Raw genomic sequence first — 144179 nt, 5'->3', positions numbered from 1 at the left:
AAGTGGCAGAACTAGCTCTATTACTGTATTTAAAGCAAATTCGGCCAAGGGCAAAAATGAAACCCAATCATCCTGATCAGCAGAAATAAAACATCTCAAATATGACTCCAAGGTCTGGTTTGTTCTCTCTGTCTGCCCATTCGTCTGAGGGTGAAAAGCAGAGGAGAAGGACAACTGAATTCCCAGCTTGGAACAGAAAGTTCTCCAAAATCTAGACACAAACTGGACTCCTCTGTCAGATACAATGTTCTCAGGAATCCCGTGCAAGCGAACCACCTGTTGTAAAAACAGGGGCACCAATTCAGAGGAAGACGGCAACTTAGGGAGTGGTACAAGATGAACCATCTTAGAGAACCTATCACAAATCACCCAAATAACAGTCATCCTTTGAGAGACAGGCATATCAGAGATGAAATCCATTGAAATATGGGTCCATGGCCTCTTGGGGACAGGCAAAGGCATCAACAACCCACTAGAGCGAGAACACGATTTAGACCGGGAGCATGTCCCACAGGACTGCACAAAATTCCTGACATCACGAGACAAGGAGGGCCACCAAAAAGACCGACTCACCAGATCTCTACTACCAAAAATACCTGGATGACCAGCCAAAGCAGAGCAATGAACTTCAGACATCACTCTCTTCTTCCACTGGTCAGGAACATACAACTTTCCACTGGGACAACGCTCAGGTTTGTCCTCCTGGAACTCTTCCAGAGCACGTCTCAAATTGGGCGAGATGGCAGAAAGAACTACCCCTTCACCTAAGATGGTAGCAGGCTTGGTCACCACAGGAGAATCAGCAAAGAAGCTCCTAGAGAGGGCGTCAGCCTTGACATTCTTAGTTCCAGGAAGAAAAGAAACCACAAAATCAAAACGTGTGAAAAACAAGGCCCACCTAGCCTGTCTAGGGTTCAAGCGCTTAGCCGACGCTAGGTAAATCAAATTCTTGTGGTCAGTGAGGACCACGACTTGATGCTTAGCTCCCTCCAACCAATGTCTCCACTCCTCAAATGCCCATTTCATGGCTAACAGTTCCCGATTCCCCACATCATAGTTACGTTCAGATGGAGAGAACTTTCGGGAAAAGAAAGCACAGGGATTCATTTCAGATGTTACAGGATCCTTTTGGGACAAAACAGCTCCTGCACCAATCTCAGAAGCATCCACCTCTACCTGGAACGGAAATGAGACATCAGGTTGCCGCAAAACCGGGGCGGAGGTGAATCTTCGCTTCAGCTCCTGAAAGGAAGAAACAGCCTCCGGAGACCAAAATAACACATCAGCACCCTTCTTAGTCAAATCAGTCAATGGCTTGGCAATACTAGAAAATTTTGCTATAAATTTCTGATAAAAATTAGCAAAACCCAAAAACTTCTGGAGGGGGGCCTTCAAAGAAGTGGGCTGAACCCAATCGTAAATGGCCTGTACCTTGGCCGGGTCCATTTCAATAGTTGACGGGGACAAAATAAATCCCAAAAAAGAAATCCTCTGTACTCCAAAAAGGCATTTAGATCCTTTGACATACACGGAATTCTCCCTCAAGATCCGGAACACAGTCCAAATATGTTCTACATGAGAATCCCAATCCTTGGAGAAGATCAAAATATCATCCAGATAGATAATCAAAAATTTATCGACAAAATCTCGGAAAATATCATTCATGAAGCACTGGAAGACAGAAGGGGCATTAGTGAGCCCAAAAGGCATCACCAGGTACTCAAAATGTCCCTCCAGAGTATTAAACGCCGTCTTCCATTCATCCCCATGCTTAATGCGAATAAGATTATACGCCCCCCTGAGGTCAAGCTTGGTAAACCAGCAAGCACCTTTAACTCTGGAGAATAGATCAGAAATCAGGGGTAACGGATACTGATATTTAACAGTAATTTTGTTGAGAGCACGATAATCAATACAAGGTCTTAATGATCCATCCTTTTTGGCTACAAAAAAAAACCCGGCACCTAAGGGTAACGAGGATGGTCTAATATGACCCTTCTCCAACGCCTCCTTAATATAGGATCGCATAGCCTCGTGCTCGGGTACAGATAAATTGAAGAGCCGACCCTTGGGAAATTTACACCCTGGGCTCAGTTCAATAGCACAGTCATAACTCCTATGAGGAGGAAGAGACGCAGACTCATTCTCACTAAATACATCATAAAAGTCCGCCAAATAATCAGGAACATCATGCGACTGAGGAGAGGTGGAAAACACCGGAGCCTCACTAAAGGCACACCGACAACCCCAACTCACCACAGACACAGAATTCCAATCCAAAACTGGATTATGAATTTGTAACCAGGAAACCCCAGAACAATAGTATCATGCAGATTATGTAACACCAAAAACCTGCAATTTTCTTGATGGTCTGGGGCAACCCGCATTATCACCTGGGTCCAAAACTGAGGTTTATTTTTAGCCAAAGGAGTAGCATCAATCCCCCTCAAAGGGATAGGCGTCTGCAGAGGTGTCATCGGAAATCCACAACGTTTAGCAAAATCCAAGTCCATTAGGTTTAGAGCTGCTCCCGAATCCACAAAAGCCTTGGCGGAAAATGTGGACAGGGAGCAGATCAGAGTAATAGCCAGAAGAAACTTAGGTTGAACACCACCAACAGAAAACGTGCGTGCAAAGCGTTTCTCGCGTTTAGGACAGACAGAAATAATATGCGAGGCATCTCCACAGAAAAAACATAACTTATTACACCTTCTGAACTCCTGACGCTGCTCTATGGAAAAAACTCTATCACATTGCATAGGTTCAGACATCTGTTCAACAGGTGGCAACACCTCTCGTGCAGCTCTGCGTTCGTGTAAACGCCGATCAACCTGAATGGCTAAAGACATAGAATCGTCAAGACCAGAGGGAACAGGAAATCCCATGAAAGTATCTTTTACGGCTTCTGACAACCCCTTCCGAAAGAAAGCAGCCAAGGCATTATCATTCCAGGTAGTAAGTACTGCCCACTTTTGGAATTTTTGACAGTACAATTCTGCAGAATCACGACCCTGGTTCAATGCCAGCAGGGTCTTTTCAGCCTGATCAATGGCATTAGGTTCGTCATACAACAACCCCAAGGCCTGAAAAAATGCATTCACATTAGTCAGAATAGGATCATCTGGTTTCAAAGAAAACGCCCAATCCTGGGGATCGCCACGCAGCAAAGAGATGACAATTTTAACCTGCTGCGCAGAGCTCCCTGACGAGTTAGGCTTCAAGGCAAAAAATAATTTACAATTATTTTTGAAATTCAAAAATTTAGACCGATCCCCAAAAAATACATCAGGTGTAGGAATCTTTGGTTCAGCAGCATGTGAATGAGCAAGGTAGGCGGAAATTCCCCGCCCTTCCGCAGCGAGCTGCTCCACACGATCAGACAATTGCTTTATCTCCATTGAGAGAAGAAAAAATTCCCCCTACGGCCTCAGAGATATAGAGGAAAAAATATACACACTTTTTTTTTTTTTTTTTTTTTTTTTTTTACAATTCTTTCCTGCTATTGAGTACCCTAGAATCTGCGGTATGGCAGGTGATTCTGTTATGATTGAGTCACCGTAGGAGGCAAAAATAGAAATGCTAGCTAAGTCCAGAAAACCAGAGAAGTTGGCAGCTATCGGATTGCAGACCCCTGAACCTATCAACACAACTAGCAGTAGCCGTGTGGGGCTCCTACGATGCCCTAGGCCCCTCGATCACAGCCGGAGGACTACATAGCCTAAAGACAGAAAGGGAAATCTAAACTGCCCCAGAGCAGACCCCAAAGTAAAAGGCAGCCCCCCACATATAATGACGGTGAAGCAAGAAGAAAGAACAAAACACAGACAGAAAGATAGACTGAGCAAAGATGGGGCCCACGCTAGCTTAGATAGGAAAGGACAGGAAGGCTGCTGTCTGCAATCCGTGAAAACCCCTATGAAAATAAGAGCCAACAAACTGACAGTAAAAAAGGCCCTGAAGACGCTAGGCTTCAAAAAAGCTATGTCAGTACTCAGGAATATTCTGAAGACAGAGCAACTGGCAAAAGGAGATTCAGCTCACCCCAGCAGGGAATGGCAGAATCCAGAAAAGCAAGGAAAACAAAACACTAATGCAAAAAGGCAAAGCAGAAATCTTAGCTTTAGATGAGCAGGAATCAGACTGGTTTCCTAGAAGTCCACAGAGAAATCACCCGCAGGCCAGAAGGGCGTCGGCAGCCTTATATCCAGTCATTAACTCCACTCAGCCAGTCATCATCATCAGCCCCAGGTGTTTGACAATCAGGCTCACTACCTTTCTTCACCAGAAGAGGGAGTTCCTCGGGCCTCAGTAGTGAAGGGGAAAATGAACTCACAACAGCTCCCTTGCCGCTCTGCCTGCACGGCTCCCTTGCCGCCCAGTCTACTCCACACTCCTGCCTATATCCATACCTGCACCTCCTGTGTGAACAGGTCCAAATCTTGTTCCAACAGAAACTACTCCCTCCAGCCTGCACCTGCTGTGTGAACAAGTCCCTACCTGCCCCTTCTCATACCACGCCCGCCTGTCTTGTGTCTCCCAGCCGTGCCCGCCTGTCCCGTGTCTCCCAGCTGTGCCCGCCTGTCCTGTGTCTCCCAGCCATGCCCGCCTGTCCAGGGTCTTCAAGCCGTGTCCGCCTGCCCTGTGTCTTCAAGCCGTGCCTGCCTGCCAGTGTACCAAGCCGTGCCTGCTTGCCCTGTGTCCCAGCCGTGTCCGCTTGCCCTGTGTCTCAGCCTGCTTGTCACTCACACCTGTCCACGTGTCCTGTTCCTGAGTGGGATCAGCAGCCACAGCCAGACACCACCCTGGAGTGGCACCCGGCAGCTACCTGCCGCACAAGCCTGACCTCACCATCAGAGGCTCCAGCGAAGACCGAGGTAGCTGCCGTAGTTACGCCCCTTCCAGGGTAGTCTGGTTTGTGGCACAGTGGGGCCACAACCCCCCGGTTCGCGCCACTCAGCCAAGGCGCGAGCGTGACAGTTCAGCAGCGTCAGGCCTGTATGCTGCCGCCTGCCCAAAACGCTGCGATGCAGCTGCTGCTGGTAGTGGTGGAGGCCCACTTTGGGGATTAAAAATATTAAGAATCCCCGTCATTGTAGCTGATGACTGGGGAATTGGGGATGGGACGTCAACAGTTATTAACAGTAAATTGACTGCTGACATGAAAACATTCTGCCGGTCCTGTGGCATGGATCTTAGGCAGCTGGCTAAAAATGAGCCGAATTTGTCCAGCTTATCTTGCTTTGATGAAGTGTCGAGCATACTGAGGGTTCGACTAGTGAGGTTTTCTAACGCACTAGTTGAAGTCTCAGTATTTGGAACTTTTTTGTGTGCCGCCCTTCTCGATGCCACAGGACGAGCAGAAGTAGCCCCCATCCTAGTGGGCCTTGACACACCACCAGCAGAGCTACAGGCAGTGCCTGAGACAGGAGCAGCAACACAGGACTCTGACGCCACCTCCACCCCAGATGCCGAAGTGCCCACTGCATAGCTTTTTGGCGTTTCAGATACGATATCTGTGGGCGCCGAGGATGATGGCCTGTCCTCCGAACCATCCGGTGATGAGAAGATATGTTCCTCCACCTCCTCTCCCAGACCCTGCTCTGGACTGTTTTGATGGGCCGGTGGTGTTTCGGCCCTGATGTTGCCGTCAGTTCTGTAGAAGGAAGACAAAAAACATATTAATTTAAGACTACTTTAAAATGTTAACAAAATGAAAAAAATATATATATATAAAATTTAACTCCGCAAGTTCCTGCTCGTTTAAATAAATTGGAGCTGGTCAGCATATTGCACTCTACCCCTCGTAGACGAGCTTCCACTTGGAGGTTTCATGGATTTCATGAAGCGGTCTGTGACAGACTTCCAGCGTTTCTTTACATCTACCACTGAAATGAAGCAATAAAAAAAAGGATTTTTAAAATTAAATCATTACAAAACCTGGACAAATTCAATTTATGAAATACATGCTAATCATTTTTTGGCCTGCTGAAGGCAGATTATGCCACTTTGGGTACAGTTCTTTCATGATAGCCGGCCAGACATCCCGCTTAGAACCCTTGTACTGTTCACAGGAGCGGTCCCAAATGGCCTGATATTTCTCAATCTATAATAAAGTTAAGAAATGTTTTTGAAATAATTGTGTAGTCAACAATATGACTATTATGTCAATATCTACATTTGCACCCATAAATTCATATATATCCACAGGGAAACACACTTTCAAAACCAATATAGATATGTATGAATCCATGTACACATGTGCACACACACAACCACCCCAACATGGCTCTTTCAGCCTACTCTCCATTGCGATTACCCTAACCCTAATCCCATCCCTAACCCTAATCCCAACCTTAATCCTAATCCCAACCCTAACCCTAACCCCAACACTAACCCTAATCCCAACACTAACCCTAATTCCAACTCCAACACTAATCCCAAACCAAACCATAATTTTAAATTGTCATTTTTAATTCAAATTAGGATTTGGGGTGGGATTACGGTTAATGATTTGCATAGAGTTAGGATTTGGTGTAGGGTAATTTTATTTTCTGTCACCAACCGAGAAAAGCCTCCAAGACAACCTGAAAATCTTAGAGAAATTCAGCTCCACCTGGGCACTACCGGTCAACCTAAATAAAACCAACATCATGGTGCTCCAGAAGAGAAAGAGAAAATCAGACCAGCACTCTTCATTTGTCCTCAACAACTGCGCCCTTACAGGAACGGACAAATATACCTACCTGGGCCTAGAGATTCACTGGTCAGGAAGCTTCAAACAAGCCATAGAGACCCTGAAAGACAAAGCATGCAAAACCTTCTATGTCATCCAAGGGAAACTCTACCATCTGAAGCCATCAGTTAGGGTCTGGTTATAAATCTTCGACTCTATCATTGCCCCAATCCTCCTGTATGGCAGCGAAGTCTGGGGTCCTCACACCTACCCTGACTGGTCAAGGTGGGATTCCAGCCCAACAGAAATATTCCACCTGGAATTCTGCAAGCACCTTCTCTCCAAGTCCATCGGAGTACCTCCAACAGTGCTTGCCAGGCCGAGCTGGGCAGATTCCCTCTACACCTAACGGTTCTAAAGAGGGCACTGTCATTCTGGGCTCACCTACGTAGGAGAAATCCAAGCTCCCATCACCATAAAGCCCTGACACACGTAGGTGAAACAGAAAAACCAGGATCCTCGAAACAGCCCACCCAAACCCAACCTGACCAGAACACCAATCACAGCAACCTGACAAAAGCCGGAATCAGGAAGATGGTAGATGAAGACCAGGAGAGGTACGTAAGTGACTGGAAGAACAACATCATCAGCTCACAGAAACTGACCATGTACCGGAGTCTACAGATAGACTACAGACTGGCCCCATACCTGGAGAAACTCCCGGACCCCAGACGGACCCCAGAGACCGCAAGATCCTGAGGCGGTATAGACTCAATGCCCACAATCTGGCCATCGAATCCGGCCAACACAGGCAGAGCTACAAGCCCAGGGAGGAAAGACTGTGCCAGCACTTTGACCAGGAGGCCCTGGAGGATGAGACCCACTTCCTGCTACACTGCCCCAAATTCTCAGCAGTGAGGGACACTCACTTCAGGAGACTCTCACATCTCTTCCCGGATTTCATCACCATGAAGGAGGAAGAGAAAACATATATCCTGCTGGGGGAAGAAGAGAGAGCAGTGGAGATAGCAGTGCAATATGTGACCGAATATCATAGACTGCGAGAAAGAGAACTATGTTATGCCATGGACTTCTATAGTCCCCACCCTAGATCTGCCCCATACCCCCCATTCACCTTCCCTATGCCATGGACTTCTATAGCCCCACCCTGGATCTGCCCCATCCACCTTCCCTATGCCATGGACTTCTATAACCCTATCCTGGATCTGCCCCCATCCACCTTTCCTACAGCCCCTACCCAACATCCCTACAGTCCCTATCCCTATTCCATTTTGTACACTTGCTTTGGCAAAACTAATGTGTATTAGTCCTGCCAATAAAGCTTCTTTGAATTTGAATTTATATATCTAATATATAAAGCTCAAAGTGTGTATGTATGTATGTATGTATGTATGTATGTGTGTGTGTATGTCCGGGATAGGCATCCGCACCGTCGCAGCTACAGCCACAAAATTTGTCACAGTCACACGTCTGGACCCCGAGAGCGTCCTAAGCTATGTTGTCAGGCGAAATTTTAACCCCGCGCGTTCCAATTCACCAAACAAATTTGCCTCATCTACATACTGGGGAAAAAGTGTGTGCGTGTCAAGCCCCGCCCCTCATTATGATGTCATAATGCCCCTATTTGCATACTGGGGAAACAGTGTGTGCGTATCAAGCCCCACCCCTCATTATGATGTCACAATGGTTGCCATGGCGATGCTGATGTCATCATAGGTTGCAAGCACTGCCGCCGCTCATTATGATGTCATAATGGTTACTATGGGATGAAGGATGTGTGATGGGTATATGGGCACTGGACTATGGGATGGAGGATATGTATGACAGGTATATGGGCACGGGACTATGGGATGGCGGATATGTATATGGGCACAGGACTATGGGATGGAGGATATGTTTGATGGGTATATGGGCACGGGACTATGGGATGGCGGATATGTACTGTATATGGGCACGGGACTATGGGATGGAGGATGTGTGATGGGTATATGGGCACTGGACTATGGGATGGAGGATATGTATGACGGGTATATGGGCACGGGACTATGAGATGGCAGATATGTATGATGGGTATATGGGCATGGGACTATGGGATGGAGGATATGTTTGATGGGTATATGGGTATGGGACTATGAGATGAAGGATGTGTGATGGGTATATAGGCACTCGACTATGGGATGGCGAATATGTATGATGGGTATATGGGCATGGGACTATGGAATGGAGAATATGTATGATGGGTATATGGGCATGGGACTATGGGATGGAGAATATGTATGATGGGTATATGGGCATGGGACTATGGGATGGAGGATGTGTGATGGGTATATGAGCACTCGACTATGGGATGGAGGATATGTATGATGGGTATATGGGCATGGGACTATGGGATGGAGAATATGTATGATGGGTATATGGGCATGGGACTATGGGATGGAGAGTATGTATGTTGGGTATATGGGCATGGGATGGGTATATGGGCACTTGACTATGGGATGGAGGATATGTATGATGGGTATATGGGCACGGGCCTATGGGATCGTGGATATGTATGATGGGTATATGGGCACGGGACTATGGGATGGAGGATAATTATAATTTGCTATAACTAACCACAGTTAGTTACTATGCCCGGGCAGCGCCGGGTTCTTCAGCTAGTATATGTATATTTTTTTTGGGAGGGGGGTTAAAACTGGGGTATATATATATATATATATATATATACAGTATATATATATATGTGTGTGTGTATATATATTTTTTTTGGGAGGGGGAGTTAAAACTGGGGTACATATATACCCCAGTTTTACCCGCCCTCCCCAAAAAAATATATATACGCATATATATTTATATTTATGTTTTTTTTTGGGGGGGGAGGGGGGTTAAAACTGGGGTATATATACCCCAGTTTTAACCCCCCTCACAAAAAAATATATACACACATATATATATATATATATATATATATATTATATATATATATATTTATGTATATATATATTTTTTGGGAGTGGGGGGTTAAAACTGGGGTATCTAATATATAAAGCTCAAGTGTATGTATGTATGTATGTCCGGGATTGGCATCCGCACCGTTGCAGCTACAGCCACAAAATTTGGCACAGTCACACGTCTGGACCCCGAGAGCGTTCTAGGCTATGTTGTGAGGCAAAATTTTAACCCCGCGCGTTCCAATTCACCAAACAATTTTGCCCCTATCTACATAATGGGGAAAAGTGTGTGTGTATCAAGCCTCGCCCCTCATTATGATGTTATAATGGTTGCCATGGTGAAGCTGATGTCACATAGGTTGCCAGCCCCGCCGCTCATTATGATGTCAAAATGGTTGACTATGGGATGGAGGATGTGTGATGGATATATGGGCACTGAACTATGGGATGGAGGATATGTATGATGGGTATATGGGCATGGGACTATGGGATGGAGGATATGTGATGGGTATATGGGCACTGGACTATAGGATGGAGGATATGTATGACGGGTATATGGGCACGGGACTATGGGATGGCAGATATGTATGATGGGTATATGGGCACGGGACTATGGGATGGAGGATATGTATGATGGGTATATGGGCATGGGACTATGGGATGGAGGATATGTGATGGGTATATGGGCACTGGACTATGGGATGGAGGATATGTATGACGGGTATATGGGCACGGGACTATGGGATGGCAGATATGTATGATGGGTATATGGGCACGGGACTATGGGATGGAGGATATGTATGATGGGTATATGGGCATGGGACTATGAGATGAAGGATGTGTGATGAAGTATATGGGCACTCGACTATGGGATGGCGAATATGTATGATGGGTATATGGGCATGGGACTATGGGATGGAGGATGTGTGATGGGTATATGGGCATGGGACTATGAGATGAAGGATGTGTGATGGGTATATGGGCACTGGACTATGGGATGGAGGATATGTATGACAGGTATATGGGCACGGGACTATGGGATGGCGGATATGTATGATGGGTATATGGGCATGGGACTGTGGGATGGAGGATGTGTGATGGGTATATGGGCACTGGACTATGGGATGGAGGATATGTATGACGGGTATATGGGCACTCGACTATGGGATGGAGGATATGTATGATGGGTATATGGGCACGGGACTATGGGATGGAGGATATGTATGATGGGTATATGGGCACGGGACTATGGGATGGAGGATATGTATGATGGGTATATGGGCATGGGACTATGAGATGAAGGATGTGTGATGAAGTATATGGGCACTCGACTATGGGATGGTGAATATGTATGATGGGTATATGGGCATGGGACTATGGGATGGAGGATGTGTGATGGGTATATGGGCATGGGACTATGAGATGAAGGATGTGTGATGGGTATATGGGCATTGGACTATGGGATGGAGGATATGTATGACAGGTATATGGGCACGGGACTATGGGATGGCGGATATGTATGATGGGTATATGGGCACGGGACTATGGGATGGAGGATATGTATGATGGGTATATGGGCATGGGACTGTGGGATGGAGGATGTGTGATGGGTATATGGGCACTGGACTATGGGATGGAGGATATGTATGACGGGTATATGGGCACTCGACTATGGGATGGAGGATATGTATGATGGGTATATGGGCACGGGACTATGGGATGGAGGATATGTATGATGGGTATATGGGCATGGGACTATGAGATGAAGGATGTGTGATGGGTATATGGGCACTCGACTATGGGATGGCAAATATGTATGATGGGTATATGGGCATGGGACTATGAGATGGAGGATGTATGATGAGTATATGGGCATGGGACTATGGGATAGAGGATATGTATGACGGGTATATGGGCATGGGACTATGGGATGGAGGATGTGTGATGGGTATATGGGCACTGGACTATGGGATGGAGGATATGTATGACGGGAATATGGGCATGGGACTATGGGATGGAGGATGTATGATGGGTATATGGGCACTGGACTATGGGATGGAGGATATGTATGATGGGTATATGGGCACTGGACTATGGGATGGAGGATATGTATGATGGGTATATGGGCACGGGACTATGGGATGGAGGATATGTATGATGGGTAGAGTTGAGCGAAATGGGTCGAAAAAATTCAAAAGTCGCCGACTTTTGGCAAAGTCGGGTTTCATGAAACGAAACCCGACCCTAGGATGAGGTCGGCCACGAGGTCGGCGACTTACGCGCCAAAGTCGCGTTTCAAAAGTTTGTTTTGCGCTCTTTTTCAGCCAATCAGGATCCACGGACACTGTGGGCAACGTGATGACATAGGCACGGGTCACCACCATCTTTCAGAAGGGCATGCAAGTGATTGGCTTGCTTTGGTGGGCGTCACAGGGGGTATAAAAGGGCGTGCACGCCGACCGCCATCTTACTTCTGCCGATCTTAGTATAGGGAGAGGTTGCTGCTGATTCTGTAGGGAGAGCGTTAGGCAGGGAAGAAGACAAAAAAACTGCTTCTGCTGCTAGCGATTTGGCCTGCACAACACACAAGTCACTGTGTGTGCAGTGCAAGGAGAGGCTATATTGTGGTGTATCAGTGGTGTTGGTTGTTGGGCTGCCTTCTAAGGCTTCCTGACATGCTGGCATTGCTGTTTACCCACTGCTCCGCAAACTGCTTTTTTAAAAGCAATCCAATCTCCCTTATCCTCTCGTCACTTTGGTCACAGGCAGCTGTACCATCGAGCGTGTCACATAGCGCTCAGATATCAGTGGGCCGCACACAATCCACAAGTGTCCAGTGTCCAAAAGTGTACGCAGAGATTCAAAATCTCCATTATCCTCTCGTCACTTTGGTCACAGGCAGCTGTGCCATCGAGCGTGTCACATAGCGCTCAGATATCAGTGGGCCGCACACAATCCACAAGTGTCCAGTGTCCAAAAGTGTACGCAGAGATTCAAAATCTCCATTATCCTCTCGTCACTTTGGTCACAGGCAGCTGTGCCATCGAGCGTGTCACATAGCGCTCAGATATCAGTGGGCCGCACACAATCCACAAGTGTCCAGTGTCCAAAAGTGTACGCAGAGATTCAAAATCTCCATTATCCTCTCGTCACTTTGGTCACAGGCAGCTGTGCCATCGAGCGTGTCACATAGCGCTCAGATATCAGTGGGCCGCACACAATCCACAAGTGTCCAGTGTCCAAAAGTGTACGCAGAGATTCAAAATCTCCATTATCCTCTCGTCACTTTGGTCACAGGCAGCTGTGCCATCGAGCGTGTCACATAGCGCTCAGATATCAGTGGGCCGCACACAATCCACAAGTGTCCACTGTCCACAAGTGTACGCAGAGATTCAAAATCTCCATTATTCTCTCGTCACTTTGGTCACAGGCAGCTGTGCCATCGAGCGTGTCACATAGCGCTCAGATATCAGTGGGCCGCACACAATCCACAAGTGTCCAGTGTCCAAAAGTGTATGCAGAGATTCAAAATCTCCATTATCCTCTCGTCACTTTGGTCACAGGCAGCTGTGCCATCGAGCGTGTCACATAGCGCTCAGATATAAGTGGGCCGCACACAATCCACAAGTGTCCAGTGTCCAAAAGTGTACGCAGAGATTCAAAATCTCCATTATCCTCTCGTCACTTTGGTCACAGGCAGCTGTGCCATCGAGCGTGTCACATAGCGCTCAGATATCAGTGGGCCGCACACAATCCACAAGTGTCCACTGTCCACAAGTGTACGCAGAGATTCAAAATCTCCATTATCCTCTCGTCACTTTGGTCACAGGCAGCTGTGCCATCGAGCGTGTCACATAGCGCTCAGATATCAGTGGGCCGCACACAATCCACAAGTGTCCAGTGTCCAAAAGTGTACGCAGAGATTCAAAATCTCCATTATCCTCTCGTCACTTTGGTCACAGGCAGCTGTGCCATCGAGCGTGTCACATAGCGCTCAGATATCAGTGGGCCGCACACAATCCATAAGTGTCCAGTGTCCAAAAGTGTACGCAGAGATTCAAAATCTCCATTATCCTCTCGTCACTTTGGTCACAGGCAGCTGTGCCATCGAGCATGTCACATAGCGCTCAGATATCAGTGGGCCGCACACAATCCACAAGTGTCCACTGTCCACAAGTGTACGCAGAGATTCAAAATCTCCATTATCCTCTCGTCACTTTGGTCACAGGCAGCTGTGCCATTGAGCGTGTCACATAGCGCTCAGATATCAGTGGGCCGCACACAATCCACAAGTGTCCAGTGTCCAAAAGTGTACGCAAAGATTCAAAATCTCCATTATCCTCTCGTCACTTTGGTCACAGGCAGCTGTGCCATCGAGCGTGTCACATAGCGCTCAGATATCAGTGGGCCGCACACAATCCACAAGTGTCCAGTGTCCAAAAGTGTACGCAGGGATTCAAAATCTCCATTATCCTCTCGTCACTTTGGTCACAGGCAGCTGTGCCATCGAGCGTGTCACATAGCGCTCAGATATCAGTGGGCCGCACACAATCCACAAGTGTCCAGTGTCCACAAGTGTACGCAGAGATTCAAAATCTCCATTATCCTCTCGTCACTTTGGTCACAGGCAGCTGTGCCATCGAGCGTGTCACATAGCGCTCAGATATCAGTGGGCCGCACACAATCCACAAGTGTCCACTGTCCACAAGTGTACGCAGAGATTCAAAATCTCCATTATCCTCTCGTCACTTTGGTCACAGGCATCTGTGCCATCGAGCGTGTCACATAGCGCTCAGATATCAGTGGGCCGCACACAATCCACAAGTGTCCAGTGTCCAAAAGTGTACGCAGAGATTCAAAATCTCCATTATCCTCTCGTCACTTTGGTCACAGGCAGCTGTGCCATCGAGCGTGTCACATAGCGCTCAGATATCAGTGGGCCGCACACAATCCACAAGTGTCCAGTGTCCAAAAGTGTACGCAGAGATTCAAAATCTCCATTATCCTCTCGTCACTTTGGTCACAGGCAGCTGTGCCATCGAGCGTGTCACATAGCGCTCAGATATCAGTGGGCCGCACACAATCCACAAGTGTCCACTGTCCACAAGTGTACGCAGAGATTCTAAATCTCCATTATCCTCTCGTCACTTTGGTCACAGGCAGCTGTGCCATCGAGCGTGTCACATAGCGCTCAGATATCAGTAGGCCGCACACAATCCACAAGTGTCCACTGTCCACAAGTGTACGCAGAGATTCAAAATCTCTATTATCCTCTCGTCACTTTGGTCACAGGCAGCTGTGCCATCGAGCGTGTCACATAGCGCTCAGATATCAGTGGGCCGCACACAATCCACAAGTGTCCAGTGTCCAAAAGTGTACGCAGAGATTCAAAATCTCCATTATCCTCTCGTCACTTTGGTCACAGGCAGCTGTGCCATCGAGCGTGTCACATAGCGCTCCGATATCAGTGGGCCACACACAATCCACAAGTGTCCTGTGTCCAAAAGTGTACGCAGAGATTCAAAATCTCTATTATCCTCTCGTCACTTTGGTCACAGGCAGCTGTGCCATCGAGCGTGTCACATAGCGCTCAGATATCAGTGGGCCGCACACAATCCACAAGTGTCCACTGTCCACAAGTGTACGCAGAGATTCAAAATCTCCATTATCCTCTCGTCACTTTGGTCACAGGCAGCTGTGCCATCGAGCGTGTCACATAGCGCTCAGATATCAGTGGGCCGCACACAATCCACAAGTGTCCAGTGTCCAAAAGTGTACGCAGAGATTCAAAATCTCCATTATCCTCTCGTCACTTTGGTCACAGGCAGCTGTGCCATCGAGCGTGTCACATAGCGCTCAGATATCAGTGGGCCTCACACAATCCACAAGTGTCCACTGTCCACAAGTGTACGCAGAGATTCAAAATCTCCATTATCCTCTCGTCACTTTGGTCACAGGCAGCTGTGCCATCGAGCGTGTCACATAGCGCTCAGATATCAGTGGGCCGCACACAATCCACAAGTGTCCACTGTCCACAAGTGTACGCAGAGATTCAAAATCTCCATTATCCTCTCGTCACTTTGGTCACAGGCAGCTGTGCCATCGAGCGTGTCACATAGCGCTCAGATATCAGTGGGCCGCACACAATCCACAAGTGTCCAGTGTTCAAAAGTGTACGCAGAGATTCAAAATCTCCATTATCCACTCGTCACTTTGGTCACAGGCAGCTGTGCCATCGAGCGTGTCACATAGCGCTCAGATATCAGTGGGCCGCACACAATCCACAAGTGTCCAGTGTCCAAAAGTGTACGCAGAGATTCAAAATCTCCATTATCCTCTCGTCGCTTTGGTCACAGGCAGCTGTGCCATCGAGCGTGTCACATAGCGCTCAGATATCAGTGGGCCGCACACAATCCACAAGTGTCCACTGTCCACAAGTGTACGCAGAGATTCAAAATCTCCATTATCCTCTCGTCACTTTGGTCACAGGCAGCTGTGCCATCGAGCGTGTCACATAGCGCTCAGATATCAGTGGGCCGCACACAATCCACAAGTGTCAACTGTCCACAAGTGTACGCAGAGATTCAAAATCTCCATTTTCCTCTCGTCACTTTGGTCACAGGCAGCTGTGCCATCGAGCGTGTCACATAGCGCTCAGATATCAGTGGGCCGCACACAATCCACAAGTGTCCACTGTCCACAAGTGTGTGCAGAAATTCTAAAACTCCCCTGTCCTATAGACACCTTGTACCTTGTTTTACATTACTATATAGTTTGTTGGATTTTGTCTACATTTCTACCAAAAATGAGGAAGGCTGGTGGAAGAGGCCGTGGAATTGGGCGGGGGGTTGGCAGCTGGTAATGATGGTGTTGGTGGTGGATCTGATGGTAGTGGCAAGAGCAAAATAGGACCAAATGCAGGGGGTGCTGACCCTGCGTCATCGTCTGTCTACATAAGGCCTCGAACGCTTAGTTTTCTAGGAGTTGGCAAACCGCTTTTAAAGGCAGAGCATCAGGAAAAAGTTTTGTCTTACATTGCTGACTCAGCCTCCAGCTCTATCGCCTCCTCTTCTTCAGTTGTAAAAAGTAAAGGCACTGAGTCGTCATTGGAGGCTCATGTTCATGAACCACACCTTTCCTTGTGTCCTTCACCCCAACCAAGATTGAAGGATGACGCAGGCCATACTACTGATTACTCCATGGAGCTGTTTTCACATACCATGCCTGGATTATCAAGTCAAATGGTGAATTACCCAGGCCAAGATGAATCTGACATGGAGTGCACTGATGCACAGCCGCTGATGGATGATTCTGCTGGTACATTCACTCAGAGCATTACATTGTCCTCGCAGTGTACAGAGCCAGATTTTGACTCTGATGAGACTCAGGTGCCCCTTCCCGCACACTATACCACCATACACGGTGACACAGAGAAAGGTGCACATGACATAGAAGAGGAGGTGATGGATGACCCAGTTGTTGACCCAGATTGGCATTCATTGGGGGAAGAGGGTGCTGCTTCCAATAGCTCAGATGAGGAGCATCCACAGCAGACATCGACATCGCAACAGCTGTTATCTGGCAGGCCCGGAGCACTCCAAAGACAGGTTCCAAACATCAAAAGAGTTGCTGGACAGCTTGTCCAGAGGGTCAAAAGATCACAGCGTGCTAGGCCGCAAAATGTCTGCCAAAGTAGGAAGAGTGCAGTGTGGCACTTTTTTGAACAAAATCCTCATGATCAGGCCAAGGTTATCTGTAAGAAGTGCGCAAAGACCTTTAGCCGAGGGAAAAATCTGAAAAATTTGAATACCAGTTGCATGCTTAGACATTTAACCAGCATGCACTTGCAAGCGTGGACACAACACCAAACCTCAAGTGCCACATGTGCAACTGATCACAACGAAGGTAGTCAGCAACGCTACATTGTTTCCCCCACTGTAAGCACACCGGTTAGCACAGCAGCAAATGTTGAGGTGTCGTTGCAAGGCCACAGCAGTCAGGGAATCCCACTGTTATATCAACGAAAGACTGATTCTAGGCCATCAGAAAGAACACCAACTCCATCACCATCATCAACCCTCTCTCAGTCCGCCCTGTCCACCGCTACTTCCACCATATGCAGCTCTCAAGTCCAGCTCACCCTCCCAGACACTATGAGTAGGTCAAGAAAGTACTCAGTCTCTCATCCGCGTACACTGGGTTTGAACGCCCACATTGCCAAACTAATCTCGTTTGAGATGATGCCCTTTCGGTTGGTGAAAAGCACAGCTTTCCGCGAACTCATGGCCTATGCAATACCACGCTATGACCTACCCAGTCGCCACTTCTTCTCTCGCAAAGCCATCCCAGCCCTCCACCATCATGTGAAAGACCGCATTGTCCATGCACTCAAGCAGTCAGTGAGCGGAAAGGTGCACCTCACAACTGATGCATGGTCCAGTCAGCATGGCCAGGGCCGTTACGTGTCCATCACTGCGCACTGGGTTAATGTGGTGGATGCAGGGTCCACAGGGGACAGCGGTGGTGGGACAGTGCTGCCTATCCCACGGTCTAGGAAACAGTTGGCTGTAGGCGTTCGACCCTCCTCCTCCTCCTCCAGAAGCGACAGCTCGTCCACAGAGCGCAGTCGTTCGAGCACTCCATCTGCAGCTGCCACTGTTGCACACGATGTGTCCCCCTATCGAGCAGCTAGTGGAAAGCGTCAGCAGGCTGTGTTGCAGATGATGTGTTTGGGCGACAGACACACCGCCGAGGTGCTGGCCGAGTACTTGAAGCGACAAACTGAGTCATGGCTGGGCAGTGTACATCTTGAGGCAGGCAAGGTAGTTAGTGATAACGGCCGTAATTTTGTGGCAGCCATAGCCCTTTCAAAACTCAGCCACATACCTTGCTTGGCTCACACCTTGAACCTGGTGGTGCAGTGCTTCCTCAAAAATTATCCGGAGTTAACAGCCCTGCTCCAGAAGGTGCGAAGACTGTGCGCGCACATCCGCCGGTCGCCTGTACACTCCGTTCGTATGCAGAAGCTGCAGCGATTGCTCCACCTTCCCAACCACCGCCTCATTATCGACATTGCAACTAGGTGGAACTCCACCCTGCACATGGTGGAGCGGCTGTGCGAGCAGAGGCAGGCCATAATGCATTTGTGGGAGGATACACGGCCAGGCACTTTGAGAGCAGACATGGAGTTGACAGGCGTGCAGTGGTCGAAGCTGAAAGACCTTTGTAAAGTCCTTCAGTGTTTTGAGGAATGCACACGGCTGGTAAGCGCAGACGACGCCATCCTAAGCATGAGCATCCCACTTATGCGTCTGCTCATGCAAACTTTGACGCACCTTAAGGAGCAGGCGTCTGCAGCCAATGTTGATGAGGAGGAAAAGGAGGAGGGAATCCTTGATGACATTCAGCCATTGTCTGCTCAGGGACCTCTCCTGGACGAGGTGGAGGAAGAAGAGGAGGAGGAGGAGGATGATGGGGATGATTACTTAGGGGAGGAGGATGCATCTCGTGGGGCAAGTGAAAATGTTGGCGTGGCAAGGTCTGGTACAGGGTTTGTGCGTGACTGGAGGGATGTGGATTTGTCAGAAAGTGCTCCTCCACCCAGCACTCGCAGTGCATCATTGACACCAGGAACATTGGCCCACATGTCAGATTATGCCTTGCGGATCCTAAAAAGGGACCCCCGCATTGCCAAAATGATGAACGATGACGACTACTGGTTGGCCAGCATCCTGGATCCACGCTATAAAGGCAAATTACAAAACATCATGCCACAGGAGAACCTTGACCTAATATTGGCTAATAAACAAGCAACTCTGGTAAATCGGTTGCTTGAGGCATTCCCAGCACACAGCAGCGGTGATGGTTCTCACACGAGCCGTACGGGCCGGGGGCAGCTTGGCAGAGGTGTTCGTGGTGCACACAGCAGAAGTGGCGTTGGAGACAGGGGTTTCATGACAATGTTGTGGACTGATTTTTCAAATACCGCTCACACAACTGGTAATACTGCATCGATGGAAAGTGACAGGAGACAGCAGTTGTTAACTATGGTTACAAACTACTTTTCCTCCCATATCGATGTTCTCCCACACAGGTCATTCCCCTTTGACTATTGGGCCACTAAACTGGACACCTGGCCTGAATTGGCCCAATATGCCTTACAGGAGCTCGCTTGCCCAGCTGCAAGTGTGCTATCGGAAAGAGTCTTCAGTGCAGCTGGATCAATCCTGACAGAAAAAAGGACCCGTCTGTCAACCCAAAATGTGGATGATCTAACCTTCATTAAAATGAACCACGCATGGGTTTCCAAGGATTTTGTCCCACCTTCCCCTGATGACACATAGGGTGACAGAAAAATGGCTTGCTTTGGTCCACCTCATCCTGGTACGTCACCTATTTCGCCTTTTGCATCAGTTGAATGTCCAACATCAACATATGCCACTTTCTAAAACTCCCTAACTATGCTGCCTCCCCCCCATGGCCGGGGTCACCACCTAGCGCACGACACCGTGCGAGTGCCGTTGCCCTGGACAGGTGGGTAGGCCGACTCTTGGGCGCGGGCACTGGCACAGGGTCCCTCATAGTGCAATCAAGTGTCTCTGACGGTGGTGGTGCACACCCGCCGTCAGACACACCGCTGTACTATGAGGGGCCCAGTGCCAGTACCGACGCCCACGAGTGTGCCCCCCTTGCTTGGCCAGGGCCCCAGCATTTGCAATCTTTACCTCTCCCTGCTCCTCCGCTGTGTAATCTGGGCCGTCAAATCCATACTGTGCCTGACACCGTCTGAGCCTGCCTCCTGATGTATAGACATATATTTTGAATGTGTACGCTATCCATACATGTTATCCGGGGATACGGTACCCCTTCTAACCTTTGTGCAATGACGTGCAATCCATACTGGGCATAACACCGTCTGAGCCTGCCTCATGCTGTATAGACATATATTTTGAATGTGTACGCTATCCATACATGTTATCCAGGGATACGGTACCCTTTCTAACCTTTGTGCAATGACGTGCAATCCATACTGGGCCTAATACCGTCTGAGCCTGCCTCATGCTGTATAGACATATATTTTGAATGTGTACGCTATCCATACATGTTATCCGGGGATACGGTACCCCTTCTAACCTTTGTGCAATGACGTGCAATCCATACTGGGCCTAACACCGTCTGAGCCTGCCTCATGCTGTATAGACATATATTTTGAATGTGTACGCTATCCATACATGTTATCCCGGGATACGGTACCCCTTCTAACCTTTCTGCAATGACGTGCAATCCATACTGGGCCTAACACCGTCTGAGCCTGCCTCATGCTGTATAGACATATATTTTGAATGTGTACGCTATCCATACATGTTATCCAGGGATACGGTACCCCTTATAACCTTTGTGCAATGACGTGCAATCCATACTGGGCCTAACACCGTCTGAGCCTGCCTCATGCTGTATAGACATATATTTTGTATGTGTATGCTATCCATACATGTTATCCAGGGATACGGTACCCTTTCTAACCTTTGTGCAATGACGTGCAATCCATACTGGGCCTAACACCGTCTGAGCCTGCCTCATGCTGTATAGACATATATTTTGAATGTGTACGCTATCCATACATGTTATCCGGGGATACGGTACCCCTTCTAACCTTTGTGCAATGACGTGCAATCCATACTGGGCCTAACACCGTCTGAGCCTGCCTCATGCTGTATAGACATATATTTTGAATGTGTACGCTATCCATACATGTTATCCAGGGATACGGTACCCTTTCTAACCTTTGTGCAATGACGTGCAATCCATACTGGGCCTAACACCGTCTGAGCCTGCCTCATGCTGTATAGACATATATTTTGAATGTGTACGCTATCCATACATGTTATCTGGGGATACGGTACCCTTTCTAACCTTTGTGCAATGACGTGCAATCCATACTGGGCCTAACACCGTCTGAGCCTGCCTCATGCTGTATAGACATATATTTTGAATGTGTACGCTATCCATACATGTTATCCGGGGATACGGTACCCCTTCTAACCTTTGTGCAATGACGTGCAATCCATACTGGGCCTAATACCATCTGAGCCTGCCTCATGCTGTATAGACATATATTTTGAATGTGTACGCTATCCATACATGTTATCCGGGGATACGGTACCCCTTCTAACCTTTGTGCAATGACGTGCAATCCATACTGGGCCTAACACCGTCTGAGCCTGCCTCATGCTGTATAGACATATATTTTGAATGTGTACGCTATCCATACATGTTATCCAGGGATACGGTACCCTTTCTAACCTTTGTGCAATGACGTGCAATCCATACTGGGCCTAACACCGTCTGAGCCTGCCTCATGCTGTATAGACATATATTTTGAATGTGTACGCTATCCATACATGTTATCCGGGGATACGGTACCCTTTCTAACCTTTGTGCAATGATGTGCAATCCATACTGGACCTAACACCGTCTGAGCCTGCCTCATGCTGTATAGACATATATTTTGAATGTGTACGCTATCCATACATGTTATCCGGGGATACGGTACCCCTTCTAACCTTTGTGCAATGACGTGCAATCCATACTGGGCCTAACACCGTCTGAGCCTGCCTCATGCTGTATAGACATATATTTTGAATGTGTACGCTATCCATACATGTTATCCGGGGATACGGTACCCCTTCTAACCTTTGTGCAATGACGTGCAATCCATACTGGGCCTAACACCGTCTGAGCCTGCCTCATGCTGTATAGACATATATTTTGAATGTGTACGCTATCCATACATGTTATCCGGGGATACGGTACCCCTTCTAACCTTTGTGCAATGACGTGCAATCCATACTGGGCCTAACACCGTCTGAGCCTGCCTCATGCTGTATAGACATATATTTTGAATGTGTACGCTATCCATACATGTTATCCAGGGATACGGTACCCTTTCTAACCTTTGTGCAATCACGTGCAATCCATACTGGGCGTGAGAACGGCTGGCGAGCTGTTAAGCAAGCTACAGCACCTGTCCAGACAAGTACAGGGATTCCCTAGCGAGGAGACTTATTTGATTGTTTTCTATGTTGGGACAGCAATTTTTGGGGAGCACTATACTCTGGAGAATGATAGATGGGGCCCACCATACACTGGAAGATTCCAAAGGTGGACATCAGACACTGGAGCAGCATTTACAGGGCCCATTATACACTAGAGCATTAGAAATGGGGCCCATTATGTTTGGAGCATTATTTGGGCCCATAAGACAGTGGAGCTTCATCCATGGGGACCAACATATACTGTAGCATTATGTGGAGCTCATCATATACTGTTTCAAACATTATATGGGACCAATGATTTTGTATGGAGAAATAGATGGGCCTCGTCATGAGATGTAAAAAGTGAGGTATTTTTCATTGTACTATACCGCTATTTCTCTGCCGTATCGGAGCATGATGAGTTGTGGTATGTGTTAAAGGGGCGCTCTTTCGCCCAGGGCACATGAAAACCTGCAGCCAGCCCTCCCCCCCCACAAATTTAGCCAAATAACCCCCATTTTTCAGTGCGTAACTTGTATTATGAAGTTAATTAAGGTTGACAAGCTTAAGTAAGAAGAATTGATGCTTTTGGCATTCAAATGGGCACTGTAGGTGTGTTTCCTGTCCTCCTCTCACTGCCGACTTTTATTCCCCATTGACGTACATTGGGTTTCGTGTTTCGGGACGACCCCGACTTTTCCCTATAATCGGACGATCTTGCTCGACCCGACTTTTGGAAAAGTCGGGTTTCACGAAACGAAACGCGACCCTAAAAAAGCAAAAGTCGCTCAACTCTAATGATGGGTATATTATAATTTGTTATAACTATCCACAGTTAGTTACTATGCCCAGGCAGCACCGGGCTCTTCAGTTAGTATATATATATATATCAAATTCAAAGAAGCTTTATTGGCAGGACTAAATACACATTGGTTTTGCCAAAGCAAGTGTACAAAAGGAAATAGGGATAGGGACTGTAGGGATGTTGGGCAGGGGCTGTAGGAAAGGTGGATGGGGCAGATCAAGGATAGGGCTATAGAAGTCCATGGCATAGGGAAGGTGGATGGGCTGATGGGGCAGATCCAGGGTGGGGTTATAGAAGTCCATGGCATAGGGAAGGTGGATGGGGGCATGGGGCAGATCCAGGGTGGGGGCCATAGAAGTCCATGGCATATCATAGTTCTCCTGCTCGTAGTCTATGGCATGCGCTCACATATTGCACTGCTATCTCCACTGTTCTCTCTTCTTCCCCCAGCAGGATATATGTTTTCTCTTCCTCCTTCATGGTGATGAAATCCAGGAAGAGATGTGAGAGTCTTCTGAAGTGAGTGTCCCTCACTGCTGAGTATTTGGGGCATTGTAGCAGGAAGTGGATCTCATCCTACAGGGCCTACTGGTCGCAGTTTAGGCCCAATGTTTCGTCCCTGGGCTTGTAGCTCTGCCTGTGTCGGCCGGATTCGATGGCCAGATTGTGGGCACTGAGTCCATATCGGCTCAGGATCGTGGGGTCTCTGGGGTCTGGGAGTTTCTCCAGGTATAGGGCCAGTCTGTAGTCTCTCTGTGATTGGTGTTCTGGTCAGGTTGGGTTTGGGTGAGCTGTTCCAAGGGTCCTGGTTTTTCTGTTTCACCTACATGTGTCAGGGCTTTATGGTGATGGGAGCTTGGATTGCTCCTACGTAGATGAGCCTGGAATGACAGTTCCCTCTTTAGAACCATTAGGTGTAGAGAGAATTTGCCCAGCTCAGCCCGGCAAGCACTGTTGGAGGTGCTCCGATGGACTTGGAGAAGGTGCTTGGAGAATTCCAGGTGGAATATTTCTGATGGGCTGGAATCCCACCTTGATCAGTCAGGGTAGGTGTGAGGACCCCAGACTTCGCTGCCATACAAGAGGATTGGGACGATAATAGAGTCGAAGATTTTTAACCAGACCCTCACTGGTGGCTTCAGATGGTAGAGTTTCCTTCGGATGGCATAGAAGGTTTTGCATGCTTTGTCTTTCAGGGTCTCTATGGCTTGTTTGAAGCTCCCTGACCGGTGAATCTCTAGGCCCACGTAGGTATATTTGTCCGTTCCTGTAAGGGCGCAGTTGTTGAGGACAAATGAAGGGTGCTGGTCTGATTTTCTCTTTCTCTTCGGGAACACCATGATGTTGGTTTTCTTTAGGTTAACCGGTAGTGCCCAGGTGGAGCTGAATTTCTCTAAGATTTTCAGGTTGTCTTGGAGGCCTTTCTCGGTTGGTGACAGAAGCAGCGGGTCATCTGCATACAGCAGGAATTTCACCTGTGCATAGTGGAGGGTGAGACTTGTTGCTGTGGAAGATTTCAGTGTGGTAGCCAGCTCGTTGGTGTAAATGTTGAAGAGCGCTGGGCTTAGGCTGCAGCCTAGTCTGACTACCCGGCTCTGCTGGAAATAGGCCGTTCTTCTGCCATTCACACTCACACTGCAGAGGTTCTCGGTGTAGGAGCTTTAGATAACATCGTAGGTCTTTCCTCCTATTCCACTCTCCAGCAGTTTCAGGAATAAGCCTGGGTGCCACACCGAATCAAAGGCATTTTTAAAGTCCACAAAACAGGCATATATCTTCCCGTTCTTTGTATTGTGGATGTGTCTCTGAATGAGGCTGTGCAGGGTGTAGATGTGGTCAGTAGTGCAGTGGTTTGGCATGAATCCTGCTTGGCTCTTGCTGAGAACATTGTGCTTGGTGAGGAAACTGAGGATCCTCTTGTTCAGGATGCTGTTGAACAGTTTTCCCAGGTTGCTGCTGACACATATGCCTCTGTAGTTGGCAGGGTCATACCTGTCCCCATTCTTGTGGATGGGTGTGATGAGGCCTTGGTTCCAGGTACGAGGGAAGTAACCGGCACTTAGCACAATATTGAAGAGTTTGACCATTGCGGCCTGTATTTCTGGTGGACTGTACTTCAGCATTTCTGGTAGAATTCCATCCAGGCAACCGGCTTTTCTACATCTTATGGAAGAGATTCTCTCTGCTACTTCCTGTAATGTAATTGGTGTATCCACGGGGTTTTGGAAGTTTTTTACTTTTTCCTCCATTGCTTTTAGTTTTGCCATTATGCTTTCCTGTTCTTGGCTTAGTTCTTCCCTTGGAATATCTTTATAGAGGTCTCTAAAGTACTGGAGCCAGATGTTGCCATTTTAGATATGGATGATGTTTTTCTTGTTTTTTGTGCCCATGTGGTTCCATAGTTCCCAGAAGGAGTTGTCTTGGAGGGCATCTTGGAGTTGGTTAAGTTTGATGGAGATGTAACTCTGCTTCTTCCTCCTGAGGATGGTTTTGTACTGCCTTTGTATGGTTTCATAGGCTTCCCTTAGACCCGGGTGGTTGGGGTCTCTGTGTTTCTTGTTTGAGGCTGTTCTCAGGGTCTTCCGTACGGCTTTACATTCTCTGTCAAACCATCTGTTGATCTGTTTTTATTTTGGTCTCTTGTAGTTGACTTTTTTAAGGTTGGACAGTCTGGCCATTGCATAGAATATATTGTTGAGGTCTTTTGCAGCTTGACTCACTCCCTTTGGGTTAGGTTGGTACTCGTAGTTGTAGTATGTATATATTTTTTTGGGAGTGGGGGGGTTAAAATTGGTGTATATATATGTGTGTATATATTTTTTTTGGGAGGGGGGTTAAAACCTTAGTATATATATATATGCATATATTTTTGGGGGGGAGGGGGGGTTAAAACTGGGGTGTATATGTATGTATATATTTTTTTGGGAGGGGGTTAAAACTGGGGTATATATATATATATATACATGCATATATTTTTTGGAAGGGGGTTAAAACTGGGGTATATATAAATACATATATATATTTTTTTTTGGGGGGGAGGGCGGAGTTAAAACTGGGGTCCTATTGCTGATTTACATTCTTTTATGTCAGGACTGAATTGCAACGACTTTAACATTCGACTCACGTATGTCTATCATGCAAAAGAAATTTCCTTTTTGGATGTTGCTTTAAAAGTCCAGGAGGATGGTCTTATTCATATAGACCTTTTTCGTAAAGAGACATCTGTAAATGCTCTTTTACATGCCTCTTCTTCCCATCCGCAATCCAAGATCAGATCCATTCCAGTAGGGCAATTCCTAAGAGTGAGGCGTATTTGTACTACAGACTCTAGGTTTGAGAGACAGGCCGTGGATCTTGGTGAGAGGTTTAGAATGAGGGGTTACAGCAACCGCTGTATTAAGAGGGGTTACTGGCGAGCTAGGGGCACCTCTAGAGATGTTTTGTTGATGGGAGGGAGGAAGGATCTTTCAGTCAAAAATAATAATGAAGATTTGAGATTTATCTCTATCTTTAATCATAAATGGGATGAGATGAGAGAAATTTTGAATCGCCATTGGTCTGTTCTTCAGACAGACCCTCTATTGCATAAATGCCTTCCCAAACGGCCCCTGATGACGGCTCGACGTTGTAATAACCTACGAGATTTGTTGGTAAGAAGCCATTATGTCAAGCATATCCCTAATGTGTTCAGGGTAGGGTCTCCTAGAATTGGCTTCTTTCCTTGTGGGGATTGTTTGGCATGTAAAAATTTGAAACGGGCTAAGTCATTTACTTCATCGGATGGCCTCAATGTGTATCAGATTAGGGATTACATCTCCTGTAAACCTACCTTTGTGGTGTACTATGCGGTATGTCCCTGTGGGCTGATATACATTGGTCTTACTTCCAGGGAGTTACGCATACGTTTACGAGAACATATACGTGACATTGAGGCTGCCCGTGATGTGCTTGACATTAGTACCCTGAAGACTATTTCTAAACATTTTCATCATTTTGTTTTATCTCTGTATTTATTTATGTTCATTACATACAGTATATTCTTCTAGCTCTATGTTGTCGATCAAGCAATTTTTCCACCTTGAATGGCTTCAGAGATGAAGAGTCTGTACGGGTTACGCAAATTATGGATTGAATTGTTGTTATATATTCATGTGTTGTCTTCCTTTTTCCCCCTTATTTTCATTTATATCTATTTTTATTATGCACCCAGCACTAATTGTAATATTTGTGTATAATTTTATTACACTATAGCACTTTATGGCACCTTTGTTGGTGTCCAAGTATAGTTGTTATACATTCATTATTTTTTATTTTTTATTGATATTATTTATACTGTTATGCACTTTAATATATTACACATATCGATATGGTGTGTTGTTATGGTCTCCTCATCTTGGCGCATAGTGCGCATGTCTCCGGATTTAGTGTCTCGGAGCTTATTTTCACTGTTGTGCACTTAGATATATTACACCTATGGATATGGTGTGTTAGGTCTCCTCATCCTGGTGCACAGTGCGCATGTCTCCGGATTTAGCGTCTTGGAGCATTGCTGGAGGCGCTGGGCCATGACTTTTGCATATCGGTGACGACTTCCGGTCTGCGCCGATCTGCGGCATTGTGTTTCCATGTCTACCGGTGATGCAACTTCCGGGGTCTGTTCCCGGACACATGCACCGTAATTGTGTCCAGCTGAATTGGGGGATATTTAAGGGTGGCCCGTTGTGGCACACTATACCGCACCTTGAAAAAGAGTGGGCGAAACGCGCGTCGGTTGCTGTGGTTGTGGTCACATACATCTCATTAAGGGTAAGCACTTTGTCTAATTACGCTTTATACCTCTGACTACTATTTATCTGTTGTGCTAATTACTTATATTGGGAGGAGGTGTTAGCATGGGTATTCCCATATGGTGCTTGTACTTTAAGGCAGCATTGCTTTAATTTTATTATTTGACCCCAGCCATTATTGCCTGATCTATATACTATATATGTAATTTTGTCATTATTGTGATTGTTATTTTAATCATAAATAACATTTCTATACATTTTTAATTATGGACTTTGTTCTCCAGTGTAGTTCTTTTTGATTTTCAATCAATACAAGTCTATGTAGGCGGAATCGCATGCGATTCCGACAATTAATGAACATGCTGCGATTTTTACCGCTTAGCGATTCCACAGCGGTAAAAATCGCACCATTGGCACTACATGTGCGTTTTCCATTAGGAATGTATGGAATGCTTTTTTCAAGCGTCTCCGCAGCAGAATCGCGCTTTTAAAATCGCCGCAGAAACGCTTAAAAAACGCTACGTGGGCACACAGCCTAAAAGTATTGGATAACCCCTTTAAGGATTGCTTTGTGTACATGAAAATGCAGTTGGCCGGTCTAAACAGGCTAAGAAAAGACTGCTACTCAGTTTCCATAAAACCAATCAGTGGCCATTTAAGCACCACAATTGACCAGTGTAAATGGACCCTTAGATCCAGGTACCTTATAGGTGACATCTCCTCTGATTGAAGATCTTCTCATCCTTTTCTTCTTTATCTGATCCCATCGCTATACCACATCTCCACAGACATCCCTCTTCTCCAGTCTTCTGCAGCACATCCTGACACAGTGCCCTTAAAAATGAAAGTGTTATTATTATGCCACCTAATTAAAAATAACTGTCTATGCTGTGTGCCCTAAATAAATAATTGCTCCTCACTGTGCTCTCTGCACAAAAAAGTGACTCCCACACTGTCCCTCTTATGATACATGACCTCCTCTCCTATAAAATATTGCCTTCACATCATCCCCCCTTATATATTATAATGCCACCCTAACCCTCCACCATGAACTATGGCATCCATACTGTCCTTTTTGAACAATAACTGTCAAACTATCCTAGCTTAATAACTATAGTTTATACTCTGTCCACCCTATACACTGTATCTGCATTATGAACTATAGCTTCCAAACTGTTACGATCTTCAATGCCCCCTCTCAAAGCCCCCTTTCATGTTGTGCCCCCTGTTCACACTATTTTCCATCCATACTGTGCCCTCAATAAATACCACCTCCCTTTACTGTCTACAGTAAAAATTCTGTGTACCTTCAGCTCCACTAAGTAGTGCTTACATTCCCCTACTGTTTGTCGCTCTATCACATACAATATGCACTACATGTAATCCATACATATAGTTCACACACCATGTACCACTAACATACAGCCTGCTACCCTATGTAACCCCTACATACAGTCCACACCCCATGTACCACACCCATACAGCCTGCACCCCAAGTAACCCCCACATACAGCTAGCACTCGCATGTCCCTCACACATACAGACTGCACCCCATGTACCCATATATACTGTCTACAACCCCAAGTCCCCCAACATACAGACTACACTCCCCTGTTTACCATACAAAAAGCTTGCACTTCCATGTCCCCTACATATAGCCTGCACCATCATGTCCCCCCGTACATACCAGGGCCGGCTCCAGGTTTTTGAGGGCCCCGGGCGAAAAAGTCTCAGTTGGCCCCCCCTTAACATATACCACGACTCATGCCGTGTGACATCCGTGGTGACGGCCAAAAACGGACTTCTCTCTGTGTGGATCACACGGACACGCATGTGATCCACACGGACACTCGCTCTGTGGCAAAACACGTTCATGTGATGGAGGCTACTGATTAGTAGTGTACGCATGAAAGAAAGAAGAGAGGGGAAATAAAGAACAGAGAAACAAAGAGAAAGAATGGAAGGAAGAACAGAGAAAGATACAGAGAGAGAAAGAAAGAAAGAACATAAAAAGAACGAACAGAGAAAGAAAGAAAGAAAATAAAGAACAGAGAGAAAGAAAGGAAGAACAGAGAGAGAAAGAAAAGAACAGAGAGAAAGAGAAAGAAAGAGGGTAAAGAAAGAAAGAACAGATAGAGAAAGAAAGAGGGGAAAGAAAGAACAGAGAGAAAGAAGAAAGAAAGAAAAAGAACAAAGAGAAAGAAAGAGTGGACAGAAAAAAAGAACAGAGAGAAAGAAAGAAAGAAAGAAAGAAAGAAAGAGGGGAATAAAGAACAGAGAGGGAGAGAAAAAAGGGGAAAGAAAGAATGGAGAGAGAAAAAGAGTTGACAGAAAAAAAGAACAGGGAGAGAGAGAAAAAGAAGGAGAGGAAAGAAAGAACAGAGAGGTAGAGAGAAAAAGAAAGAGGGGAAAGAACAGAGAGGAAGAGGGGAAAGAAAGAACAGAGAGAAAGAAAGAGAGGAAAGAGAGAACAGACAGAGAGAAAGAACAGAGACAGAAAGAAAGAAAGATAACAGAGAGCGAAAGAACAGAGAGAGAGAAAAAAAAGATTAGAGAGAAAGAACAGAGAGAGAAAGAAACAGAGAAAGAAAAATTCTATAAAGATACTATAGCAGCCCAGCTCCCATTGTAGTGCCTACCTGAGCCTCCTGGTGCAGGACATATCATGATCCGCTCACATGGCCGACATCCCCGATTCCAAAGCGATCTCGCTGTCCGCTGTCAGAGGAGGACACGGTGATGGATCTGAAGCATTCCCAGAAGTGTCTCCATGGTTCCGTCACAATCTCCTACTGAAATGACCTAATTTCTGGTCAGCTTCCAGCACGTCACTTCCGGTAGAACGTTACGTGCAAGTTTTAAATTGCTCCTTGGGAATCCGCTGTGTACTCCTATGTCCCGTGGGGAAAGTAAGCTCCCGGCTGGGGCAGTCTCTCCCTCAAAATCGGGACTGTCTCGCTGGATCCGGGACAGTTGGGACTCGGGAGGTATAAATGCTCCCCACCATACACCTCGTACACGCACGGCTCCGCTTTGTATGCCTCGTACACACACGGCTCCGCTCTGTACACCTTGTACACACTCAGCTTCACTCCGTACACCCCCGGCTCTGCTCCGCTCCATGAACATCTCGTACACACACGGCTCTGCTCCATACACCTCGTACACACACGGCTTCGCTCCGTACACCTCGTACACACACGGCTTCGCTCCGTACACCTCGTACGCACACGGCTCTGCTCCGTACACCTCGTACACACACGGCTCTGCTCCGTACAACTTGCAAACCCCTCCTGACCCCACACAAGTTCACACACGGCTCTGCTACATCCACCTTGTAAACCCCTCCTGACCCCACACAAGTACACACACGGCTCTGCTACATCCACCTTGTTAAACCCCTCCCTGACCCCACTCAAGTACACACACGGCTCTGCTACATCCACCTTGTTAAACCCCTCCTGACCCCACACAAAGTACACACACGGCTCTGCTACATCCACCTTGTTAAACCCCTCCCTGACCCCACTGTCCCACACATAAACGTTACCTCATCCATCCAGACCAGCACCATAATGAAAAGCGACCAGCACAGCAGAGTCCTGCAACTGCCCTGATCATGTGACCCGACTCCTCCCCTCCTGTGACCTCATCACAGGTCCTGTGCTGGCACCGCACACAAGATTACAGCCGAAGGAAGCGATGATCATTGCTGGCTGTAAGGGGCTGCGTCACTGCGTGGGTCCCTCGCGGAGGGCGCAGGATGGGGTCAGTACATGGGGGGCGTGGCGGCGGCCGGCGGGTGTCCCAGACAGCATGAGTGGGCCCTCCCATCTCGCCAGGGCCCCGGCACTTGCCCGGGTGCGCCAGGTGCTGACGCCAGCCCTGCATACAACCTGCACTCACATGTCTTCTACACATACAGCCTGCAACCCCTTGTACCTCTACATACAGTCTGCACTCCCATTCATACAGTTAGTACAATAGAAAGGATTTGTAGACCCATTACATATAGGGAAATTAATAATATGTGGGGGTAACCACTCAGGACCATTCCAGACTTAATAACACCACTTTGTAATAATAGAAAAAAATATTGGAATAATTAAATAATTAACAATTAAACTTTATTACATGAATCACACAGTGAGAGAAAAAGTACAAAAGCTCCTAAAAAATGGCTACGACACCGTGGTTAATATTGAACATTTATGCCAGGCCATGCCTCATATAATTATTCTTGAACAAATTAGGCTGTTACAGAGCAAAATCAATTGCAAAGAAACACCATATGACTGTGCTGCTATGATCCGGTTTCCTGCATGTTAGCATTAATTCCCTTACAAAAATGAGCAGCAAGTAAAATATGCATATATGTATTCAAGTAGAACCACACTGCCCAGCACTACAATGCGTGTTTCGCATATAGCTTCACCAAGGGGGACTGAGGCAGTGTTCCTGTGGGTATATAAAGGTGTCCACCATAGTGATTCACCTGTAATTCATCAAGCATATGTCGCCCCTCGCCCACTGAAATCCCCAGTGCCAGTGTTAACAGGTCCATATAGCATCTGTAGATGCTGCAGGACCTAATAGGACACTGGGATGGGGGTGGGAGATGTCAAGGATACGGCATGTTCTAGCTATCCACTGTCATTCCCCGTGGTCACCAATAAGAAGATCACGCAGTACTGAGTGCCATCCGGGATCCGCATTGGACGATGACTAGGGGGAGGAGAAACAGTGGGCAGCACCTCGTGACTTACCCTGTGATCGGGTGCACACACTCCGCCCACCACGCCTCACTCACCACAGCCGGTATCAGAGAGTCTCTACATACAGCCTGCACTCCCATCTTCCCCACACATACAGCCTTTACTCCCATGTCTCCCACACATACAGCCTGCACCCCCATGTTACCCCTACATACAGTCTGCACTCCCATGTCTCACCTCCATATAGCAAGTATTCCCATGTCCCCATAGATTCTGTTTGCTTCCCAATGTGTACCCCCACATATAGTCTGCACACGCACATATATTTGTATTTATTTATTATGCATTGCATGTATTGTGCCATCATATTCCACAGCTGTTTAAAGACATCAGCATTGATGTCCCCGTTGGAGCTCACAATCTAAATCCCCTGTCAGTATGCATTTGAAGTGTGGGACAAAACCAGAGGATCTGAAGGAAACCCACACAAACATGGGGAGAACAATCAAATTCCTTGCAGATGTTGTCCTTGAAAGGATTTTGCCTGAACTCTCATATGTAACCACAAATAAAGTCTGCAGCCCACATATGTACCCCTGCAAGTAGCTTGCACCCCCTTATGTAAACTCTCAGAGTGGTTGATATATTCAGCTGCTTCCAAAGATAGACACAGGAACGCTTCTTGTGGTAAATCATCTACTGGTTTATTATGGAATAGCTTAAACCATAGCAGGGTTCAGCAAAGTAAACATGGCCTTTCTGGAATAACATCAAAACAAAAATATAACGTATAGCAAAGTCCATATGTCCTCGGGTGGCTAGTGACAAATATGGCCCTGTCTGTATAGCAATAATACTGTACCCGTAATAGGGTATCTGATGAAATTTACTACATAAATCTCCCTATAAAGTCAATAGATCATAGACTTCTGTGGGTACAATGTTATATCATGGCACATAATATGGCCATGATCATGAGCCCCGACTTAAAATGGATTCTTAAAAATGAAAAAATTATATTTGCTATTAGTATTAAAAAGCTCATTATTCATTTATAAAAGCTCAAAAAGCATTTACTGTATAGCTTTATTCATATAGCTAAAAATAATTTACTGTATATCTTTATTCATATACAGAAAATATGTGATGCCTGTTTTTAACACTAGAACTACCGGAGGTCATTTTGACCCTTTTACTATTTCTTTTTCCTATAATTTCTAAAATCTTAACAAATGAGTTCTGACTTTTTGTGACTTTTATTTATTCATGGTAGTGTATATTTTAGGACACAAAAATGAATTGTAACTTTTTCAGGGGCCTGGATTTTACAATTCATACCTATAAGTACTGAAGGGGTCAACTTGACTCCATACATAAAAGTAGTAGTAGGCAAGTCACCTAATATTACAGAGTATAGAAAATCACCGTGCTTCTCCCTAGTTGTAGACTGTAATTGTATCTTTGCATATCAGGGATGATTCAGCATTTTGTTTTGTCTAAACTTGTCTGAACATGTTTGATCCATGTCTCTTGTAGCGATTTCTGTCTGCACTTCAGTAGCAAGCATTACAGTTGAAGCTACAACTCTGCACGTTTGTACAGTGTCGTTTTATTACTTCTGCGATCTTACAAGTCCCTTTTTGCGACGTATATTTGAAGCATGAGTAAGCAGAGGGGTATGACAAGTGTTGAAATTTTGAAATGTCTTCAGAATTTATCTGAAAATGAGTCAGAAGAAGTGGCCCATCTTCCGCAATGTCTGAACCACAAACAATAGGACAAGAAATCCGCAAGCGTCCAAAATATGGAGTTGGAAGATGCAACGAAAACAAAACAAGCTGTAACAAACCAGTTTGTGGAAAATGCACTGGGAAAGTGGAAGAAAGCACTGTTCGTGTTAACTGTTGGACACCGCATGCTATGACCATGTAAAAGGAAAATGCGTGCTGTACTTGATCTTAACACTGTTCCTACTAAGTTAAAATAAATGTTCTTTAATTTGTTGGCAACAAAAAAAATTATTTTTACTCCAGAGTCAGTACTTTTGAATGGGGGTCAAAATGACCCCTAATGGTAGTTATAGGTATTATGAAACATGCGGTAGTTCTAGTGTTAAATTACAGACTGCTATGTGTGTCTAGGTGTAGTACATGCTTTAAAAAAAAGCAAAGAGAAACAAATATTTTTTCTTCTATTTATACTATTTATAATGAATAGTAAAGGATAATTAAGCTCATGCAGTTCCTTTAAATATATTCAGTATATCATGTTTAATAGGATTATGAAGAAGGTTTTTTTTAAGGAAATAAGTCATGCATAAAATGTTTTGCACTTATACTTTGAAATAGTAAAACAAATTTACAACCTGAACTGCAGCAATAGGAAATTACCAATAGAATTTTTAAGTTAATTGACATTTTTAGCACCAAAATGAATTTCCTACCACTTTATGCAATGAACAAAAACTCTCTATGTGGCTTAACTTATCGAAGTGAAAATGTGAATAATCTGAATTTGAAAATTAAACACCATAAATACAACTGAAATCATTTTGCTTAAATATGTGTTAAATAATTATACTATTGTTATTAAACCCTTCTCTTCTCTTACATGTGTGGTGGATGTTGAATGCTGCTGTTTAACCACTTAAATGATGCTGTTGATCTCTGACAGTGGTACTTAACCCCTTCACCCCAAAGTCTGTTTTTACCTTCCTGACCAGGCCAATTTTTTCAATTCTGACCACTGTCAATTTATAAGGTCATAACTGTGGAATGCTTCAATGGATCCCAATGATTCTGAAATTGTTTTTTTCATGACTTATTGTGCTTTATGATAGTGGTAAAATTTATTTGATATGACTTACATTTATTTGTAAAAAAAGAATTGGAAACTTGTCAAAAAAGGTGCAATTTTTAAACTTTTAATTTTTATGTCCATAAATCAGAGTCATGTCACACAAAAGAGTTAATAATTATTTCCGACATGTCTAGTTTACATCAACATGATTTTTTAAACATAGTTTTTTGTTAGGACGTTATAAGGGTTAAAAGTTGACCAGCAATTTCTCAGTTTTACAGCAAAATTTGCAAAACCATTTTTTTTAGGTACCACATCACATTTGAAGTGGCTTCGAGGGGTCTATATGACATGAAATACCCAAAAGTGACACCAATAGAAAAACTGCACCCCTCAAGGTACTCAAAACCACATTCAAGATTTTTTTTTTAACTCTTCAGGTGCTTCACAGGAACTAATGGAATGTGGAAGAAAAAAATAAACATTTAACTTTTTTCACAAAAATTTTCCTTTAGACCCATTTTTTTTTACTTTCACAAGGGTAACAGAAGAAAATGGACTATACAATTTCTTGATCAATTTCTCCTCAGCATGCCAATATCACATACAGCTCTGGCAAAAATTAAGAGACCACCACATCAAGATCTTGTCATGGGGACCCTGTCATTCTCCAGACCTGAACTCCATTGAAAACCTCTGGAATGTAATCAACAGGATGATGGATATTCACAAGCCATCAAACAAAGAAGAACTGCTTAAATTTTTGTGCCAGAAGCAGTGTGAAAGATAGGTGGCAAGCATGCCAAGACGCGTGAAAGCTGTTTTAAAAATCATGGTTATTCCACAAAATATTGATTTTTGATCTCTTCCTGAGTAGTGATGGGTGAACCCCCATATGTCACCACACGAACACTTATGGAAAAAGCCAAAGACTGCCGAGTGCAGAGAATACTGCCAGTAGTTAATGAGCGGCCCCAGAAGCAGATGCAGCCGGGAGACAGCTGGACAGAAGGACGCATCGCTGGACAGGTAAGTAAACTTAAAAAGCCCTGGACCCAAACCTGAACTGGACCCGAACTGTAACACAGGTTTCCCATGGAAACCCATGTTCGGGACCTTGTGACCAAACACTATGTGTTTGGTACATTCCCAAACTTTACAGTTCTGGTTCGCCCATCCCTATTCCTGAGTTAAAACATTAGTATTGTTGTTTATAAACGATTATGAACTTGTTTTCTTTGCATTATTTGAGGTCTGTAAGCACTTGGGTTTTTTTTCATTTTGACCATTTCTCTTTTTCAGAAAAAAAAAATTGTTGCTTGGAACTTTGGAGACATGTTGTCAGAAGTTTGTAGACTAAAAGAACAATTTACATTTTACTCAAAAATATACCTATAAAGAGAAGAATCAGACAAACTGAACATTTGGAAGTGGTCTCTTAATTTTTGCCATAGCTGTATATGGGGGAAAACCACAGTTTGGGCGCACGGCAGGGCTCAGAAGGGAAGGAGCATCAATTGATTTTTTGAATGTAAATTTGCTGGCATAATTAGCGGACTCCATATCATGTTTGGAGAGCCCCTGATGTGCCTAAACAATGGAAACCATCACAAGTAATACCATTTTGGAAAATAGACCCCTCCGGGAACATATCTAGATGTATTGAGCACCTTGAAACTCTAGGTGCTTCACAGAAGTTTATAACATAAAATTTGTTGTGCTCTTCTGAGTACGCTGATACCAAATATGCAGAGGAAAGCTACTGTTTGGGCACACGGCAGGCCTTGAAAGGGAAGAAGTGCAATTTGACCTTTTGCATGCAAATTTTGCTGGAATAATTAGTGGATGCCATGTTGCGTTTGGAGAGATCCTGATGTGCTGAAACAGTGGAAACTCCCCACAGGTGACACCATTTGGGAAACTAGACCCTTCAGGGAGCTTATCTAGATGTGTATTGAGCATCTCGAACTCCCAAGTGCTTCACAGAAGTATATAACAAAGAGCTGTGAAAATACAAAAAGACATTTTTCCAAATTTTACATTTTCATAAGTTAACAGGAGAAATTTTACTATACGATTTTTTGAGCAATTTCTCCTGAATATTCCAGTACCTAATATGTGGAGGAAAACTACTGTTTCAGCACATGACAGGGCTTGGAAGGGAAGGAGTGTCATTTGACTTTTTGAATGCAAAATTTGCTGGAATAATTAGCGGATGCCATGTTGCATTTGGAGAGCCCCTGATGTTCTTAAACAGTGTTAACCCCACAACATAGTGCATAATACTAGCTTACCATCTGTTGTGGGTAAAATTTTTGAAGGGTTTCTAAGGGATACCATTATGGAATATCTCAATGTTAATAAATGTTTAACTCCATATCAACAAGGATTTATGAAGGATCGCTCGTGTCAAACTAACCTGATCAGCTTCTATGAGGATGTAAGCTCTCAAATGGACTAAGGAGAATCATTGGATTTCATTTATGTCGATTTCTCTAAAGCATTTGACACTGTCCCACATAAAAGGTTGGTAAGTAAGATGAGAAAGCTCGGGCTAGGGGAAAATGTGTGTAGATGGGTAGGTAGCTGGCTTAGTGATAGAAAACAAAGAGTTGTTATTAATGGTGCATACTCAGATTGGGCCAGGGTTACTAGTGGGGTACCACAGGGTTCTGTATTGGGCCCCCTACTATTTAATATATTTATTAATGATCTAGTGGATGGCTTACACAGTAAAATAATAGTATTTGCAGATTATACAAAACTATGTAAGGTAGTTAACACAAAGGAGGACAGTTTGCAACTGCAGACAGATTTGAGTAAATTGGAGAACTGGGCTGAAAAATGGCAAATGAGGTTTAACACAGATAAGTGTAAGGATATGCACATGGGAAGGAGAAACAGATGCTACAATTACTTACTAAATGGGAAACTGCTGGGGAAATCAGACATGGAAAAAGACTTAGGCATCTTACTCAATAAGAAGCTAAATTGGAGTGCCCAGTGTCAGGCAGCTGGCACCAAAGCAAATAGGGTCATGGGATGCATTAGAAGAGGTCTGGGGACACGAGATGAAAACATAATTCTCCCTCTGTACAAATCACTCGTCAGACCACACTTGGAGTATTGTGTGCAATTTTGGATGCAGGTGCTCAAGAAAGACTTTACTGAACTTGAAAGGGTTCAAAGGCGGGCTACTAAAATGATAAATGAAGTTGGTTCGCTACAATAGACAGAAAGGTTATCAAAATTAGGTCTATTTACTCTAGAAAAGAGAAGACTTAGGGGAGACCTAATATATATGTACAAGTACATCAGAGGGCAATACAGAGATCTCTCCAATGAACTATTTGTATCAAGGAATGTGACAAGAACAAGGGGCATTCTCTTCGTTTGGAGGAAAGACAATTTCTGCACCAGCATAGAAGAGGGTTCTTCACGGTAAGAGCAGTGAGGCTCTGGAATTCTCTTCCTGAGGAAGTGGTGATGGCCAATTCACTGAATGAATTTAAGAAAGGAATGGATGCTTTTCTTGTGAGTAACAGTATCGAAGGTTACGAATAAAAGAATATTATAGGTAGATGGTTGACCCAGCTTAGGGGAAGGAATTTTTTTCCCTATGGAAAAAATTGGCTTCTATTTTGTGGGTTTTTTGCCTTCCCCAGGATCAACAATGCAGAACAGCTGCACTAAAAATAGGCTGAACTAGATGGACATAAGGTCTTCCTTCAGCCTTCAAAACTACAGAATGTTACTATGTTACTATATGAGGGCTGCATTATATTCTATCAAAGACTATGAGGAGTGCATTATAATATATGTACAACATGGGGCTGAACTATGAGACCTATAATGTTTTCCAATTTCAGGTGATAAAGCTGGGCTTGTTTTTTGCAACCAGAGGTGATGTTTTTTATTGATAACATTAGGAGGTAAATAAACTAATTTCATCACCTCTACTTACAATAAAAATTATAATTCTGGTGTTTTGATTTTTTTCTCATTACATGATTTATTAATCAGGTTAATCAATTTTATAATTCAGTAGATCAAATTTTGTATTTATTAATTTTAATGGGTGAACATGGGAGTTATTTGAACTTTTATACATTTTTTTCAGATTTTTTAAAACCTTGTTGCATTTGTAAGTCCTCTCAAGGGACTTGAACAAACAATTGTCTGATCACTTGTGAAAATATACAGCAATACCTGTTGCTCTGTATAGGAAAAAAAAGGTCTCTTATGAATGCCTGTCACAGGCTGGCCTTCACAGGATTAATAATAACAGAAAACTCATGGCACAACAAGAACTAGTCTGAACAAGTGCATACCAAAAGAACAGCTTACATATAAAAATGAGGAAATGGTTGCACTCAATTGCATTAAGGCATGTCAATGTGAAATACATGAAGTGTGAATAGTGTACTGGCTTTTTACATTTTGTAAAAACACATGAGATGCTAAGCACAAAATTTGGCCAAAAATGTGAGTCCATTCACCAACGTCACGGTGATCTCATCGAATGGGTCCCTGACCTAACTGCCTAGTGTGAACACTTACCTCTGGCTAATAACTTGGTAAAGCCTATATTTATAGGAAGGTCAGAATCAAATGTGATTGAATGTAATTAAACCACTGCATGGTGAAGGGCGGAGTGCTCAGTCAGAAAGCTAGCATACAAATAACAGAAAACTGACAGCACATCAAGAACTAGTCACAGGATTACTGTCACGACAGACATGCAACTCTTCAGCCGACTCCTTGCTGTCACGATTGGGTGCCCCTGGTAAGTACACTTTATAGTGAACATGTCAGCAAGATTTTGTTCAGTAAAGTACTGACACTATCAATGTTTTTTTTCTCCAGCAAGTACCCCATAACAAAAGTGGTAGGAGGTACATGACATAATCCTGATTGCGCAGACACAGTAAACCCAGGCATTATAAACCTAAGACACACTTATAATAAGCTGAATGTATGAGCTGTCTAAAGATTATAATGCTGAAAACCCTATGTATGGTAGCATAGGAGCTAAGCACACAATAGCCCAAGAAAGGGCTGAACAGTAATCCGGTGTAACTCTAGTAAAAGACCAAACTCCTTAAGATATCCCTTAACATAGGATGCAATTACCTGAATGAGTGCCCGTGGCATCCCTTCACCCTGACGCGCGTTTTGCCACCAGCTTCTTCCCTGCCACTTTTGTTATGGGTTACATGCTTGTATAATTTATATAGATGGAGTGATTACCTTCTTTAGGGATTTATTTATCTAGATTTTGATGCGTGCTCATTAGTTCCTATAGCATCATACATAGGGGTTGTAAGGTTGTTACACCTCATTTGTACATTTCAATATGAATTTACCCCCTTGTAACTATATTTATTGATAGATACCTATAGGTCTTGCACCATTGTTGGCACCTTTATTTTACTTTCCCTTGTTCAGTGCTCAGCGTTGCCTATACGGAATTTTGTTTTTTATTGTTTATTTTTATTTCTTTCAATAAAATATTTGTTTTAATACATTTAGTGGGATCTCTTCTTTGCCCTATATGATTGTATATGGGACCGGTTGTCGTCTCTTAGTGACCAAGCCAATTTTGGCAATAAGGAGGACAATTTTTTTAAATCTGATCAGTGTCACTTTATGTGATAATAACTCTGGAACGCTTTATCAGATCCCACTGATTCTGAGATTTTTTTTGAGACATATTATACTTCATTACAGTGGTAAAATTTGTTCAATATGACTTCCGTTTATTTGTGGAAATATTGGAAATTTGGAGAAAATTTAAAAAATGTAACAATTTTCAAACTTTTAATTCTTATGCCCTTAAATCTTAAAGTTATGCTATGCCTAATAGTTATTAAATAACATTTCCCACATGTTTACTTTACATCTGCATAATTTATTTTTTTGTTAGAAAGTTTGAATGTTTAAAAGTTGATCAGAAATTTCTTATTTTTCCAACAAAATTTACAAAACCATTTTTTTTAGATCACATCATATTTGAAGTGACTTTAGAGGGCTGTATGACAAAAAATACACAAAAGGTAACACCATTATAAAAACTGCACCCTTCAACATACTCAAAACCACATTCAAGAAGTTTAGTAACCATTCAGGTGCTTGACAGGAACTAAAGCAATGTGAAGGAAAAAATGAACATTTAACTTTTTTTCACAAAAATTTAATTTCAGCTAAAAATGTGCTATTTTCACAAGGATTTCAGGAGAAAATTTACTATAAAATTTGTTGTACAATTTCTTCCTAATATGCCAATACCCCATATGTTGGGTAGATCCACTGTTTGTTCTCACGGCAGTACTCGGAAGGGAAGGAGCACTGTTTGACTTTTTGAATACAAAAATGGCTAGAATTGAGAGCGGACACCATGTTACATATGGAGAGCCCTTGATGAGCCTAAACCATGGAAACTCCCCACAGGTGACCCCATTTTGGAAAATAGACCCATCAATGAATGTATCCAGATTTGTGGTAAGCACCTTGAACTCCCAGGTGCTTCACAGTAGTTTGTAATGTAGGAGCTGTGAAAAAAAAATCACATTTTACCCACAAAAATGTACTTTTGGCCCCAATTTTTTCTTTTCACAAGCGTAGCAGTGGAAAATGCACCCCAAAATTTGTTGTGCAATTTCTCCTCAGTGCATCAATACCTCATATGTGGAAGAAAACTACTGTCTGGGTGCATGGCAGGGCTCAGAAAGTAAGGAGTGATGTTTTGCAATGTGTTTTGATTAGGAAACCGAGGAGGATAGCAGAGGAATAGCCTAGGCAACCAGATAACCAGAGAGGCTGGTAACTTAGTGGATTGCAGACCCCTAAACTGACAACACAACTAGAATTAGCCGTGGGACGTACCTACGATGCCCTAGACGCCTCGGCGCAGCCAAAGAATTAACTAAGCCTACAGAGAGAAAAGGGAAAGCTAAACTGCCCCGGAGTAGAACCCCAAAGAAATAGATAGCCCCCGAACATACAGTTGTGGCCAAAATTATTGACACCCCTGCAATTCTGTCAGATAATACTCAGTTTCTTCCTGAAAATGATTGCAAACACAAATTCTTTGGTATTATTATCTTCATTTAATTTGTCTTAAATGAAAAAACACAAAAAGAATTGTCCTAAAGCCAAATTGGATATAATTCAACACCAAACATAAAAAAGAGGGTGGACAAAAGCATTGGCACTGTTTGAAAAATCATGTGATGCTTCTCTAATTTGTGTAATTAACAGCACCTGTAACTTACCTGTGGCACCTAACAGGTGTTGGCAATAACTAAATCACACTTGCAGCCAGTTGACATGGATTAAAGTTGACTCAACCTCTGTCCTGTGTCCTTGTGTGTACCACATTGAGCATGGAGAAAAGAAAGAAGACCAAAGAACTGTCTGAGGACTTGAGAAACCAAATTGTGAGGAAGCATGAGCAATCTCAAGGCTACAAGTCCATCTCCAAAGACCTGAATGTTCCTGTGTCTACCGTGCGCAGTGTCATCAAGAAGTTTAAAGCCCATGGCACTGTGGCTAACCTCCCTAGATGTGGACGGAAAAGAAAAATTGACAAGAGATTTCAACTCAAGATTGTGCGGATGTTGGATAAAGAACCTCGACTAACATCCAAACAAGTTCAAACTGTCCTGCAGTCCGAGGGGACAACAGTGTCAACCCGTACTATCCGTCGGTGTCTGAATGAAAAGGGACTGTATGGTAGGAGACCCAGGAAGGCCCCACTTCTTATCCCGAGACATAAAAAAGCCAGGCTGGAGTTTGCCAAAACTTACCTGGAAAAGCCTAAAACATTTTGGAAGAATGCTCTCTGGTCAGATGAGGCAAAAGTAGAGCTTTTTGGGCAAAGGTATCAACATAGAGTTTACAGGAGAAAAAAGAGGCATTCAAGGAAAAAAACATAGTCCCTACAGTCAAACATGGTGGAGGTGCCCTGATGTTTTGGGGTTGCTTTGCTGCCCCTGGCACTGGACTGCTTGATCGTATGCATGGCATTATGAAGTCTGAAGACTACCAACAAATTTTGCAGCATAATGTAGGGCCCAGTGTGAGAAAGCTGGGTCTCCCTCAGAGGTCATGGGTCTTCCAGCAGGACAATGACCCAAAACACACTTCAAAAAGCTCTAGAAAAATGGTTTGAGAGAAAGCACTGGAGACTTCTAAGGAGGCCAGCAATGAGTCCAGACCTGAATCCCATAGAACACCTGTGGAGAGATCTAAAAATGGCAGTTTGGAGAAAGCACCCTTCAAATATCAGGGACCTGGAGCAGTTTGCCAAAGAAGAATGGTCTAAACTTCCAGCAGAGCATTGTAAGAAACTCATTGATGGTTACCGGAAGCGGTTGGTCGCAGTTATTTTGGCTAAAGGTTGTGCAACCAAGTATTAGACTGAGGGTGCCAATACTTTTGTCTGGCCCAATTTTTGGAGTTTTGTGTGAAATGATCAATGTTTTGCATTTTGCTTCATTCTCTTTTGTGTTTTTTTCATTTAAGACAAATTAAATGAAGATAATAATACCAAAGAATTTGTGTTTGCAATCATTTTCAGGAAGAAACTGAGTATTATCTGACAGAATTGCAGGGGTGTCAATACTTTTGGCCACAACTGTATATTGCCAGAGAGACAAGATGAGGCACAAAACACAGGCAGAAAATAGAATAAGCAAATGATGTGACCCAAACTGTCTAGATAGAACAGGACAGGAAATGATACTGTCTGCAATCACGCAAAAAACCCTAAGAAAAAATCCAACACGTCTGATATCTAAAAATACTGAGGCCACACGACCTCTCCCCCGCTAAATCAGAACTCTGGTGTGACCTGGATGCAAAACAAAAGATACTGATATAACAGGGGACTAGAAATACTGAACAGACTGACATGAGCTGTGGCATATGGAAAAGAGTCTAGCACAGGTCCCAGCAGTGAAAAAGGCTGGAATCCCACCAGCAAAGCAGAAATCAGAGGAAAGCAAAAAATGGATCAAATGCAAAGAGATTCAAGCAGACAAATAACTTATCTGAATGATGCAGGACAAAGCAGGTGGCCAGCAGACTTCCAAAATGCTCAGGAAGAAAACCAAATCACCAGCAACAACTGAGGGAAGGTTGTTCACGTAAATCTCTCCAGTCAGTAACACCTGACCTCCAATTATCCTCCTCAGATGATTGACTTCTGTCAGCCAGACCAGCTCCATTACCAGCAACAACCACCAGAGGGAGCCCAAAATCAGAGGCCTGGTCAAAAGTGTTCACAACAGTACCCCCCCTTGAGGAGGGGTCACCGAACCCTCACCCAAACCACCAGGCCAATCAGGATGGGCCCGGTGAAAGGCGCGAACCAATCTCTTGGCATAAATGTCTGAAGAAAACACCCAAGAATTATCCTCCTGACCATAACCTTTTCACTTGACCAAGTACTGGAGTCTCCGTCTAGCCAGACGAGAATCCAATACCTTCTCTACTTCATACTCCAGAATACCCTTAACCAATACAGGATCAGGGGGCACAGCCATAGGAACTACTGGCTCCACAAACCTTTTCAACAAAGATTTATGAAAGACGTTCTGAATCCTAAACGTTCCTGGAAGAGCCAAACAGAAAGAAATGGGATTAAGGATTTCCAAAATCTTATAAGGTCCAATGAACCTTGGCTTAAATTTTGGAGATGAAACTTTCATAGGAATATTTTTTGAGGACAACCAACCCATGTCACCCACTTTAAACCGGGGACCAATAGTTCTATGCCGATTGGCAAACCGTTAGGCCTTCTCCTGAGAGTGAGACAACTTATCCACTACTTGATCCCAAATCTGCTGCATTCTTTCTACCACAGAATCAACACCTGGACAGGCCAAAGCCTCCACCTGCCCTGAAGAAAACCGAGGATATATCCCGAAGTTGCAGAAAAAAGGAGACATCAAAGTGGCGGAACTAGCCCTATTATTTAGAGCAAATTCAGCCAAGGGCAAAAAGGAGACCCAGTCATCTTGATCAGCAGACACAAAACCTCTTAAATAGGTTTCCAAAGTCTGTGTTTGCTCTCTCAGTCTGTCCATTGGTCTGAGGGTGGAATGCAGAGGAGAAGGACAACTGTATTTCCAGTTTAGAACAAAAAGCTCTCCAAAATCTGGAAACAAACTGGACTCCTCTGTCAGACATAATGTTCTCCGGAATACCGTGCAAACGAACCACCTGCTTTAATAACAATGGCACCAACTCAGAAGAAGATGGCAACTTTGGCAGTGGTACAAGATGGACCATCTTGGAAAATCTATCACAGATCACCCAGATAACAGTCATTCTCTGAGAGACAGGGAGGTCGGAAATAAGATCCATTGAGATATGGGTCCATGGCCTCCTGGGCACCGGCAGTGGCACTAACAATCCACTAGAATGAGAACAGAGTTTAGACTGAGAACAAGTCCCACAGGACTGCACAAAATTCCTGACATCAAGAGTTAAAGCAGGCCACCAAAAAGACAGACTCACCAAATCTCTGGTACAAAAAATACCAGGATGACCAGCTAATGCGGAGCAATGAATTTCAGACAATACTCTTCTCCTCCACTGGTCGGGGAAATACAATTTCCCCATAGGGTATCTTCAGGTTTGTCCTCCTGAAATTCCTCAAGGGCAAGTCTCAAATCGGGTGAAATAGTGGAAAGAACCACACCCTCGTTTAGAATGGTAGTAGGCTGGATTCACACCAGCAAAGCAGAAATCAGAGGAAAGCAAAAAATGGATCAAATGCAAAGAGATTCAAGCAGACAAATAACTTATCTGAACGATGCAGGACAAATCAGGAGGCAAGCAGACTTCCAAAATGCTCAGGAAGAAAACCAAATCACCGGCAACAACATAAATCTCTCCAGTCAGTAACACCTGACCTCCAATCATCCTCCTCAGGTGATTGATTTCAGTCAGCCAGACCAGCTCCATTACCAGCAGCAACCACCAGAGGAGCCCAAACTCAGAGGCCAGGTCAAAAGTGTTCACAACAGGAATGCAGACTTTGATGGAATAGTTTGTGGGCTTCATGTTGTGGTTGGAGAGCCCCTTATGTGCCTAAATAGTGAATACCAGCCACAAGTTACCCCTTTTTGGAAACTTAACCCCTCAAGGATTTTATTCAGGGGCATAGTGAGCATTTTGAACCCACAGGTACTACACATAATTTGATAAAATTTGGTCTTCATATTAAAAATTTTCATTTTTTTTACAAAAATGTTGTTTTAGCCCAAATGTGTAATTTTCACAATGGATAATATGAGAAAATGGACCCGATTATTTGTTGCGCAATTTGTCCCAAACACAACAATACCCCATATGTGGTCAAAAACTTCTGCTTGGGCACATGGCATGGTTAGAAAAGTAAAGTGCACTATTTGCCTGGGACTGATTGTGAATGCCATGTTGCATTTGAAGAGCCCCTGAAAACAACAGAAACCCCCCATAAGTGACTCCATTTTGTAAACTAAACCCCTCAAGGAAATAATCTAGGGGTGTAATGAGTATTTTAAACCTATGTATTTATATTGCATAAATAGATATATCCAAGAAAAGCTGGCAATTTGTGTGCCATGTAATGTAAAATCACTGCAGTAAATTCAAATAGAATAGGTAGATAACAGATGTCTGTGACAAATACAATTAGCACAGTGTGTGTTAGGTGTTGGGATTCTCCCGCTGCGTGTGATAGATCTCAAGCATTATCTGGTGCTGTGATCTCCCATTCAGGTCCGGCCACAGGAGTTGCTGCTCAGCGCAGACATCAGTCACAGCATCTTGCTCAGGCTCGTGGTTTATGCTTGGTTACTGCTGGTTTTCTAGCCAAGTCTATGGTAACCAGTGATATGCAGATGCAGCCTTGCGCTCTGGAGTCTAAGTCCAGAGATCACCTTACTAAGCATGTCCATGAGGTGGCGTCTTCTCATTGATGGTCAGTCGTTAGCTGCTCTGGTGATGTGGCAGCTCTGGATTAGCCTGCGGGCAATGTCATGGCCAGCTGTGCATGAGTGTGTGGGATGGAGCTTTAGGTTTAAAAGGCTCTTAGCGGTGCACGCTAACGCTAGTATCATTTAGGTGTGGTGGTTTAGAGAGGATACTCTGTCACTCGGTATGCATGTGTGCATTTGTCTATCTTTTGAGTCTGAGCTTCTTATGGTTTATTCCACTTGGCTTAGTATCTCTCTCGTTCATGTGTGCAGTTAGCACAGTTCAGTTATAGAGCAAGCCCAATCTATGTGATGTACTTCTCTGTGAAGTCAACAGGGTTTTGTACCTAGTGACATTTGAGTCATTTCCCTTGACTTAGCATGTGTGTCATTCTAGTGTGCCGCTAGCACTGTTCAGTTACAAAACAAGCTCAACCCTTTTTCACTACCTCTCTGTGAAGTTAACAGAGCAGGGTATTCTGCATTCTGTTCATACTGTGTGGAATTAACGCAGTCTGATTAAGGTGAACGCTCCCTGTTTCGTTCCGCCATCTCTTCACGATGCACCTCAGAGGGATAAGAGGGTTGCATTGACAATCCAACACAATGGGCAGCACTTTGAACACATTTTAAAAGTGGTCATAAACTTGTAAATAAGTCATGAAAGAATAAAGTTATGTTAAAATCAAGCACAAAATTGTTTTTTTGTGAAATTCTCAATAAGTTTGATGTGTCTCATGACCCACTTCCAATTGAAAAAATATGGCCAACTTCAAAATGACCGAAATGGTCACCACCCATCTTCAAAAGTTTCCTCCTTCCCATATACTCATGTTCCACAAACAGGCAGTTGATATCACCAACCATTCCCATTTTATTTAGGTGTATCTATATAAGTGGCCCACCTTGTAGGGACCCAATATAAGGACAGCAATTATATCTTATTTGAAGTTTGCTTATTCCTTGATATTTTCAGTCATTATAGTTCTATAATCATTCCATATACAATGTATATTTCAAATAAAATGTTTTCATAGTCAAAAATAGCTTTACTACAACTAGTCTCAACCAATTTGTGTCCTGCCAGTAGGCTTTGTCCTTCCCAGAACCCTTCTTCTACTTTCTAATTTAAAAAATTATGTTTGATTCAGTGATAATCAGTAAGCTAAATTGTGTATATATATTTTTTTTTCTTCATTTTTAGCATAGCCCACTGCATTTGAATGGATTCACAAAAAAGTGATTTAAAATAGCTTACATTTATGCATTTTGACATTTAATAGCTGCCGGACTTTGCTTCTGCATCTGTCCCTTATTAGATCACTCAACAGATATCCAAGTAAAAAAAAAAATCTGTCCTAAATTCTGCATAGTACTGTAGAGAAGAGACCCATTATGCACTCGTGTACAGCCCTCAAGGAGAATTACATAGAAAGTTTGTAGTATTGAATGAATCCAATTAAGACAGCCTGTCAATGGAGCTAATGCTTGGGCTTCAGAGCTTTAAATTTAGGCACAATAGTGTAGCTATAATTGACTGTCAGCTTCAGTTCAGGAGGTCAAGGTGCAAACAGGACATTAAACTGTAATCATGTCAGAGTTTAATTTGTGCCAAGTACAGCACTGTAAAATCTTGTATTATGCTGCGTAGCTACTATATCACTAAAAACAAAATAAAAACGTGCTACATCTTTTATCACCTGACATAAAATGTGCCACAAAACACTCATCCTGCAAACTGATAATTAATTAATAATAACAACAATCAATAATAATAACTACTTTTACGGCCGCAATGCCAGAGCTGGTCTCTTACTATTTTTATCATCATCATTATAATTTTTTCTGGCTATTTGTTAAAAATGGAAAATCATGCAATGCCTACCAGCACTTTATGTCAGTGCGATATAGAAGAAATATATAACATGTCTTGTCATATAAAATCATAGCTTGCAATGTAAAATTTGTAACAGAACCCCACCTACCTTATGTCATTCATAATATTAGTGCAATCTTATGTAGAAAAGGGACCTTCAGGTCGCTCTCATATCCAGTACATATGCCTCTGGTGTTATATTTGGCCATTGCATAAAGATACCTTATATCATTACCCTTTTTAACCCCTTAACAACTGTCATTACGCCTTTTAACGGCGGTAGCTAAGGGTACTAAAACCACAGCACCGTTAATTAACCGCGCTGTGGAAAAAGTGTATAGTGCCCCCCCAGAGTTGGATTTTCTCTGGGGTCTCGGCTGCCGGGGGTAGCTGAGACCCCAGAGAACATGATTTGGGTTGGTTTTTACCGACCCCGCTTTTGCGATCGCCGTTATTAACCGCATAACGACGACCAGAAAAAAAGCAGCGATTTTGCATTGCACATCAGAGGAGAGAGAAATAGGGTCCTTGATCCCCCCGGTACTTCCCGGTGGTCCTCGGGCCATCCTGCCTCCTCCGGTGGGTGCCACCATCTTCTTCCAGGAAGAAAATGGTGGGCACATGTGCAGTGCGCCCGCTGAATCTGCCGGCCTTTCAGATTCTATTCATTCATTCCAGGTACATTTTGATCACTGTGATAAACCCTATCACAGTGAATAAAAAAAATTGTAAATAACCCCCCCTTTATCACCCCCCTTAGTCAGGGAAATATAATGAAATAAAGAAAATATATTTATTTTCATTTTTCCATGAGGGTTGTGGTTAGAATTAGGGTTAGGGTTGGAATTAGGGTTAGATGTTGTGAATTCCCTGGCTCAGACTTCTGAGCCGAAGCTCCCCCTGCTCTGTCCGGTGGTTACTGGAGGTAGTGGAGCTGGCCAGATTGACAGAGATTTGCCACATGATGATGACGATTGGAGATCTGAGGTTACGGATTGGAGTATTTAAGTCTGCAGACTTCCTGCAATCCCTGCTGGTGATTGCTTTCCTGTGCATTCAGAGGTATGATGTCGCCTGCCCTGTTCAGCAAATTGATTCATTTGCTAATCCTTTGCATCTGATCAGGTTTTGTCTATCTCTGCTTGTTGTGCGGGTTCAGCTTTCTCCTGCTGGGGGCTGTGCTGGACCACCGCTCCATATGTTACTGCTTGTGTCAGTTTGTTCAGTCCCCTGTTATATTGGTCTCTTTTGCTTTGCTTCCAGTTAATACCAGAGTGCTGATATAGTGGGGGCAAAGTCGTGTGACATCAGTGTTTTTGTGTATATCAGATGTGATGGATTTTTCAGGGTTTTTTGCGTGATTGCAGACAGTGTCTTTTCTTTCCTATTCTGTCTAGTCAGTTTGGGCCCCATCATTTGCTCAGTCTATTTTTCTGCCTGCGTTTGTGTTTCATCTTGTCTCACCGACAATATATGTTTGGGGCTATCTATTCCTTTGGGGTCTGCTCCGGGGCAGTTAAGATTTCACCTTTCTTACTTTAGGCTTAGTTAGCTCTCCGGCTGTGTCGAGGTGTCTAGGGCATCGTAGGTAAGCTCCACGGCTACTGCTAGTTATGTGGATAGGATCAGGGATCTGCAATCCGCTTAGTTACCAACCTCTCTGGTTTTCTGGTGGCTTCTCCTGTTCCTGCCATCCTCCTTGGTGACCCATTCATAACAGTTAGGGTTAGGATTAGGGTTAGGTTTGGGATTAGGGTTAGGATGAGGATTATGGTTAGGTTTTGGGTTAGGGTTGTGTTGGGGTTAGGGTTGGAGCTAGAATTGAGGGGTTTCCACTCTTTAGGCACATCAGGGGGTCTCCAAACGCGACATGGCGCTACCATTAATTCCTGCCAATTTTGCGTTCAAAAAGACAAATGGTGCTCGCTCCTTTCCAAGCCCAGATGTGTGCCCAAACAGTGGTTTACCCCAACATATGGGGCATCAGCGTACTCAGAACAAATTGCACAACAACTTTGGAGGTCTAATTTCTCCTATTACCCTTGGGAAAATAAAAAAAATTGGGAGCTAAAAAAATCACTTTTTGGAAAAAAGAATGTTTTTTTTTACGGCTCTGCGCTATAAACTTCTGTGAAGCACTGGGGGGTTCAAAGTGCTCACCACACATCTAGATAAGTTCCTTGGGGGGTCTAGTTCCCAAAATGGGGTCATTTGTGGGGGGTTTCTACTGTTTAGGCACATCAGGGGCTCTGCAAATGCAACATGACTCCCGAAGAACATTCCATCAAAGTCTGCATTCCAAAATGGTGTTCCTTCCCTTCCGAGCTCTCCCATGTGCCCAAAAAGAAGGTTCCCCCCATATATGGGGTATCAGTGTGCTCAGAACAAATTGTACAACAACTTTTTTGGTCCAATTTCTCCTGTTAGCCTTGTGAAAATAAAAAAATAGTGGGCTAAAAAATCATTTTTGTGAAAAAAAATGATTTTTTGTTTTCACTGCTCTGCGTTATAAACTTCTGTGAATCACTTGGGGGTTCAAAGTGTTCACCACACATCTAGATAAGTTCCGTAAGGGATCTAGTTTCCAAAATGGTGTCACTTGTGGGGGCTTTCACTGTTTAGACACATCAGGGGCCCTCCAAACATGACATGGCATCAAATCTCAATTCCAGCCAATTCTGCATTGAAAAAGCCAGATGGCACTCCTTCCCTTCTGAGCTCTGCCGTGCACCCAAACAGTGGTTTACCCCCACATATGTGGTATGGACGCACTCAGGAAAAATTGCACAACAACTTTGCAGGTCTAATTTCTCCTGTTACCCTTGTTAAAATAAAAATTTTGGGGCGAAAAGATCATTTTCTCGGCTCTATGTTATAAACTTTTGTGACGCATTTGGAGGTTTAAAGTGTTCACCACACATCTAGATAAGTTCCTTAAGGGGTCTAGTTTCCAAAATGGTGTCACTTGTTGGGGGTTTCCACTGTTTAGGCACATCAAGAGCTCTCTAAATGCAACATGGCATCCGATCTCAATTCCAGCCAATTCTGCATTGAAAAAGTCAAATGGCGCTCCTCCCATTTCAAGCCTTGCTGTGCGCCCAAACAGTGGTTTACCCCCACATATGGGGTATCGGCGTATCCAGGAGAAATTACACAACAAATTTAGTGGTTCATTTTCTCTTTTTACATTTGTGAAAATAAAAAAAATTGATTCTGAATTAAAATGTTTGTAAAAAAATGTACATTTTTTCCTTCCACAATGCTTCAGCCTCTGTGAAGCATGTAAAGGGTTAATAAACTTCTTTAATATGGTTTTTAGCACCTTGAGTGCAGCAGTTATTAGAATGGTGTCACTTTTGGGTATTTTCTGCCATATAGACCCCTCAAAGTGACTTCAAATGTGATGTGGTCCCTAAAAAAAATGGTTTTGTAAATTTTGATGTAAAAATGAGAAATTGCTGGTCAACTTTTAACCCTTATAACTTCCTAACTAAAAAAAATTATTTCCAAAATTGTGCTGATGTAAAGTAGACATATGGGAAATGTTACTTATTAAGTATTTTTTGTGACATATCTCTCGATTTAAGGGCATAAAAATTAAAAGTTTGAAAAATTCAAAATTTTATAAATTTTCGCCATATTTCCATTTGTTTCATAAATAAACGCAAGTCACATCGAAGAAATTTTACCACTAACATGAAGTATAATATTTCATGAAAAATCAATCTCAGAATCAGCAGGATCCGCTAAAGTGTTCCAGAGTTATAACCTCATAAAATGACAGTGGTCAGAATTGTAAAAATTGGCCTGTTCATTAAGCTGCAATTTGGCTCTGTCACTAAGGGGTTAAAACTGTCCGTAAAAAATCCATTGACAGAATTCAAGAGCTCATCCGACTATTTATTTGGAAAGGTAAGAAAGCAAGAATATCTACAGACTTACTTTATAAAAATAAAAAGCATGGGGGCGCAGGACTGCCCAACATATACGCTTATTATCAGGCCTCACTTATTAAACAGAGCTGGCACTGGTTTATGGAAAACATGACACATCCGGCTTGGTATGGCTTGGAGAGAGATGCTAGTGATAGAGGTTCCACGCGAAAGCTTTTCTTTTACTTCCTTCTGCAAAAGCACAGTGCGAACTCATCGCATCCTATATTTCGGTCGATAATCTCAGCCTGGAGGGAACTCATTAAGCCGACTAAAAATATCAAAAAAGCAGAGCAAATCAAACTATCCCTATCTTCATTTGCACTGATGGATGATCTCCCGATGCCGGAGGTATGGGGGAAATCTGGAATCAAAAAGGTGGGGGATGTTTTTAGTGGAGTGGAGTTTTTGAAATTCAGTGAGATCAAGGCTAAATATAATCTACCATCATCTGAGCTGGTCTTTTACACCATGTCGAAAGACAGAATTCTGAAAATCATAAAAGGGAAGACTTTAAATTATGAAATGCTAACTTCACTGTTGTGCAACCTTAAAAATAAAAACCTCTGAAGTCTGCGTAATTTGTATAGCTCTGTCATCAAGGACCTAACGAGACACAAAGACATATACATGAAGAGATGGGAGTCCGATTTAGGTGCTGATATCCGTCTCGAGAATTGGAACAATGCCATCAAATTCACTTACAATTCCAACATATCAATGGGTCTTCACGAGGGTTATTTTAAACTGTTCAATAGGTGGTACTATACCCTGACAAGGTTATCACATTTTAACACAGAATTATATTCCTTGTGCTGGAGAGGCTGTGGACATCAAGGGAACCTCTACCATATATTTTGGGGTTGTTCAAAGATCAAAAACCTCTGGTTCCAGGTCACACAGCACATTAACCTCATTGCCAAGGACTTCACAATTACGCCTGAAAGAACACTTCTTTCATTAGACATGGAACAGTTTGATGATTCGGTAAGGCCTCTTTCACACTTCGGTTTTTTGTGTCAGTTAAAATCCGCCAAAAAGGCGGACAAATGGATCCGTTCTTAACTGATGTGAACGGATGCCACAGGATCCTTTTTTTGCCGGATGCGCACAATGAGGAAATTTAAAGGAACCGCTGGCCGGGAAGGAGAACCGCTGGCCGGGAAGGAGAGAGAGAGAGAGATTATTTATTTATTTATTTTTTTGGCCGGCACCCAGACAGAATTTCGGGTTAAATCAGTGTCTGGAGGATCCGTTGGCCAAAAAAACTCTGCAAGCTCCGTTTGGAAATCTTTGAGGATGTTGACGGACAGCAACATTATGGCGGATCCGCACAAAAACGGATGCAATGGATGGCAATCCGTCAAAATCCGCCAATAATGAAAGTCAATGGGGAAAAAAACGGATTCGCAAAAAAAAATTGCGGATCCGTTTTTTTCAAAACCTGGCGGATTTTGACTGATTGTAAAAAACGGAAGTGTGAAAGAGGCCTAAGATACATTATCATACACATCCTCTTAGTGACTAAGACCATGTTAGCACAATGGTGGAAGAAAGTCGAGGTTCCTAAGTTTTCAGACATACTTGATAAAATAGGCCAACATAGTGATTTAGAACTCAGATTTGCGATTAACAACAATCACATCCACAAATATACAAAAAAATAGAAGACTTGGAACAACAAATTCCATATCAAATAGACCTATTAAGAGGTATTATATTTTGAGGCCTAAACATGGCCGTTGTAGTACCGGGATGTTGTATCTCCTTCCAAGAATGTTAATAATAAGGATTGGCAATTTTCTTTTCCTTTTATGTTGTTATTTGCTATATGCTATTGAATGCCTATTTGTGGGTTCTCTAGTTTTACATTTTTTCCTTACCTGTGCAAGGTTCTTTACTTCCCATTCCCTTTCCTCCCTTCCTACCTTCCTTCCCTTACCCTGTTTAATTACTGAAAACCAATGAAATTATTTGAAAAGAAAACTGTCCGTAAAGTCTGGGTCCTTTGCTGTAATGCATCTGCGCACAAATTTTATTTTCCATTTACATTAATATTCATATTTCAAAAAAGAGTTATAAAAAATTAGTTGAAGTAACAAATTACAAGGAAGAATCAGTAAGATGTGGTCATTCACTTATTTCAACAAAAACTGAAGAAAGAGACATAAAGTATAATGATCTATATTGGGAAGCACAAAGTGATAGTTTCATAAATACAGTATTACATCTGCAATCTAAGTGTATACAGTAGAATATAAGAGATAGCGGGGAATTGTAGGAAGAGATATTATGCTTTCAGGTGTAACTCACGAGTCACGATACAAAGTTATTGTATCAGTCACTTTTGTTTCCTGGTTATAGGCAAAAGGATCGTCAGCCTTTAGGAGACAGGTTGTTAAGATGAACACTTTTCCACTGTTATGTGATAGATGTTCTTACTAAACTGAGCTGGCAGTTGGCTTGAGGCAGCACAGTGTGAGATGTTTTCTTTGCTTTTCTTATGCAGTGTTCAATGTCAGGACTAACATTGTAGCAATACAGATTGATTAATAACCATATAAATATTATAAGGCAACCACAATCATGTCTTCTAAGCTAATGGAGCACTTGTTTAAAGATAATCTTCTGCCAGTTGATGAAGCATAGGCAGAGTGAATCAGACACCAGTTGCATTATATCAGCCATGTATGCTTTACTGGTAAACAATGTGGTTTTTTAAGGGGGACATAATTTGAAAAGCCAGCTGGAGACTATGCAATTGGGATGGCTAGTAGTACAATGCAGGCCCCAGCAGCTTCTTCCTTCACAACTCATGATGACTGACAGGTCTCTCACTTTTAATGTGTATAGAGAGAGACGTAACAGTCTAGGGGTGGTGGGGAAAACTTACAGGAACGTGCCTCCAGCTAGTTACCTAAAATACATATTTTCAGTCTGGCTTTTCAAAGCATGTTTTCTCTGAAACACTACAGTGTTTCAAGCAAAACATACACGACTGCAATGCCTATGATTCGAGCAGCATGATTTAACTGACAGGTTCTCCATACACAAAGCACAACATGCTCATGTTAAAAATGTAAACTGCTCAAAAAAGTAAAGGGAACACTAAAATACCACATCCTAGAATTCACTGAATGAAATATTACAGTTGTAAATCTTTATTCATTACGTAGTGGAATGCGCTATGAACAATAAAATATGAAAATGATCAATGTATATCAAAATTAATATCCCATGGAGGTCTGGATTTGGATTTATACTCAAAATCAAAGTGGAAAATCAAATAACAGACTGATCCAAATTCAGTGAAAATGCCTCAGGACAAGGAAATGATGCTCAGTTGTGTGTGGCCTCCACGTGCCTGTGTGACCTCCCTACAATGGCTGGGCATGGTCCTGATAAGGCTGCCAATGTTCTCCTGTGGGATTACTTTCCAGACCTGGATTAAAGCATGGACAATCTGGACAATCTGCGGTGTAATGTGACGTTGGTGGATGGAACAAGACATGATGTCCCAGATGTGCTTGATTATATTCAGGTCTGGGGAACGAACAGGTCATCTGGAAAGTAAAAATAAATCATACTTTTAAAGCAATGAAAGTTCTTAGATTTGCTTAATTTAGAGCAGAAAAAAGCATTTCAATTATGAGCTCAACAACAGATCTCATTTCTGTGGCATAATTGTATTGTTAATTTGTTCCTTAATATGTATTGAAAGCAGCATGTCCAAGGTAATTATATAACACATCAAATAATCTACAAAGTTAGAATTCAAGAAATATGATTTACTAATTGACTCTGTTAATATGATTTTAATATGTGCCATAATCATTATTTAATTCATTTTAGGTGTATATTTCATTGTAGATATAACAAAAATTGTACTGTTTAGAAAAAACAAGTTTTAGGAATTAAAATCAAGTATTTTTAAGAGTAAATAGAAAATGTACTCAGATTATGTTAAAACCATGCTTTGGGGGTGAATTTTTAATGACATTTTGAACTGATTAATGTATCTCCTTCATACCATTACAGTATTATTGTACATATCTGGACAATCTTATAGAATAATTTGGGCTAATAATAGCCTATGGGCATTATAAATATATATGGGTGAAACGTTTCCTAGAAATTGTGAGAACTGTTAACTAGAGATGGTGGGCACCTGGATGTTTGGGTCCGGCAGGTTCGGCCAAACTGTTACAAAAAGTTTGGGTTCGGTTACCAGAACAGTACCCGAACCCAAACCTGGACCCCATTCACTTGAATGGGGGGCCCAAACATCCAGTGTTTGTCACGCTATCATGTGCATTGCAGCACGGCAAACACCGCTTCTGATCGGTGGTGAAATCATCCCCGCCTGTAAGAGAGCCACGGTTCCCACACTGTCAAAAGACAGCATGACCACTCAGCTGTGATCGGAAGGTGTTCATATTTCAGCAAGGCAATGCTGAACCAAATACTGCATGCACCACAGCAGAGGAGTTTGCAGAAGTAACGTTCAGTTAAGAATTGGCCTACCTGCAGTACAGGCCTTTCACCAATAGGACTGTTGAGCAGCTTGAATTGTACATCGGAAAAAAATGGGACAACATTTCTTCCTCAAAATTCAAATAATTGGTTTCCTCACTTCCTAGATGTTTACAGACTGTTGTATAAAGAAGATGGGTTGCTACACAATGGTAGACACAGAAATGCACAACTTTTTCAATTTGAAATGTGTTTGTACTCAATTTATAAATGAGCATATTTTTTAAAAATGTCAAGATTTCATCTGTGTTTTATGTTCTTCTGTGAATAACTTATGACATTAAGGGATTTGCAAATCATTGCCTTCTTGTTTTCGTTACATTTTACACAGATCCACCCTACTTTTTAAAATTCTATTTAAATTTAGATGTCATTTACCTGTTAATTCAGCCATGTTATTTCATATGTTTTCCCACATTAATGTTCATAGTTATTTTTGTTATTCTACTTTTTGACCTTCAAAATAGGCAATGATTTGTTTATCTATTGCCAGTCATGCATATGAGAATAACTGTAGGCTAAATGGTTTGTTCAGTTGTCTCTTCCATTTTCACAAATATTCAGTTAAGAGTTTATGTATTGTCAAAAGCAGAGGGGATAAAGCAATTGCCAGAAACTTCTGTCGGAGACTTATGTATGAATGGGTGACTATGTATGGGGACCTCGACTGTGGTCAGTGTGAATGTAGACTTTCACTGTAACTGCTATCTAAACTTCCACAAAAGGAGAACAATATGGAAAAATTACATGTACTCAATAATGAGAGAACTTCAGATGAACTTGTCATGACAGGTAAGTAGAGATGGGCGAATGAGTTCAAAAAATGTTTGCCAATCTAAAACTCGGCATGAACGTAGCACTTTCGGATTAAGTGCTCTCTTGCACGAGCATTTTTACTCAAAGTCGGCAGAAGTTGGTCACAGTTCGGTAAATCATCGAGTTTCTAGTAATGCTTTTGTATTACTTTGGCTATGATAGTGGTGCTGTATGATGATCTGGAGGGATGGTTGGACGTATTTGGTTATGGTAGGGAGTGTGGAGGTATAAGGAGATGGACCAGCTGCCATGTTCCTCCTGAAGACATCAATGCTACTGTGGTGTAGAATGTGAATAATGTTTTGTTCCTGATAGGTATCCTTGTTATAACAATTGTAATTCCCCTGTGGGCTGCAGTAATAACTAACAGTCTCAAGATGTCACTGTCTAGAATGCAGGTGACGTTGAGGGTTAATAAAAAGCCCAGTTTGTGAAGGGGAACTGAGTGTTAATGGCAAGTCCAGAAAGTGACAAGTGGAGTCAGTGTGGATTGTCGAAAATACCCTTCCATGTGATTCTGTCTAAATTGCCTGGGGCTACCTTGAGATGGACATCGGGAACCTGGGGCATACTCGGCTTCTGAAGCTACAGGAAAAGATGAATACAGACTATGTGGGGTGGAAGGTGTTTCAATTCGGATATACTGAGGAAGACTTCCTAGTGCTAGGAAAGCCAGTGAGAGGGACATGCCACCCATACCGAGAACCAGGGCTGAAGTTGTATCCAGCACCTGTGGGAAAGATGACAGCCCATTGGGTCTTATCCTCTACATCTGTCTGTAAATACTCTATATACTGCCATTCACAAAGTAAAAGTTTGCTTTTTTATAAACCTCCTTTCCCTCAGATTTATTGCTGCCCTGGTCCCAGAAGATGGATTCCTTGAGTCAGAAGAGGCTGTTGGCCAGAATTAAGTGGGAAGCAACACATACTCAGCAGCACACTGGGACTGGGACTCACCTTGTCTGTAGGATGCCAGAGTGAGTGGGGACCAAAACTTGCCCACGACTGCCTCACTTGGGCATCTTACAGAGGGGTTAAAGGAGCATCTGAAGAGATCACTGTAACAGCGTCGGCTTTTTTTCTTTGTTTTTTTCTCTTAACTTCATGTGTGTTGATTCCAGAAACCAATCAGGGTGTAAAAACCATCCACAATGTCATGACACAATGTCTTCTGTGATTGGTTGCCAAAGTCACATGTACCTGGCCATATAAAAAGTGGACATCTTGTTTTGCTGGCGCCATTTGCTCAGTGTCACAGTGCTGAGAGATTGCTCCTTCACTGGAGCTGGTGATCCTGAAAATAAATTTGTCAGTGAAATACCTATGGTCCTGATCTGTGTAAAATCGGTCTTCCGGTAGATTGTGCAAATACTGTGTGGCAGTCTCCAGAATCCCCATTTGCTACTCCAAATCATTTGTGCTAGAACTGTATTTCAGTGACAAATCAGAAGGCTAGATTTCCACTTAAAAATTTTGAAGCATAATATAGTGTTGCAGCTATGAGGTCCAATTAGCTACTCCTAATTGTTTGTGCTGAAACTGTGTTTCAGTGGCAAATCAAAAGGCCAGATTTCCACTTAAAAATTGTTAGGTCTAAAATAGTGGTGCAGTCACTAGGCACAATTAGCTACTCCAAATCCTTTGTGGTAAAACAGTGTTTCAGTGACAAATCAGAAGGCTAGATTTCCACTTAAAAATTTCGAAGCATATTATAGAGTTGCAGATATGAGGTCCAATTAGCTACTCCTAATTGTTTGTGCTCAAACTGTGTTTCAGTGGCAAATCAGAAGGCCAGATTTCCACTTAAAAATCGTTAGGCCTAAAATAGTGGTGCAGTCAGTAGGCACAATTAGCTACTCCAAATACTTTGTGGTAAAACAGTGTTTCAGTGGCCAAAAAAGTGTTTCAGCCATGAGACACAATTAGCTACTCCCAATTGTTTGTGTTAAAACTGTGTTTCAGTGGCAGAACAGAAGGCCAGATTTCCACTTAAAACTTCTTAGGCTTAATATTGTGGTGCAGCCACAAGACCCAATTAACTACTCCAAATCGTTTGTGCAAAAACTGTGTTTCAGTGGGAAATCAGAAGGCCAGATTTCCATGTAAAAACCATTAGTCCTACTATAGTGGGGCAGCCATGGGGCCCAATTAGCTACCCCAAATCACTTGTGATAAACAGCATTTCATTAGCAAATCAGAAGGCCAGATTTCCACTTAAAAATCATTAGGCCTAAAATAGTGGTGCAGTCAGTATGCACAATTAGCTACTCCAAATACTTTGCGGTAAAACAGTGTTTCAGAGGCCAAAAAAGTGTTTCAGCCATGAGACAAAATTAGCTACTCCCAATTGTTTGTGTTAAAACTGTGTTTCAGTGGCAGATCAGAAGGCCAGATTTCCACTTAAAACTTCTTAGGCATAATATTGTGGTGCAGCCACAAGACCCAACTAACTACTCCAAATCGTTTGTGCTAAAACTGTGTTTCAGTGGGAAATCAGAGGGCCAGATTTCCATGTAAAACCCATTAGTCCTACTATAGTGGGGCAGCCATGAGGCCCAATTAGCTACCCCAAAACACTTGTGATAAAACAGCATTTCATTAGCAAATCAGAAGGCAAGATTTCTACTTGAAAATTGTTAGGTATAACAATGTTGTTCAGGCACACTATCTAAGAAAATAAATAGTGATTGTTCATTTAGTAACAGGTTACTGACAGCTGTGGGCCAAAGGTTGTGAAACAGTTTTCAATAATTTGACAACTACATGCAAGAACCAGCACATGCGTGATCAACATTCCTTAGTGTTGGAATCTCACTATGCTAAAATGCGGAGTTGCGGGTTACTAGAACCACCCGCCATCCCATCAATTCCATCTGCTGCTTCTTCCTCCTCCGTCACAAATACAAGTGTTTACACACAGGTCTCTGGCCGCAGAAACTACAAATTGTTTACCACACACAACTGGGGTGAGTGAGAGCCGGTCATCTGTAAAGGAAATAGAAGTGACTGCTGCTTTTGTGTCACCTAGCACAACACATCTTTCTCAATCCACCATAATATCTCCTCACTTGGAGTCCAGCACTTTGTCCTGTTCTCCGTACTCTGCCCTCTATCAGCACAGCAGACAGCTCTCTGTTGCACAGTTGTGGTCATGTAAAAGAATGTTTCTTTCTACACATGGCAAAGCTAAGAGCTTGAACTCCACCATCTCTTGTCTGTTGGTCATGAAAATGCTGCCTTTCCACCTGGTGGATACAGATGGTTTTTGAAATTTGATGGCCGTTGCAATCTGCCGGTACCAGTTGCCCAATCACCATTATTTCTCAAAGAAAGCTGTGCCTGTGCTACACCAACATGTCGTCGACAACATCACCCATTCCCTGAAAAATGTATGTCTGCCAGGGAGCATTTTACTACTGACACTTGGACAAGCAAAGATGGGCAGGGTAGTTATATTTCACGGTCTGGGCAGTGGGTGACTCTGGTGGTTGTGAGGGCTGCTCCATAAGTCTTTGAATCCTCAAGGTTTGTGGTACAAACCTCTGTATCTAACCGTTCCTCCACAGCTTCTGCCTCCTCTACTTCCTCTGGGGTCTCCACCTGTGCCCTCAACCTCTCCCTTAATCTGATATGTGGTCCAACAGTGCATATAGAATCTCCCCCACCTCTGTACAGCGCATCCATGACTCACCACAACCAGGCAGTAATTAAATTAATATGCCTTGGAGATCACAGTCACACAGATCAAGGGTTGTGGACAGGAATCCAGGCACTAACAAGGTGCAGAAATACCAAGCGGCCATTTCCTGATTGTAGGCTGGCTGCCTCATCAGATATTTTTACACCTGTGCCGTCTTATTGAGTCAGGTGCACCTTGTTAGTGCATTTCTTCTGTGGCCTAGGTAGGTAAACATCTTTGCCTGTGTGCTGGTGGTTTTTGTCTAACTTAGTCTTTTATGGTGTTTTTCTTGTTAGAGTAGGGACTCGTAAAAGTGGGGACCTTTGACGTAGGTTGCGAGCTTACGTATTGTGGCCATAATATAAACTAATGCCTCACATATATTGCTTTGTGTTTTTGCATTTTTGGCCTCTGTTCACAGAAGATGCATTTTTTTTAAGCTCTGGCTGGCTCTCTAGATCTAATAGTATGGGCGTCATTAATAGGTTCAGCCAGATGCTTTGTATTTTCTGTATGAACCCTGCTACTACAGATTTTATTTTTTGCAGAAATACCAAGCGGCCATTTCCTGATTGTGGGCTGGCTGCCTCATAAGGTATTTGTGCACCTGTGCCATCTTATTGGGTCCGCAGCACCTTGTTAGTGTATTTGTTCTGTGGCCTGGGCAGGTAAGCATCTTTTCCTGTTTGCTGGTGGTTTTTGTATAACTTAGTCTTTCTTGGTGTTTTTCTTCTTGCAAAAGTAGGGACTTGCAAAAGTGGGGACCTTTGATGTATGTTGCGAGCTTACGTATTGTGACCATAATATAAACTAATACCTCACAAATATTGCTATGTTCGGTGAATCCGAACCAAACCATGAAAGGTTCACTCATCTCCACTGGTAAGATACTCCCTGTTTTACTAAAATAATGGGCATAAAGAAATTTACGTTTATCAATATTGTGACTTCCTTTGACATCGTCTGTTCCAACCTATAGGGAAGCTTTCATTACAAAATGACCCAATGTTTAAATTAGGTTTCTTTATGCATAGATTTTTAAGATATCTTGACAGTCTTTTTTCTCATATCACAATGTTTATTAAAAAACAAAAAAAACCAAGAGAAAACTAAATTAGTAGTCTGTCAATTTTCTCACTGCCCATTGGGACTTTTTTAGACTCACAATTCCAAGTCTCCTTATTATCAGATGTAAAAATACAATATCAAGTAAAATCTTTTTTATTTTCAATACAGTGCATGATATTTAGCTTATAAAGATTACGGATCCAAAATGCTTTGAGAAAAATACATAGAAAGTTCATTTAACAGAAAAACATGATTTAAACAATAGTTCATTTTCTGATGACAGATTCCATTTAAAGCTTATGTTACTTTATTATCACTTTGACATGTGAAACCTCATGAAAGCTAATGGAATTTTGGTACTGCAGTAAGTTCTTTTTAGTATTTATTTGCTAGAATAAAATTAATCAAATTATTTTGACCCCTTAACATCCAATGATGGATATATCCAACATTGGATGCCTCCCTATTTGGTGCGGGCTCTGGCGAAGAGCCTGCACCTTTCCTGGCACATAACCACTGCTCTGCTCAGCTGTAATGTGCCCCCAACAGCCGTGGGTAGAATTGGCTGTTTCAAACTCTGACAGTGGCATTTAACATGCACACGCAGGAAGCACATCATTAACCCCGCCCATCTGCACCCGTGTCACGAGACCGCGGGTCACTGATGGGTTGGCATGACAACCTGGGATCTACAGGAGACTCCTGTGGTTGTCATAGCTAGATAGCTTAGAGCACCGCCCAACGGTCGGCGCTCATAGCAAGTGAACATTTCTGCTACATAGAGCAGGGCTGCAGCCCTGCACTATGTAGTAAAAGCGATATCGATGTAGTACAAGCGATGATTGCAGCTTTTAGTCTCCCATGGAGACTAGTGAAGCAAGTAAAAAGTAAAAAAAGTTTTTAAAAATATTAAAAAAAATAAAAAATATAAATGTTCAAATCACCCCCCATTTGCCACACTCAAAATAAAACAATAAAAAAATCAAACATACACATATTTAGTATCACAGCATTCAGAATCGCCCGATCTATCAATATATAAAAAGAATTAATCCAATCGCTAACTGGCATAGCAAGAAAAGAAATTGAAACAGCAGAATTATATTTTTTTGGTCGCTGCAACATTGCAATAAAATGCAATAATGGCGATCAAAAGATCATATGCACACCAAAATGGTATCAATAAAAATGTCAGATTGGCAAGCAAAAAATAAGCCCTCACCCAGCCCCAAATCCTGAAAAATGGAGACACTACGGGTGTTTTTTACAAACTATGGATTTTTTTTTCACCACTTAAACAAAAGAGAACCTAAACATGTTTGGTGTCTATGAACTCATAATGACCTGGAGAATCATATTGGCAGGTCAGTTTTAGCATTTAGTGAACATGGTAAAATACTGACCTGCAATTATGATTCCCTGGGTCATTATGAGTTCATAGACACCAAACATGTCTAGGTTCATTTTTAAGTGGTGTTAAAAAAATGTGCCATTTTCCAATACCCATAGCGTCTCCATTTTTTGTGATCTCAGGCTGGGCAAGGGCTTATTGTTTGTGTACCAAGCTCATGTTTTTAATAATACAATTTTTGTCCAGATACGATCTTTTAATCGCCCATTATTGCAGTTTAAGGCAATGTTGCGGCAACAAAAAACATAATTCTAGCGTTTTTACTTTTTTCCCGTTACGCCATTTAACTATCAGGTTATTTTTTATATAGATTGGGCGATACCAAATATGTGTATGTTTGATGTTTTATTGTTTTACTTTGAATGGGGCAAAAGGGGGGTGACTAGAACTTTTATTTTTTAAATATTTTTTAAAACTTTTTTCTACTTTTTGCATGCTTCAGTAGTCTCCATGGGAGACTATAAGTTGCAGTTGTCTGATCAGCAGAAATGCTCACATGCTATGAACACCGTCCAATGGGAGGCGCTTATAGCAATCCGGCTATGACAATTATAGAGGTCTTCTGGAGACCTCTGGTTGTCATGCCAACAAATCGGTAACCCACGATCACGTGATGGGGTCACCGATGAGAGGAATTTCCAGCGCTTGCCAGAAGTGCGAGTTAAATGCCGCTGTCAGAGATTAACAGTGACATTTAGCTTATTAACAGCCACAGGTGGATCACGATTCCAAATGCGGCTGTTAGAGGCACATGTTGGCTTCTTCAAAACAGCAGCAGACATGTGCCGGAAAAGATGTGGGTTCAGCATGGAGCCCACATCAAAGGGTACTATTACGCCTGATATCGGAAAGGAATTAAAGGACATTATTCTGTTCTGTCTCTGTCTTATTACATTTGACTATTGGGTTAGCAATGGGGGTGTCTGATTGATGCCCCCTCATTACTGACCAGTGAGCTTGATGTCAGCAGCCATAAAACAGCTGACATCAACCCGACAACTATTACCTTAATTTCCAGGGCAACTGGGAAGAGCCGGGCAAAGTGACAGAATTGGCGCATCTATTAGATATTACTTTTCTGGAGTGGCTACTGACTGCTATTTTTAGTCTAGAGAGGACCAATATCCATGGCCTTTTCCCTGTCAGAGAATACAGGCCCCCCCAAGTGTCTGCTTTAGCTTAGCTGGTTAATAAAAATGGGGGGACCCCAAGTCTTTTTTTTACTATTTATTTAAATAATTAAAAAAAATCTGCAAGGGGATGCATTTATTTTTGATAACCAGCCATGATAAAGCTCACAGCTAGGAGCTGCAGCTCACAACTATCAATTTTGCCTGTACTGGTTATCAAAAATAGATGAGACCCAGTGTGTGCTGGCTAATAACAGCCATGCCAATACTTGACATGGCTCTGATTGAGCTAGAAGTGCCCACACAGTAAAGCTTGTTGATTGGATGCAATGCAGCCTTTCAACAAGCTTTGTTTGGGCTGCCGAACCCATACAGCAACAGAGACTTCCTGGAGATGTCCGTGTTCGGGTTCCATGTGTGGACGCTAGTTGCTCAGAATGGACCCCAAACTTTACAGTTCGGGTTTGCCCATTCCTAGTCAAGACACCTTTAAAATATCAGCAGTATGAATTCTAAATTTTAGCAACAAATTTTAAGTCAAGTTTTCCAATTGTTTTGCCATGAATTAAAAGTTCTGAAAAGCCCGAACTGCCATGAAAATAGATTTATAAAACTTTGCGGTCTCCTAGGACAGTCATGTGAACCTTTTCTGGCAGATGGAATCTTTCTGCGATGTGTAAAATTATTTGAATTTGCCAAGATCAGCAAATTCTGTAAAAATTCAACACAAATTCAATTTACATTTAATCAATCCCCTCAGATCTAGAATTTCATACAACATAGTCATCCCATGTTTTCTAGCAATTATCTACATAATAAAATAACTTACTTTTATCTTCACATTTTACTGTACCGCTATCCATTACAACTAGAGATGAGCGACTTTGCCTTTTTTAGGGTCGAGTCGGGATTCAAGAAACCCGACTATCTCAAAAGTCGGGTCGAACGAAATCGGCCGACTATAGGGAAAAGTCGGAGGCCGACTGAAACACGAAACCAAATGCAAGTCAGTGGGGAAGCAAAGTCGGCAGGGAGTGGAGGACAGTAAACACACCTACAGTGCCCATTTCAATGCCAAAAACATCAATTCTTATTACTGAAGCTTGTCAACCTTAATTTACTTCATAATAATAGTTACACATTGAAAACAGGGGGTTATTAGGCTAAAGTTGTGGGGGGTAGGGTTGGCTCCAGGTTTTTGTGTGCCCTGGGCCAAAAAGTGTCAGTGCTCCCCTTTAACACATACCACAACTCATGATGCTCCGATACGGCACAGAAATATAGTTATAGTACAATGACAAATACTTCACTGCTTACATGACTTGACTGACCTATTTTAAATTGTACAATAGCTCAAAACAAGAACAGTATATTACTCCATACAGTATTATGGCCACCTCATTGTGCGCCATACAGAATAATGAGCCCCATATATTTCTCCATACAGAATAATTGGTCATGGTCGCATATAATGTTCCATACAGAACATGATGTGATCCACATAATGCTACAGTATATGATGGTCCCCATGGACGATGCTCCAGTGTGTTATGGGCCCAAAAAATGCTCCATATATAATGGGCCCCATTTCTAATGCTCCAGTGTATCATGTGCCCCATAGATGCTGCTCCAGTGTCTGATCTGCCCCATTTGGAATGCTCCAGTATATGATGGGCCTCATGAATGATGCTCCAGTGTATGATGGGCCCTAATAAAGCTCCATGTATAATGGGATCCATTTCTAATGCTCCAGTGTCTAATGGACCCCGTAAATGCTGCTCCAGTGTCTGATGTCCCCCATTTGGAATGCTCCAGTATATGATGGGCCTCTTGCATGATGCTCCAGTGTCTTATGGGCCCTAATAATGCTCCAAATATAATGGGCCCCATTTCTAATGCTCCAGTGTATCATGTGCCCCATAGCTGCTGTTCCAGTGTCTGATCTGCCTCATTTAGAATGCTCCAGTATTTTATGGTCCTCATGGATGATGCTCCAGTGTCAGATGTCCCCCATTTTGAATGCTCCAGTATATGATGGGCCCCATTTTTAATTAACCCAGGCATGGCATGTGAAAAGAGCTCCATGGAGGATTCTGAAGTGTGTGCTGTCACATCTTTCACTTTTGGTGTGGGTGAAGGACGCAAGGAAAGTGGTTGCTCCTGACCAGAAGCCTGCACTTACGACTCAGTGCTTGCATTTTTTTAAACTTCAGAAGAGGAGGCGATAGAGCTGGAGGCTGTTTCAGCAATGTAAGCCAAAAACAGTTCCTGATGCTCTGGCTTTAAAAGCAGTCTACCTACTCCCAGAAAACGGATCCTTACAGGTCTTCCAGAGCTACACCATAACGCAGGCTCAACACCTCCTGCCTTAGCTGCTATTGTGTTTTTGGCACTACCAGCAGATGCACCATCACCACCATCAGTACCAGGTGGCCCCCTCCGTGCCCACGTCCTCTTCCACCATACTTCCTTATGTTTTAGAAAATTGACCCAAAATACCAGCAGATACAGTGGGGCAAAAAAGTATTTAGTCAGTCAGCAATAGTGCAAATTCCACCACTTAAAAAGATGAGAGGCGTCTGTAATTTACATCATAGGTAGACCTCAACTATGGGAGACAAACTGAGAAAAAAAAATCCAGAAAATCACATTGTCTGTTTTTTTTTCATTTTATTTGCATATTATGGTGGAAAATAAGTATTTGGTCAGAAACAAAATTTCATCTCAATACTTTGTGATATATCCTTTGTTGGCAATGACAGAGGTCAAGCGTTTTCTGTAAGTCTTCACAACGTTGCCACACACTGTTGTTGGTATGTTGGCCCATTCCTCCATGCAGATCTCCTCTAGAGCAGTGATGTTTTTGGCTTTTCGCTTGGCAACACGGACTTTCAACTCCCTCCAAAGGTTTTCTATAGGGTTGAGATCTGGAGACTGACTAGGCCACTCCAGGACCTTGAAATGCTTCTTACGAAGCCACTCCTTCGTTGCCCTGGCGGTGTGCTTTGGATCATTGTCATGTTGAAAGACCCAGCCACGTTTCATCTTCAATGCCCTTGCTGATGGAAGGAGGTTTGCACTCAAAATCTCACGATACATGGCCCCATTCATTCTTTCATGTACCCGGATCAGTCGTCCTGGCCCCTTTGCAGAGAAACAGCCCCAAAGCATGATGTTTCCACCACCATGCTTTACAGTAGGTATGGTGTTTGATGGATGCAACTCAGTATTCTTTTTCCTCCAAACACGACAAGTTGTGTTTCTACCAAACAGTTCCAGTTTGGTTTCATCAGACCATAGGACATTCTCCCAAAACTCCTCTGGATCATCCAAATGCTCTCTAGCAAACTTCAGACGGGCCCGGACATGTACAGGCTTAAGCAGTGGGACACGTCTGGCACTGCAGGATCTGAGTCCATGGTGGCGTAGTGTGATACTTATGGTAGGCCTTGTTACATTGGTCCCAGCTCTCTGCAGTTCATTCACTAGGTCCCCCCGCGTGGTTCTGGGATTTTTGCTCACCGTTCTTGTGATCATTCTGACCCCACGGGGTGGGATTTTGCGTGGAGCACCAGATTGAGGGAGATTATCAGTGGTCTTGTATGTCTTCCATTTTCTAATTATTGCTCCCACAGTTGATTTCTTCACTCCAAGCTGGTTGGCTATTGCAGATTCAGTCTTCCCAGCCTGGTGCAGGGCTACAATTTTGTTTCTGGTGTCCTTTGACAGCTCTTTGGTCTTCACCATAGTGGAGTTTGGAGTCAGACTGTTTGAGGGTGTGCACAGGTGTCTTTTTATACTGATAACAAGTTTAAACAGGTGCCATTACTACAGGTAATGAGTGGAGGAAAGAGGAGACTCTTAAAGAAGAAGTTACAGGTCTGTGAGAGCCAGAAATCTTGATTGCTTGTTTCTGACCAAATACTTATTTTCCACCATAATATGCAAATAAAATGAAAAAAAAACAGACAATGTGATTTTCTGGATTTTTTTTTCTCAGTTTGTCTCCCATAGTTGAGGTCTACCTATGATGTAAATTACAGACGCCTCTCATCTTTTTAAGTGGTGGAACTTGCACTATTGCTGACTGACTAAATACTTTTTTGCCCCACTGTATATGGTACGGTATCAGAAGCGTACAGCTCTATACAGTCTAGGGATGGCAGTAAATCTCCATATATATATTTCATGAGTCATACACAGACGCTCACAGGCTCAGTATGGTTTACCCAATAAAATAAAAAGGTGAAAAAGGGTACAGTATCACCAGATACAAGGTATATATAGTATAGTGTAAACATTCTGAATTTCCATATACATTTCAGGAGGCAGACACAAACGCTCTCAGGCCCAGTATTGATTACACAAGAATTTGAAAAGCTGTAAATGGGTAATGTAACACAAGCGTACAGCTGTATACAGTGTTGGGCAAATTTGAAATCTCGGTATTTATTTCCTGAGTCACCCTCAGACGCTCACTCAGTCTGGGTTTGACCATAATAAAAAATGTTGTAAAAAAGGTAATGAATAACAAGATAGCAAGTATATATATTATAGGGTACAATTGAAATCTCTGTATACATAGTCCCGTAGTCAGTCTCAGACACTTACTCAGTAAGGATTTGACCGTAATACTAAATGTCGAACAAAGGTACTGTATAACAAGATACAAGCTGTATCGAGTACAGGGTAAAAATTGGTATCTCTGATTCACCGTATATAGAAGGCGTAAACCACACACGCTCACTCACTATGGATGATACCGTAATACAAAATTTGGAACAAAGGTACTGCTGACGCTTACCACTAGCTGTTCGATAGTGGGTCACGTCGTGTGCAACACTGGCAGCTGCGGATGGAGTGCTCGTGCGACTGCGCTCTGTGGACGAGCTTTCGCTGATAGAGGAGGAGGTGGAGCGAAAGCCTACAGCCAACTGTTTTCTATACCGTGGGCTAGGCAGAACTGTTCCACCGCCGCTGTCCCCAGTGAAGCCTGCATCCACCACATTAACCCAGTGCGCAGTGATGGACACGTAACGGTCCTGGCCATGCCTACTGGTCCATGCATCTGTTGTGAGGTGCACCTTTCCACTCACTGACTGTTTTGTGCATGGACAATGCGGTCTTTCACAAGCCGGTGAAGGGCAGGGATGGCTTTTAGAGAAAAGAAGTGACGACTGGGTAGGTCATAGCATTGGACAGCGTAGGCCATGAGGTCGTGGAAAGCTTCGCTTTCAACCAAACGGTAGGGCATCATCTCTAATGAGGTTAGTTTGCCAATGTAGGTGTTCAAACAAAGTGTACGCGGATGGGAGGATGAGTACTTTCTTGTCCTACTAGAGTGTCTGGTAGGGTGAGCAGGACTGGAGAGCTGCATATGGGGGATGTAGTGGTGGACCGGACGGAGTGAGAGGGGGTTGGTGATGGTATTTGTGGTGATGGCCTAGATTCAGTGTTGTGTTGCAAAACCTTTGTGATTCCCTGAGTGCTTTGGCCTTGCGACGACACCTCCACATTTAGTGCTGGTGGTGTGCTTAACGGTAGCGGTGGTCTTACAGTGGGGGAAGCGATGGAGCGTTGCTGGCTAACTTCCGTCAGAGCAGGTGCACACGTGCTACCTGAGGTTTTGTAGTCCGTCCACGCTTGCAAGTGCATGTTGATTAAATGTCTAAGCATGCAACTGGTATTCAAATTTCTGAGTTTACCTCGGCTAAAGGTCTTTCCGCACTTCTTACAGGTAACCTTTGCCTCATCAGTACGATTTTGGACAAAGAAGTGCCACACTGCACTTTTCCTACTTTGGTATACATTTTCTGGCCTTGCACGCTGTGCTAAGTTGACTGTCTGGCCAAGTTGTCCTGCAACTCATTTAGTTTTTGTTCCACGTTTTTGGACAGCTACGGGCCTGGCAGATAACTGCTGCTGCGATGTCAATGCCTGCTGTGGATCCTTCTCCTTATCTGAACTATTGCCAGCACCACCCTCCTTCCCCAATGGATGCCAATCCGGGTCCAGAACTGGGTCATCAATCACCTCCTCTTCAAAGTCATCTGCACCTTCCTCTTTACCTTCCTCTGTGTCACCGTGTAAGGTGGTATAGTATGTGGGAAGGGGCACCTGAGTTTCATCAGGGTCAGATTCCGGCTCAATAGACTGCGAGGGCAATGTAGTGCTCTGGGTCGATGTACAGATGAGCAGCGTGCTGGTGAATATCAACAGAAATATTAAAACTAATACTTTATTTCAATCCTTAAAAAGGAATATTTCCTATTAAAAGTGCACTCCACAAAAAGACAAACAAACATAAAAGACTACCACTGTATTTAGCACTGATAGTCACAATACGGCTTCAAATGGCGTTTCTTTGAACAATCCTACTCAGGTGGGAACATAAACAATGTTTCAGCAGTCTATCGATGTTGGTTTAACTCATTCATCACATCTGACCCAGTATATATTTCACATCGTAACTGGGTTACCATAGACATTTTAGCAGCAACAGCAATAAATTAGCATTTTCAAAAATCGGCATACCGTGCAGATTGAGGTGCAACTTCTTTATCATACATCCTCCTACTCAGGGATAAACATAGAGTCAAAATGCCTCTTCAGACACAGCAGAACAATTCATTGCCCACATGGCAAATAAAAAGGGAGGATCTCACCCAAATTAAACATCACAGGGTTCCTCCATATAGTGCATCTCCTGTCTTCCGACGCGTTTCACTGTTAGCCAGATCATCAGGGGAGTTGATAAGATGTAGAGAAGTGTCTGCTTCCTATAAAGATTGCCATCAAATGAGCTGCTTGTCTATCTGCCTTTTTATAAAGTGCTACCTTTATTCCTCCCCATCCACACATGTGGAATGAGTGATTAGTGCTGACGTGTTCCTACCAGAGTCCGCCTACTCGGACTTTTTTGCCCCATTTCTATGAGCGTTTTTTGTCTCCCCGCCCCTCGACAAGTGGCATTACTCCAGGATCATGTCTCAACTGGGCTTCATGTAAATCCAGATCCCTGTATAGGGGTTCAAGGGTTTTGGAGATCCTCAGGAGTGTGGTTCATGGATTTTTGCACTTCTCTATGGGGACTTTTTGAGCTCCTTTTTTTCTCCTTAGCTACAAGAATCATGCATAGTATTTTTATGTTATGGGATTGGGTCTTGCACGTGGTCTTTTGATCTCTTATAGAATTGTCATTCTCCGTCTATTTGTATAGGGACTGACACACGTTGTCTCTGTCTAGTCTTGACCGTGATCAAACAGCAGATATACGAAACCGCTTGAAAAGCGGACAGCACTCTAAGGTGTAGGTCTGGAAAAACTCCTCGACTTTTTTTTTTCCAGAGTCACGCACAGATACTGTAGCTTCTATTTGTCCGTGATACAAGGTGGTACACAGTAGTGTGTGAGGAGCTTACACCACTATACGGTTAAAAATATATATGTGACATGCACGGTGTCTGCACGGTGTCTGTATGGAAAATTGTCAATCTCCGTCTATTTGTATAGGGACTGACACATGCTGTCTCTGTCTAGCTTTGACCGTGATCAAACAGCAGATATACGAAACTGTTTGAAAAGCGGACAATACTCTAAGGTGTAGGTCTGGAAAAACAGAAAAACTCCTTGGCTTTTTTTCTAGACACACAAAGAAAGCTTCTATTTGTCCGTGATACAAGGTGGTACATGGTAGTGTGTGAGGAGCCTACACCGCTATACGGTGTGTGTATGGAAAATTGTCAATCTCCGTCTATTTGTATAGGGGATGGGGGCAGTGCTCTAGAATCACTGCGTTGAGAAACACGTGATGGTGTCTCTGCAGTGTTGGATGTTGATCTCCATGAGTTCATTCATCCTCATTTTTCACAGTCTTTTACTAGGCATTGCTCCTACCAGCCAGTTTCCTACTCCACACAGATGAGGGGCAATACCCCGAAACAGCTGTCTGTGGATGGATGCCATGTTTTGGCATAGGTGGTTTCCTTCATTGGAGACTGCCCTTCCCGTGGTGGTTCCTTCCTGGGGAAAGACCTGGCTGGTCATTGCTTGCGTTGAGAAACTTGTGATGGTGTCTCCGCGGCTTCTGTTTTGCATGTTTTGCATATTTCTCATAAGGGATGGGGGCAGTGCTCTAGAATCACTGCGTTGAGAAACACGTGATGGTGTCTCCGTAGTGTTGGATGTTGATCTCCATGAGTTCATTCATCTTCAGTTTTCAGTCTTTTACTAGGCATTACTCCTACCAGCCAGTTTCCTACTCCACACTGATGAGGGGCAATACCCCGAAACAGCTGTCTGTGGATGGATACCATGTTTTGGCATAGGTGGTTTCCTTCATTGGAGACTGCCCTTCCCGTGGTTGTTCCTTCCCGGGGAAAGACCTGGCAGGTCATTGCTTGCATTGAGAAACATGTGATGGTGTCTCCGCGGCTTCTGTTTTGCATGTTTCCCATAAGGGATGGGAGCAGTGCTCTAGAATCACTGCATTGAGAAACACGTGATGGTGTATCCGCAGTGTTGGATGTTGATCTCCATGAGTTCATTCATCCTTATTTTTCACAGTCTTTTACTAGGCATTGCTCCTACCAGCCAGTTTCCTACTCCACACTGATGAGGGGCAATACCCCGAAACAGCTGTCTGTGGATGGATACCATGTTTTGGCATAGGTGGTTTCCTTCATTGGAGACTGCCCTTCCAGTGGTTGTTCCTTCCCAGGGAAAGACCTGGCTGGTCATTGCTTGTGTTGAGAAACATGTGATGGTGTCTGCGCGGCTTCTGTTTTGCATGTTTTGCATATTTCCCATAAGGGATGGGGGCAGTGCTCTAGAATCACTGCGTTGAGAAACACGTGATGGTGTCTCCGCAGTGTTGGATGTTGATCTCCATGATTTCATTCATCCTCATTTTTCACAGTCTTTTACTAGGTATTGGGCCTACCAGCCAGTTTCCTACTCCACACTGATGAGGGGCAATACCCCGAAACAGCTGTCTGTGGATGGATACCATGTTTTGGCATAGGTGGTTTCCTTCATTGGAGACTGCCCTTCCCGTGGTTGTTCCTTCGCGAGGAAAGACCTGGCTGGTCATTGCTTGCATTGAGAAACATGTGATGGTGTCTCCGCGGCTTCTGTTTTGCATGTTTTGCATATTTCCCATAAGGGATGGGGGCAGTGCTCTAGAATCACTGCATTGAGAAACACGTGATGGTGTCTCCGCAGTGTTGGATGTTGATCTCCATGAGTTCATTCATCCTCATTTTTCACTTTGCATAGGGGCTGACACAAGCTGTCTCTGTCTAGTTTTGACTGTAATCAAACAGCAGATATGCAAAACTGTTTGAGTGCTTTGAAAAAAGCAGTTTGAACAGCAGTATGCACACAGCAATGCAGCTAGCAGGTAGCCTTAAAAGGCAGCCTAATCACCACCAGCACTGCTGCACAAAAGCATAAATCCTCCCCTTTCACTGCACACTAACTGTACAGTGAAAAGCGCTATCAGCAGAAGCATTTATTTTTTCTTCTTCTCTGCCTAACGCTCTCCCTTATTCAGAATCAGCAGCAGCACCTCTCTCTATTCAAAGATCGGCAGAAGTAAGATGGCGGTCGGCGGTCATGGCCTTTTATACCCACCGTGACGCCACACAAAGCCAGCCAATCACTTCAATGCCCTTCTCTAAGATGGTGGTGGCCGCTGCCTATGTCATCGCGTTGCCCACAGTGTGCGTCCTCCATCATTGGCTGAGAAAAGACTCTGGAAGCATCAATTGAAATGCGACTTTGGCGCTCTGATCGGCGACCTCATGGCCGACCTCACGCTATGGTCAGGTTTCGATCGGCTAAAGCTAAAGTCAGCTATTTTTTAATTTGACCCACCCGTTTCGCTCAACTGTAATTACAACATTTTCAAGATTTGCTATTTAAAACCAGAATAGCTTCTTCATGAAGTTTACTAGGAATAAAAAATAAATATCAGCCCTGAAATAACCCAAACAGTTAATAAATATTAAGAATACACTTATAATAATGTCTGTGTAGGATCAATGCACATTTAGAACATTATGGCTCTAATTCCCCGCAAGAGAAATTAATTTTCTTTGTTTTCATTGTCTGGATTGAACTATTTTCACATTAAAACAACAATAAACAATATTAGGTTTGAGACGTCTTAGCTATGTCTGTCTGATAGATTTTATCTCCTCCTCTATCCAAACATGAACAGTTTAGCCAAAGGCAAGCATGAATTGAGAAAAGCCCTAAAATGTACTCATGCACAGACACAGTTTGTCTAAACAAAATATTTTACATTTAGTACTTTAGCTTCATTCTGGTCAGTCATACAGATAAAATCTTATATTGTATCCTTAATCTCTTATTTGTTATTTTTAGATCCTTAAATAAATATAAAATGGTCATCAAAATGTGTTTTTAAACCATTATTTGACAGATAATAGTACATCCAGCACTAATATAAAAGCTAGGAAGTGGGGATTGATGAAATGTGATTGTTATTGGTACACTAGGCAGCCATGGACATGCATGATAGGAGTTAGGATCTGCATTGATGTGGTTGATCATGTTTCACCAGGAAAGGGGCTTCTTTTATAATGGCTTAGTTATAGCTACGCTATGCCTTTAGAGCATATATTTTGTGCCAGGAAGTGACTTTAAAATTTACAACTAGCTCTATGACACTATTGGAAAAAAGGGTGCAGTGAAGTGACTTTGTAATTCTTCTGAGCTAATCAACATGGAAAGAGGTGTCATTTAATATACAATATGCTCTATCTTATGATCAGGAGTTTGAAAGAAGGACAAGAATTTCACTTACCTAGTATCAATCAGAACCTGTAAATCACATCTGAAATGCAGATGTTGTTCAACAATAGAGTCTTTAGTGCTCCTGAAGCCCTGAATCTTCAGAAATAATTGACTCTTGGCATCTGCAGCTCAAATATATCTTAAAAAGGGAAGGGGAAGGACAGAAAGAAAATTCCTATTCCACTTTATATTTAAGGCACAATCTTTAACACCCTTCCCGTCCTTAGCCTTACCAATATGTCCCGGATGGGAAGGACTTCCCGACCTTGGATGAGTGGCTACATCATGGCAATTATGCGCTTACAGAAGCTGTGCACAGACTGTCACTCGATGTTCAGCGAATCTGATAGCTGACACCCAGCTCTCACTGCCAGGAGTCATACCCACACCGCTCCTGGCAGTTGAACCCCCTAAATGCTGTGATCAATATAGATTGCAGCATTTAGAAAGCAGAGAAAGGGAGTGGGATCCCTCTCCCCTCTGTTTGATACCCGCATAAAGTCATTGCAAGGGCTCGATCATTCCCATGGTGACTCTAGGTCATCATAACAAAATCTGGGTATCGAAGCTAGTAAGCTTTTTAGACCATGCTCTGAGTTAATCAAGCTTGTGTAACAGTTCAGAACTAAGAGTTTGTAAAGCATTGCAATGCCCGTGCATTGCAATGCTTTGTAAGAGTGATCAGACTGCAAAAAATGAAAGTCCCATAAGGGGACTAAATAAAAAAGTTAAAAAAAGACCAGAACTATAAAACTGACACACTAGTTAACCCCTCCAGTGAACTCCGTAAAAAAAAAAAAATCGAGGCAAAAAATTACATTTTTTCATCATACCGCCTAACAAAAAATGGAATAAAACACAATCAAAAAGATAAATGTAAATAAAAATGGTATTGCTAAAAACATCATCTTGTCCCACAAAAAACAAGCCACCATATAGATTCAGCAGCAGAAAAATAAAAAAGTTATAGCTCTCAGAATATAGTGATACAAAAATAAATCTTTTATCTGTTAAATATTTTTTTTGCATGAAAGCGTCAAAACATGATATAAAAATTATACAAAAATGTTATAAATGTGCTATCGCTGTAATCGTACTGACCCAAAGAATAAAGCTGCCTTATCAATTTTACCATTTGCTGAAAAAAAAAACCCAAGTAACAATTCCTAAATTGCTGGTTTTTATTCATTCTGCCTCCCAGAAATCGGAGATCAAAAAATGGCATATGCCCGAAAATGGTACCAATAAACCCGTCAACTTGTCCTGCAAAACACAAGACCCCAAATGACTTTGTAGGCAGAAATACGGCAAAATTATAGCTCTAAAAATATGGTGATGTAAAAACTAGTCTATGCAAAAAAAAGCATCTTTTAATGTGTGACAGGAGCTAAACATAAAAAATTTATATAAATCTAGTATCTCTGTAATAGCACCGATCCAAAGAATAAAGTCATCTAAACATTTGTACCACACCAGAAATGGCATACAAAGTGAATAAAACCAATTATTGACCTGCTGTTGATTTGTTTATTCTGCCTCACGAAGATCATAGAAAGGTTCGGTGCACACTTAGCATGCACTATGCGCTAGACCTTACATCGGGTTTCCTAGTATGCACTTTGAAAAATATCCTTACATACAGTCATGGCAAAGTTTTGAGAATGACAACAATTTTGGTTTTCACTAAGTTGCTTCTCCGGTTGTTATAGTGGCAATTTGCATTAACGCTAGACTTTTATGCAGAGTGATCAGATGAATTGCAAAAACATGGCAGCCATTTCTTGTCATGAAAATCAGCTTAATCACAAAAACCTCATTGCCCCAGAATTTCAGCGCTGCCACAAAATGACCTGCATAAATAATTTTAGTTATTGTCAAACTCAGAGGAAATAATTAACGAGGACAATGCAGCTGATACCACTCTGTCATGCCAATTGAATTATAAAACAGACTAGCGGCATTAAAAGCCGATCAATGCTTATAATCATTCTTCCATTAACAATTATTACCTTCAAGGAAATATGCAGTCATCATTGCTTTACATCAAAATGGCTATACAGTACAGGCAAGGACATTGCTGCTTGTAAGAAAGCTCCTACATCAACCATTTATCTGATCATCAAGAACTTCAAAGACAGAGGTTCATTTTTTGTGAAGAAGGCTTCAGAGTGCCCAAGAAATTCCATCAAGTGACAGGACCATCTACTAAAGAGGATTCAGCTGCATGATTGGTTCCAAACTAGTACAATAATGGCAATAGGCAAGTGACCAAAGGCTTTAGTAGGCTGACCTGGATTTAAAAAAGGCAGCAAAAAAAATCCACTTATTTCCAATAAAAGCTTGAAGAGCAGGCTGACATTCTGCAGTAAGTCATTATTATGCAGGGATTCATCTACAAAAAAACAAGGTTTAAGCTACAGTGGGGAAAAAAGTATTTAGTCAGTCAGCAATAGTGCAAGTTCCACCACTTAAAAAGATGAGAGGCGTCTGTAATTTACATCATAGGTAGACCTCAACTATGGGAGACAAACTGAGAAAAAAAAATCCAGAAAATCACATTGTCTGTTTTTTTTCATTTTATTTGCATATTATGGTGGAAAATAAGTATTTGGTCAGAAACAAAATTTCATCTCAATACTTTGTGATATATCCTTTGTTGGCAATGACAGAGGTCAAACGTTTTCTGTAAGTCTTCACAAGGTTGCCACACACTGTTGTTGGTATGTTGGCCCATTCCTCCATGCAGATCTCCTCTAGAGCAGTGATGTTTTTGGCTTTTCGCTTGGCAACATGGATTTTCAACTCCCTCCAAAGGTTTTCTATAGGGTTGAGATCTGGAGACTGGCTAGGCCACTCCAGGACCTTGAAATGCTACTTAAGAAGCCACTCCTTCGTTGCCCTGGCGGTGTGCTTTGGATCATTGTCATGTTGAAAGACCCAGCCACGTTTCATCTTCAATGCCCTTGCTGATGGAAGGAGGTTTGCCCTCAAAATCTCACGATACATGGCCCCATTCATTCTTTCATGTACCCGGATCAGTCGTCCTGGCCCCTTTGCAGAGAAACAGCCCCAAAGCATGATGTTTCCACCACCATGCTTTACAGTAGGTATGGTGTTTGATGGATGCAACTCAGTATTCTTTTTCCTCCAAACACGACAAGTTGTGTTTCTACCAAACAGTTCCAGTTTGGTTTCATCAGACCATAGGACATTCTCCCAAAACTCCTCTGCATCATCCAAATGCTCTCTAGCAAACTTCAGACGGGCCCGGACATGTACAGGCTTAAGCAGTGGGACACGTCTGGCACTGCAGGATCTGAGTCCATGGTGGCGTAGTGTGTTACTTATGGTAGGCCTTGTTACATTGGTCCCAGCTCTCTGCAGTTCATTCACTAGGTCCCCCCACGTGGTTCTGGAATTTTTGCTCACCGCTCTTGTGATCATTCTGACCCCACGGGGTGGGATTTTGCGTGGAGCACCAGATCGAGGGAGATTATCAGTGGTCTTGTATGTCTTCCATTTTCTAATTATTGCTCCCACAGTTGATTTCTTCACTCCAAGCTGGTTGGCTATTGCAGATTCAGTCTTCCCAGCCTGGTGCAGGGCTACAATTTTGTTTCTGGTGTCCTTTGACAGCTCTTTGGTCTTCACCATAGTGGAGTTTGGAGTCAGACTGTTTGAGGGTGTGCACAGGTGTCTTTTTATACTGATAACAAGTTTAAACAGGTGCCATTACTACAGGTAATGAGTGGAGGAAAGAGGAGACTCTTAAAGAAGAAGTTACAGGTCTGTGAGAGTCAGAAATCTTGATTGCTTGTTTCTGACCAAATACTTATTTTCCACCATAATATGCAAATAAAATGAAAAAAAAACAGACAATGTGATTTTCTGGATTTTTTTTTCTCAGTTTGTCTCCCATAGTTGAGGTCTACCTATGATGTAAATTACAGACGCCTCTCATCTTTTTAAGTGGTGGAACTTGCACTATTGCTGACTGACTAAATACTTTTTTTCCCCACTGTATTTTCTCTGTGAAGACCCTTCAGACTGTTTGTGACGTCTTGAAAAATGATTGTCTGGAGTGAGCACTACTATGAATTCTATGTCAACAGTAAAGCACCATGTCACCATTCATATGTGAGGCTGATTTTCATCCAAGGCTCACTCACAATTTTGCCTAAGAGCACTGCTATGAATAAAGAATAGTATATTGAAAACCTTCCAAGTGCAAATTCTCCCAATGATTTAGAAGCAATTTGGTGATGAAAAATGTTTTTCCAGAATTATGGAGCATTTTGTCGCAAGACAAAAGTGAAAACTAAGTGGTCAGCTGAGCAAAACATTGATATTTTGGATCCATGGTTAGAAAACTCTAGAAATAAGGTGTGAAATTGTAAATCTTGAGTCTTTGCATAAATTTTATTTGTTTGTCAATGAAAGTTGTAAAAGTTACAAAATGCTTATACTTTAGTGACAACAGAACCATCCGACTAAAAGATCCAAACACACCAAAGCAGCAAACTTTGTGAAAACCAAAATTTGGGTCAGTTTTGGTATATTGATGATATAGATACTATAGTGACAAAAGTATTAGTACACATCTTTTAACATTTAAATTCTGTTTTTTCATTTAGTCCCATTGCCACAGGTGTATAAAATTCAGTATGTTTTCGTGTACCCTTTCTTTACTAAAATGGGATGTGAGAAACCAAAAAAGAAGGAAGGATGCACAATTGCATAAATTACCCCAACATGATTGCTATAATTATAATACAATATATATAAAAAAAAGGGTAGAAAATAATAAAAATTGTATTGGAATTGAAATTTGTACTTCACTCCTAAAAGAAAAAAACAAGTGGAAACCATTCAAATTGATGAACCCTAAAAAAATGGAGATGGTATAAGACCACAAAATAATATAGTATATATAAAAATATCTCAATTAATAAATAAAAAGACAGGGAGGTTAATTGCCTTTATTTAGAATTAATGGCATTAATGGGGTCCCTGACGAAGGAGCACACCGAAACGTGCGTCGGGGAGTGCATCCACTTTATCCGGGACCTGCATCTTATTTAGGTAACATCCCATATTGTTCATGTCTTAGCTATATTAGAGCCTCACTTTATGCCTCACGTGTTGAGCAATTGATTTCATGTGCTGAATGAGAGTTTTAAATCCCTGAATTTTTTTCTGTCTTAATAATATAATTTTCATGATCACTGTGAATGGCTTCTATATAGGCATTTGGCTCACATTTCTTGAATATAGCATTAATATATTTATTTCTTTTTAATATTGTTATATTATTTATTTAGCATGAATTTTAATTATGGGTTCTTATCTATGATGATATAATATATAGTATGATCAAATCATATATATATATATATATATATATATATATATGCTATTACCTTATATATTGTCCTAGATTTAATTTATTATATTTTTTTTATTATTATTATTTTGTTTGTGTGGTGCACCTTTTTAAGCATTATTTGTTGCCATTAATTCTAAATAAAGGCATTTTTCATAGAGTAATTAACCTCCCAGCCTTTTTATTTAATAATTGAGATATTTTTATACATACTATATTATTTTGTGGTCTTATACTGTCTCCATTTTTTTTTAAATGGGATGTGCTAGAGAGCTGATCGAATTCGGACAATGAAATGTAGTAGGATGCCATCATAAACAAAGTGGCAGAAAATACAAAGTCACTGAATGCTGAGGAAGATAGTACATTAAAGTTGGCAAAACTCTGCTCATTCGATAACTACAAAGTTTCAAACCTCCTCTGGCATTATTATCAGCACAATAATTGTTTGGCAGAGGATTCATGACATGGGCTTCCATAGCTGAGCACCTGCACGCCAACTTTATATCAGCAAGTACAATACCATAAAATAGATGGGGTTGTGTAAAGGAGAAGAGATATTTTCTCTGTGGAATCACAAATAATGCTTCTCCATCTTTTAGTGTGATGGATGAGTCTGGGTTTGGTGAATGTCATTAGAATACTACCTACATTTGTGTTAACTCTAAAATTTGGTAGACCCTTGATAACACTTGATAGTTGGTTTTTAGGGGCTGATCATAGAATCGCAGAGTTGGAAGGGACCTCCTAGGTCATCTGGTCCAACCCCCTGCTCAAAGCAGGATTCGCTAAATCATCCCAGTCAGATGTCTGTCCAGCCTCTGTTTGAAGACTTCCATTGAAGGAGAACTCACCACTTCTCGTGGCAGCTTGTTCCACTCATTGATCACTCTAACTGTCAAAAAGTTTTTTCTAATATCTAATCTGTGTCTCCTCCCATTCAGTTTCATCCCATTGCTTCTAGTCTTTCCTTGTGCAAATGAGAATAGATGTAGGCTTCTTAATTCCAGTGAATATATTTCTTAGTTCTTTACTCAAGTTTATGTTACCCTCAGTCTGAGAATAGCATAATGTGGGGACAGAGACCTTGATTCCATGCATTACTTTTTTATTACAAGTTCTCTGAATGCCGAGTTCTGTATAACCCACCCACACCACTGATTGACAGCTTTTTGTGTACACTGTGCCTAAGCTCGAAGCTGTCTATCAGTACTGAGGTGTGGTTGGCTACCTTGCAGCAGGCCAAATAGTCTTCTAGTGATAATTTCCTGCTTCTAAAACAGTGATTTTATGAAAACTACACCAAGCAGCCCAGCAATAGATATATCGCTAGTATTAGAGTTTCTTCTTTTACATTATGCTCTTCTCAAATTTGACAGAAAAAGCCTGGTCAAAGATTTCCTTTAAGTATAATTGTAACTTCCAACTTTCAACAGTTTGGGGAAGGCCCTTTTTTGTTCCAGCATAACTCCAGTATCGATAATAATAAATGCCCTAAGCAGCTTCCGGTTGTAACAACTTCCGTCCAGTTGTAACCGGTGACGTCACCGCACACCTCTTGCCATGTTAACCCTCAACACACCACTCCTCCTCAACACACACACTCCTCAACACACACTCCTCTCACCTTTCACCATCTCCACTCACGTCCACTCACTCTTTCACTCCACATACAACCCCTTCTCTCTCTCCGTCTCTCATACTCACGCCGTCATCGCCGCTGATCCACGATTCCCGACATCTTCTTCCGCCGGCGCCATCATGGATCCAGACGTCCTCCACGCCGGCGACATGTTCTTGCGGCGACGCCATCTTGATTGTCGCGAAATCCCGCGATACTAAAGATGGCGTTTCCGCAAGAACATGTCGCCGGCGTGGAGGGCGTCGGGATCCAAAATGGCGTCGGCGAAATCTCGAGAGATTTCGCCGACGCCATTTTGGATCCCGACGTCGTCCACGCCGGCGACATGTTCTTTCGGCGACGCCATCTTGATTATCGCGGGATTTCACGATACTCAAGAAGGCGTCGCCGCAAAAACATGTCGCCGGCGTGGACGACGTCTGGATCCAGGATGGCGCCAGCGGAAGAAGATGTTGGGGATCGTGGAGCAGCGGCGATGATGGCGTGAGTATGAGAGATGGAGTGAGAGAAAGGGTCGTATGTGGAGTGAAAGAGGGGGGGACGTGAGTGGAGATGGTGAGAGGTGAGAGGAGTGTGTGTTGAGGAGGTGTGTGTGTTGAGGGTTAACATGGCAAGAGGACGATACTCAAGATGGCGTCGCTGCAAGAATATGTCGCCGGCGTGGACGACGTCGGGATCCAAAATGGTGTCGGCGAAATCTTGCGAGATTTCGCCGACGCCATCTTGGATCCGTGGAATTGCGACATTTACTCTCACGCCGACTTGCTGTGCGGACGTGTTGGCTTGCTCCAATTTGCCTCTACCACCATAACTACTGCTGCCTTGCTCCTCTGCCTGTTCACTGCTGGTGTCTAATTACAGGGCCAATTTGCCTCTACCACCATAACTACTGCTGCCTTGCTCCTCTGCCTGTTCACTGCCAGTGTCTAATTACAGGGCCAATTTGCCTCTACCACCATAACTACTGCTGCCTTGCTCCTCTGCCTGTTCACTGCCGGTGCCTAATTACAGGGCCAATTTGCCTCTACCACCATAACTACTGCTGCCTTGCTCCTCTGCCTGTTCATGGCCATTGTCTAATTACAGTGCCAATTTGCCTCTACCACCATAACTACTGCTGCCTTGCTCCTCTGCCTGTTCACTGCCGGTGTCTAATTACAGGGCCAATTTGCCTCTACCACCATAACTACTGCTGCCTTGCTCCTCTGCCTGTTCACAGCCAGTGTCTAATTACAGGACCAATTTGCCTCTACCACCATAACTACTGCTGCCTTGCTCCTCTGCCTGTTCACTGCCGGTGTCTAATTACAGGGCCAATCTGCCTCTACCACCATAACTACTGCTGCCTTGCTCCTCTGCATGTTCACTGCCAGTGTCTAATTACAGGACCAATTTGCCTCTACCACCATAACTACTGCTGCCTTGCTCCTCTGCCTGTTCACTGCCAGTGTCTAATTACAGGGCCAATTTGCCTCTACCACCATAACTACTGCTGCCTTGCTCCTCTGCCTGTTCACGGCCAGTGTCTAATTACAGGGCCAATCTGCCTCTACCACCATAACTACTGCTGCCTTGCTCCCCTGCCTGTTCACTGACGGTGTCTAATTACAGGGCCAATTTGCTTCTACCACCATAACTACTGCTGCCTTGCTCCTCTGCCTGTTCACTGCCGGTGTCTAATTACAGGGCCAATCTGCCTCTACCACCATAACTACTGCCTTGCACCTCTGCCTGTTCACTGCCGGTGTCTAATTACAGGGCCAATCTGCCTCTACCACCATAACTACTGCTGCCTTGCTCCTCTGCCTGATCACTGCTGGTGTCTAATTACAGGGCCAATTTGCCTCTACCACCATAACTACTGCTGCCTTGCTCCTCTGCCTGTTCACTGCCAGTGTCTAATTACAGGGCCAATTTGCCTCTACCACCATAACTACTGCTGCCTTGCTCCTCTGCCTGTTCACGGCCAGTGTCTAATTACAGGGCCAATCTGCCTCTACCACCATAACTACTGCTGCCTTGCTCCCCTGCCTGTTCACTGACGGTGTCTAATTACAGGGCCAATTTGCTTCTACCACCATAACTACTGCTGCCTTGCTCCTCTGCCTGTTCACTGCCGGTGTCTAATTACAGGGCCAATCTGCCTCTACCACCATAACTACTGCCTTGCACCTCTGCCTGTTCACTGCCGGTGTCTAATTACAGGGCCAATCTGCCTCTACCACCATAACTACTGCTGCCTTGCTCCTCTGCCTGATCACTGCTGGTGTCTAATTACAGGGCCAATTTGCCTCTACCACCATAACTACTGCTGCCTTGCTCCTCTGCCTGTTCACTGCCGGTGTCTAATTACAGGGCCAATTTGCCGCTACCACTTCATAACTACTGCTGGGCAATTACAGGGCCAATTAGTATCTGTTTACACTACAATACTCCAGGACTCCTTCTTCACTGCCAAATAACTGCCAAATAGACTCCTTTACCTGTGCCAACGTGAGTCATAACAAAAAGTATGCCAATGCCAGTGAAAGGAAAGCAGCTTTAGCACTACGACAAAAACAACGCCGTGCTAATGAGACTCCTGAGGAAAAACACCATCGCCTTGACAAGATTAAGGCTTATAAACGCCGTCGCCTCACACACGAATCCCCTAACTCTAAATCCATTAGATTGGCTGAAGAAGCCTCTGCACGCCGTCACCGCCGACAACAGACAGCTTCTTCCTCATCATTATTATTAGACTCACAACAGGATGCTTCCACATCAGCATGTGGAACAAGTTACTACCACACTTCATCTTATATGCCGTTCACTGACATAACTAATCAGCAATCTGTTTCTGCCCTATAAATACCACCATTAGTCAATACTGACACACAGTATGGTAATGCCAGTGAAAGGAAAGCTGCTTTAGCACTACGTCAAAAACAACGCCGTGCTAATGAGACTCCTGAGGAAAAACAGCATCGACTTGACAAGATTAAGGTTTATAAACGCCGTCGTCTCACACACGAATCCCCTAACTCTAAATCCATTACATTGGCTGAAGAAGCCTCTGCACGCCATCACCGCCAACAACAGACGACTTCTTCCTCATCATTAGTAGACTCACAGCAGGATGCTTCCACATCAGCATGTGGAACAAGTTACTACCACATTTCATCCTATATGCCGTTCACTGACATAACTAATCAGCAATCTGTTTCTGCCCTATCAATACCACCATTAGTCAATACCGACTCACAGTTTCTTCACATACAAGCTGCAGTTAGCCTGCAGAAAGTGCAACCAAGACAAATATACGTTGGTCTCAAAACTAGGCGCACCCCATCGGTTGGACATGCACTTCTACTACAACCTCACATTTTCACTAATGATGAAAATTGTATTACTGAACACAGCTGTGGTGACATGACCCATGTATGTGAGCATTGCCAAGCTTTGCATTTTGTAGCAGAGATACCTTCTGATAATAACTTTACGCTCTGCTGTCAGAAGGGTAAAGTCCATGTACCCATACTACAATATCCTGATGTCTTTACATGTTTGCTGAAAGGGCAAAGTGAATTTAGCAAACATTTCATGGATAATATTCGAAGTATTAACAGTTCCTTTGCTTTTGCCTCCATGGGTGCAAATATTTCACCACCTCCTAGATATGGCCCATACTGTTTCCGCATACATGGCTAGATCTATCATAGAACTGGAACACTACATCCCTCAGATGACCAACAACGCACATTTGCCCAACTTTACATTCTCGATACCGCTACCGCAAACGAACAACGCTTACGATGTAAAGAAAATCAAAAATGTCATCCTACATTGATGAACATTATTGCCCTTCAAATCCAAACTATTAATCCTTTTGTGGAAGCTTATCAAATGTTACCTGATGTGGAAGAACAAGAAAAAATTAAATCTCTACAAAACGGAACTGTCATGCCAAACATCACTATGGCTATTAAACAAGATCGTACTCAAGACCCTCGATGCTACAATAATCCCACTGTCAGTGAAGTTGCAGTCGTGTTTCATAATGACAATGGTGAGCCACCTTTCAATAGAGACATGTTAATTCGTTTAAAACCTGATCCCCACAACCCTTTAGCTCCCAAAACACAACAAATTAGCATTCTCCATAGCAATTTGGATGACCTCCTCTATCCAATATTTTTCCCTTATGGAGACCAAGGATGGCATGATGGGCTCAAACAACAAGGCAAAAGTCCGAGGAGGATCACACAACTCCAATACTATTGCTATATGTTATCTGTCAGAAACTACTTTAATCCACTCCTCAATGGTGGTAAGCTAACACAGCAATATTTAGTAGATGCTTATGTCAAAATCGAAGCTAATCGCCTACATTACATCCGCAACCACCAAAAAGATTTAAAAGTGGAGGATTACTGCCTCCTTCAAGAACATCTACTCAAAAAATCGGTTCAAAAGGGCATCCCTATTGGAAAAACTGTCATTTTACCATCTTCTTTTGAAGGCAGTCCAAGAAACATGCAGCAGCGCTACCAGGATGCTATGGCTATTGTTACAAAGTATGGTCGACCAGATCTATTTATCACCATGACATGTAATCCTAAGTGGAGTGAGATTACTACACATTTAGAACCGTGGCAGCGTGTTGAACACAGACCAGACATGGTTGCACATGTCTTTAAAATTAAACTGGAATCCCTGTTAAAAGACATTAGCAGTGGATTATTTGGAAACGTCACTGCAATGGTCCATGTCATTGAATTTCAGAAGCGTGGTCTCCCACACACTCATATTTTAATTATTCTTGACAGCCTGTCTAAATTACGGACTGAGGCGGACATAGACAATATAGTCTGGGCTGAAATACCTGATGAAACAATCTACCCTCAGCTCCATAACATTGTTCTTCAACACATGATTCATGGTCCCTGTGAAGAACAGAATCCTAATTCTCCCTGTATGGAAAGTGGAAAGTGTAGCAAAGGTTTCCCTAAACAATACCAACCATATACCATCAAAGAAAAGGATGGCTATCCCACTTACCGCAGACCCATTGGCAAAACATATGAACACCATTCTAAGACGATTGACAATTCATGGGTAGTTCCATATAACCCATTTTTACTCACCAAATACAAGTGCCATATTAATGTAGAAATATGTGCTTCCATTCAAAGTGTAAAATATTTATTTAAATATGTTTACAAAGGACATGACAAAGCCAACCTTGAAATTTCCCAAAATAACATCCAACATGATGAAACACACCAATTTACGGATACCAGATATGTTAGTGCACCTGAGGCTGCATGGCGGATATTTGCTTTTCCTATGCATAAACAATCTCATGCCATCATTCGCCTAGCCGTACATCTGCCTAATTCTCAACCACTCTATTTTCATGAGAGTGACTCTGCAGACAACATCCATAAAAAGCTCAATTCCAATTCTACACTTATGGCGTATTTCAACCTTAATAAGATCGACCACAATGCACATAACTATTTCTACCGCGAAATTCCAGAACACTACGTTTGGAAACAAGGCACATGGGAACAAAGAAAACGAGGGGGTCTCACAGTTATTGGAAGAATGTATACTGTTAGTGTGAAAGACCAAGAACGCTATTATTTACGTTTGTTGTTACTGCATGTAAAAGCTGCTACCAGTTTTGACAGCATTAAAACCGTCAGTGGAATTATGCATGAAACCTTTAAGGATGCTGCGTTAGCACTCGAATTATTATTTGATGATAGCATCTGGAGACATACTTTAAGAGATGCTTGCATTCTTAACATGCCTTCCCAACTTAGAGACATGTTTGCTTATATCTGTATTTTTGGCCCCCCCAGTAATCCACTTGAATTGTGGAATGAATTTAAGGACCATTTTTACAAGACTACTGTCATACATACCACAGCAACACTGAAGAGTGAATCGATTATGAAGGATATGCTATGAAAGATGTCCAAGATGTCCTCATAGTCCATGGAAAAGCTTTTGCTGATTTCAATTTACCATGCCCAGCAAAAAATATTAAACACCTCCTTAAACAATATGATAAGGATTATGAGTTAAAAAAAGCTGCAGAGATGAAAGAAACTCTTAATCAGGAGCAACTTTTTGCCTACAATGTCATTACTGAAGCTTTACAAAATAGCAGTTTAACACCAAAGTGCTTTTTTCTCGACGGACCTGGTGGCAGTGGAAAGACCTACCTATACCATCTACTTACACATCATTTAAGAGGACAAGGAGAAATTGTCTCACCTGCAGCGACTACAGGAATAGCATCTAACTTGATACAAGGAGGCCGAACAATCCACTCTCTCTATGGCATACCTATTCCGATCAACGAAACATCCGTTTCCAGGATTAAAAACGATACAAATGCAGGAAAACATTTACAGAGTACAAAACTTTTTATTATTGATGAGTGCACTATGGTCCAAAAACATGCATTGAATGTGATAGACAGACTTCTACGTGACATTATGACAACAAATGTTGCTGAAAAAAATAAAACACCGTTTGGAGGTAAAGTTATTGTTCTTGGAGGAGACTTCAGACAATGTCTTCCCGTCATCGCTCATGGAACAAGAATAGACATTGTAGATTCCTGCATTAAATATTCAGAACATTGGCAACATTTTACCAGACTACCGCTAATCAACAACATGCGCTCCACTGATCCTGAATACAGCACTTGGTTGCTTAAACTTGGAAATGGTGAGCTGTCTAATGAACATAACCTTGGAGAGGATGTCATTGAAATTCCTCCAGACATGCTTTGCACTGGCTCTATAGTAACCGAGATCTTTGGAGACCATATTTGCATTGATGTTAATGACAAACAAAGCCTCAACACTGCTGCATCACATGCTATACTATGTCCAAAAAATGATGACGTAAATTTTCTGAACTGTAAAGTAATGGATCGCATCAGTGGTGATTATACTGTATATACAAACGATGATTCTGTCGATGCTGATGAGGCAGAGGAATGTGAAAACTACCCAGTTGAATTTTTAAACTCTCTGACACCATCAGGAATGCCATCACATCTCTTAAAACTTAAAATTGGCACCAAACTCAAGATAAAAAGCGGACGGCACCGCTGTTACCATGTAACTTCAAATGATGTGCGGCATACAGAAGTCCAGCAGCTGGGAATCTCGGGTGCCAGACCTGGAAACAGTCAATCCTGGGAATCCATGCAAAGAGAAGAGGTCGCACTCATCGAGATGAAAGTTTCACTGATTTATTGACATATCATGAACATGTCAAGTCGGGGGAGTGACATAAGGAGTGCAAGAAAGGCTGACAACGGCCGTTTCGCGCTACTCGAGCGCTTCAATGGGTCAAACAGTGGGGGGAAGTGCCGGGTTCATATGGAAATCACATCACTCCATACCTCCTCCCTCCACAGCAGCTGTCTAAGTGACATTAGTGAATTAAAAACATGCTGAGATGCATTACAACATACAAAAGTATAAATACAACTTACTGCACAAGCAGAAAAATGGTTACATTGAGGGATAAATTACAATGCATATTCATATATTGAAGACAACTGTTATTTTCATATGTCGAAAACTACTATTTATTTCTTTTTTCTTATGGAAAACATCTACAATCATATGTATCCAGAGACCAAACTGTCTCACTATTATTGTATCGAATATATGAATATATGCATATATGAATATGCATTTTAATTTATCTCTCGATGTAACCATTTTTCTGCTTGTGCAGTAAGTTGTATTTATACTTTTGTATGTTGTAATGCATCTCAGCATGTTTTTAATTCACTAATGTCACTTAGACAGCAGCTGTGGAGGGAGGAGGTATGGAGTGATGTGATTTCCATATGAACCCGACACTTCCCCCCACTGTTTGACCCGTTGAAGCGCTCGAGTAGCACGAAACGGCCGTTGTCAGCCTTTCTTGCACTCCTTATGTCACTCCCCCAACTTGACATGTTCATGATATGTCAATAAATCAGTGAAACTTTCATCTCGATGAGTGCAACCTCTTCTCTTTGCATGGATTCCCAGGATTGACTGTTTCCAGGTCTGGCACCCAAGATTCCCAGCTGCTGGACTTCTGTATGCTGCACATCATTTGAAGTTACACGGTAACAGCGGTGCCGTCCGCTTTTTATCTTGAGTTTTGTGATTTAATATTGGACCAGTTCCAGGACTGTGCACACTTGTTTTGCCTTTCACAGTGATGTTTTAATGGCTTGAACATTATATATAACCATGTCAGTTAACATGGAGTCAGAAGTAACCACACTGGGCAGTAACCTGCAAGCAGGTCGGGAGGATGTGGACAATTATTTTAAGGAGTGCGAAACTTGTGATGAGGTGCAAACTTTAAGCACAAAATCATTAGAGTTTAAACTCATGAATTTGGCTGAGAGAGAGATAAAATTGTTTTGGACTAATAATTCATTAAAGTCATACAGCGATTGTGGACGAGTACCACGAGGACTACGAGTATGGAAAGATATTTCCAATTTTAGTGATAACATTTCGTTCCCCACAGAATGGGAGAAGATTCTATTGAAATGCTCACAGGATTTGTTGCAACTAGTTTTGGCCACGAATTTACATAATTATGAGACAGTAAAACATGATCTTGTTAAAGCACAAGAGGAATTAAAATCCAGACTGACAGAAAATCAGTGGACTTTGTTTAATAAAAAGATGGACAGTAAACTTCTACCGATACAGGCGGAAATTAAATCAAGAAAACGTGATAAATTTCTACGGGACAAAAATGATTTCGCCAGTGGTCAGATTTTTAATTGGAATAAACAACGATCCAATATTAATAATAACTTTGGGCATTTTGGTAAAGGGAAAAATAAACGTTTCTATCACAAACAGAAACAGTCACCAGTAAAAAAAAGATTACCTCACAACAGATTCAGATTCCAGCGTGGGGGAGGGGTCAGTTACAATACTACCTCACCCGACCAGCAATCAGCATGTGAAGTAGCCCGAGCTGGATCTAATGTCCCTTTAGGCGGAGAGTCAGAAGAGGAAGAAGGAAGAGTTTTCGGTCGGTACCGCAAGAGGAAACAGGTCTCGTGGAGACAGAAGTAATAACGGACTCTCAACCATTTTCAGTGATCAATTTGACAGGACATGTTTTGAATGATTCCCATTTTGCATTATTATCTAAAGGTCTTAATTATTGCATACCACAGCCTTTCGATATGACTGAATTTTGAATTGATTTATTTAAGTCTATCAGGAAGATCCATTTGCATAAACACTTTACAGCAAAACCCCCCATTGATAGTAAATTATCTGGGGAAGCACAATGTAGGGTGGGCCCTTTAGGTTTCATGGCTGGTACAGGAGCATTAGCTGATTTACATGAAGATGCCAACTTACTACTCAGTATCACAGGTTCAGATAGGGTAACTATTAATGAATCACAGTTGATCAATAGACCGTTTACAGGGGGGGTTGCTTCACAATACATGCCTCCCATATCCCCGGGTAACCTTATTGATGTGTTTGAAATGCAAGTTATAAAGGACATTGAATCATTGGTATATCCTGTAGTGCCTTCTAATCTGACAGACTCAGAAAGGAAGGCTATGGTGGAGATCAGAGAATGGTCTGATACCATAGTGAGACCTTCAGATAAAGGCGGCAACACGGTTTTGTTGCCCAGGGATATGTATTTTTCTGAGGCACACCGGCAGCTATCTGATACAGTAACATATACCAGATTGAAGACTGATCCCAATCCCAGGTACATCAGGGAATAAAGGTCGTTACTCAGGAAATATGTCATGATGGATGTTATTTCAGAGAAGAAGGCAGAGAAATTGCTGCCGGAGTTTCCCACGCGCCCCCACTGGTACCACGTACCCAAAATCTACAAATCTGCTTCTTGTCCCCCAGGACGCCCAATCGTATCTGGGATAGGATCCGTCACGGAATCCCTGTCCCAGTATATTGATTGGTTGCTGCGACCTTTATTGGGAGAGATCCCATCGAACATAAAGGACACCAATGCTTTTCTGCATGTGATACGGGACTTTGCTTGGCAACCCGGCTTCATGCTGGCCTCCATAGATGTGGAGAGTTTATATACACGAATTCCCCAGAAGTTGGGTGTGAATACTATTAGAGAAATATTGAACTCCACAGGCAAAGAGCAGGGCTTTGTGGATTTTGTTTGTGAAGCTTTGAATTTCATACTTACTCACAATGCATTCACTTTTGATTGTATGTGGTACCATCAAAATGTGGGTACCGCGATGGGTACTCCGGCAGCATGTACATTTGCCAATCTCTTTTTGGGTGCCCTGGAAGAAAAATATGTCTACAATGCCAAACAATTTTTTCAACATATCAGACTGTATCTCAGGTATGTGGACGACGTGTTCATTGTCTGGGATGGCACCAGAGATTCTTTTGACAAGTTTGTCAGTCACCTAAATGAGGTGAATCAGATGAACATGCTGTTCACACACAATTTTGGAGGGACACGGCTGGAATTTCTTGATGTCTTGATGGAAGTAAAGGATAATGAAATCTGCACGTCAGTTTACAGGAAACCTTAGGCTACCAATTCCATATTGCGTTATGATAGTTTCCATCCATCACATACCATTAATTAATTGCCATATGGTCAATTTTTGAGAGTCCACCGTCTAAACAATACCTTGGAGGGCTTTGAAACACAATCTAGAGAGTTATATAATAGGTTCAGACAATGGGGATATCCTAAGGTTCTATTAGATACCACACTTGAAAAAGTAAAATCTCAGTACAGTAATAAAGTTAGAGGAGTTGTGCCACTAAAAAATAAAAGAGTCGAAAATGAAAAGAGATTTACCTTCTGTTTTCGATATAGTCCCATGGATCGTCAGATATGAGCAGCAATTAGAAAAAATTGGCATATTTTGGAACAAGATAGGGATTTAAGCGACATAGTATCTAGAGGGCCCCTTATTTCATGTAAGCGGAGTACAAGAATTAGAGATATTCTGGTTAAGAATCGGATCGTCACTAAGCGTGACACTTGGCTGAGTAAAGGAACACCACAAGGGAATTATAGGTGTGGCCATTGTCCTTATTGTAAATTTCATCGTACTGATCGTACACTACACATGGGCGCGGTCACGCATACAGTAACAGATTTGATCACATGCAAGACAGACCATGTAGTCTATGTGATTTTTTGCACATGTCGGTTTTTCTACATAGGTAAAACCATACGTCCGCTATACATTCGTTTTCGTGAGCATTTTAAGTCCATTAGAACGGGAAAAGGAGTCCCACGTTTAATTAACCATGTAAGAGATGCACATAGAAATGACCCTAATGTTCTCTCCTTTGCAGGAATCGAGAAGGTGGTTTTACCGCCGCAGGAAGGGCATTTAAATAAAATCTTATTGAAACGAGAATCCAGGTGGATTATGAATACACAGGCGACAGGTCCGCTGGGTTTTAATGATAGAATAGACATGGCTGTTTTTTTATGAAGGAGTTTATATTTTCCCTCATTTCCCTTGAAGTTGATAGGAGAACTAGGGTACATTTGTATACATGCACCTTTTCTGGTTGGTACCTTTTTTCTGGAGTCTCGTATTGCAGCTTTGATGAACTTCCATATATTTGAGGCAAAGACATCTTTTTGAGTTTGGTGGGTTCTCTTTCCCGTAGCATTTGAATTGTTGAGTGACTTGTTATTTATTTGTATAGTATACGTGCACATATACATTGTGCGTTTTTGGTGCAGCGTTTTTTTTTCCGATATGATTGAGATTTGTCATTGATAGTCCATTATTGTGTTTACCCATAATAAGATACAGCTATGTAGGTATATAGTAGTTTATGAGAATCCTAAAAAAACAGATATCAAGTTGCACACAATTTACATTTTTCATTTCAGGATAAGAATTTTTTTTGAAAAAAAATTTTTTTGAGAGAATTTTTTTTAAATTTTTTTTTTTCTCTTTCTCTGTGAGTATATTAATAGTTCGATACAATAATAGTGAGACAGTTTGGTCTCTGGATACATATGATTGTAGATGTTTTCCATAAGAAAAAAGAAAAAAATAGTAGTTTTCGACATATGAAAATAACAGTAGTCTTCAATATATGAATATGCATTGTAATTTATCCCTCGATGTAACCATTTTTCTGCTTGTGCTGTAAGTTGTATTTATACTTTTGTATGTTGTAATGCATCTCAGCATGTTTTTAATTCACTAATGTCACTTAGACAGCAGCTATGGAGGGAGGAGGTACGGAGTGATGTGATTTCCATATGAACCCGGCACTTCCCCCCACTGTTTGACCCGTTGAAGCGCTCGAGTAGCGCAAAACGGCCGTTGTCAGCCTTTCTTGCACTCCTTATGTCACTCCCCCGACTTGACATGTTCATGATATGTCAATAAATCAGTGAAACTTTCATCTCGATGAGTGCGACCTCTTCTCTTTGCATGGATTCTTAAAATTGGCACCATTGTGATGCTATTAAGAAACTTAAACACCAAGAAAGGTCTCTGTAATGGCACTCGCCTCATTGTCATTGCCTTACTCCGCAACATCAAACAGGCTAAAGTGATTACTGGCTCAGCTGAAGGAGACATTGCATTTATTTCATGCATCGATTTGTGTCCTTCAGAAACTGGGTTACCTTTTAAATTAAAACGTCGACAGTTTCCTCTAAAACCTGCTTTTGCTATGACCATTAACAAATCCCAAGGACAGACGAGTTGGCATTTTTTTTGCCCGAACCTGTATTTGCCCATGGACAATTGTATGTTGCATTCTCCCTAGTAAAGAAACGCAGCAACGTTAGGGTCAAAGTGGTGGATACACCACTTCAAGGAAAATTGCTACCTAATAGCCCAAAAAACTTCACTAGAAATGTCGTTTACAAAAATGTCTTACTTTAAACTATTTAAGTTGGTCCTGGAACGGATAGATATATAGATATATAAATGATAGTTACATTTTAAATAGATATAGATAATAGACTTCTAAGACTTCTATACATAGCTTGATATATGTTATATATATATATATATATATATACACTCACTGGCCACTTTATTAGGTACACCTGTCCAACTGTGTGTTAAGACTTAATTTCTAATCAGCCAATCACATGGCGGCAACTCAGTGCATTTAGGCATGTAGACATGGTCAAGACAATCTCCTGCAGTTCAAACCGAGCATCAGTATGGGGAAGAAAGGTGATTTGAGTGCCTTTGAACGTGGCATGATTGTTGGTGCCAGAAGGGCTGGTCTGAGAATTTCAGAAACTGCTGATCTACTGGGATTTTCACGCACAACCATCTCTAGGGTTTACAGAGAATGGTCCGAAAAAGAAAAAAAATCCAGTGAGCGGCAGTTCTGTGGCCGGAAATGCCATGTTGATGCCAGAGGTCAGAGGAGAATGGGCAGACTGGTTCGAGCTGATAGAAAGGCAACAGTGACTCAAATTGCCACCCGTTACAACCAAGGTAGGCAGAAGAGCATCTCTGAACGCACAGTGCGTCGAACTTTGAGGCAGATGTGCTACAGCAGCAGAAGACCACACTGGGTACCACTCCTCTCAGCTAAGAACAGGAAACTGAGGCTACAATTTGCCCAAGCTCATCGAAATTGGACAGTAGAAGATTGGAAAAACATTGCCTGGTCTGATGAGTCTCGATTTCTGCTGCGACATTCGGATGGTAGGGTCAGAATTTGGCGTAAACAACATGAAAGCATGGATCCATCCTGCCTTGTATCAACGGTTCAGGCTGGTGGTGGTGGTGTCATGGTGTGGGGAATTTTTTCTGGGCACTCTTTGGGCCCCTTGGTACCAATTGAGCATCGTTGCAACGCCACAGCCTACCTGAGTATTGTTGCTGACCATGTCCATCCCTTTATGACCACAATGTACCCAACATCTGATGGCTACTTTCAGCAGGATAATGCGCCATGTCATAAAGCTCGAATCATCTCAGATTGGTTTCTTGAACATGACAATGAGTTTACTGTACTCAAATGGCCTCCTCAGTCACCAGATCTCAATCCAATAGAGCATCTTTGGGATGTGGTGGAACGGGAGATTCGCATCAGGGATGTGCAGCCGACAAATCTGCGCCAACTGTGTGATGCCATCATGTCAATATGGTCCAAAATCTCTGAGGAATGCTTCCAGCACCTTGTTGAATCTCTGCCACGAAGAATTGAGGCAGTTCTGAAGGCAAAAGGGGGTCCAACCCCTTACTAGCATGGTGTACCTAATAAAGTGGCCAGTGAGTGTATATATATATATATATATTCTAAGCAGATAGATATATCATACACTAATTATCTCTTTCACATATATGTCATAGACATATTTAAATCCATAAAAACATACATAGGTATAAGTATATATAGATTAAAAAAAAAAAAAAAATACAAAAGCAAAAACAAAAAAAATTTAGGCACACATACGTAGATTTCAACTACATAGCTAACACATACCTACATAACTTAGGTAATAATAATTAATTTTTTATTTATTAATAAAGTACTATTATTTCAATAGCACTTTACATACGTCAGTAATACTGTCCCTCTTGAGGCTCACTATGTAAATATCCTATCCACATAAAAACATAGGTGTGATACATCTATCTTCTATAATAATAAATGCGCTAAGCAACTTCCGGGTTGTAACAACTTCAGTCCAGTTGTAACTGGTGACGTCACAGCACACCTCTTGCCATGTTAACCCTCAACGCACCACTCCTCCTCAACACACACCTCCTCAACACACACTCCTCTCACCTTTCACCATCTCCACTCACGTCCACTCACTCTTTCACTCCACATGCGACCCTTTCTCTCACTCCATCTCTCATACTCACGCCGTCATCGCCGCTGCTCCACGATCCCCGACATCTTCCGCCGGCGCCATCCTGGATCCAGACGTTGTCCACGCCGGCGACATGTTCTTGCGGCAAAGCCATCTTGAGTATCGTGAAATCCTGCGATACTCAGGATGGCGTCTCCGAAAGAACATGTCACCGGAGTGGACGACGTCGGGATCCAAAATGGCATCTGCGAAATCTCGCGAGATTTTGCCGACGCCATCCTGGATCCCGTCATGCCAAAATTTCACAGCAAAGATGTACAATAGCAGAGACTAATCACTTGCAGGCACAGGCAGGTAGCGTGTTAGTTTTATTTCCCACAGCTTACAGCATGTTAAATTGCTTATAGCTCATGCAAAAGTCTGTGCACCCTTCAGTTCACAAAACAAAATAATTACTGTAAAATCCTCATACAAATTACTGATAATATAGAGTGTGTTTTGTATTTCAATTATCAACAGAACATTTTGTACATTGACAAAGTAATACATTGTCTGATGGAATTTTTACGGTAGGCATTCACCTTGGATGGCTGTCATCTGTCAGCTATTCCTTCCGATCCCCCATACAGATGAATGCTCAGGGGACGGCTTTTCTCCAAACTAAAGGATTGCGGGTGCTGAAATTCAAATACATGACCCTTCTTTCCTCCTCACTGTGACCTCTCACGTATATGGCCACCTCCAGTGAATGCAAGTATGGGACCCTTATCTGATTCTTATATTCCTACATGTACACAATGCGACTGTACATTTTATTGTAGCTAAAAGGACCCAACGCACATTATAAAGCTGCCAGCTATCGTCCTGAACTCCCTCATAGAGACACGCTTTCGGCCATGCACTCCTGTGACTCTTTGGGCAGAAGTTTATGAGTGCAGAGAACTAAAGGAACCACCATTGGAATTCCAAAGTGCCGACCCTGCTCTACCCAGACCAATCGGGGCAGCGTTGGGAGACCTCCATACACATTAGACAGTCATCTGATCAACAGAATTGGCCAACTTGGGACTTAACATATAAAAGAAACATGCTAAAAGGATATGTAGGAAGTTTTTTAGTGTTATTTTTTAGTGTTTTTTTTTACATAAGACATGTTACACACTGGCAAAGTAAGTCACAAATCACTAAAGTCAGCAAGATCTGGATAAAAAATAAGGCACTATGGACAAGCCAACTGGAAATATAAATTTTATTAGATCATTATCTCCTAATCTAAAAGAAAAGTAATAGAAAAAAGGCAAAGTATCGCGGGATTTCACGATACTCAAGATGGCGTCGCCACAAGAACATGTCGCCAGCGTGGACAACGTCTGGATCCAGGATGGCGCTGGCGGAAGAAGATATCGGGGATCGTGGAGCAGCGGCGATGACGGCGTGAGTATGAGAGACGGAGTGAGAGAAAGGGTCGTATGTGGAGTGAAAGAGGGGGGACATGAGTGGAGATGGTGAAAGGTGAGCAGAATGTGTGTTGAGGAGGTGTGTGTGTTGAGGGTTAACATGGCAAGAGGTGTGTCACTATCCTCCCGATGCGATAGCATCGGGCCTTAATCTAGTACAATATAAGATCCATAAAGATTTTGTTGGTTGAGCTTGGTCTGAAAGAACTTCACTGGCCTGCTCAGAGTCCTGAACTAAATTCCATCGAAAGCCTTTGAGATAAACTAGAATGAAGATTGCCATCTCCTCCTGTCCAAACTCAGTATGTGACCTCACAAATGGTCTTTTAGATGAAAGGGCAAAAATTCACAGATAAATAAATCTTGCAGTAAGTTATCCTAGAAGTGTGGAAGCTTTCTTAGCTGCAAATGGAGCCAATTCAATATTAATGCCTGTGGATTTACAATGGGATGTCATAAAAGCTCCTGAAGGTGTAATGTGGAGGTGTCCCAATGCTTAGTTAATATAGTGTATATAATAGTATCGGCAAGATGGGTAAAATTATCACAGACCATATACATACTACTGCTGTCAGTAACTGCATTTGGATGAAAATGTAAAATAAATGCCATTTTTATGTTACCTTTTATTATTTCGCTTACATTTTTATGCCAAATCCTTAACAATCACCTGCGACTAAAACTACAGTATGCGGTATCACAAAAACACATTTTATGAATTTTAACCAAGGCAGAAATTGTAATAATGAATCTGTTATGAAGACGTGTAGAGCAGATGATTGAAATTATTTTAACATGAGCTATTTTCCAGTTCTCTAATCACATTTTAAATCCAGCTTTCTTGTCAGTTACCTTCATGTACGCTGATGACTAGGAGATTTTCTTCTCAGAAAAAAAGATTTGCATGAAGTGCAATGCCGTGAAAATTGTGGCTGCCAGCAATAAAAATGTTCATCATTTACATGTTCTATTATTCTCCAGAGAAGGGATCTGTTCCAGATGCTAAACTGGATATTTTAGTCACAATTTTAATGAGGTGCTCATACCGGGAGAGACATCTGTCAGTATGCATCACTATTAATGAAAGCCACAAGGTATTTGGGTAAAGAGACAGAATAATAATAATAGTAATAAAAAATAATCATCATTACCACTTAACATAATAATAACAATATTACCAACTAATACTCATCCATCACCGCCAATGATGACCGTCCCCTGTATGGTTCTAAGAGCATCTTATCATCATTGCTGTGCATTGCATACTTACTTAAGTCAAAACTTACGGCCGAGACTAGGCCTGGGAATACAATCTGCACACTAAGGGTCATCCCAGACCTAGTTGCAGCTGGAACTCTCGGCTCTTGGGCTAGAGGGCGCGTTTTAAGATGGAGGCACATGTCATGACATTATGATGTTACCGTTACCTTCCAACACACAAGTACAGATCAATTTAGGGCTTTGTCTCACACTCTAGCCTGGCAATGACAATGAAATGTCATGATGTGCCAGCTAACATACAATACACTCTTTAAGCTGAGACTTCTGCCTGCTTCTAGGGATTAGATGATCCTACCCATGAGAGGTCATTCTGGGTCTAGTGTGAATATGCAGCGCACTTTGGCATTAAGAAGACAAAGAGAGAGACATTTTGGGGAGAGGCTGTAGCTGAGGTTGTCAAAGAGGATATTGCCTTTTTTACCTTTTGCTGGCCCTCAATGGTTCATCAAAATGAAGGCTATTACAGATTTTTGCACAATTCAAGTAGAATTCAATTTACCGCAAATAAATTTGCTTAACTCCAATAGAAACATTGTGGTGATAATTTTTTGCTCTGCATATAGTGGTATTACTTGATCACTACATGACTTGACTTTTGAACATGTTTGGGTTACACAGTGCTGATTTTCATTATGATGTATATTCAGGCACAGTGTTTCATTTGACATTTTTGTGTAAACTCATAGCTAACACTAGGTTTTACAGCAAATGCTACATATATGATGCATTTTTATTTCTATACAAAGTGGAGAAAACCATTAACTGAACTGAACTGCTACTAAATGTGGACCACAAATAGCTGCATAATAAGCACTAGAACATTTGTCCATTAATATTATATATTCATTGGTTTTGTTTGTGATAAGAAATGTATTTATTATTATTATTCAAAGCTTCCTAGTGCATTCATGGGATTATTTTGCACATGCCAACTAATGACTTATGTAAAAAAAAACATGGCTATATTGAGCCCTCTTCAATTGCATTACATACACATCTTTTAATTAATGTGAATGGCTAGCTCTCAAAACAGGCCTTTTCAATCCAAGAAAAAAAATGAAAGAAAAAAATAAATAACAAACATAGAACATTCTTCAAAAAGGAATGTCAAAAGTCATCCACAGTTTATCTTATAAAGAACATTTTTCTCTGAAATTCAGTTAGCAAGGCTTGTTATCAAGAACAGAGGTGTCCCCATGCTGTTTTTTTTAGTTATTTCATGTAATCCATGTGTCATTAATGTGCACACGTGTGCGACTTTTTGCAGCCTGTGCTGCTACTGGAAACACTGACATCTGAAAGAGCCCTTAGTGGAAACTCGATCATTTACCGAGCTTTGGCTGAATTTTGCATATTTCTAGGAAAAATGCTGCAACGTTTGTGACTAGAGATGAGCGACTTTGCCTTTTTTAGGGTAGAGTCGGGTTTCATGAAACCCAACTTTATCAAAAGTCGGGTCGAACGAAATCGGCCGACTGTAGGAATAAGTCGGAGGCCGACTGAAACACGAAACCCAATGCAAGTCAATGGGGAAGCAAAGTCGGCAGGGAGTGGAGAACAGTAAACACACCTACAGTGCCCATTTCAATGCCAAATACATCAATTCTTATTACTGAAGCTTGTCAACCTTAATTTACTTCATAATAATAGTTACGCATTGAAAACTGGGGGTTATTTGGCTAAAGTTGTGGGGGGGTAGGGCTGGCTCCAGGTTTTCGTGTGCTCTGGGCCAAAGAGTGTCAGTGCGCCCCTTTAACACATACCACAACTCATGATGCTCCGATACGGCACAAAAATATAGGTATAGTACAATGACAAATACTTCACTGCTTACGTGACATGACTGATCTATTTTAAATTGTAGAATAGCTCAAAAAAAGGACAGTATATTACTCCATAGAGTATTATGGCCACCACATTGTGCTCCATACAGAATAATGAGCCCCATATATTTCTCCATACAGAATAATTGGCCACATATAATGTTTCATACAGTATATGATGAGCTTCACATAATGCTACAGTATATGATGGTCCCCATGGACGATGCTCCAGTGTGTTATGGGACCAAATAATGCTCCATATATAATGGGCTCCATTTCTAATGCTCCAGTGTATAATGGACCCCGTCAATGCTGTTCCAGTGTCTGATGTCCCCAATCTGGAATGCTCCAGTATATGATGGGCCTCATGGATGATGCTCCAGTGTATGATGGGCCCTAGTAATGCTCCATTTATAATGGGCCCCATTTCTAATGCTCCAGTGTATCATGTGCCCCATACATGCTGCTCCAGTGTCTGATCTGCCCCATTTGGAATGCACCAGTGTATGATGGGCCTCATGGATGATGCTCCAGTGTATGATGGGCCCTAGTAATGCTCCGTATATAATGGGCCCCATTTCTAATGCTCCAGTGTATCATGTGCCTCATAGGTGCTGCTCCAGTGTTTGATCTGCCCCATTTAGAATGCTCCAGTATATGATGGGCCTCATGGATGATGCTCCAGTGTCTGATGTCCTCCATTTTGAATGCTCCAGTATATGATGGGCCCCATTTTTAATTAACTCAGGCATGGTATGTGAAAAGAGCTCCATGGAGTAATCTGAAGTGTGTGCTGCCGCATCCTTCACTTTTGGTGTGGGTGAAGGACACAAGGAAAGTGGTTGCTCGTGACCAGAAGCCTGCACTTACAACTCAGTGTTTGCATTTTTTTAAACTTCAGAAGAGGAGGCCATAGAGCTGGAGGCTGTTTCAGCAATGTAAGCCAAAAACAGTTCCTGATGTTATGGCTTTAAAAGCAGTCTTCCTACTCCCAGAAAATGGAGCCTTACAGGCCTTCCAGAGCTACACCATGATGCAGTCTCAACACCACCTGCCTTAGCTGCTGTTGTGTTTTTGGCACTACCAGCAGATCCACCACCACCATCAGTACCAGGTGCCCCCCCGTGCCCACGTCAGCGTCCTCTTCCACCATACTTCCTTATGTTTTAGAAAATTGACCCAAAATACCAGCAGATATATGGTACGGTATTAGAAGCGTACAGCTCTACACAGTCTAGGGATAACAGTAAATCTCCGTATATATTTCATGAGTCATACACAGACGCTCACAGGCTCAGTATGGATTACCCAATAAAATAAAAAGGTGAAAAAGGGTACAGTATCACCAGATAAAAGGTACATATTGTACAGTGTAAACATTCTGAATCTTCGTATATATTTCAGGAGGCAGACACAAATGCTCTCAGGCCCAATATGGATTACACAAGAATATGAAAAGCTGTAAATGGGTAATGTAACACAAGCATACAGCTGTATACAGTGTTGGCCAAAATTGAAATCTCGGTATATATTTCCGGAGTCACCCTCAGACGCTCACTCAGTCTGGGTTTGACCGTAATAAAAAATGTTGTAAAAAAAGTACTGGATAACAAGATAGCAAGTATATATATTATGGGGTACAATTGAAATCTCCGTATACATAGTCCCGTAGTCACTCTCAGACGCTTACGCAGTATGGATTTGACCGTAATACTAAATGTCAAACAAAGGTACTGTATAACAAGATACAAGCTGTATCGAGTATAGGGTAAAATTGGTATCTCTGATTCACCGTATATATGGAAGGCGTAAGCCACACACGCTCACTCACTATGGATGATACTGTAATGCAAAATTTTGAACAAAGGTACTGTATCAGCACATACCAGGTGTATCCAGTCTAGGGGTAATTGTAAATTTCCATCTATACTTCCGGAGTCAGACACAGACACTCACAGGCTCAGTATGTATTACACCAGAATTTAACAAGTAGAAAAAGGGAAAGGTAGTCGAAGCGTACAACAGTATACAGTGTTGTGGTACTTTTAAATCTTCGTATATATTTCAATCTCTTTAAGCCAGTCCAGACTCTCCGCTACTGGAAACTACATGGATACAAGTACAGACGGAAAGTCGAGTGTTAGCAGAAATTTGGGAATTACTCATCGCGGGAAAACCTCCCGGTAGATGTTGCAGAGGCGATGCAGACCCTCAATTACTGTGTCTGTGGAGACAGTGAAAATGGTTCTATGTGAAGAAAGGATTGCTTTATCGCAGTAGCATGGATCACATCATCGTTACTCGTCTCCATCAATTTGTGATCACAGGGAGAGATGTAGACATGGTCCTCACTGCCTATCACGATGTGTCTGGTCATTTTGGAGTGCAAAAGACAGAAGCCACAGACCTTAGTCGATTCTATTGGATTGGCATGAGAAGAGACATTGAAAAATGGTGGCACGTCTGTGAAAGGTGATCATAAAGCACCACTGCATCCGCTTGTAAGTTGACGTCCATTACAAATGGTAGCCATTGATCATCTGAAGGTTGAGGCCAGCAGGACAGGGCATAGCTACATTTTAACCATCATCGATCAATACACCAAATTTCTAGTGGCCGTCACTGTGAAGGATTTAACTGCCCAGACTACACAGCGGTGGAGCAGGGAGAGGTAAGTATTGCAACTTGCAAGTGCTGTGGCCATGACCACTCGTGGTCCACGGTACTCGCACAGGGCCCCTCATAGCACGCTGGTGTGTCTGACAGCGAGTGGGCCCACCCATCGTCAGAGACACTGTATTGTACTATGAGGGGCCCTGTGCCAGTGCCGTCGGCCATCTGTGGGCCCATCCACCTGTTCAGAGCAACGGCACTTGCCCGGGTGCACCAGGTGTTGACCCCAGCCATTGGGGGGGTGGGCAGCCCACTTAGGGAGGTATAAAAAATGGCATATGTTGATGTGTTGGCTGGACATTCAGCTGCTGCAAAGGGCGGAATTGGGCAAGTCCAAAGAAGAGGAGGAGAAAAGCGAGGCAGTTTTCTGGCAACCTATGTGTCATAGGGGAAGGTGGGACAAAATCCTTTGAAACCCATGTATGGTTCATTTTAATGAAGGTTAGATCATCAACATTTTGGGTTGACAGACGGGTCCTTTTTTCTGTCAGGAATGATCCAGCAGCACTGAAGACTCTTTCAGATAACACACTAGCAGCAGGGCAAGCGAGCTTCTGTAAGGCATATTGTGCCAATTCAGGCCAGGCATCCAGTTTAGAGGCCCAATAGTCAAAGGGGAATGACCTGTGAGGGAGAACATCGATATGGGAGGAGTAGTTTGTAACCATAGTTGACAACTGATGTCTCCTGTCACTTTTAATCGATGCAGTATTAGCAGTCGTGTGAGCGGTACTTGAGAAATCATTCCACAACATGGTCATTAAACCCCTGTCTCCAACACCACTTTGGCTGTGTGCACCACGAACATCTCTTCCATTGTGCCCTCTACGTCTCGTGGAAGAACTAGCACCGCTGCTGTGTGCTGGGAAAGCATCAAACAAACGGTTTACCAGAGTTGCTTGTTTGTTAGCCAATATTATCTCTAGGTTCTCCTGTGGCATGATGTTGTGTAATTTGCCTTTGTAGCGTGGATCGAGGATGCTGGCCAGCCAGTAGTCGTCATCCCTCATCATTTTGGCAATGCGGAGGTCCCTTTTTAGGATCTGCAAGGCATAATCGCACATGTGGGCCAATGTTCCAGGTGTCAATGATGCTCTGCCAGTGGTGGGTGGAGGAGCACTTTCTGGCACATCCACATCCCTACAGTCACGCACAAACACTGTACCTGACCTTGGAATGCCAACATTTTCTCTTGCCCTCTGAGAAGCATCCTCCTGCCCAAAATAATCATCCCCCTCATCCTCCTCCTCCTCTTCTTCCTCCACCTCATCCAGGACAGTTCTCTGACCAGACAATGCCTGACTGTCATCAAGGCTTCCCTCCTCCTCCGCTGCAGACACCTGATCCTTAATGTGCATTAAACTTTGCATGAGCAGACGCATAAGTGAGATGCTCATGCTTATGATGGCATCATCTGCGCTTACCAGCCTTGTGCATTCCCCAAAACACTGAAGGATTTTACAGGTCTTTCAGCTTTGACCACTGCACACCCAACAATTCCATGTCTTCCCTCAAACTGCCTACCCGTGTATCCTCCCATAAATGCATTATAGCCTGCCTCTGTTCGCGCAGCCTCTCAACCATGTGCAGGGTGGTGTTCCATCTTGTTGCAATGTCTATGATTAGGTAGGGCTTGGGGAGGTGGAGCAATCGCTGCAGCTTCTGCATACGAGTGGAGTGGACGTTTGAGCGACGGATGTGCGAGCACAGTCTTCACACCTTATGGAGCAGGGATGTTAACTCTGGGTAATTATTAAGGAAGCACTGCACCACCAGGTTCAAAGTGTGAGCCAGGCAAGGTATGTGTGTGAGTTTTGCAAGGGCTATGGCTGCCACAAAATTACGGCCGTTTTCACTGACTACCTTGCCTGCCTTAAGATGTAGACTGCCCTGCCATGACTCAGTTTGTCGCTGCAAGTAGTCAGCCAGTACCTCCACAGTGTGTCTGTTGTCGCCCAAAGACATCATCTTTAACACAGCCTGCTGATGCTTACCACTTGCTGTTCGATAGTGGGACACCTCGTGTGCAACACTGCCAGCTGCGGATGGAGTGCTCGTGCGACTGCGCTCTGTGGACGAGCTTTCGCTGATAGAGGAGGAGGATTGAAAGCCTATAGCCAACTGTTTCCTATACCGTGGGCTAGGCAGCACTCTTCCACTGCCACTGTCTGCAGTGGAGCCTGCATCCACCACATTAACCCAGTGCACAGTGATGGACACATAATGGCCCTGGCCATGCCTACTGGTCCATGCATCTGTTGTGAGGTGCAACTTTCCACTCACTGACTGTTTTAGTGCATGGACAATGCAGTCTTTCACATGCCGGTGGAGGGCAGGGATGGCTTTTCGAGAAAAGAAGTGCCGACTGGGTAGGTCATAGCGTGGGACAGCATAGGCCATGAGGTCACGGAAAGCTTCGCTTTCAACCAAACGGTAGGGCATCATCTCTAATGAGATTAGTTTGGCAATGTAGGCGTTCAAACAAAGTGTACGCGGATGAGAGGATGAGTACTTTCTTGTCCTACTCAGAGTGTCTGGTAGGGTGAGCTGGACTGGAGAGCTGCATATGGGGGAAGTAGCGGTGGACCGGACGGAGTGAGAGGGGGTTGGTGATGGTATTGGTGGTGATGGCCTAGATTCAGTGTTGTGTTGCAAAACCAATGTGATTCCCTGAGTGCTTTGGTCTTGCGACGACACCTCCACATTTAATGCTGGTGGTGTGCTTAATGGTGGCGGTGGTCTTACAATGGGGGAAACGATGGAGCGTTGCTGGCTACCTTCAGTCGGAGCAGGTGCACATGTGCTACCTGAAGTTTTGTAGTCCATCCACGCTTGCAAGTGCATGTTGATTAAATGTCTAAGCATGCAACTGGTATTCAATTTCTGAGTTGTTTACCTTGTCTAAAGTTCCTTCCGCACTTCTTACAGGTAACCTTTGCCTCATCAGTAGGATTTTGGACAAAGAAGTGCCACACTGCACTTTACCTACTATGGTATACATTTTCTGGCCTTGCACGCTGTGCTAAGTTGACCAAGTCTGGCCAAGCTGTCCTGCAACTCTTTTAGTTTTTGTTCCACATTTTTGGACAGCTATGGGCCTGGCAGATAACTGCTGCTGTGATGTCAATGGATGCTGCTGATCCTTCCCCTTACCTGAACTATTGCCAGCGCCACCCTCCTCCCCTAATGGATGCCAATCCGGGTCCAGAACTGGGTCATCCATCACCTCCTTTTCAAAGTCATCTGCACCTTCCTCTTTATCTTCCTCTGTGTCACCGTGTAAGGTGATATAGTGTGCGTGAAGGGGCACCTGAGTTTCATCAGGGTCAGATTCTGGCTCAATAGACTGCGAGGCCAATGTATTGCTCTGGGTCGATGTACCAGCAGAATCATCTAGCAGTGGCTGTGCATCAGTGCACTCCATGTCAGATTCATCTTGGACTGGGGAATTCTGGATTTGACTGGATAACCCAGGCATGGTATGTGAAAAGAGCTCCATAGAGTAATCTGAAGTGTGGGCAGCCGCATCCTTAACTTTCGGTGGGGGTGAAGGCCACAAGGAAAGGTGTTTTTCCTGACCAGAACCATGCACTGACGACTCCATGCTTGCAGGTTTCGAACGTTCAGAAGAGGAGGCAATAGAGCTAGTGGCTGTTTCGGCAATGTACGACAAAACCTGTTCCTGATGCTCTGGCTTTAAAAGCGGTTTTCCTACTCCAAGAAAAGGCAACCTTACAGGCCTTCTGGAGCCAGACCATGACGCAGGCTCAACACCTCCTGCCTTAGCTGCTATTGTGCTTTTGCCACATCCAGCAGATGCAACACCACCATCAGCACCAGCTGGCCTCCCCACACCCACATCCGTGGCCTCTTCCACCAAACTTCAAAATTTAGCACAAAATAGACACAAAATAACATCAGATATATGGCACTGTATCAGAAGCGTACAGCTCTATTCAGTAAACGGATAATTGTCAATCTCCATCTATATTCCATCAGTCACACAGAGACACTCACAGGCTCAGTATGGATCAGACAAGAATATAAAAAGTAGACAAAGTGTACAGTATCATCAGATAGCAGGTATATATAGCATAGTATAAACATTAACATTGCACGTCTATATATCAGGAGTAGTGTTGAGCCACCCCGCTAGTTTTTTGGTTCGTCGCACAGGAGGCAAGTTCATTGAATGTTCGTCGAACCCCATTGAAAACAATGGCGGGCAAACACAAATACATCCAAACACATAGAAAACAATTACAAAACACCTTAAAAGGTGTCCCAAAGCCGAAAAAATGCTCAGAAGACAAAAATTAACATATGGAAAAGGGCAACTACATTTAGAAAAGAGGTGGAGGAGTAAAAGGAGGAGGTGGAGGAGACACAGATATAGGCTTGTTATGAAGTCAAGAAAGGCTGGAATAAAAATGTAAAATACAAACCAAAAAAAAAAAATTCTGAAATCGAACACGATCATATACCGTTGGACTTCCCACCAATAAATTATGCCAACTGGCGATCGGGCGGCGTTATTCCCACGAGCCTCCAAACAGCGTCCATGAAGGCAAAGTGTTTGCTTTCTGGGGGCAGTATGATTGCAAAGCTGAACCTTAAAGGAATGTCCAAAAGGGCACCACCAGGAGTGGAGCCTGCGGCTTAATTGGACTCCACCCGGGAAACCACAACCATGCCACCTCAAGAAAAGATGCACACATTGAAAGTTTTGTCGATTCTGTGTGTGGTGTGGTATGTCTGTTTGTAGTTGTGCTAGCGATTTGTCAGCTTTATTCCGTTAACGAACGAGACTCCGGCATGCCCCCGCGGTACGTGTCAAGCTTGCTAGAGGGATACGCGAGGCTCTGGCACGCGAGATCGAGCAATAACAGGTCTATCTTGGCCTTACATGTCCGGGGCTGCATGCGTGGTACACTGAAAGGACCAGCTTTTGTCGCTTACAGGTGCAGATAACCCGCTGAACACCGTTAGTGATGGGGATCTGTGATTCCAGTTATTCCCAGCGAACAATGATTTCCCAGTAAATGCAGGTCAACCGCAATTCCTGAATTTGGACTAACCGGCATTCCTGAAAAAATGCAAAAAATGTACTTGTCCAAACCACATGTGCTGTAGCTTGCTTAACAGTTCAGCAGCCGTTCTCAGGCCCAGTATGGATTTGACAAGATTCTAGAAAGTTGATAAAGGGTACAGTTTCACCGGATAACACATATATATGTAGCATAGCTTACACATTAAAAACCTATGTCTATATATCAGGAGGCAGGCTCAGACGGTCTCAGGCCCAGTATGGATTAGACGTGATTGGACAAAGGTGACAAAGGTTACCGTCTCACTGGATAACAGGTATGTATAGCATAGTTTACAGATTAAAAATATATGTCTATAGATCAGGAGGCAGACTCAGACGTTCTCAGGTCCAGTATGAATTTGACCAGATTGTAAAAAGTTGAGAAAGGGTACATTATCACTGGATAGCAGGTATATATAGCATAGTTTAAATATTTAAAATCTCCATGTTCTCAGTATGGATTAGACAACAATCTATAAAGTAGAAAAAAGGAAATGTATTTGAAGCGTACACCAGTATACACTTTTGGTGGTATTTTTTAATATTCATATATATTTCTGTCTCAATAAGACAGTCCAAACTCTCCGCAATAGGAAATGAGATGCTTACAATTACTGACATAAAGTCTAGTGATTGCAGAAATCTAGGAATTACTATTCACGGGAAAAACTTCCATCACAATTCTCAGAGGCGATGCTGACCCTCAATTAATTAGTGTGTGGAGACAGCAAAAACCTTTCTTTGTGAAGAAAGTGTTGCTGTATCGCAGTACCGTTGATCCCATCGCCGTTACTCATATCCATCCAATTTTGATCACAGGGAGAGATGTAAACATGGTGCTCACTGTCTATCATGATCTGTCACGTACCTTTGGAGTGCAAAACACAGAAGCCACAGGACATAGACAATTCAATTGGATAGGCATGAGAGGGCACATTTAAAAATGTGCGCTGGAATGTCACACGTCTGTGGGTAAAACTGTGAAAGCTGATGAGAAGCCACCACTGCATCTCATTGTGAGTCGACGTCCATAAGAAATGGAAGCCATTGATCATCTGAAGCTAGAGCCCGGCCAGCGGGACAGAGCATAGCTACGTCTTAACCATCATCTTCTATCAGTTCACCAAATTTGTATTGGCAGTCCCAGTGAAGGATTTGACAGCCCAGACTACACAGCGGAGGAGCAAGGTAGAGGTAAACATTGCAAATGCTGGGGCCCACTCGTGGGCGTCGGTACTGGCACTGGGCCCCTCATAGTACAGCTGTGTGGTGCTATTTTGACCATCTGGCCAAGCTGTCCTGCAACTCTTTTGGCTTTTGTAACCTGTTTTTGGACTGCTCCAGGCCTGCCAGATAACAGCTGTTGTGATGTCGATGCCCGCTGCGGATGCACCTTCTCCTCTTCTGAGCTATTGGCAGCTGCACCCTCTTCCCCCAATGGATGCCAATCTGGGTAAACAACTGGGTCATCCATCACCTCCTCTTCAATGTCACGTGCACCTTCCTCTGTGTCACCGTGTATGGTCGTATAGTATGCGGGAAGGGGCACCTGAGTTTCATCAGGGTCAGATTCTGCCTCAGTACATTGCGAGGACAATGTAGTGCTCTGAGTGAATGTACCAGCAGAATCATCTATCAGTGGCTGTGCATCAGTGCACTCCATGTCAGATTCATCTTGGCCTGGGTAATTCACGATTTGACTTGATAACCCAGGCATAGTATGTGAAATGAGCTCCATGGAGTAATCTGTAATGTGGCCTGCCGCATCCTTCAATTTTGGTTGGGGTGAAGGACACAAGGAAAGGTGTGGTTCATGACCATGAGCCTCCAATGACGACTCAGTGCTTTTATTTTTTAAAACTTCAGAAGAGGAGGCGATAGAGCTGGAGGCTGAGTCAGCAATGTAAGCCAAAACTTGTTCTTGAAGCTCCGGCTTTAAAAGCAGTTTACCTACTCCCAGAAAAGGGAGCCTTTGAGGCCTTGTGGATCCAGACGATGACGCAGGCTCAACACCTCCTGCATTAGGTGCTATTTTGCTTTTGCCACTACCAGCAGATCCACCACCAACACTAACACCTTCATTACCAGCTGACAACCCCCGCCCACTTCCACGGACTCTTCCACCACACTTCCTCATTTTTGGGGAAAATGTACCCAAAAAACCACCAACTATATGGTCCTGTAAAACAAGGTACAAGGTATATATAGTAGTGGGGAGAATTGGAATCTCTCTAGACTTCAGGACACAGTTGGATTCTGTCAGGCCCTGTTTATATTACACCGCAATGTGACAGGCAGATTCTGGATGATGTAAGAAAGGTGTATAGAGGACTGGGGAGAATTGGAATCTCTCTAGACTTCAGGACACAGTTGGATTCTGTCAGGCCCTGTTTATATTACACCACAATGTGACAGGCAGATTCTGGATGGTGTAAGAAAGGTGTATAGAGGACTGGGGAGAATTGGAATCTCTCTAGACTTCAGGACACAGTTGGATTCTGTCAGGCCCTGTGTATATTACACCGCAATGTGACAGGCAGAAATTGCCTAGTGTATGACAAACTACAAGGTGTATATAGTATTGGGCAGAATTGGAATCTCCCTAGAGTGTAGGTCTGTAAGAATGGACAAACTCCTCGGCTTTTCCTTACAGAGTCACACACTTAGATAGCTTCAATTTGGCCGTGATAACAGCCGTTACACGGTACTGTGAGAGGAGCGTACATGCACACCGCTGTATGGTGTATGTAAAATTGTCAAGCTCCGTGTTTTTGGATACGGACTGACACACGCTGTCTCTCTCTAGTTTTGAATGTAATCAAACAGCAGATATACTAAACTGTTTGAAAAACGGACAAAACTATAAGGTGTAGGTCTGTAAGAACAGACAAACTCCTCGGCTTTTCCTTAAAGAGTCACACACTTTGATAGCTTGAATTTGGCCGTGATAACAGCCGTTACACGGTACTGTGTGAGGAGCGTACACCGCTGTATGGTGTGTGAAAAAAAGAACACTCAGTACCTCACCAGGACAAAACAATAAAATTTGGATTGCTTTTAGAAAAGCAGTTTGAACACCAGTGTGCACACAGCAATGCAGCTAGTCTTAAAAGGCAGGCTAATCACCACCAGCGCTGCTTCATCTTTCACTGCACAGTAACTACAGTGAAAAGCGCAATCAGCAGAAGCAGTTTTTTTTTCTTTTTGCCTTCCTAACGCTCTCCCTACAGAATCAGCAGCAGCTCTCCCTATTCTGAGATTAGCATGAGTAACATGGCGGTCGGCGTGCACGCCCTTTTATACCCCCTGTGACGCCCCACAAAGCAAGCCAATCACTTGCATGCCCTTCTCCAAGATGGTGAGGACCGCTGCCTAATGTATGTCATCACGTTGCCCACAGTGTCCGTTCTTCCTGATTAGCTGAAAAAGGGAGCTAAAGCATCTTTTGAAATGTAACTTTGGTGCTAAAGTCGCCGACCTTGTGGTCGTCCTCACGCTAAGGTAGGGTTTCGTTTCATGAAACCCGACTTTGGCGAAAGTCGGCGACTTTTGAATTTTTTTCAACCCGTTTCGCTTAACTCTAGTTTCGACCGTGATCAAACAGCAGATATACGAAACTGTTTGAAAAGCGGACAGCACTCTAAGGTGTAGGTCTGGAAAAACGGAAAAACTCCTCGGCTTTTTTTTCCAGAGTCACACACAGATAGCTTCCATTTGTCGGTGATACAAGGCGGTACACGGTAGTGCGTGAGGAGCGTACACCACTATACAGTGTCTGTATGGAAAATTGTCAATCTCCGTCTATTTGTATAGGGATTGACACATGCTGTCTCTGTCTAGTTTTGACCATGATCAAACAGCAAATATACGAAACTGTTTGAAAAGCGGACAGCAATCTAAGGTGTAGGTCTGGAAAAATGGAAAAGCTCCTCGGCTTTTTTTTCCAGAGTCACACACAGATAGCTTCTATTTGTCCATGTTACAAGGCGGTACATGGTAGTGTGTGAGGCGCGTACACCGCTATACGGTGTCTGTATAGAAAATTGTCAATCTCCGTCTATTTGCATAGGGACTGACACACGCTGTTTCTGTCTAGTTTTGACCGTGATCAAACAGCAGATATGCAAAACTGTTTGAAAAGCGGACAGCACTCTAAGGTGTAGGTCTGGAAAAACGGAAAAACTCCTCGGCTTTTTTTCCAGAGTCACACCCTGATAGCTTCTATTTGTCCGGGATACCAGCCAGTAGTGTGTGAGGAGCGTACACCGCTATATGGTGTGTGAAAAAATGAATGCTCGGTAACTCACCAGAACAAAATAATAAAAGTTGGAGTGCTTTGAAAAAAGCAGTTTGAGCAGCAGTGTGCACACAGCAATGCAGCTAGCAGGTAGCCTTAAAAGGCAGCCTAATCATCACCAGCACTGCTGCACACAGCAAAAATCCTCCCCTTTCACTGCACACTAACTGTACAGTGAAAAGCGCTATCAACAGAAGCAGTTTTTTTTCTTCTTCCCTGCCTAACGCTCTCCTTGTTCAGAATCAGCAGCAGCACCTCTTCCTATTCTAAGATTGGCAGAAGTAAGATGGCGGTCAGCGGTCATAGCCTTTTATACCCATTGTGACGCCACACAAAGCCAGCCAATCACTTCAATGTCCTTCTCTAAGATGGTGATGGCTGCTGCCTATGTCATCGCGTTGCCCACAGTGTGCGTCCTCCTTCATTGGTTGAGAAAAGACGCTGGAAGCATTATTTGAAACGCGACTTTGGCGCTCTGATCGGCGACCTCATGGCCGACCTCACGTTATGGTGGGGTTTCAATCAGCGAAACCCGACTTTAGCTAAAGTCGGCTATTTTTTAATTTGACCGACCCATTTCGCTCAACTCTGTTTATGACGTATTTGACAATTGTTTTCTGAACAAGTTCGCTCATCTCTAATAGTGACATAACTCTAGCATGCTAATTAAATTCTGAAACCTTGATCAAAGTTATGGGAGCAGACAAAATCTCCAAGGGTGCCCAAACTTTTGCATTGGCCCATTATCCTTTTTGCAATTTTTAATTAAAATGTAAAAGATGAAAATATATAAATAGTTTGCATATGAAGACTTCCGGGTCATAGACGCAGGGAAAAATACAGGCGCATGCGCAGTAGCGATTATATGCTTTGCCCACCATTTGGCAAAGCATACTGCGCAAGCGCCAGAGGCCTTTGCAATGCGCAAGCGCTGAAATAACAATACGTGAACGCAGGAAGAAGAAAGAAGAATGCATAAAGCAAGACAGGCAGGGGGGAGCAGGCGAATAAGCCCCACCATCGGACTGGACCACGGCAATTTACATGCAACTGAACCGATATAAAAAAGGTCTTTATGCATGAAAGGTGGGGGGTCAGGTGGAAGCGAAAGTACTAAAAGCACAATTGAATGATATCAGTATATGATATCTCAAAAAAGGGGTGACAGATTCCCTTTAAGAAAAACAACATGACAAAGTATCTCACACAATCCTTATTGACTAAGTATGGAATGGACATGGCAACTGTTAGTTGGATTCATAACTGGCTAAGTGATTAGAGCCAAAGAGTGGTCGTAAATGGCTGCACATCCAATTGGAAGAATGTCTCAAGTGGGGTACCACAGGGCTCTGTCCTGGGCCCTGTATTGTTCAACATCTTTATCAATGATTTAAATGAAGGAATTGAGAGTAAACTGATTAAATTTGCATATGACACAAAGCGAGAAGGGAAAGTTAATACTAGAGAAGAGAGAGAGGATTCAAAAAGATATAAATAAACTGGAGCATTGGGCAACAAGTTATAGAATGGTTTTTAACAGGGAAAAATGCAAAATACTACATCTGGGCAATAAAAATGAAAAAAGCACAGAATGTGAGAAATAGGGCTAAACAACAGCATATGTGAAAAAGACTTGGGTATACTAATAGATCACAAACTAAAAATGAGTCAACAGTGTGATGCAGCAGCAAAAAAAAAGGAAATACAATTCTGGGATGAATTAAAAGAAGCACATAGTCTAGATCATGTGAAGTCATTATTGCAATCAACTCCTCTTTGGTCAGACCTCATCTGGAATACTGTGTCCAGATTTGGGCACCACATTTTAAAAAAGACAACAACCAGCTGGAGCAAGTTCAGAGAAGAGCGACCAGAATGGTGACTGCAAATCATGTCCTATTAGGAACAGGTACAGGATTTGGGAATGTTTAGCTTGCAAAAAAAAAGGAGAGGAGACTTAATAGCTGTCTACAAATATCTCAAGGGTTGTCACATTGTAGAAGGATCATCTTTATTCTAATTTGCACAAGGAAAGGCTAGAAGAAATGGGATGAACCTAAATTGGAAGAAGAGACACAGATTAGACATTAGAAAAAACTTTTTGACAGTTAGGGTGATCAATGAGTGGAATAAGCTGCCACGAGAGGTGGTGAGTTCTCCTTCAGTGGAAGTCTTCAAACAGAGGCTGAAAACAGAAACCGTGAGCACTACTGTGAACGGTGCCTAGGTAGTTTCCCAAACAGTAATAAGATTAATAGCAAAAAACCTGGCACTCAACTTCAATGCAAATAAGTGGAGAACTTTATTCAATCCATAGAGGGTAGTACAGAAAAACGTTTCGGTCAAATCTGACCTTCGTCAGTTAATATACACAAGAAAATAAATTAAATAAAAATAAATATGGCAATTATGGCACATTACCTAAGATTCATAAAAATCTTCAAAATCCCCTGGGAAGACCAATTGTTGCCTCAACCAAATCTATTTTATCTCCAACTGGCATCGATTTGTGTCATTTATATAGCTATCCATAAACGTTCCACCTCTCCCTACAGGTTATCTGTATTAATCCTCATACTGCTCAATACACACAGTGCTGACGGGTACGTTTTCCTTCCCCCTATAAGTACTAGTTTGTTCATCACTATGAATATAGACATACTGTATGTTTATCACCATTTAGATGCTGAGATATTCATGTGGATATATTCTGACATCTACCTCAATCCTCCTACCTCTCTAGTACGGTATGTCACTTCACATTCCTGATTATACCATAATTTTGGTTCCTCTAAATTGCACTTGTTTTATGTACTCAGTATATTACCTTAGATTGTCCATTTTGTTGAGTTTCATGCTCATATTAGACATACCAATACCAGTTACTTGGGTCCTTTCTACACTAATTTTGCTTTTAGTCCCCTTGTTTTACAGCTTGTTTCATTGTTTTCATTTATTTGTTTTCTTGCCATATTTACTTTTATTTCATTTATTTTGTTGTGTATATTCTCTGTAGTACCTGACGAAGGTCAGATTTGACCGAAACGTTTTGCTGTACTACCCTCTACAGACTAAATAAAGTTTGCCACTTATTTGCATTGAAGTTGAGTGCCAGGTTTTTTACTATTCAAACAGAGGCTGGACAGACATCTGTCTGGGATGATTTAGTAAATCCTGCTTTGAGCAGGGGGTTGGACCAGATGACCCAGGAGGTCCCTTCCAACTCTTCCATTCCATGATTCTATAAATATGTCTTCCATTCTAGCTTCCTTCCTAGTATATTTGTCTCTCATCCTGGTATATGTGCCCCCCACCCAGGCATAATGTCCACTATTCTGCTGCTGTTCTCTAATGCATAAAAAAAAGCATCCTATTCACCTTCTCCCATTTCCACGACAAACGGTGCGTTCTTTTCAATAGCTATTGCAGACTGTGGCAGCTGACATTGGCGTGCCTTGTATTGGCACCGTATGATGTCACTGCCATGCACCACCTGCAGACATGAGCTATCGGCCTCTGATTAGCTTCGAATGTACATCCAGCTAAAGTAGGTGCTGGCACGGGCTCAGTCACTGGCCCCTGACAACAAGCTCTCACACGGCTACGTTGAAGGAAATATAAAAAACTTGTGTTTCTTGGAAAAAGAGCAGGAATAAATAGGCATGAACGAGCACTAAAATGCTTGGGTGCTTGATGCTCAACCAAGCAATTCCTAACACTCCCATGCTCATTTTGAGTAAGGAGGTTAATGGGAGTCAATGGGAAAGCTGAGCTTTGTCCCAGTAGACCTTACATAGAGGTCTGGATGGCAGAGAAAATGGTCAAATGGATGGGAAAAGTGCTGAATGGAAGGAGAACAGTATGGGAAAGATCACTGAAAGCATCTCTGACTCCCAGATCGCTGGTGAGAACAATAGTGTCACACTTTTACTCCATTTTAAGGAGTCACAATAAAACATTCCAAACCAATGAGAAATTGCATTTTACAAGAAAAAAAATGGTAAGAAACATATTTTTCTGCATAATCATTTGTGTATAAGGCAAAATTTAGAAAGGATGTTAAAAAATATGATTTAAATAAACTAAAATTGATTGTTTTGTTAAACAGGAGGAAATTTCCGTTCAATTTATGAAGGAATCAAGACCTGCCAAAAATTAGGTACTCAGAGATACCCAGTATTAGACATAAAGGAGGGCCTCGTACACATTCTATTCAAATTGTCTTGTATTGGTAGTCCTAGGCTCATAAAGGTTATGCAATTTTGAGGGTATATACCAAGGAAATGTACTCCAGACCACGGAATAGTCTATGGGTGAGCAATATAATACTGATAAGTGTATGTGCACACGTTCAGTAAAATTTCTGCACCTTTTCTGCATCTCTTGGCAGAAAACTGCAGCTGCAAAACATGTGTTTTGGGGGCATTTTTCCTGCATTTTTGATTGGAGTGAAGCCAATGGTGAAAAATACAGGGCAAAAATGCACACAGAATTGACATGCAGCAGATTATTTTCTGCACCAAATCTGCAAGTCAAAAATACTCAAAGTGTTAATGATACTTCAGGTTTCTCATTCACTTTGCTGACTTCAGGTTTTGTCACAAATCCAAGCAGAAAAAACGCAAAAAATGCACCAAATCTTCAAATGTGTGCACACAGCCAACATTTTTTACAATGTTTTTTGAGGGTTATATACCAACGAAATGTACTCCAGACTATGGAATAGTCTGTGATTGAGCAATATAATATCGCTAAATTTTGAACAAGTTTTTTGAGGGTTATATATCAACAAAATGGACTCCGGACTATGGAATAGTCTATAGATGAGCACAATGCCGATATATTTTGGAACAAGTTTTTTGATGCATTTATAGCAACAAAATGTACCAAATAAGATGTACTACCCTATGGGTGAGCAATAAAATACTTATAATACAGGGATTAGAGTTTTACGCCGAGCACCGCCCATTACTCCACGAGAAACGAGCACTTTCGAGCGCCATGATTCAAACTTGCTTCTAAATTATAATGTAATGTTATGCCTCTTTTCTATGGACTTAGTATGTTAATTTCTAAAAAATTTTAAATATGAAAAAGAGCAAATGCATAAATAAAGAAGAATAAATTACATGACAAATAAAATATAGATAGATAAGATACATAGATGGATAGAAAAGAAAGAAAGAAAGAAAGAAAGAAAGAAAGAAAGAAAGAAAGAAAGAAAGAAAGAAAGAAAGAAAGAAAGAAAAGGCTAATTGTCCAGATATTCCCAGCAGAAAGATGCAGTATGGCTCTATTCTTCTTGCTTCTGCGAATAATAATATTTCTAACTATAATTATATAACTTACACTGCATTGTAACACTAGGGAGCAGACTTTCACTATGAATTAGGCTGTCTAAAATATTTTCAGAGAATGTGTATCCCACCCAGCAAACCATCTGTAAAATTGTAATTCGGCCGTGTTCCAGACAGGGATCTGCTGTGCAATTTCAGAAAGCATAAAAATATGACAGTGCTAATGGTAAACAGTGCCCTTTTCATCAAAAGGATAAGGGGCTGACCAACTAACTTTTGAATTTAGTGAATGGTATGTGGATATACAGCTCTTTGGTCCAAGGCATATATTGAACAGATGAACTTGAACTTCATGTCAACTCTTTTTTTTTGCAAAACAGCCTTTTTCTTTCTAAAATCTTAAAAAGTGAAATGAAATCTTAAAAGGCATGTACATATAAAATGTCAATAAGGTATTAAATATATACTTAAGCCACAAATGCTGCTATTACTGATTCCATTTGAGCAATTATGCATAAGTACCATCTAGCCATACATTTTACTAATGGAAAAGTTTTATGGATTAGTCATTACAGCTTTAGTGAGACTTGCAATGTCAGCAGTTGGACAAGTGCAGGTATGGGGCCTTTGTTGTGGTCTTCTGGTTTCTAAGATGCATGAAACTTGTGAATGATAATATCAGTGTTAAAAAGAATTGTCTTATCTCTTCATATGTTATGGTTGATTTCCATGACACAACTATCCATTAACTTCTGACCAGGCATTCTAGAGTTATCAAAGCTGCGAAAGAAAAAAATATTTCAGTGGTTCCACAACATGAACACCTGCCCCATAAGAGATTTTGTACTGTTAAGGCTAATTTCACATTAGCGCTTTTTTATGCAGTGCATCGTGCAGAATACAAATGCATGCAAAAAACGCATCATGCGTTTGCGTTTTTATGCACATTCGCTCTCTAGGGGTTAAAACCAGTGTCTACATATATTTACGCCAAAAACACATGCATATGAAAATGCAGACGAACGCAAGTCCATGCACATGCCTGCGTTCCCATAGATGGTAATGTGTTATTTTGTCGCATTCCGTGCGCAAGCGTGCGCATGCGTTTTTTTACAGCTTTCAGTGGACCCAAAAATACAACAGGTTGCATCTTGCGTGCCTAGGCGCATACGATGAAAAAGCGCATGCGCACGAAAACGCATACGAACGCGTGCAAGCACAAAACCATGCACATGCCATGTTAAACATAGGTACACATGACGCATGGACATGGACGCGCACGATGCGCTGCGCAAAGAAACGCTAATGTGAAACCAGCTTAAGAAAAATCTAAGTGGCACTGACAAAAAAAAGGATGACTGGTTATAAAACCGCAGCGATACATTACTGTATCAAAATCTTGGTTCATATCAAACACCTGGAATATGGCTACTTGGAGCATCTGCTAAAAGGATGTCCCAGTCTACATACATTATCACATATCAGCTAGGCAGGTGATATTTGTTAGACCTCCCATCAATTTATCTGTCATAGATTTTGAAAGGATTGGCTGCACACGTGTGAACGGGTTCTTCACTAAACAGTTATTGGCCATGTCTTGTATGGCAAAAGCTAGAAAAAAGTAGAGGGATACAAGTCCCACATTCCGGCGACTGGTATGGGTCCCAGCAGTTGAAGTCACATCATTGTAACAATACAGTGGAGAGATGATGATTCAGCCTGAAATGCCGTTTTAAGAGTGTTTTAATATATGCAATTTTAACCCCTTTAGCCTAGTCCAATAATCATTTTTTATTCCATTATTTTTTACTTTCAAGATCCATGTCTTTTTTTTTATTTTCTGGTGACATAGTTATTTGAGGGCTTGTTGTTCACTGGATGAGTTATAGTTTTGAATACAGATGAGCAGATCTTTTAAAATTCAAATTCACCGACTTTGCTGAATTTAACCAAAATATTCTATTTGCGGCTAAATTACTTGCACAAATCTCAATAATGGAAAGCTTGTAATTGTTTGGAAAATAATCGTGGGTTAAAGGAGGGAGACAAGACCTCACTAGCCATAAGATATTACACGTTACAGGCAAGAGAGAGAGAGTACCAAGCTGACCATAAGAGCTTACACACTATATGAAAGAGAGACTTACCCAGTGACTCTAGAGATGGAAAATTACTCTGCTATACAAACTATGTACTACTGGGAACCAGTGATCTCAGATGGTCCAGGTACTGACCTCCACTATACTAGGTATGATCCATAAGATGTCATAGATGCAGGGCATTATGAGGAGACTCATGTGGCAAAGCAAGATTACATTTGTCTGCTCTCTGATGCTTCAGCTGTGTGTGGGAAATATGACCAGACAAGGATTTTTTTTTTTTGCAAAACGCTAAAAGAAACTCAAAATGTTAAAATTCCCTTGAAGCCATGAATTTCAGGAAATTCAACTTTAACTACACAAATTGATCCACTCATCTATAGCTTAGAATCACATTAAATCCTTGGCCAAAAAAGGTCCTAGAAAATAGGAAAAAAATTCCAAGTGCAGTGAATGGTGAAATGAGTCTGTATTTTGTTTAGTTTTTTTTTTCTGTGCAGTAAATATGACCTGTCAAAATTGCCAAACTTGTACACTTTTTTTTTTATGTAGTGAAAAAAATAATCTAAAATTTGCAAAAAAAAAGTGGGTTTGCATCCAGGGATGAGCATGTCAAATCATATCAAATTTTTATTCAAATTTCATGAAATCTGCAATTCCATGTGAATTTGAATACTTTGAGATTCCGTTTGCAATTTGCAAAAAGAAGAAAAAAACTTGCCATGTACCATTTCCCACACTTCTTAAGCATCAGTGAGTCGCCTAAACTTATTTTGCACGGCTGTGCAGCTTTTCCACAATACCCTGCAGGTTTAGCATTTCTTCTGTAGTGGTGTACCATGTACCATATTTTCATAACGTCAACATTGGTCAGTACCAGGATTTGGTGGTCAGTACCTGGGTAATCAGAGATTAGCAGTTCCCAGTGGAGCAGAGTCAGGCACAGGATTAGCAGTTTCTATAGCACAGTCAGTTTCCATATCCAGATTCCACTGGGCAAGTAAGTGAAACATACATCCCTCTTCTATGCAAATATATCTTCTGAAAAGAGAATTCTGAGGGAACAGTGAAGACGTTGAATTCAAATTACAAAAGATCTGCTCATAACTATTATGTTGCCTTGTTCTGAGAACTGTAAAGTTTTTATTTTTTCAGTCGACGGAGTTGTATAAGGGCTTGTGATGAGCGGACACTTAGGCTATGTGCACACGCTGTGGTTTTTGCTGTGGATCCGCTGTGGTTTTGGCCGCTGTGGATCTGCAGCAGTTCTGCAGACAGTGTACAGTAGCATGTAAATCTATGGGATTTACAATCTGCTGTGCACATGCTGCAGATTTTTAACTGCGGAAAAGCTGCGGTTTTGAATCCACAGAAAGAAATGACATGTCATTTCTTTTCTGTGGATTCTGCTGCGGTTTACCATCTCCTCCATTGTAGAGGTGATAAACCGCAGGGGAAAACCGCAGGCCAATCCGCAGGTAAAACCGCAGGTCATTGAGTATTTGAATAGAAACATTTGCACAACTTCTGCATTTTTCACCCACTCCTGGTTTTGGCATACAAATACTAGGGTAAAAAACTCACCAAATACTGGATGTGTGCATGTGGCCTAAGCCTGCTTTCGCTGATAACATCGAGAGCAGGCACCACTGATTTGAGTATTTATCAACCGGTGCCTATGCTATAAATATTTTTTTTTAAAAAATGACGTGGCTTTATTTTTGATAACCAGGACAAGGAAAATTGACAGCTGTGGGCTGCAACCATCAGCTGTCAGCTTAATAATAGTTGGTTATCAAGAATGATAGGGTCCCACACTGTTGATTTTTTTTTACATTTTTAAATAAATATTTTTTTTGTCAATCATCCAAGCTAAGGCAAACAACTGGGGGCTGGTATTCACAGACTGGTAAAAGGCCATGGATATTGCTCCACCAGCCTAAAGATAACTGACTGCAGCCACCCCAGAAAATGTGCATCTATTACATGGTGCTTTGCCCGGCTCTTGCCTCTTGCCTTGGTGCGGTGGTAAGTAGGGTAATTGTTCTGAGGTTGATGTCAGCTGTTTTATGGCCACTGACATCAAGCCCACAGGTTAGTAATGGAGAGGAATCTATAATACGCCTTCATTACTAATCCCATAGTTAGATTTTAAAAAAGACAGCATTAATAAAATACTGTAAATGAAATAATGACCCACTCCATTATTTGAAGTAAAAATAAAAAAGTACAGTAATACTCACCTTACGCCTAACCCATTTAAACCCATGTCATCTGGAAAAGAAGAACAATAATAAACAACCATATCCCTCACCTGTCCAATGTGAAGATAATTCATGCAATCCCACGATGATCCAGATGATTTGGAGAGAGTCACATCAGTGACCAATCTCTCCATCAGCCGTCTCACATGGACAGGACCGTAATTGCTCCTGCAGTGAATAGTACTGAGCTGCAGTAAGAAAGTTCACCAGAGTTACGACACCATTCGTTGCATGTCATCTTTCTCTCGCATCAAGTGGTGCCATAGGTGAGGTCACCGGGGTTAATCAGCTTTGGACTCTGGTGAACTTTCTCATGGCAGCTAAGCGCTACGCATTGTAGGAGCCTATGTGTCAGTGTGTTCTGGCTGGCGGGGATAGCGGTCACATCACTTATGTGACTGCTCTTCAAATCATCTAGATGATCTTGGGATAGCATGGAATATACTCACGTCAGACAGGTGAGGAATATGGTTGTTTATTAGGTGGGAAATCAGGATCCATTTTGCCTTCTTAGTCACCATTTATGCTCTAAATCTATCACACAGAACGTTTACACAAATGCCTCCCCCTAAACATGGCAGGTTCCTAGGATTCTGAATCGAACCAGACACTTAGACACAACTATCTCTGAATCCCGCAAAACAGTTTCTACCAGGGTGTACATAAACCCTACCCGCATTTAATTAAAATGGAATCTTATACTGGAGACTACTTGTTTGCGTGAACTCTGCGTGAGTCTCTGAGCTCGTTCATCAACACACCTCTAATCCGGCCTTGCACATCAAGTCTGGTGGGCCTGTTGCACCAATGGTAACTTTGGCGCCCATGAACAGAGATATGACCACAACTACTCCCATCTGGATTATTTTTGATTGATGTCTCCTGGAATGGACAGTTTCTTACAAATAGCAAGTTAAGAAACTTTTTCCTACAATTTATATGTTCCTTCCTGGTGATGCTTTCTAAGACTGGGTTAGTTGTCCAGTCCAGTCAGTGATCTTGTCCAGTCAGTGATCTTGTATAAAAAGAGATTTGATGTGTGAGTAAATGATACTGTTCTCCCTTTTTAAGTCTGTGTTGTTTTTCACTGCACTAGCATGTTTTGGTTTGTGTGTGTGGTCTGTAGCGTACATAAAAGCTGAGCCAATTCCCACTACATAGAAATTCTGCATATGTTGTGAGCAAAAGGGTATAGTCCTTCCACTGATCCCTGTTGAGCCAGATGGAATTAAAGAGTTCAATTTATAGGTAGGATTAGAAAAGGGAGAGAGAGGGGGACCATAGCCCTGCAGCTGTGTGTCTTGCTTAGAGATTCCAGAATTAAATGTACTATGTAGTGATGAGCGAGTATACTCATTGCTAGGGTTTTCCCGAGCATGCTCGGGTGTCCTTCGAATATTTTGGCGTGCTCGGAGATTTAGTTTTCGCTGCCTCAGCTGCATGATTTGCAGCTGCTGGAGAGCCTGAATACACGTGAGAATTCCCTAACAAACAGGCATTCCTCAAATGTATTCAGACTGACCAGCAGCCACAAATCATTCAGCTGCATCGACAAACTAAATCTCCGAGCACGTCATAATACTCGGAGGTTACCCGAACATGCTCAGAAAAAGACAAGCAACGAGTATACTCGCTCATCACTAGTACTATGTAATCAAATTCAGTAGAGGATTTCAAACTTAAGTATAGATTCTGGAATAAGAGTAGTACTGTGCAGTCAATTTCGGTAGAGGTTTTTACACATTAGTAAATGCAAAGCAAGATGGGAAACAATCTGCAGAAGGAAGATAGGGATAAGAATTACATTGTTGGAACCACATATCAGATAGTTGAGAGCAGATAAGGCGAGCATGCAGTGGAAACCACCACTCCAGTGGACTACCACTCCTAGTAGTCTTGTTGCCAGCCCTACTCTTCATGTGCTAAAGATTTTGTCACACATACAGTGTTAAATGGTCTGTGAACATTTCTGTGATCTCTCAAAGTGAACAAAAGGTTTTAAAAATTTTGTAGGCTTCCATTTCCCAGCCATACAGTGTTACATATTCTGTGAACAATTCTGTGATCTCTAAAACTAATAAAAAGATTTTAAAAAATTTGTAGGCCTTTATTTCACAACCATACAGTGCTGTGTGGACTGTGAACATTTTTGTGATCTCTAAAACTGGAAAAAAGCATTGAAACATTTTTCTGTATTTCATTTAATTGTCTTCCATACATTTTTGCATTCTTTCTGTTACATTATGGTGGAGTAAACTCACAAAAGCCTGTTTGATTCCTGCAGGTGACCATTTTTTTTTTCTGTTCATAAAAAAAAAAACTTGGTTTCAAGAGACCTAGCAATTACAAAATGCGCAAGGCGTGTGTTAAGGGATAGGGAAGTGGAAATGTACGAAAATGCCCAGGATGTGGGGAAGGTGTGACTACACATGTTGTTGGAGCGCAATAAATATTTCCATCCATGAAACATAGGTTCTTCTCCCACTTGCAGGGAGGCATGGTACACCACTTCTGAAGCCAGAGCACTGAGAACAGGTAAGTCAGTTGGATAGCAGATAATGCTTCCAGCAGGCTTTGAAGCACCACACAGTCTTCCACATGGTTCAGTTTCACCAGCCTAAAGTCTGGATCACTTAATTCTCACCCTGATCCTCCTTCCTCTCACAATGTTCAGTCCCAGGAGACTAGTAATGCAAGACAAAGACACTCTAAGGAGTTCTTTCCAACATAATTTCTTGATTGTGGACTCTCAACCTGCATGCTCCAAGAGAGACAGGAAGACATGCTGTTTAGTGAAGCACATACCTTGGAGCAGCCACAGCCACAAAAACATGATAATGGGGAATGGCAAATTTGCGGTAAGGAGAAAGATGATGATGATGAGAGTTGCAGCTAAGTCTTGTTTTTGTTACGTCTCAAAGTCAGGAGGAACAGGGTGCAGTGGTAGAAGCCGAGGTGGTGGATGATGAAGTCACCAACCCAACCTTGGAAGCTGGCATGCAGAGCAAGGCCAGCAGTGGTGGGGGGAGATATTGGCTGCACTGAAACCTCATGAGGAAGTGGGATGACCAGAAGGAGAAAGCGGACAACTGTTATGCAGAGAGCAAACTCTCTTGAATTTCTTTATCAAAGAGTTAGGTGTTTCCCAGTCTGAGATTTTTTAAAGAGAGTTCTGAGACAAATAAAATGGGAATTTGCAACCTGTGCCATGCAAAGATCAGCAGGGACCTGATCACTAATAATCTATTCACCACCAGCATGATCAGGCACATGTCTTCTAAGCACTCAACTTGGTGGGATGAACACCTGGGTCCATTATTGGTGCCATCCGGTGTCAAAACTTCCTCTTCCCCTGTGCTTGGTGCTTCCCAGTCTCCTGTCCAAAACTCTGGCACAGCTGCATCCCGCCTTGCACCTATCCTTGCACATTCTGACTTACCATCATCAGGCACTTCCAAATCTTTGTCCCAGTCCAGCATTCAGCTTTCCATACCCCAGTTCTTAAAATGAAAAATAAAGTTTTCATCCACCCTCCCACAGGCCCAAATGCTAAAAGGGGAAATTTGCTGGCTGCTTGCCATGGAAATGTTGTCATTTAGGCTGGTAGACATGGAGGATTTCTACTGACTAATAGCGGCAGCCGTCCCTTGTTACTAGGTCCCCAGAAGCCACTTTTTCTTTTGGTGTGGCATCCTTGCCTTATACTAGCACAAGTCCAGAAACATCACCCGTGCCCTTGCCAATGTACCTACTGGCATTGTCCACTTAAATACTGAAACATGGACAAGCACTTGTGCCCAGGTGGGCTACATTTCCCTGATGGCACACTGGTTGAATATAGTCCAGACTGGAGCCAAGTCACACCTTGGCATGGCAAATGTACTCATGATGCCGAGGAATGCTGTCCCTACTACTATCAGGGTTTCCTTCACCTTCTACAGCAGTTCCTGCACCCCCTGTTCCATCTTCGATGTGCTATTTCAGATAACATTGTCCTCATCAGCTGGAAGTTCTGCAGCACTGCCACAGTGAAGCAACAACAGTTTCTGCTCAAGCAAATTTGTCTAGGAGTCAAATTTCACACCATGGTATAGTTATTTAAATGAATAATAGACCAGACAAATCTGAGGTTTTTGCTGCTGAACCTACAACCAGGTATGGTCATGTGTGATAATGTAGAAACACTTGGCACTCATATGTTTTCAAAGGATTTTTATTGATTGTAGAAGATCCAGAAAAATAAGAGAAGTTTCAGTCAATACACAACCTTCATCAGTCATTTAACAAAAAAGACAAAAAAGCATAAAACAAAAGAAACTATTGAAAAAACACCATCACTCAATTTATGTCGTTGAATGTAAGAACAAAAAACATAACAACTTCACAGAATGCCATAAATACATCATAATGAAAGAAAAAAAGGGATAGAAGCTCCAAATTAGAATAATTCTAATGCTATTCATAAAAAACAATCGAACAAGGGAAAGAAAAGAAGACAAGAAGAAAAAAATTGAAAAAAAAATAAAAATGGATAACACAGGAGAGGAATTGGTTGGGAAAAGCAGTGCCATGCATTTTTAGTAGTCCCTAGTTCACATAGAGATGTGGTAGCAAGAGCTTTGCCATGATGGTATTGTTTGAAGCAAAAGATACAGTAGATAAAGGGTGCCAAACAAACCTGTGAAAAACAAAACAAACAAAAAGAAGGGTAATAGTTAAAGAGCCAAATACAAATGAGCATAAATGTGGTTAAGAAAACATACCATCTGGATGGAGAAGAACTGTGTGGAGCTGTGTGAGGGTCTGCAGTGTACACCGCTGAGACTGGGAGCCCTAGTGAGGACTCATGGAAGAGAAATTTAAGGGACCCAGGAAAGCAGCAAGCTGTGTGGTGAGACAGCCAATCTGGAATGAGGAGGCATGTCCCGGCATGGCTCCAAAGCTCAACACGGTGGAGAGGTGTATTGGTCATTGACCAATAGGAAACCGGGAGACATTGCCAGCGTTGATGTCCTGGAGGCACATTCCATATCCTGAATAGGGGCGTGATCAAGCAGTGAGAATCTGAGGGTGTGATTAAGGTCTGGAGGTGGCGATGATACCATCCATGCATGTAGAAGATCTCTGGCATCTCACAGAGAAACAGGTTCAATGGCTGTCATAAAATAGAAATCTGGGCAAAACTGTGGTGAACAGTGCTACATACATGTCCTCATTGCGCAATCATATACTAAGCAGCCACCCCCTCCATGGATTGGTAGGTAGTGAGTGGCTGTCTCATCAGTATTTTTGCACCTGTGTTACTGCCATCTTAACCACATGGGCTTGCTGCACCCTGAAGTGCATTTGGCTGGAGGCCTAGGCAGGTAAATACATTGCTGCCTTTTTTTCTGCTGTATTTTGTATTTTTGGAGGATTTGAGTCATCTTTTAGTTGTTGTCTATTGATATGGATTAGAGTTAGCGACTCGCAAATGTAGGGATCCTTGACACTGGATTGTGAGCTTGCATACTTTGGCCAAAATATCGACTAATACCTCACATATTTCATATGTGTTTTTTTTTGCACTTTAATATCAGGGTGCAGCTAGGCCCATTGTGTTGTTGTAAACTGTGGTGCCTGTTCACATGGGATGCATCTTGATAGTGCTGGGCAGCCCGCCTGATCTAATAGAAGGGCGTCACTAAAAGGCTGGTAACCTGGATGCTGTGCATCTCCACTGTGTGAACAGTGCTACATACAAGTCCTCATTGTGCAATCATATACTAAGTAGCCACCCCCTCCATGGATTGGTAGGTAGTGAGTGGCTGTCTCATCAGTATTTTTGCACCTGTGTTACTGCCATCTTAACCACATGGGCCTGCTGCACCCTGAAGTGCATTTGGCTGGAGGCCTAGGCAGGTAAATACATTGCTGCCTTTTTTTCTGCTGTCTTTTGTATTTTTGGAGGATTTGAGTCCTCTTTTGGTTGCTGTCTAGTAACAAACCAAAAGATGCTTTTTATTGCAAAAACTAGTTTTTGAATCACCATATTTTGAGAGCTACAATTTTTACATATTTTGTCCGACAGAGTCATGTGAGGGTTTGTACTTTGTGGGACGAGTTGATGTTTTTATTGGTAACATTTTCATACACATGACATTTTTTGATTGCTTTGTATTCTAATTTTTGGGAGGTAGAATAAACAAAAAACAGCAATTTAGGAATTGTTTGGGGGTGGGAGTTTTATGTAATTCTTTGTGTGATAAAATTGATGTTAGTACGATTACAGTGATACCCATTTATATAGTTTTTTTATGTTTTGATGCTTTTACACAAATCGAAACTATTTTTTTAAAAAATAATTATTTTGCAATGCTTTATTCTGAGAGCTATAAGTTTTTTATTTTTCCTCTGATGGAACTGTATGATGGCTTGTTTTTTGTGGGACAAGTTGGCGTGTTCAACGGTACCATGTTTACTTTTGTCTTTTTCATAGCATTTTATTCTACGTTTTGTTCAACAGTATGATGATAAAGCATTGTTTTTTTGCCTTGTTAACTTGTGGGACAGTTTTACAGGTAAGGTTGTTCCGGACGCGGCAATATCAAATGTGTACTTTTATTGTTAATATTTGTTTTTCATAAAAATATTTATTTATAGGTACAATATATTCAGATTTTTGTATTTTTTATTTATTTTTACAATTTGTTAAGACTTTCTTTAACTTTCTTTTACTTTTTTACTTTATTCCTCTTTGGGGCTTTCATTTTTTGGAGGCTGATCGCTTGTATAGCATGAGCATGAAGCAGCATCCCTATGCCAAGCAAACTTGTCAGCCCTGCACTGATAGTCAAAGTTATTGATCATGTTCTGAGCATGATCTAGTAATTTTACTATCTCTGGTGAGCCGGATGCTGTCATAAAGTCATCGAGTCACCATGGCAACGATCGCGACCCCGCTATGACGTTGCGGGTTCTTCGATCCTAAGACAGAGGAGCTGTCTTCCCTCTCTCTGCTCCCAAGATGTTGCGTTTGAGTTCAATCGCAGCATTTAGGGGTAAAGTGCCGGGAGCAGCGTGGAATCACCAAAATCAGCTGACATCCGGCGGCGATGGCACACACACAGCCTCTGCGCATGCAAAATTGCAGAGATGTATCAATACAGCACAGATCAATAAGAACCAGATCACAGGGGATGTATGGATATGTCTCAGGTGGGAAAGGGGTTAAAGCATCTTTCTATCAAAGTGCACAAATGCAAATTATAATCCCCTCGGTTAGCTTGTAGTACAGTCCCATATACAGAATATCAATAAATTCCCATAAATCTTCCGATTCATAAGAATCAATTATCTCGCATCTTCAATACAATAATTTAAACCATCAGATTTGAGTGTCGCTAATTTGAAAATCCAATCCAAGACTCCCTATTGATGAGTCTCTGCAGTCTATTTGAAGTACTGTCATATATTTATTTAATGATGGTCAGTTTTAGGCATTCAGGATCCCTATTGTGCGCTATAAGGAAGTGTCTAAATAAACTATGGCACAAGTTGCTCTTCTTAATATTGTACCTGTGTCTGTTTATCCTATTATTTATTTCCTGTGTTGTATGTCGCAAGTAATGCAACTCACAATTGCACTCCAGTAGAGTATTACAAAATCTGAGTTGCAATTGACAAATTGTTTGATGGAGAACCTTTCTTCTGTCGATTTGGAAAAAAAAGTATGCCCATGTGAATCCATTGTGCACCACAAACAGTTCTTGAAATTGCACCGATAGGACCCTGGTTCCTATGAGGGATAGATGAATTGCATGCATGGGATCTCAGTGATTCAATTGGTCTTTACCCCCTTGGAGCTATGTGCTTTTCTAAATTCATATTCCTCCGAAGTTATTAATGAGGTGTCTGATAGATGCCTCTCCATTACCATTGAACATTACACTGCTGACATCAACCCCACAATTCCATTATCTTGATTACCACCACACCAGGACGATTGAGAAAAGCCAAGGCTAAGCGCAAGATTTGGTGCATCTAATGAATGTGCCATTACTGGGACAGCTGAAGGTTGGTCTTATTAAGCTGGGAAGGGCACAATATCCATGGCCCTTCCAAGCCTGCTAACATCAGCCCCAAGGTGTCTGCTTTACCTTAGCTGGTTATTTGAAATAGGAGGGAACCCCATGTAATTTTTTTGGGGGGGTTTCTCCATTTTTAAATAACCAGCAAATGCTAAGCAGACAGCTGGGGCAAATATTTATAAGCTGGGAAGGTCCGAGGATATTAGCCCTTTCCCAGCAAGACCAGCTCGCATTTGTCTGCTTTCCCTTGGCTTGTATTCAAAAATAGAATGGAACCCACGTTGTTTCTTTTACTTTTTTTTATGTATAAACAAATGCTATAAACTACACACACAAGGCACTCCTACACTTGGACCTCTGCCTCCTGGTTCAACACTATTATTTTTTATTAAATGCTGTTTTTAGTAATTTCCCTATTCACATTTGTTTGCAAGCCTATTGTCCTTCTTTTATTCCTATTTTGCTTCCTTTTTCAGCCTCATCTAGCCCTAACTATGACCACTTTACAGCACCAAAGTTTGGATCCCCATTGACTTATATGGGGTTCGTGTCTGAGGTCAAGTTCTGGTACCCAAACCAAAGTTTAAACTAAAGTCTGGCCAAACCCGATGACCCAACCTTCCAGGGGTCTGCTCTTCCTAATCTTGACCTTCTGAAAAATGGTTTATAAATCATGAACAGTATAACTGTATCCTATATCCAAAATACAAAATACTTATTAATTGGATGGAAAGAGACATACATTTGCAAAGTGGCAAAAATGGTGGAAAACTTCTCCACAGTTATCAAATTGCATGTGAGCCATGGTCAAATTCACGGCATTTATTTTCCTCTTCCCTGTTCCATCTCATGGTTCATGTATTATTTCAGAAATTATTTATAATAAAAAATTGTAGAGGTCATTATTTTGGCAAACTAAAAAGCTTAATTCCCCTTTTTTAGTTTCTTTTTGAGGGTACATAATGCCCAAACCCAGCATTTAGGACAGAACCCTCTACCGGGTTGCAGCTACCAAGATGCCTGCCTAGGCTTTTGTTGCAAAATGCAGAACAACTGGTTGTTGTCTGTCACAAAGAAGAAGAGGACCTGTTAAAGGAGGGAATGCTACATCTAGCCATACTGAAGAAAGCCAGCATGGTGGTGGGCAAAGATGGCTTCATCGAGGCTTTAGGACCCACAAATTCCATTCAAAATCAATTCTGTCATGAAGATTTTGAGACTGTGATTGACTGCTCAGGAAAATGTGTGTTACCAGACTTTGTAGATGTTCACACCCATCCTGTATGAGCAGGTGACAGAGTACATGAATTTGCTATGAAATTTGCAGGTGTCACTTACATAGATGTACATCCGGCTGGAAGAGGAGTAAACCTTACAGTGCAACATACAGAAGCAGCTACAGAAGAAGAGCTGTTTGATAGCTTTAAACAGCACCTGGAACACATGTGCCAAGCTGGAACCACGTTAGTGGAGTGTAATAGTGGATACGGGTTAAAATTGGAGACAGAGCTTAAGATGCTGAGATTGATTAAGCAAGTTCAGAGGAAAGTGGAAATTGGCATCTCTTCCACATATTGTGGCCCTCATTCAGTACCAAAAGGAGAAACTGCAAAAGAAGCCGCAGATGACATCATAGACCTTCATCTTCCTGCCTTGAAGTAATTGGCTATAAATGGCAGAATTCATGTGGACAATATTGATGTCTTTTGTAAAAAAGGAGTCTTCTTGCTGGGAAAGACATAGGCTTGCATTTGAACTTTCATGGAGATGAACTTCACCCCATGAATGCAGCAGAGTTGGGCACAGAGCTGGAAGCGCTTGCGGTTAGTCATTTAGAAGAAATCAGTGATAAAGGGATCACTGCACTGGCTTGCAAGATGTTCAGCAGTTCTATTGCCTACAGCTGCCTACATCCTGAGACTTAAGCAGCCTCGCACAAGGGACATGCTTAATCCCGGAGTCATAGTCTCTCTAGGCAGTGACTTCAATCTGAATTCATACTGAATCTCTATGCCTATGGTCATGCATCTTGCATGTGTCAATTTGAAGATGTCTCTGAAGGAAGCACTGGCTGCTGCCACCATCAATGCTGCTTACTCTTTGGGGCAATCTCATACACATGGCTCATTAGAGGTTGGGAAACAAGGACATGTGGTTGTCATCAATGCCCCACGATGTGATTTACCAGTTTGGAGGAAACCAAGAATTAATTGAATATATGGCTGTTAAAGGCAAAATTGTTTACGAGAATGAAAGAAATCTTACCCTATAACAAGTCTGAAACTGCTGCCATAGCTTCAAGATGTACAGACCAGTTACACTGATCGGCTAATACGTGGTCTCTCTGTAGATATGAATAATGTCAAAACACCTCTAGCACTCAGAACAATATCAAAAACGAAGTTGCTTCCAGAAATATATTCATTTATTTCATCTTTTTATTTCATCTCTTTATGCACTGGGAATTCACAGCCAATATATAAACTTGTACAGCAGAGTATTAAAGCCCAACGTTTCGGCCCATCTGGCCTTTATCAAGGGTTAATTCTAAATAAACAGAAAAGAAAATTATAAAAAATTATAAAAAATGTAAAAAATGCAAAAAATACAAGAAATACAAATAATGCATGAAATAACAATATAAAGGTATAATATAGTCATACAAAAATTCCTAGCCAAAAAATACCTTCTGTACAAAAATACCCTGCATAAACAAATACCCTCTATACAGCGAAAAAAGGGTTAAAAACTGTATAAAATTCCATACAAATAAACAAAATACCGCATAAAGAAAACATGCTGCTGAAGTCCAAGGACCTCTGTAGAGCATTCTGAAACAAAACAAATTGTATCCTCCATCTTATAACATAAATAACAAAGAGAAAAACAAAGGGAAAAACCCCCTGACAAGCAGGTCAGAGACACCGAGACATAAAAGAAAAAAAAGGAAAAACGATCCAGCAGAGAGGGAAAAGGGATAAACGCAGTGAAAATGAAAAAAAGGAAAGGAAGATAAAGAAAAAGAAAGAAAAAGAAAGGGAAAGAAAGGGAAAAAAAAGAATTACCTGCACCTTGCCATACATGCACGTAGTGAATCCCAAAGAGCGTCCCCCTGCAGTGCAAACCGGACCTTTTCTAATGACGTGAAAGCTCACATGACCGGAAAACAGGTGTGAGCCAATAAAGGCCATAACAGTGAGTATGTCTGCACATGTGCTTGTGGTCCTCAGTGAAGATTACCTTATTTAGCCAAAGCAAAAATCCCGACGTGTGCAAAGGGCTCAATTCACACCAATGCGTTTAAATCAAAGTGCACATAACCGCATCCCAAGCAGTCCACAAAATAAAAATAATTTAGAAAAAGGAAAATGAAAATAGCTTAGAAAGAACCAATTCCCTACGTTATCTGGAAAAAAAAGGAAAAACAAATAATAATATTACCGATAAGAAAAAACAGAAACATACACTTTGTATAAATGCATAAAAATACATAAGATATTTAGGCCATCAAAAGGTAACCTCATATTCCCTGTTCATCCCCCATGGTTCTAAAGTTTGCAAAGTATATATCCAATACGCCTCCCTAGATTTAAATTTTTTAACCCTATCACCACCTCTTCTTAGAGGAGGAATACAATCGATTATCTGGTATTTTAATTGTGAGACGTTATTTCCTGCAGATAAAAAATGAGCTGGGATCGGCAATAATGTTTTTTTGCAACGAATCGTAGACTTATGTTGCGATATGCGGTCCCGGATATGCTGGGTAGTCTCACCAACATACCCGAGACCGCAAGGACATTTAACAAGATAAACAACGTATGATGACTCACATGTGTAATAACCCTTAACTGGAAATCTCCTTCCCGATCTCGGATGTGTAAATGTATCACCTCTATTAATATTGGAACACTGCAAACAGTGAAGGCATGGAAAAGTGCCTCTTTTCTGCGTAATTAAAGTTCTTTGTCTATCCAAGGGTCTGTCCGACCCAATGTCAGCCCTGACTAATTGATTCCTAAGATTAGGGGGTCTTTTATAACATGTAATAGGCAAGTGTTGAAATTCCGTAATCTCCGGATTAGAATCTTTCAAAACATGCCAATGCCTAAAAATACTCCCTCTAATAACACGTGTGAAAGGATGGTATGTGGTAATAAAAGGTATCCTACATCTATTCTCCTTCTGAGTAGAAGGAGTAGTCAAATTTATTTCAGAATAAAAACGTGACATCTGCGGGGGATAACCTCTCTGTATAAACCTCAAGGACATCTCCTCATGTCTGATCTTTCTCTTGGACGGATCAGATACAATACATCCTATTCGATGGTGTTGTGACTTGGGAAGAGACTTTTTAACATGCACCGGATGGCAACTCGAACAATGCAAGAGGCTATTCTTATCTGTAGGCTTAGTGTATAAATCTATATCAAGAGTCCCGTCAGCCCCAATAGTTATGAGTGTGTCCAAAAAATTGATGCTAGACGAGCTCATACTCGCAGTGAATGACAAATTGGGAACTGCAGCATTAATATCTCGGATAAACTCATCGAGAAAATTTAGATCCCCCTTCCATATCATGAATACATCGTCAATGTATCTCTTCCAAAATAAAGAATGTGTTTGGAAAAGTCTATTACTATAGATGTAGGTATCCTCAAAAATAGCCATAAAGATATTTGCATATGGACATGCCATATTCGACCCCATTGCAGTCCCGGTACGCTGTTGGTAAAACTGATCTGCAAACAGAAAAAAGTTTTGATGCAATACTACAGATAGCATAGCTAAACAAAATTGAAGTTGCTGTGGCGAAAAACTGGTGTGATTAGTCAAAAATTGATGCACAGCTGAGATTCCTCTATCATGATTAATACAAGTATACAAACTATTCACATCTAAGGTTACCAATGTACAACCCAAGGGAATGGGTGAAACATCGTGCAATTTAGTCAAGAAATCCGTGATATCCTTTAAATAAGAAGGGATATGAACAAGCATGGGAGTGAGAATCCAGTCGAGGGTCATAGAAAGTGGTGATAGGATAGAATTAATGGATGCCACGATAGGACGTCCAGGTGGAATTGTCAGGTTCTTATGCACTTGGCAGTACATAAAAAACTGGTACAATCGGATGTTGATTAATTAAATATTCCTTAAGCTTGAGGTCAATGGTGCCATTAGCTGCATAAGTATCTACTAATTGCTTAATGATTTTAGCTATATCACCAGTGGGATTATGGTCTAAGGGCATATATGTAAATCTGTCACTCAATTGAGACTGAATAATAGACACATAATGGACTCTATCCATTACGACTATTGCCCCGCTTTTATCGGCTGGCTTGATGACAATTTGATTATTATCCCTTAATGACCTAATGGCATCATTTTCTACTGGTGTCAAGTTTCTATGAACATGCATTGACCCCTTGTTAACATCATTCAAAAAGAGTTTAATATCCTTTTCCACCAATGCTACATAAGTTTCAATGGGATGATAAACTCGAGGATGTTGGAAACTACTAGGGCTATAAAGTCCCAATTCTTTAAGTCTAAATTGTGAACATGGTTCCATCTCTTTATAAGAGAAAGCTACATTGTTAGAATTATATGAAGGGACTCTGTTAAAATGTGCTTTCAAGCGTATAGATCTAAAAAAAGATGAAGCTCCTGATCTAATACGAAACCATTGAACGGAGGAGTTGGGCAGAGTGATAAACCCTTTTGCAAGACACTGAGTTCTGCCGGGGAGAGATTGTATGACGAGATGTTGTATACGATCTGGAAAATAAAAAATCATTTTTTTTCCACAAACATGATCTTTTAGTAAGTAATTTTTTTTATTTTCCCAAGGATAACAGGAGAAATTGGACCCCAAAAGTTGTTGTCCAATTTGTCCTGAGTACGCTGATACCCTATATGTGGGAGAAAACTACTGTATGGGAACACGTCGGGGCTCGGAAGGGAAGTAGTGACGTTTTGGAAGGCAGACTTTGATGGAATGGTCTGCGGGTGTCATGTCGCATTTGGAGAGCCTTTGATGTGCCTAAACTGTTGAAACTCCCCACAAGTGACCCCATTTTGGAAACTAGACCCCCCACGGAACTTATCTAGATGTGTGGTGAGCACTTTGAACCCCCAAGTGCTTCACAGAAGTTTATAACGCCCGGGCATGAAAATAAAAAATCATTTTTTTCCACAAAAATGATATTTTTGCCCCCAATTTTTTATTTTTGTAAGGGTAACAGGAGACATTGGACCTCAAAAGTTGTTTTGCAATTTGTCCTGAGTAGGCTGATACCCCATATGTGGGGGTAAAACACTGTTTGGGCGCATGGCAGAGCTTAGAAGGGAAGGAGCACCATTTGACTTTTTCAATGCAGAATTGGCTGGAATTAAGATCAGATGCCATGCTGCATTTGGAGAACACCTGATGTGCCCAAACAGTGGAAACCCCCCAATTCTAACTCCAACCCTAACCCCAACACACCCCTGACCCTAACCCTCGCCCTAATCCTAACCCTAACCCTCATGGGAAAATGGAAATAAATACATTTTTTAATTTTATTATTTTTCCCTAACTAAGGGGGTGATAAAGGGGGGTTTGATTTACTATTTATAGCGGGTTTTTAATTTTGGCAGCTGTCATACACTAATAGACGCTTTTTAATGTAAAAATAGTTTTTGCATCACCACATTTTGAGAGCTATAATTTTTCCGTATTTTGATCCACTGAGTCATGTGAGGTCTTATTTTTTGCGGGACGAGTTGACGTTTTTATTGGTACCATTTTCGGGCATGTGACATTTTTTGATCGCTTTTTATTCCCATTTTTTTGGACGCAGAATGAACAAAAACCAGCATTTCAAGAATTTCTTTTGGGGGGTGCGTTTACACCGTTCCAGTGCGGTAAAATTGATAAGGTGGTTTTATTCTTCGGGTCAGTATGGTTACAGGGATGCCTCATTTATGTTGTTTTTTTATGTTTTGGCTCTTTATGCAATGAAAACAATTTTATATAAAAAATTATTTTTGCATCGCTTTATTCTGCAAGCTATAACTTTTTTATTTCTTTGCTGATGATGCTGTATGGTGGCTTGTTTTTTGTGGGACAAGATGACGTTTTCAGCGGTACCATGGTTATTTATATGCGTCTTTCTGATCGCGCATTATTGCACTTTTTGTTCGGCGGTATGATGATGACGCTTAATTTTTTGCTTCGTTTTTTATTTTTATTTTTTAAGGGGTTCAATAAAGGGGTTAACTAATGGGACAGTTTTATAGGACGGGTCGTTACGGACGTGGCGATACTAAATATATGTACTTTTATTGTTTTTTTATTTCCAAAAAATGAATTTATTAGGGAATATTTTTTTTTTCAATTTAATTTAGCGATTTTTTTATAAATTTAATTTTACACTTTTTTTTAACTTTATTGCAATGTCCCAGTAGGGACATAACTGACATGTGAAAGATCACTGATCTGTCTCATCACAGATCACTGTGACAGATCAGCGATCTGTCACAGGCACTGCAGAAGGCTTCCTCATGCCTGCGCTCTGCAGGCACTGAGGAAGCCGGCTCCCTGCAGGCCCCTGAAGGTCCCTGCTGCCATTTTGGATCTGAGGACATGCAGGGAATGAGACCCCGGCAGCAGCGCTGCACATTGCACTGCTGCGGGGGTCTCAGGGAAGCACAGAGGGAGCCCCCTCCATCCCGATGCTTCCCTAAGCCCCCGGTACATTGCGATCGTGTTTGATCACAGTGTGTCAGGGGTTAACGTGTCGGGGGAGGTCCGTGACCACCCCTGACACATAGTGCCGGGTGTCAGCTGTGATAATCAGCTGACACCCAGCCGCGATCAGCGGCGTTCACCATGTGAGCGCAGCTGATCACTATGACGTACTATCCCATCCATGGGCATAGGGTCACGGGTCCCAAGGACAGGATAGTACGTCAGATGGCAGAGAGGGGTTAAAGGATGATGTTTCATGACACCAAGCACCCTCTTCTTCCTCACTTGACTCAATTGAAAATGTGTTTGGTGCTTTTGAAACCGGCATTTCTTCTGTATGTGGTACTCAGCACATTGCAGATAGCATGTTTGGATATTGTAAAGTCCAGTTCTTTTTCCTGGAAACTCCTTTCCTAATGGAAGGCACCTCACAGAGATAGTAATTGGTAGTGTAATCAGTTGGCCCTCTCCAGTTCATTGGAACTGCAAAAGGCATACATTACCTCTTCCCATGCAACCACTGGGTAAGATGTGATGCACACCTATTTCAGCATATGTGTGGAGCTCAACTCTTGTCCTGATCTCCTATTCTACAGCCAAAAGGTTGAAGACTTTCCTTATCATGGTAGTCACATTTTGGCTTTGTGATGCAAAAGTAACTTCCTTGCATATATAGCAAAAACTATCTGTTTTTTTAATGCAAGAATGAGGCATGTTATGAGCTCATTTTCTCCTTCACCTTTGATGTCCGATGAACTCCCTCTGCTGGTGAAAGGAGGTAGTGAAATTGATTTGGATGGGAAAAACCTGTCATATGAACAGGTGGAGTGTGATTGGACATCCGGAATCTCTGAGTGGATATATGGCCGCCGACGCCCTGCTGGGTTGCTGGTGATCCTCTCTGCTCTGAGCTCTGGCCTCCAGTTTAGTCCTGTCTACTAAAGCTAAGTTTTTGCTCTGCTATTGTTCCATGAGATTTTGTCTGGTTTACTTAGTGTTTGTGTTCAGCCAGCCCTGGTTGGGACTGGCTGAACTCCATTTTTGTCTCTGATCAGTTGATCTCTTTGCTCTGTTTTCAGAATATACCTGAGTGCTGATATAGTGATTTTGAAGTCTAGTGACTTCAGGGCCTTTTCTATCAGACGTGTTGGACATTATTTTTGGAAGTTTTTGCGTGATTGCAGACAGTTGCTTTTCTTTCCTGTCCTATCTAGTTAGTTGGGCCCCATCGTTTGCTCAGCCTGTCTTTCTGTCTGTGTTTGTGTTTTCATCTGTTTTCACCGTTAATACATGTTGGGGGCTGTCTATTGCTTTGGGGTCTGCTCTGGGGCAGTTTAGATTTCCCCTTTTCTTTCTTTAGGTTTATTTAGTTCTCCGGCTGTGAACGAGGTGTCTAGGACCACCGTAGGAACACCCCACGGCTACTGTTAGTTGTTGTGAATAGGATCAGGGGTCTGCAATCCGCTAGCTACCAACCTCTCCCGTTTTCTGGACTTAGCTTGTATTTTTGTTTTTTCCTCCTCCGGTGACTCATTCATAACAGAGGCATATGTGAGAAGACATATAGAAACATGTTAATACGCTAAGAAACTAAGCTAAGACATCATAAAACTGTATACCTTACAAAGAAAGCATTTATAAAAGTAGTTGATGCAACTGTGATTAGGATTACGTCATTGAAGCTGAGTTGGCATTTTTTGATTGGTCAACCTAAGATGACAGAATACTGGAGGCTCAAAAAGCTAAATAAATGATGTAATAGGCTATCAAACTATCTACTAACAATGCAATAATGATGATGAAACAGTGAAGAGTCAAGACACAATTTTTCTATAAGCCTACATGAAAACTGTCATAAATATTTACAACCTCCTTTGGATCTTGAAATTTAGAGCCAATCAGCAAATTTAAGCATCACATTTGTTTTCAGCACCACAAAATTAGTTACGTTCAACTGGTTTAGTCTCTGAACCAGTTTGTCTGCAGAACAGTGTTACCAGTAATTCTAGAAAAACTGACTTATTTGATCCTATGCTTCATGATACTCCTCTCCTAGTTTGGGAGTGAGGGATCTCAGTTTTCTTACAATATACAGAAAACTGTCTTGAATAGAGTTGAGCGATACCAGCCGATACTTGAAAATATCGGATCGGAATGGATCGGCCGATCTTAAAAAAAAGTATCGGTATCGCCGATTCCGATACCGGGAACCAATGCAAGTCAATGGGGCCAAAATATCGGAATTAAAAAAAACCCTTTCTTTCCTTGTAGGTTAATTCTACATGAAGAAAAACAACTAAGAATAATGTAGAATGTATTGTGGGAGGTGGAGGAGACATTAAAGCCATAGAGGTTTAGCCCAATCAAATGGAATAGCAGGAATTAAACTTTTTTTTTAAAGATGTTAGGAGTTACAAAGATATTGACTATGTTAGCCTCATTTATATTTTGCCAGACATGTATGTCTTCTTCTTCTTTCTTCTTCTTTCTTATTCTTCTTCCTTTTTTTTACCTTCTTCTTCTTCTTCTTATTCCTTTTTTTACATTCTTCTTCTTCTTCTTCCTTTTTTTACATTCTTCTACTTCCTTTTTTTACATTCTTCTTCTTCTTCCTTTTTTTACATTCTTCTTCTTCTTCCTTTTTTTACATTCTTCTTCTTCTTCCTTTTTTTACATTCTTCTTCTTCTTCCTTTTTTTACATTCTTCTTCTTCTTCTTCCTTTTCTTACATTCTTCATATTCTTCTTATTCAACAATTATTATTCTACATATTCAACTTCTTCATCTTCTTCCTATTCTTCTTCATCATATTCTTGTTTGTGTCAGGCATTCCTGTAGTTGTTATCTAGAAAAGTTAGAAGTTTACACCTTCCGTTCTGCCTGTCACAAAAGATTTACAACAGGATTTGTCCGCGTTCAGTTTGGCCTGCAGCAGCAGGCCTTTTCCAGGGGCACCACAAGGAGGAACGGACTCACCCCCATACACTGCTTAGTCTTCTTCTGCTTATAAATAAGATAATATCATTTGCTCAGAGTATTAGTCTTATGCTTAATGTTCTTCTGCTTTGTTTTTTTTATGCTTCTTTGTCTTCTCTCTCTTGTTGTTCTGCATCTTGGTGGTTGTCTTCCTGTTCTTTGTCCTCTTGAACCAGCTGACGGTACTGGCACCCGGAGGGGCAGCAGAAGGAACAAGAGCCAATGGCACTACCGAGG

General features: G+C 42.3%; 1 pseudogene; it reads left to right on the top strand.

The window, feature by feature from the left end:
- Nucleotides 1-93858: 93858 nt before the first annotated feature.
- Nucleotides 93859-135500, top strand: LOC141084706 (probable imidazolonepropionase; annotated as a pseudogene).
- The last annotated feature ends 8679 nt before the right edge of the window (nucleotides 135501-144179 follow it).

The sequence above is a fragment of the Dendrobates tinctorius genome, unplaced genomic scaffold (assembly GCF_039654945.1).
Source record: "Dendrobates tinctorius isolate UK_male_01 unplaced genomic scaffold, ASM3965494v1 ptg000026l, whole genome shotgun sequence".
In the NCBI taxonomy this organism is placed as follows: domain Eukaryota; kingdom Metazoa; phylum Chordata; class Amphibia; order Anura; family Dendrobatidae; genus Dendrobates; species Dendrobates tinctorius.
Note: the sequence above shows the minus strand (reverse complement) of the source record. Positions and strands in the feature narration are given on the sequence as shown.